The sequence below is a fragment of the Pelobates fuscus genome, chromosome 1 (assembly GCF_036172605.1).
Source record: "Pelobates fuscus isolate aPelFus1 chromosome 1, aPelFus1.pri, whole genome shotgun sequence".
Lineage (NCBI taxonomy): Eukaryota > Metazoa > Chordata > Amphibia > Anura > Pelobatidae > Pelobates > Pelobates fuscus.
In genome coordinates this window covers 472,244,406-472,388,584 of record NC_086317.1, presented here as the reverse complement: position 1 = coordinate 472,388,584, position 144,179 = coordinate 472,244,406, and the positions used below count along the sequence as shown (strand labels likewise).

Below are 144,179 nucleotides of genomic sequence, written 5' to 3'. Positions count from 1 at the left end.
AGCACTTGCCGCAATCAGAGCACGCAAACGTCCCGGTGTGAATTCTCTGATGTTTAACAAGGGTTGATTTGTGCGTAAAACATTTGCCACAATCCGAGCAGGAAAATGGTTTTTCTCTGGTGTGAAATCTAAGGTGTACGAGAAGATTGGCGCTCTGAGTATAAGATTTGCCACATTCGAAACAGACAAACAGTTTCTTTCCCGTGTGGACTGTCTGATGGTTGAGCAGATCTGAATGGCCATTGAAAGTTCCTTGACACTCGGTACATGCGTAGATCAACTCCGTACAGTGTGTCCCTTGGTGATAGATGAGATCTAGTTCGTTTTGGAAACTTTTTTCACACTCTCTGCATTTATACATTGTTACCGACAAACTCTGGGGATTTTTCTGCATATCTGAGTTTTCTTTGCTACATAACTCAGTAGCTAGGAGTGAATTTGCGGTCCATACAGGTTCTTTGGCAAAGTCGGTGAGATTTAAATCTTTTTCGAGGATATTCACAGGGTTACTCATCGTGTCGCTGGACAATTGGTCACTTATAATGTCTGATTCTGAAGGATTCTGGGTAATGTCATGATCACTCACTCCACATTCTGGAGCAGAAAGACAAAGATCGTTTTGTTCTGGATGGGATTCCCAGGTAATTGACAAGCCTGTTCGGTAAAAAATAATTTTATAATTAAATGTCTATAAAAAGATAAATAATATCCAGGAAATTAGTCATGAACACCTCCCACTATCTTGTACATATGAACCAGGAAATCAATGATATGATGCACACACACACATATATATATTGATTAGACATCACATTAAAACCCCCTGGTGCTGCCAAAACAGCTCTGATGCGTCGAGACATGGACTCCACAAGACCTTTGTTTTTGGTGAGATAGCAATCCCTGAATATTCATTTCTGTTTCAGAATGTCATATTTCCTTTGGAATCTTTCCCTCAGCATTTGCGTGTATGAATTTATTTTCTAATTTACTTTAAAACCCTTTGCAAACATTCTATTTAAACCGAGAATGGGTTACTGTTAAGGACTTTATTTAAAATTTACGTTGAATTGTGGCCGGGCTGCCATCCAACGAAAATGAATAGAAATGGTAAAACAGAGTGTTTCCATCTTACCTGGGCTGATTTCTGTAGAGTCTTCTTCTTGCTTACACCGTAGCGGAAATATATCACCTTCTCGCTCCATCTGTAAAAGAAGGTCACATTCTGTTACACTATATGTGTCTCCAGTAATACTTACTGTTAGAAGCTGCTGTCTTTCAAAAAAATGGTATTAATGCTGCTATTAAAAAATAAAGGAAAATTAACATGAAATTTCTCCCCTGGACCAGCAGTCCTGTTCACATTAACTAATTTAGCGGGCTCTTCTTAACCATTAACTCATAAAGAGGCAAAATTGTGTATGATGGGATAAATCTGCTAAAATAATGCTTTTTAAGAATGAGATTTGGTACCTGGTAATCTGATGTAATCTGGTTATCTTCCAGTATGTCATCTGATGAATAATGAGAGCTGTGATTGTTCTCTACCTTAGATCTGCTGCTAGATACCTCTGTGAGGAACCAACACAAAATGAGCAACAGTATTACATAACCGCTTTAAACGTGCTATGGAAAAACATAACCTGTCATTGGTGTTTAAGCAGTTCGATGCACTTACTTTCATGTTATGACTTTTTTGATAATCTATATTGTCTACATAGTGAATATACTTTTCTCTGTCGCCTGCCCCCTTTCCCTGCCTGTGCTGGCATTTTCATTGATCTTGTGTTCGAAGCAGCGGTTATCCGATCCAAGATCACTCTTTGCTGCCACGCTTCCTTGTGTTCACACAGTAATGACGTTACTTGTTTCCCACGGAGAATCCGGCCCCAGCATTTTTCACAGAAGTCTTCACTTAAAGGGATTCTACAGTGTTAGGAACACAAATTTGTATTCCTAACACTATAGTGCCCTCTGACTCCCCCTACTTGCACGTCCCTTGTCCCTTGTGGCAGATAAATAGTGCTTCACCTCCTCTGACGTCACCTAAGAGGAAACCAATGCACATGAGAGGTGAGCGCATTAAGCCTTCCCCATAGGAATGCATTGAATCACTGATTTCCTATAGGGATTTCGCTGATGCTGGACATCCTCATGCAGATTGTAAGGACGTGCAGTGTCGTAAAGATCCAGAGTCTAGTACACTCGAGGAAGTGCCTCTAGTGGCTGTCTTAGTACTGCAATGTAAGCATGGATGTTTTTTAAAAACTAATGTTTTACAACGCAGGACTAAGTGGGACATGGCCAGTGCACCCAGACACTTCAATGAGATGTAGTGGTCTGGGTGCCTATAGTGTCCCTTTAATCTCAGGAAAGCTAAACAGCCACAAGTACTGTGGTGTCAGCTGAGATGATAAGTAAAGGCACACTGTTTTGCATATATCACTCAAAATGGCAGCACAGGCAGAGGAAGGGTGAAAGTGTCAGAGAAAATTTGTAAAATTAATATAAAAAAAATGCAATATGATAATTAATTTAAAAATGCAAAAAATTAAAGTGAGTACCTCAGAAGTGCTAAAAATAGTAAACGAAAAAAAATTGTGCTTGTTTGCCTGCAAATTAATTTATTGTAAGACTAATAAAAAAATAAACCAAACAAAATAAAAACCAATTAATAAAATTTCAGGTGACGTCACTTTAAGCTTACATTATATGTACAAGCCTCATTTCTCAATGACAGAGCTTAATTAATTGCTTAATCACAAAACTGGAAATGCTGTAGGGCTGATAAGAATTGAAATGTTTTCACCATAGTAGCTGAGCTAAAACAAAGTGAACTTTTCCCATTCAGTTTCTTTGGCTTAACATAAACAATTATGTTTTCAATTCTCCACAGTCCCCAGTTTAGCGAATAACTCTGGTAGTGCTGGGTTGGCCCTTTTGCTCGAGACATTGAGGAGACCAGCTGCTACTTTGGAGACGAAGGAGACTCCGCAGTGTGTTTAATATAAAGGATATCACTGAGCTTTAATGTAAAGTGCGTTTAATATAAATCATATCACTGAGCTTTAATGTAAAGTGTGTTTAATATAAATCATATCACTGAGCTTTAATGTAAAGTGTGTTTAATATAAATCATATCACTGAGCTTTAATGTACAGTGTGTTTAATATAAATCATATCACTGAGCTTTAATGTACAGTGCGTTTAATATAAATCATATCACTGAGCTTTAATGTAAAGTGTGTTTAGTATAAATCATTTCACTGAGCTTTAATGTAAAGTGTGTTTAATATAAATCATATCACTGAGCTTTAATGTACAGTGTGTTTAATATAAATCACATCACTGAGCTTTAATGTACAGTGCGTTTAATATAAATCATATCACTGAGCTTTAATGTAAAGTGTGTTTAGTATAAATCATTTCACTGAGCTTTAATGTAAAGTGTGTTTAATATAAATCATATCACTGAGCTTTAATGTAAAGTGCGTTTAATATAAATCATATCACTGAGCTTTAACGTAACGTGTTTAATACAAAGCATGTCACTGAGCTTTAATGTACAGTGTGTTTAATATAAATCATATCACTGACCTGCACATATATCTTCATGTATATTATTTTCTGGAAGGGCCTGATGGTCATTCCCACCGGCTTTTGGACTTCTCTCCTTCTCTGCTGTCATTTCCTGATTCACAATATCACAGTCTGTTTAGATGCAGAACACAAACATCATATTACATGTGGCTTTTTTTTTTTTTTTTATCAACGCTCAATATTTTCACTTGCCCATTAGCCACTGCTGAGTGAAAATTCACACGCAGATTTTCCTATGGTTTGGATCAGGAAAAAAAATGGAACTGAGTTTGTATCTGTCTTTCGCGACTCATGATGTCATTATGTGTGGCAGAATATGTAAATAAAGTTGCATCATGAAGAAGATTTGCATATAGAGCCATTAATGTAGAAATGAGACCAAAAAAAATTAAACTTCCTTTTCTCTTGATCTATACTGCGATTCAGCAAAAACTGTCATGAAGTTACACATCTTTTGTATTGCCGTTCTAATTTGATGACAGAGAATGATGGAAATTGTATTCAACCACAATTGTAGGTGTTAAGTTACAGCCGATAGCTATAGATCTCCTTGTAATTGTACTAATGTAGCACAAAGGTAATCGTCCCCCTCTTCAATATTGCTCCATACACAGGTTAGGTGTTGGAGATCCGTTCTCCCTGAAACCATTTAAGATCTGATTAACCACAAATGCCTGGTTACCCAATGAACAGAGGGCCTGTTGTTTGTCCATCATGAGGTTTTGGTATGGATCCTTGTGCTCCTCAAAGTAGTCTATGTCTCCCATGGAGAAGCCAAATGTCACTTTTTTACACCTTGAAAGAACCTGGAAAATAGAATCCCACATTCGATCAATGTAATTTATTTCACTAATGAACTATGTTATTTATTTCACTAATGAACTTATTAAACCTAGCTACATCAGTGTGCTTGTGCTGCACGTGTCTATTATTTTGTGCTTGAACTCCTAGGTCACATGGTCTGGTAGCCATTTTGATTTTGTTACCAATTTTGCACAACATTCAAAAATTGAAAACATTTGTCAGAACAATGTAATATCTGGGACATATCTTCACAGCTAGATCCTTTGCCACAAAAGCAAGTCAATGTCAAAATAAAGATGGCCTCTGGGAGGCAGTTATTCGCAAAGCTTAGATGCATGCTAGCCATTTGAATGTACATTTCTGAGTTTCATTCTTTGTTCTAAATTAGGGGTTCACAACCTCCAGCCTGGTCAAACCGGACCCACAAATGCATGCCCACTGACCCCCAGCCCTCAGAGTACAAAATGACACATAGCACCAACTGAGCATGCATGCCTGCTGTAACAAGAAATGGCATCACCACCGTCAACCAATGTCGGGCCCTTGTTAAGCGAGACCTAGCAACAGATATCTTCCTCAACTTTACAACTTGGCACTGAGTGTGAAGAATGAGAGGCGGGCACTGCAGATGACCATACTTCCCATTCTCTCTCCTCACACGCAGAGCCATGTGTGTGTGAGAAGGGAGGGGAGGTGAGCATCACCCTTGAGAGGGGATTACTACCAGGTGCAAATGGGGGAACCGTGGAGAGTCACATGGGGGAGTGTGAAAAGGGGCATAGGCAGGGAAAGGGAGTAATGGGGATAGAAAGAGGCAGAAGGCAAGGGAAGTGCAGAGATGGGGACAGATACAAGGGAGGGGGTATAGGACATGTGGGAGGTAAAGCAGAGGCAAAATTGGGGAGGATGGGAAGAGATGAAAATCTCCGGTAACCAGACACCAGAAAGATAGCTTCCAAGATTCAGGCACAACCACCTCATTGGCATCATATGGCAGTGGCCCCCCAGTAAGAATTCTATATGTTCTAGTTTTACCTCCAATACATTTGAATTGCACTTTTAGTGTTACAAATTATATGCAGTAGTCATAGCAACTTAAACAAGGAGACTCCTGGAGTGTTGCAGTGAAGAAGTAGAACAACGTGGTCCAAAAATATATAAATTCACTTTATTTAGAAAATATTAAAATATATGAAGTCAGAAAACAGCAGTTCAGTGTGACAAGATCTCCACCACCTCACACGTTTTATGTGGTCAATCCCCACTTAATCAAAGAGTCCTAATTACTGTTGACCGCAGCCTGGCTCCTGAACAGTGTTTGTAAGTCCAGCGGGAAGGACTAAATGGTGAAATGCCTTCTCCAAACATCCAGTGCAATTCAAGTGCTCACTAATATATTTTCAGTAGTCATCGCAACAGTAAGATACATTCACTGTCTGCTGTGCACAACGACAGATTCTATTACATGTGTGCAGCACAGTGTACCCGAGAAAGGATTACAGCGTCCTATCCCCAACAAGCTCACCTCTCCAGTCAGCAGATGGATAACCGTGTTGGCCAGTTCCAAGACCTTCTGATCACTGTTCCTCTCCTGTGGGTAATTTGGGTGATCCATGAAAGGGTTCTGGGGCCTGCAGAATCTGTCTGATACACGGGAGCTTCTATCATTTCTCATACGGTCTCCCTGGTTCTTTACAACCACGTAATCCTGTGTAATGAGACCCCAGTAAAAATCCCGGTGTCATAGTCAGACTGAAAATGGATAATGAAGGCTTTTGAAGATGACAATCCATCCTGTAAACTAACCCGTAAAGTATTACTCTGTCCTCGATGACCCCTTCTGCTGACGTGGTCATGGAGCAAGCAATCTGTGGGTGCAGCGTTTCTGCCTTGAAACATAGCCTATACATAGATATATTAGTAAATTTGTACCTGGGTTTAGCTGCACGCCTCATAGACGTGACTAGGAAACCCGGAACTGTTCCAGATTGCCAAATGTTAGTTCTGTGCAAGAATGACATATGTTGTCAGAACGCACTGCGTGCTGCCGATAGACGTAATCAGCTTCTTTCTTGCAGGAAACACAGTAGACACAGTATGTCTACAGGAAAAGGTATCCCCTTCCTTATGCAAGTTCTCCCAGCCCACCCAATAAGCACTTTTTATTTTTCGTACTCTCCCCTTGTCCATAACAATGTGCTCCCTCACTCTATTCCTCCCTGGATGTCTATCAATCATCTGTTTATTTATTTATTTTTTGTGATTCCTGCCTTTGAGAGTAGTCACCACGGAAACCAATGGATTTTACCTGCTGGTGTATTCACCGCTTGTTCAAAACATCAATATTAATATTATGGCAAGTAATTCTGACACTCTCTGTACCACTAGGGCTGGAGGTCCCCCTACCACTAGGTGGCGCAGATCTGATCTTTTTTTCACAGGCTTTTGCTTATTTGTGAATGGAAATTAAGGTTGTGGGTTGAATGTCACATGACCCACTGTCACTCACCTCTCCAGTTAGCAGGTAGATGACCTCCAAAGTGAGGTTTAAGATCCTCTCAGTCATCTGATCCACTCCTTTGCTCATCATTAGGGAGCTATGGAGGCCCCTTTAAGATGTTTAATTTTGAGATTTCTGCCAAGAGAAGATGTGTTTATATTAAATATTATAAAATAGAGGGATTGAAAGGAGTTGATATATACAGGAAAAAAAAGAAAAAGATGCAGAGAAATTTCACTCTTTGGTCAATAAATACAGTTGCAAGAAAAAGTATGTGAACCCTTTGGAATGATATGGATTTCTGCACAAATTGGTCATAAAATTAGATCTGATCATCATCTAAGTCACAACAATAGACAATCACAGTCTGCTTAAACTAATAACACACGGGGGCGTGGCCGAGACACTGAAGGGAGCGGACGCATGTCGGACTAGCTCCCGCTGCAAATTCGGCGAACGCAGACTAAACGGCATTATCTCACCCTTACATCGCCGCAAACCGGGCCCAACAACACCCAAGATGGGCAAAAAGACGAAGAAACTAAGAACCCTCGCGGGAGAGGGCTCCAGGAGTATCTGCGACCTGTTGCAGCAACCGCGGCCTAGACCCAAAATGGCGTCGCCTGCGGACTCGACCAACCCCTCCTCGGATGAGGAAATTCTTGATGCCCCCGATGCCATCCCAAGATCGGAAGGCCCACAGGTATCCTTAATACAGGGTGACCCTCAAGCCCCAGCTACCAAGGGCGATATCCAAGCCCTGCTGAATAACATCAGAGCTTTTTTTAATGCAGACCTGGACATCATCAGGGAAGACATCTCAATGATCACGGAGAGAGTGCGAGGTGCAGAGGAGTCTGTTACCGCCATAACCCAACGCCAAACAAGCGAAGCAGAGCAGCTCCTGCAGCTTCAGACCGCACAAAATTCCACCCAACTTCAACTAGAGGCGATGGAAGACGCGAGAAGGCGCACAAACCTCAAAATTAGAGGCATCGCAGAATCCATAGATGACCAAGAACTACCGCATTTCATACGCCGACTACTCGCAGCCTTATTGCAACAACGAACTGCTAAGAATATACAAATAGACGGCTGCTATAGACTGGCCACCTCAGCCAGAGCCCCGACAGGGGTACCTCGAGATGTGATGGTGCGTTTCCTCATGCTCCGTGACAAAATGGCGGTCCAACGAGAGACCAGAAACAAAGCGCCTTACCTCTTTGAAGAGATGCAGCTTCACTTCCTACAGGACCTATGCCGCTCCACTCTCACCTGGAGAAGAACCCTCCAACGGGCCACACAGGCACTGAGATCGGCAGGAATAACCTACAAACGGGGACCCTCAAGAACCCTGATAGCCACGAAGGACAGCCGCAACTACACCATCTCCGCGGCGGATGAGACTGCAGCCTTCCTGCAAAAGCTGGGAATAACGCAGCCCGAGACGAGCAGCAAGACAACTATGGACACTTGGGACATTTCTAAGATAGCCCCGTTTACCCCCAGAGCTGGGACTGATACAGGTTGACTCAGCAGGGGACGCTCGGTGGCGAGAGAGTCACAGATCAAAAACCGCAGCGTAAAGTTACACAAATGTTTTGTTATAATAGGCGTTGAACCCTTCAGTTTATTTGTTTGCCCCTAATTACACCAAGCTGGTATTTGTAACACCCTAACCGCCCCCCCCCCCCCCCCCGCGCTCAGGGGTCATTGAGCGACACCTTGCTTCACGATACATGTAGTAAAATGTTTGATAATACTTATTGGCCGCCCCTAAGGTTCCCGACTTACATCATAGCATATGCACACATTCAAGGCTTTAAACATCACACACTGGCAGCACATGCACCCCTTCTATGTTGTAGTAGCCTTGTAACATCAACAGAAGTTCTCCGCATATGATTTTAAGGCCGCACACTACCGGCAAACTTCACGCCCGTGTGTTCTTAAACCAGAAGCAACGGCCACCCATGATCATATGCTCTTATATTCTCAACAAGCGTTACAAGCACCATTTCCACTTGTTGCTATAGGCGGCCACACCAGCATAGATATTCCTTAACCGCTTTCAAAGCGGCACAGCACCAAAGGTATAAACCTTAAACACTCCTAAAATACGTATTATATGATACTGCTACTGTTCTCCCTACTGTCTATTCTAGTAGGCTGCTTATTTTCATGTTTTTGCCTTCTTTTTAAACCATATACCATCAGCACTGTGCTACTTAAATGCCTGTAGAGTTAACCATTCTCAACTTATATATGCCTTATATACTCCTAGCGACCCATATGTTAACAGCGTATATTTTCCTCAAATGTTATAATTGTAATGTCAGCATGCATAATCCTTTCCAATTTTCCTTAAAAAAATAAATAAATAAATAAATAAATAAGAAGCCAGATCCATCTTGAATTGGTAGGAAATGGTTAAAAAAAAAAAAAACTAATAACACACAAAGAATGAAATGTTGCCATGTTTTTATTGAACACATCATGTAAACATTCACAGTGCAGGTGGAAAAGGTATGTGAACCCCTAGACTAATGACATCTCAAAGAGCTAATTGGAGTGAGATGTCAGCCAACTGGAGTCCAATCAATGAGATGAGATTGGAGGTGTTGGTTACAGCTGTCCTGCCCTATAAAAAACACACACTAGTTCTGGGTTTGCTTTTCACAAGAAGCATTGCCTGATGTGAATGATGCCTCGCACAAAAGAGCTCTCAGAAGACCTACGATTAAGAATTGTTGACTTGCATGAAGCTGGAAAGGGTTATAAAAGTATTTCCCAAAGCCTTGCTGTTCATCAGTCCACGGTAAGACAAATTGTCTATAAATGGAGAAAGTTCAGCACTGCTGCTACTCTCCCTAGGAGTGGCCGTCCTGTAAAGATGACTGCAAGAGCACAGCACAGACTGCTCAATGAGGTGAAGAAGAGTCCTAGAGTGTCAGCTAAAGACTTACAAAAGTCACTGGCAAATGCTAACATCCCTGTTAGCGAATCTACAATACGTGAAACACTAAACAAGAATGGATTTCATGGGAGGATACCACAGAGGAAGCCACTGCTGTCCAAACAAAACATTGCTGCATGTTTACAGTTTGCACAAGAGCACCTGGATGTTCCACAGCAGTCCTGGCAAAATATTCTGTGGACAGATGAAACCAAAGTTGAGTTGTTTGGAAGAAACACACAACACTATGTGTGGCGAAAAAGAGGCACAGCACACCAACATCAAAACCTCATCCGAACTGTGAAGCATGGTGGTGGGGGCATCATGGTTTGGGGCTGCTTTGCTGCGTCAGGGCCTGGACGGATTGCTAGCATTGAAGGAAAAATTAATTCCCAAGTTTATCAAGACATTTTGCAGGAGAACTTATGGCCATCTGTCTACCAGCTGAAGCTCAACAAAAGATGGGTGTTGCAACACACAGGTCTCTAATTACATTTGTTCAGACCATGCAGGGTCTAAATATAAAGTGAATTGTACAAAATGCAATAATCATTTACATCTTTCAAAATAAACTCAACACTCAACAGTCTCTACTCCCAAGGAGAGACTCTCTGGTACCCCAGACGCCAAGAGTCCCACCCCACCCATAGTTCATATCTATCTATGGTATTATGGAAAGGAAGAAAATAAAAAAATAAAACACTGAGTGAAGCCCCAAGTGCCTGGGTAACCAGCGACCACGCATCCCCCTCTCTCCCTAAACACAAGACCACTAAATGTAAATGTAATCTATACCTTTGCACTATGGAGTATAATTAAAGCTAACACTTCCTTCTTAAATGAGTGGAGTCTGTTTATCATGGACTCCTATCATATAATCTTCATCTGCCTTAGTATTGCTTTCGATAATATCGTAAAACATCATCCTCCTTAACATACAGTCTCTCATCAAACTAGGACATATATCTACACTTGGTTGTAGATCATGAACTATAGTTCCCAACCCCGCTCTCGCATATCAATTCTACTGTCACAACCACTCATTACCCATGGGTCCCACATAGTAAAGAGGAACAGTTATGCTGCAATGGGGATCGTGGTTTTTCTAAACATGCAGTAAGGACAGGTATGCCAGAATGAGATTAATTGTGCCTATAACCATACCGGCATACCGCATGGGATTGACGGTGTATATAACAGCGAGGTATTATGGACAGAATCCATCTGGTAGGGGTGTCATTACACATGGTGCAGTATAAATGCATGCATAGTATCAACTCACCTTCTTTACCTGAATCCTTAATCCCCAGAGTGACTGTCAGTAGCTACATTATTATACTATTCAGATACTCTGTGATTTCTTACTACCAGTAGCTGACATTTGTCAGCGTGCAGAATAAAAACTGTTTCTATGCATTGATACCTCTACCTCGTGCCCACAGTGTGTGTTTGGGATATCTGATGGAGCACAGCAAGGGTGCTTGTGAAACGATGAGCGAATCTCTTGGCCACAAGAAGGACGGAGGGTCTGGGATAGACAGAATTCCTTGGTCTATTGGACATGGCAAGAATGGGGGATCTAACCATTAAATAATTGACATGTCTATTTGACACAGCACAAATGGAAAGGCTATTACAGACTGACCAGTAAATGATGAGCTGAGTTCCTGGATAGAATGGCCATTAAGTGATGAGCTGGTGTCTGGAATAGACTGTCCATTAAATGATGAGCGGCAAGGATGGTGGGTCGAGGCATACACTTACATAATAAGCTGTTAATGGCATGGATGAAGCTTCTAGAACAGATTTATCAATAATTATGAGCAGTTCTGTTGGATGTAGCAAAGAAGGATGAAGGATCTAGAACAAAGTTACCATTATATAGTAAACTATTCTATCAGATATGGCAAGACTGGAGCACAGGATAGGCTGTCAATTAAATAATGAGTTAATCTGTGCGGCATATCCGAGACAGAGAGAATAAAATGAACATTAAATGATGAGTCCATCTATCATATGTAGCAAAAATTGAAGATCTGGAACCGTACATCAAATAATGAATTCTTCTATAGAGCCCGGCAGGAATGGAGAGTCTAGAAAAGCCATTTCAATCATTATAACAGGCACTATCACACATAGAAAATATGAGAATTTAGAATAGACTTCCATTAAACGATGTGATTTAATGGGCATGGCAAGTGTGGAGGGTCTGGGATTGACAAGATGTTCTATTGGACAGAGCAAGGATGAAGGATCTGGGATAGATTGACCATTAGATGACTATATGAAAAGGGTGGCCCTGTGTGAAATTGTGGTGGAATCTCGGTAAAAATAAATTTAGTAGGCCGAGATTACCACGTGGCATGTGTACGTGCATATGCTGACGTATCGGTCGGTTGGTTGCACGTGGCAAGATACGATCAGTAGTGTACGGAGCATGTGCGAGAATACAGGATGTAGTATTCCCCTCCTCCATTGTGCTGGACAAGCCATGCGGTCAAACAGGAAGTTAATTCTTATTTGTATTGATTGGTCAAGAGAATGTGCGGGTGGAGCTTAATATGGGAGGAGTTATGGGGCGGGGCCGGGCCGCCGAGCAGAGCGGTCGCAGGGACCATCAGCTCCTGCAAATGATGCCTGGAAATACAGAGTCTGACCACTAATACTACCCAAACCTGCAACCATCGATGGGTAAGGGCTGCCCGAACCGGGGAGAGGCTTGCTCCCAGAGTTTTAGTCCCCCGGAGGGGAGATCTCAGCTGCACCAGGCGGGACCTTTCCTGGCAGTGAGTGGAGTGGACGGCCGCCGCTCCACTATCCCGCCCGACGGAGCCCGAAAACCTCCTCTGTGCGGACCCGGCCCCGGTCCCCCCCCCTTCTGGGCCGGGGGGGTGATCCCGGCCCTCACGCCACGGTCAAAGCTGGAATTTGCCTGACCGCCGCGAAGGCCCAAAGCCTGAAGCCAAGATGGCGACGGTCACGAGTAACAGCATCAACGCACAGTGCCAGCAACAGCCCGCCGCACCTCATATCCTCACAAATGAGCACCAACAGAGGCAGGGGGATGACAGGGCAACACCTCATAGATGCCAGTGCCGCCCCATGGGGGATCCACCTTTCCTACTGCCCACCTGTGGGTTGCTGGATAACTCCTAAACGGCAATGAAGCCTTACCTAAAATGGCGGCTGCCACACGCATGGTCGACAGCAGGGAGTGGGAGGTTTATGCCACTGAGCCACTGGGCTCAACAAGGTCCCAGCAGACTTTTAAAGAAACCTGACATGCCTGAGTCTGACTGCTACAACTTCCTGGGAACAAGCCCAGCACTTACCAACCGGGATCCCTCAAGCAACATCAGCTGCGGTCCTGCGAAAACCGAGACGCCTACTGCAGGGCATGACCCATCTTACTCTCCTCATCCTGAATTCGGCAATGAAACCGCAAATGGCATCGCAGCCTCTACCAAGCCTCCTGCCCCGCATCATCTGGAAACCACTCTGGTTAATGATGGGACTATCCTGTTTGTTGAGGGAAACACCCAAACAGGACTGTGCTATAATTATGGAGGGCATCGGTTGCCTCCTGCAAACCTACTGTCGCACACATCCAAGCCTATAGGAGCAATGCTTTAGTTTAGTTTCTGTTATTTTATTTTGTTGATAAGCCATATGCACCTATTAGTCTCCTGTTGTTGTGGGCACTTTGGGTCCCCCGGATGGGTGATACTTCCTCTAGCATGTCTGAAAGCACGGTCAAAACCACAAGTACAATTGATAGGCATTCAGAGCGTTAGACTACCATTATTTGCTTGTCTTCTCTGTTAGTAATTAATTGCACTGTACTCTCCTAGCATGTTACATTATACCTTAAGCGTCAACAGAGCATGTTAACTACATCATCTCCCACTATGTCTATGAGTATGTATGGCTGAGTACCTCTCTTTTAATCGCTAATTTAGGACCTTAACGACAGCGCTGCTTTTATGGTTTGCTCTATGTCTCTAAGCTACCCGAATCTTAAAGATAGCGTAACAAGCAACCATTTCATCGCTGCGTAAGCAGACAAGAGAGATGTAACACTATCAAGTCAATTATTAGAATTCTCTTATAAGTACATTCTCTGCACAAGCCATGTTTTTCTCCTTTGTCTCTCTTCTAACTATTTCTCCATGACATGTGCATTATGCCAACATTTTGCAACTAAACGTAAACCTAAACTACTGTAATATTATAAAAAATGTGCCAGTGTACCGAATGCCATGACATGTAATACCAATGTTTGTTTACTCTACTGGATGTCTCTGTTGTGGCGCATACCGGCTATTTGTTTAACCTGTGCACGCCCAAAATTAAGAATTAAAAAAAAAAAAAAAAAAATATGGGAGGAGTTATGTGCCTATATAAGGAGCCTGCACTATTGTCCGGGGCTCAGAACTTGTTGTATTTTGGTGACATTAGTCCCTCTGAGTCCCGATCGGTGAACCGAATAAAGAATCTCTTCCTTCCTGAAGAAACCTGTGTCCATCTCTCTGTGCTTGGCTTCCGTCAGTTTCTCCGGTATCATTTGGTGCATTGGCCGGGAAGCTCATCGTTCAACGGTAGCTGAGAAGCAGAGACGTGAGACGGTCTATCTTTGCCCACGTTCTCTACGGCTGCACCCCTGAACTTCTGCGTGGACCTCCCTTCGTCTCGGCGCCACTGGTCTGTTGTCCAGGAGATCATCGGCCTCTACGTAGTAAGTGCTGGGGTGTCCCCGTCGATGAGTGTGAACTCAGGTTCAGGAACGAGGAGGTAAGACGACCGCTGTTTTAGACGGCGGACCCACTAGGGGTATACCGATTGTGCGGTAGGCCCATAAGGGGTTAAATCTGTGTATGGAATCTGCCCCCTCTGTCGGAGGGAAGGAGCGAAGGCGCACCGCTCAATCGAACGCTCTTTAGTAAGACCGTTTGATTTGGTTTGGAGTCAGGCGGGGTTCTGTGTAAATAGCCCTAGCCGGACACCGGTGTCTTGTCTAGACTAGCGTTCTAGGGTGTACAATTTGTTCGCTAGGTCGGAGGGACCGGGAGACTAAGCGGCGTCTGTGTAAATTCGGTCCGCTAGCTCTCAACCTATCTTGGCTAAGTGGGAAGGCGTGTAAATTTGGAACCCACTAGACTATTGATAGAGTAGAAAGACTAAAAGGGTTCTGTTGTAAATTCCGCCCTCTAGTTCGCTATATGTGGTGCTTGGGCAGTGTGGCTTACCAAAACGGATGTAGATAGTTTTAGGTAGTCCATCAAGGTACTGGCCAATAGTTTAGTTGGGATTGTATATGTGTTAAAGATTGTTAGTAACGTGTATATCTTGTTAGATAGCGCAAGCTCAGCCGTCTAGCGAGAGTGTTAATAGTGTGTTGCTGTATTATAGTGCACGGTACCATAACCTTGTATATTTACTGACACTGTATATAAGTACTAATCATTGTCGTCTATTGCATGTCTAACACCATAACCACTAATAATTGTATTGTGACCTTAAATTGTACTTTGACCTATGCTAACCGTACTGTAACTGCTGTTTGTAAAAGACGATGTTACTGGGGTGTGTTATAGACGGGTAATTCATATATAGAGAATTATAGCATGGGTGACTGTATAGTTTCGCCAAAGGGCATAATATCGATTACTTAGTGACTGGTGTAACAGCTGTGTGTGTACGGGAATTCCCTGAGTGTTTTTTATCGTGTTATTGTGTACGTTTCACTTGGTAACTGTACCACGTGGTGCTGTTGCCGGAAGAAACGGGTGTGACTGTTGAATAGAGTGTGTGTATAGCATTCGTTGTCAACGACGCTCCATTGATAAGTATGGGCGCGTCGGAGTCGACGATTTTGGATCCCTTAGGTTGTATGGTGAAGAATTTTAAAAAGGGATTTACAAAATGTGATTTTGGGGTTAAAATGTCTTCTGTACGTTTGGTCACTTTGTGCACTAGGGAGTGGCCTACTTTGGTTGCGGCATAGCCGCCACATGGCAGTTTAGATCCAAATCTGGTACAGCGTGTACACGTGGCTGTATCAGGTAGGCCTGAACTTTACGGACAGTTTCCATACATTGATTGTTGGAGGCAGGCCGTAAACGACTCGCCAAGATGGATCCGGATATGCCACGAGGAGCAATGTCGCCTCATGGTGGCCAGGACTTGTTTGTCCACTAGGACCACGGTTAAGCCCATTTTGGACACGCCCCCTGAGTCCGAGATCCCTATGCCGCCCCCTTATTTCCCTGTAGGGGGAGGTGATACAAGTACAGGAAGTTCTACACCCACTCGCCCGTTGTCCCCATCCTCCTCCAGTTCAGAATCCACCCCCGACATACTAAACCTCCCCTTCCGACACCAGCCCCCGTTAAGTCCATCTATTCCGATTTGGCGCCATTTCAAGATTCCGGTCAGGCTTCCTCTAGCCCGGCTCGGAATATTTTATTCACCGGCCTTCCCCATGATAAAGCTTCCCTATCCGCACGTCTTACTACCCCCCGACCGGAACCTCTAACCGACGCCCCTCCACGAAGCCCTATACTAACCCGACAACTGACCGGTACCCAAAAACCCAAACATTACCAGATGCCTCTTCGTTTGAGTCAGCCTATCTTGATGCTTTAGGTCAGATGGTGTATGCTGACCCAGTCTTCGTATATGTCCCATTCACGACTACCGATCTCTTGAATTGGAAGACCCACAATTCCTCGTATACTGAGAAACCACAAGCCATGACCTGTTCACCTCGATAGTCCAGACGCATAATCCAACCTGGGCTGATTGCCAGCAATTATTAATGACATTGTTTAATAATGAGGAGAGGACTAGGATTAACCAAGCGGCCATTAAAGCGCTAGAGGAAGAAGCCCGTACTTTAAACCAAGCCAATCCAGCAGCATGGGCCGCAACCCATTATCCTAATACCGATCCCGACTGGAATGTTAATGGCGCAGATATGGTTCAACTAAAAGCCTATAGAGACGCTATAATTGCTGGCATGAGAGCCGGAGGGAAGAAAGCCATAAATATGTCGAAGACGGTTGAGGTGATTCAGAAAAGTGATGAAGCGCCCAGTGTCTTTTACGACCGATTATTGGAGGCATACCGCCTGTATACCCCCTTTAATCCGGAAGACACCGAGAATTCCCGAATGGTAAACTCTGCCTTTGTCAGCCAAGCCTACGGGGATATTAAGCGCAAGCTACAGAAGTTAGAAGGGTTTGCAGGAATGTCTATTACCCAACTAATGGAGGTAGCGAATAAGGTGTATATGAATAGGGAATCAGAAAGTAAGAAAAGAGGAAGAGCGCAAGATGCGTAAAAAGGCGGATATGCTAGCGGTAGTGATCGCAGGCGTAGATAGACGGGGCCCAGATAGAGGCGATAGTAGGTGGAATAGGGAGCCCCTGAGTAGGAATCAGTGCGCGCATTGCAGAGAAGAAGGGCATTGGAGAAGCGAGTGTCCGAAAAGAGAGCAGTACGAGAGAGACCCACCCAGGGCAGGTTATGGAAACTTTAGAGGCAGAGCGAGAGGTAGAGGAGGCCCCGGAGGGAGTAATAGTGGTAACAGAGGAAGTGTAAGAGAAGACAGGTACTATCCCGCAGCGCAAAGGTCCCGTGATAGAGAAGGTAGGGACTTTGTAGGATTGGCTGACACGGTCATGGAGGACTATTGATACCGACCGGGCTCCATCCCCCTTGGTCGAGCGGAGCCTATGGTCGATGTATCAATAGGGGGAAAAAGGAGTGCATTCATGATCGACACTGGTGCTGAACATTCGGTGGTGACTGACCTAGTTGCTCCTCCATCTGGAAGAACTATTACTGTAATAGGAGCAACTGGAAGGAGTGCCGCAAAACCGGTTCTTAAAAGTCGACTCTGTACATTGGGAGGCCACGTAGTAAAACATCAATTCCTTTACATGCCTGAATGTCCAGTCCAATTGCTGGGACGTGATATGCTATCCAAATTACAAGCGCAGATTATGTTCCTACCAAACGGAACAACATCCTTAAAGTTTAATGGACCTTCAGGTATTATGACATTATCCGTACCAAAGGAAGAAGAGTGGCGACTTTATACAGCGTTGACTAGCCAAACCCTAGGAGTGATGAATCCTTATTCAACATACCAGGAGTTTGGGCAGAGAACAACCCACCAGGACTGGCCCGCAATATTCCACCTATTAAAATCGAACTAAAACTTGGGGTTTATCCAGTGAGCCTACGACAATATCACATTCCGCAGAAGGCTAAGAAGAACATTCAATCTTATCTGGATAAGTTCATACGGTATGGTATCCTAAAATTCTGTACTTCCCCCTGGAACACCCCATTGCTGCCTGTTCAAAAGCCCGGTACAGATGAGTATCGCCCTGTGCAGGACTTGAGAGCAGTCAATGATGCGGTTGTCAGTATACACCCAGTTGTACCCAATCCGTATAACCTGCTTGCTTTAATTCCGGGCGGGGCTACATATTTTACAGTCTTAGATCTCAAAGATGCCTTCTTTTGCCTTCGAATTGCCGCAGAAAGCCAATGTATCTTCGCTTTCCAATGGGAAAACGCTGTAACGGGCTCGAAACGCCAAATGACTTGGACAAGACTGCCTCAAGGGTTTAAAAATTCACTGACCCTATTTGGTTCAGCTCTAAGTCAAGATCTACTGGATTTCGAGTCCATCCCAGGAGAGTGTGTATTGTTACAATATGTAGATGACTTGTTGATAGCCGCAGTCACAAGAGAAATATGTCAGCAAGCAACGCACGATCTACTACACATTCTCTGGAAGGCAGGATACAAGGTGTCTAGGAAGAAGGCTCAGTTGTGTCTGCCAACTGTCAAATATCTGGGATTCCATATCTCTGAAGGTCAAAGGATAATGGGGCCAGAGAGAAAAGAAGCTGTGTGCCAAATACCAACACCCAAGAATAGAAGACAAGTGCGAGAGTTCTTGGGGGCAGCAGGCTTCTGTAGGATATGGATTCCCAGTTACGCGATATTGGCAAAACCTCTGTATGCAGCTATCAAGGGTACAGAACACGACCCCTTCTTATGGACTCAAGAACAGCAAACGGCATTTGAAGATGTGAAGAAGGCTTTGATGAGTGCCCCAGCATTAGGTCTGCCTGATCACACACGACCATTCTACCTGTATGTACACGAGCAAAGAAGAATGGCTGTGGGAGTATTGACACAGTACTTGGGATCATGGCAAAGACCTGTTGCCTACATGTCTAAGCAACTGGATGCAGTGGCCAGCGGACTTCCACCTTGTCTAAGAGCCGTAGCTGCAGCCGCCCTGCTGGTAGCTGAAGCCGATAAACTCACTCTGGGTCAAGAACTTTATGTACGAGTCCCACATGCAGGACAGACGTTGTTGGATTACAAAGGAAATCATTGGTTTAGTAACAGCCGTATGACCCAGTATCAAGCAATGTTGTGTGAAAACCCAAGAGTGCATTTAGAGACTGTAAATACCTTAAATCCAGCTACCCTTTTGCCACAACCTACTGAAAGTCAACATGATTGTTTGGAAGTGATGGATGAAGTATTCTCAAGTAGACCAGATCTTCGTGATTTTCCCATCCAGAACCCCGATGTTCAATATTACACAGACGGCAGTAGTTATGTGAAAGAAGGGATCCGCTATGCAGGATATGCAGTAACAACGATAGACAAGGTGATAGAAGCTCGGCCACTGTCAAAAGGAACATCAGCACAGAAAGCAGAATTGATAGCACTGACACGAGCGTTACAATTGGCTGAAGGTTTAAGAGTGAACATCTACACGGACTCCAAATATGCGTTTTTAACCACTCATGCCCACGGAGCTTTGTATAAAGAAAGAGGACTATTGAATTCAGAGGGCAAAGAAATCAAGTACGCAGCTGAAATACTACAACTATTAGAAGCAGTATGGGAACCGAAAGAAGTCGGTATTATACATTGTCGAGCGCATCTGAGAGGAGATGGCGATGTTACTAAAGGAAACCGGATGGCAGATAATGCAGCTAAGCGTGCCGCTGAATCAGGAAGACAGGAATATGTGGAACATATAGCTGCTCTTATTCCAACTCCACTGTCTCAATGGACTCCGGTTTATACAGCTCAAGAAGAGGAGTGGTTAAAGACTGAACCTGGAAAGTATTTGGAGAACAAATGGTATCAGTTAGAAGATGGGAGAATAGTTATTCCAGCATCACTAGCGGTAGAAATTGTCCAAAACTATCACAACGGGACACATTCTGGGAGAGACAGTACAGAAGAATCTCTCAGAAAACATTTCTACATACCAAGATTGTCCAACTTAACTCAAGCCATTGTACGAAGATGTGTAACGTGTGCTAAAAATAATGCAAGGCAAGGACCAGTAAAGCCACCAGGAGTCCAGTTTATGGGGGGACTCCCTATGTCCGATTTACAAATTGACTATACAGTAATGCTTAAATCTGGTGGACATCGCTACCTACTAGTAGTTGTGTGCACCTATTCAGGCTGGGTAGAAGCATGTCCTACTCGTACAGAGAAAGCAGGAGAAGTTGTGAGATTCCTGCTACGAGAAATAATACCTCGATATGGACTACCCTGCTCTATAGGATCGGACAATGGTCCAGCTTTTGTTCATCAGTGCCTACAACAACTGGCTCATATGCTTGGTATAAAGTGGAGACTTCATACGGCATATAGACCTCAGAGTTCTGGTAAGGTAGAGAGAATGAATAGAACTATTAAGAACCAGTTGGCAAAAATGTGTCAGGAAACCCAACTTAAGTGGAACGTTCTTTTGCCCATAGCTCTGTTACGAATCCGCAGTACACCTACCAGAAGGATGGGCCTCTCTCCTTTTGAAATCATGTATGGGCGTCCACCTCCCGTACTTGGTAACTTAAGGGGGGATTTGAGTCAGTTGGGAGAAGGAATTACCCGGCAGCAGGTTGTAGAGTTGGGTAAGACTATGGAGGAGGTACAGAAATGGGTACAAGATAGATTACCTGTGAATATTTATCCCCCAGTTCATAGTTACCACCCAGGAGACCAAGTGTGGATTAAAGAGTGGAATAATGTACCGTTAGGGCCCAAGTGGAGAGGTCCTTATGTTGTTCTTTTGTCTACCCCTACAGCGATAAAAGTGGCCGAAGTAACTCCGTGGATACATCACTCCAGGGTTAAACCAGCAGCGGTCGATTCTTGGCAAGCTACAGCAGATCCAGAGAATCCCTGCAAGATCCGGTTAAAGCGTACGACTCAGTCGGAGTGACGAGGAACCTTGTGGATTACAAATTTTATTGTTTCAGAGATTGGTAAGTGAGTGAGACGGCCATAATAAAGCCTGTCCGCTCACCGACGTGTAGTTTAAAAGTCAGGAAAAGTCTCGAAGGGACCCCTGTGAAGACGAGCAGAACTCCATTCCCTGCAGCCCTTACATCCTGGAAGCTGAGGTGCCATCGCACAGACGAAGACTGAGGATGCCGACGAAAGATGTGTTTATGATAATGTTTATTTATATGTATTTTTATATTCAGGAAGGTAGAGGTACCGACACTCCTAGCTGTGAGGTATGCATTAAGACTAGAAGAACAGGTAATCATGTTTCCCAGACCCTAATTTGGCATTCGCAATATGAATGTAAAGGAGATGTATCTAGGTGTAGATATCTAAATGTAGAGTATAGTGTATGCCATCTAGGGGTAGGAGAACCTAAGTGCTTCAATCCAGAGTATCAACCCCGTACAATTTGGTTGACTCTCAGGAATGGAGATCCTCAGGGGACCCTAATAAATAAAACGGTATTAGAATCCGTACATTCTTCGGGTGTTCTGCTATTTGATGCATGTAAGGCGATATCAAGTGGTAGAAAGCTGTGGAATGTATGTGGGGATCTTAGATGGGAGAGAACGTATGGGTCTAATGATAAATATATTTGTCCCAGCAGTAAAAATAAGTATGTCCAAATAGAGAATATCATTTTTGCCCATATTGGTCTTGTGTGGGGTGGGCAACTTGGGGACAGACAGCAGACAAGGATATGATTGTGACTAAGTTGCCTACCAATCCATACTGTAAGTCTATGGAATGCAATCCAGTCCATATTCTTATAAATAATCCTGACCAATTCTTAGATAGATATGGTAATTTATTTGGGTTTCAAATATACGGGACGGGTTTAGACCCTGGGACAGTATTGTTTATAGGGATAGAGACCGATACGGTAACCTCCCAAACTCATCAGGTATACCATTCGTTTTATGAAGAGATGAGTATAGATAATAAGATCCCCCATAACGCTAAAAACCTGTTCATTGATTTAGCCGAAAGTATTGCCGGTAGTCTTAATGTTACCAACTGCTATGTGTGTGGAGGTACTAACATGGGAGACCAATGGCCTTGGGAAGCAAAGGAGGTAATATCCGGTTCTGAGGCAGTTGAACAATTAATATCCTCACAAGCCGATTATCAGATGAGTGTTAGAGGTAAATCTGAGTGGAGATTAACCCCTTAAGGACACATGACATGTGTGACATGTCATGATTCCCTTATATTCCAGAAGTTTGGTCCTTAAGGGGTTAAAGACCTCCATTATAGGTTATGTTTGCATAGCAAGGAAAGGAATGATGTTTAATACTTCTGTAGGAGAGCTAACTTGTCTAGGGCAAAAAGCTTATGATGATGATACAAAGAATACAACTTGGTGGTCGGCTTCAAATGTCTCAGAACCATCTAACCCGTTTGCAAGATATGCCAATTTAAAGGACGTATGGTTTGATGTATCCATCACATCTAGTTGGAGAGCCCCAGCAAATTTGTACTGGATCTGTGGTAAGAAAGCCTATTCGGAGTTGCCACAGGACTGGGAAGGGGCATGTGTGTTGGGTATGCTCAAACCATCCTTCTTCTTGTTACCTATTGAAACAGGTGAGACTTTGGGTGTTAAAGTGTATGATGTGAATCATAGGAAGAAAAGGGGACCCATAGAGATAGGCGCCTGGGAAGATAATGAATGGCCTCCTCAGCGTATTATAGATTATTATGGGCCAGCCACGTGGGCAGAGGATGGTACTTTTGGATATAGAACCCCAATTTATATGCTCAACCGCATTATAAGGTTACAGGCGTTGGTTGAGATAATTACTAATGAGACCTCACAAGCGCTCAATCTTCTAGCAAAACATAATACCAAGATGAGGACAGCAGTGTACCAAAATAGATTAGCCTTGGATTACCTATTGGCAGTAGAGGGAGGTGTATGTGGGAAGTTTAACCTGAGCAATTGCTGTCTTCAGATAGATGACGAAGGGCAAGCAATATCTGAGCTTACTAGCCATGTGGTTAAACTAGCGCATGTGCCTACTCAGGTATGGAAAGGGTACAATCCAAGCAGTTGGTTTGGTAGCTGGTATGAGCAGTTTGGAGGGCTTAAGGCATTGGTAGGCGGAGTCCTACTGATTTTAATGTTGTGTCTACTCCTGCCATGTCTTATTCCCTTAGTAGTTAGGTCTGTGCAAAGCCTGATAGAAAATATAGCAGAAAGGAAGGCTGCTGCACAGATAATGGCCATATATAAATACGAGGCTCTAGATCAGGGAGAACCAATGCAGGAAGAGGAGTGTTAAGGGATTCACATCATAGGAAAAGTCTGGTCTGGTTCATGGTAACCTGAGGTGTATGCAAACCAAGGTTAAGTGATGCCTCAGGTAATTGTGAAATATCAAGAGGCATCAAAGGGGGGACTGTGGTGGAATCTCGGTAAAAAAAAATTTAGTAGGCCGAGATTACCACGTGGCATGTGTACGTGCATATGCTGACGTATCGGTCGGTTGGTTGCACGTGGCAAGATACGATCAGTAGTGTACGGAGCATGTGCGAGAATACAGGATGTAGTATTCCCCTCCTCCATTGTGCTGGACAAGCCATGCAGTCAAACAGGAAGTTAATTCTTAGTTGTATTGATTGGTCAAGAGAATGTGCGGGTGGAGCTTAATATGGGAGGAGTTATGTGCCTATATAGGGAGCCTGCACTATTGTCCGGGGCTCAGAACTTGTTGTATTTTGGTGACATTAGTCCCTCTGAGTCCCGATCGGTGAACCGAATAAAGAATCTCTTCCTTCCTGAAGAAACCTGTGTCCATCTCTCTGTGCTTGGCTTCCGTCAGTTTCTCCGGTATCAAAATAGCTATAATGAAGATTGCGGATTTGAGTTACCATTAAATGATATATTGGACATGGAAAAGATGGAGGGTCTGGAATATATTAACTAGTCTACAGGACATAGCAAGAACCAATGGGAGTTTATAGAGGGTCCATGGATTTGGGGAGTGATATTTCAGGAATGTAATGGATAATCTTCACAAATTAAAGCAGAATAAATAATATAACCCACCAGAGCCTTACCTCCTAACATGCTAGAGCTGGTAGGGTCCTCTCTGGGCATGTCTCCCACCCACTTACCTTGGAATCAGGTAGGTATAATAAAGACCCCCCCAGGGCTGAAGCAGGCAGTCCTGTATTGGGAACCTGGTCTTTGACAGACAAACTATGGGAATGTGTCAAGAGGTCTCCGACAAAATGGCCGCCCTGTGAAACCCAGCGCTTGGGACTCTAATGTTTAGGAGGTAAAGTTCGCGCCCGCGTAGTGAATGGTAAGACAGCCCAGGCTATTATTACCCATTATTATAGCTCAGCTATAACCGTCCGTAACGGGATTAGCAAAGTAAAGCAGAAATTGGTCATTTGGTCGCCGACCGCCGTGACGTCACTCAGAGGCGCCTCATGCTCAGCATGTGCCATGCATTGCCCCCCATGTTGGTGAATAATGGGGTCTTCCCATAATAAACCGGAAATAAATGGCAAACAGTGACATCCCATCTGGGTTATTTACCCAGGCTCAGCCTGCTCACAGACTGGGACACATGGGACCTGGCTCATAGACTGGGACACATGGGATCTGGCTCATAGACTGGGACACATGGGATCTGGCTCATAGACTGGGACACATGGGACCTGGCTCATAGACTGGGACACATGGGATCTGGCTCACAGACCGGGACACATGGGACCTGGCTCATTGACTGGGACACATGGGATCTGGCTCACAGACTGGGACACGTGGGACCTGGCTCACAGAGTGGGACACATGAGACCTGGCTCACAGACTGGGACACATGGGATCAGGCTCACAGAGTGGGACACATGGGATCTGGCAGACACCACCCATTTATCTCTGTCATGATTTATACATCTAACCTTTCAATTAAAATAATGCCCATTTGTGATGTATTGCGTTTGGAATTAAATTCTATGGAAAAACTAAACAAAAACAAACTGATTGTTCACTGTACCACCTGTTACCAACCAAAGAGCCAGCGTTGGGCTAGACATGGGTCTGTGGGCATTGTAGTATCTGTATTATTTGACAGATGTTTTATTTTCAGTGCAGTGAAAGGATAGGGACAAGAAGCCCCTTGGCAGGTTATTTTGCCCTCTAACACTCACTCAGCATGTTATCTGGTTAGAGTAACTGGCAGTAGATATAATGTACATGATAATACTATGTGACTGGGTCTGGTGCTTTCTTATCACAGAGCTCTGAATGTGCAACCCCAGATGCCAGGCATCTCATTGCTTTATAATAACTGTGCTGGGCTGGCCTTGGTTTAGGACCCTGAGCTGGGTAATTGATGATCTTTTGATTTTGGCCCATTGGATCAATAACCATCACATAATAATAATGATGATGATGATGATGATAATAATAATGTCAATTTACTGAAAGAGAGAAAACACAGCAAGTAAAGCACAATGGCTGTGATGGAGCCCTGCATGCAGGTCTAATTGTGAAAGTCTAAACTAAAAAAAACATGTTATTCATAGTGAAAGAAATGTTCTGCAAGTTGGTGGGGTTCGCGGCCATTTTCTCGGAGACCAAACGTTATGAAGCAGCAAGGGTGTGTGTAGAACTCGATGACCTCCGCATCACGTGACGAGTCCCGCTTGTCTTTCTGGCGTGACGTCACCAGAGCGCGACGTTCCGTGAAGTCTTCCTTGTATTCTGCATCGCGAGCCGATCGCCAGAACCCACCGACCTCCCGAGGTAAGTGAATATCCATAATGCCGAGAGCAGGCTGCTCCAAACTCTGGCCCTCCAGGTGTTGCTGACCTACAACTCCCATCATGCTCTGGCTATCTGTTTCACTCAAAGGATCATGGGAGTTGTAGTTCGGCAATATCTGGAGGGCCAGGGTTTGTGGGTCCCTGATAGAGCCAGGGTTTGTAACCCAGCCCTCAAGGATTGGAGGTTGAGTTCCTGTGGGGACTGATAGCAGTCTGGGCTGTCGGGGGGGTTTGACATTTCATGTCCCTTGGCCTAAAGCAGTTACATCACCCTGCCAGACCAACACAAAATCCCAAGCACCCCTGCCTCGAGACAGTACTTTCTATTGACTTAAATTCCAAAATATGACACAACAGGGATATTGTGTATGAAATTAACCTGAAGTTAAAAACAAAGTAACAAAATGAAAATCTAAAACACACACATCTGCACATTGGAAACTGCCACACACTCACTGACCGACACACACTCACTGACCGACACACACTCACTGACCGACACACACTCACTGACCGACACACACTCACTGACCGACACACACTCACGGACCGACACACACTCACTGACCGACACACACTCACTGACCGACACACACACACACACTCACTGACTGACACACACACACACACTCACTGACCTGACACACACACACACACACTCACTGACCTGACACACACACACACACTCACTGACCTGACACACACACACACACTCACTGACCTGACACACACACACACACACTCACTGACCTGACACACACACACACACACTCACTGACCTGACACACACACACTCACTGACCTGACACACACACACTCACTGACCTGACACACACACACTCACTGACCTGACACACACACACTCACTGACCTGACACACACACACTCACTGACCTGACACACACACACTCACTGACCTGACACACACACACTCACTGACCTGACACACACACACTCACTGACCTGACACACACACACTCACTGACCTGACACACACACACTCACTGACCTGACACACACACACTCACTGACCTGACACACACACACTCACTGACCTGACACACACACACTCACTGACCTGACACACACACACTCACTGACCTGACACACACACACTCACTGACCTGACACACACACACTCACTGACCTGACACACACACACTCACTGACCTGACACACACACACTCACTGACCTGACACACACACACTCACTGACCTGACACACACACACTCACTGACCTGACACACACACACTCACTGACCTGACACACACACACTCACTGACCTGACACACACACACTCACTGACCTGACACACACACACTCACTGACCTGACACACACACACTCACTGACCTGACACACACACACTCACTGACCTGACACACACACACTCACTGACCTGACACACACACACACTCACTGACCTGACACACACACACACTCACTGACCTGACACACACACACACTCACTGGCCTGACACACACACACACTCACTGGCCTGACACACACACACACTCACTGGCCTGACACACACACACACTCACTGACCTGACACACACACACACTCACTGACCTGACACACACACACACTCACTGACCTGACACACACACACACTCACTGACCTGACACACACACACACTCACTGACCTGACACACACACACACTCACTGACCTGACACACACACACACTCACTGACCTGACACACACACACACACTGACCTGACACACACACACACACTCACTGACCTGACACACACACACACTCACTGACCTGACACACACACACACTCACTGACCTGACACACACACACACTCACTGACCTGACACACACACACACTCACTGACCTGACACACACACACACTCACTGACCTGACACACACACACACTCACTGACCTGACACACACACACACTCACTGACCTGACACACACACACACTCACTGACCTGACACACACACACACACTCACTGACCTGACACACACACACACACTCACTGACCTGACACACACACACACACTCACTGACCTGACACACACACACACACTCACTGACCTGACACACACACACACTCACTGACCTGACACACACACACACACTCACTGACCTGACACACACACACACACTCACTGACCTGACACACACACACACACTCACTGACCTGACACACACACACACACTCACTGACCTGACACACACACACTCACTGACCTGACACACACACACACACTCACTGACCTGACACACACACACACACACTCACTGACCTGACACACACACACACACACTCACTGACCTGACACACACACACACACACTCACTGACCTGACACACACACACACACTCACTGACCTGACACACACACACACACTCACTGACCTGACACACACACACACACTCACTGACCTGACACACACACACTCACTGACCTGACACACACACACACACTCACTGACCTGACACACACACACACACTCACTGACCTGACACACACACACACACACTCACTGACCTGACACACACACACACACTCACTGACCTGACACACACGCAGTGACCAGACACACACTCACTGACCTGACACACACGCAGTGACCAGACACACACTCACTGACCTGACACGTACTGTCACTAGTTTGACACTCACTGACCTGACACGTACTGTCACTAATTTGACACTCACTGATCCGAAACACTCACTGGTTTGACACGTGCTGTCACTAATTTGACACTCGCTGACCTGACACGTACTGTCACTAGTTTGACACTCACTGATCCGAAACACTCACTGGTTTGACACGTGCTGTCACTAATTTGACACTCACTGAACCGACCCGTACTGTCACTTATTTGACACTCACTGACAGACACATATACGTTCTCTCACACACACTCACAAATCATCTTTTGTTGTTGTTATTTTTATTTAAGTCCACCCATTTGGGAGAACTGGAGTGGATCACTTCCCTGGGGTCCAGTGTGGGAATTGTGTAATTTTCATGCTGTTCCTCTAGTACTGTCTAGTGATGCTGGTTCCTGAGTGACACCATAACCCGGCTCCCGGCATCACCACAGGCCACGCAAGGGAGCAGTGCCGGAAGATCATGCTTTTGGTGGACCCTTTGCGTATCACTGGTTGAGAAACAAGAGTCTAGAGCACACTGACGGCTAATGTTTATTTACAGGTTTTGAGGATTAAGATTCATATGCAACCTGTAATATTGTTATAAATATTATTGTTATTAATGTAGCTTTGACATACTCTGCAATAGTTTACAATATTAATATGGAGATACAACAACTAATAGGACAAACGGTTACAGATGTTAAAGGAACCCGGCAAGGACCATAACCACTAAAGTCAGCCATAGTGTTTATGTTACCAAGAGTGCGCACCATCCCAGAGTAGTTTGTCCAACCATTTATAAAGCAATAATGTCACAGTCTGTGAACTTTGCCGAAATAGAAAAAGTCCCTTCATTGTGATATCGCCGTTGGTGGTCCGGTCGCTGCATGTGCAGGTAAAGGTGAGATTACATACCACACACCTGTCCATCGCGGGCGTCGTCATCTTTCTCGTGCTACGTCTCTTCAACAGTGCCAGCAGCTGATGTCACTGCTGTGATTTCACGCATGTGCCAGAGTACAGCATTGAGGTCTATGCGGAACCAGAGAGACCGTGGGATCATCCATAGACACAGCCAATACCCTGCAGCTGTCGGGATTGACTCTTAGACTCTGCCTTAAGTCTAAAATTCAGGCGGAGGAGAAATACAGGAACAAAGTAGTCTCTCTGCTCTGTATATCTCTTGACGAGGTTTGAATTCCAGTGAAATTCCTACACAGTCAAAGTTAGTATTCCATAAAAATTCTATATTTATGAAATACTACTTTTTTTGGAGGGGTAACGGTGCTGCTTTAATATGATGTGACAACTTACCTGTATATGTGCTGTATCTAGTCTTCTCTTGCAGTAAAAGACCTATGTCACTGTAGAATCAAATGGAAACTATAGTGCCAAGAAAACAAAGTTGTTTTCCTGGCACTATAGCTACCTATAATTCCCCACTGGCAGCCGCTAGAGGTGGAGTTAACCCTCAAAGCTAATTATTGCAGTTTATTAAAAACTGAAATAATTACTTTTGCAGGGTCAAGGTGACTGGGACACTGCACCCAGACCACCGTAGTTTCCCTTTAAGCATGGCCAATGCAAGACTGCTTTTATTGACTGAGAGCGCTCAGCCGACACTTTGAGCCAATGAGCACTGTTCTGTATAGGCCATGCTTATCATCGATCTTGATGATCTCAATAAATCTATAGGAAAGCATTCGGTGACTAGTGAGCATGTGTGCAAATCGCTTGCTGCACCAATCAGCAGCTCCTCATTGAATCCGTGCTTCACTGTGTACCTCTGCTGGTATAGAAGCAGTCTGTACAGTCTGTGTTCGCCTCGCTGGTTTGAGGCAGCCCTACCATAACATTGCTAGGTTTCACATATTTTCTGGACAGCAAGTATTGTTCTTGCAGTGTCTCTTTTAAAAGGATTTTGTGCAGGCGGTGGGTTTTCATTCCAGATTTAAAGGAAGGGTGACATGAAATTGCAACATGTTTAATTTAAGACTACTTTCAGCATACCGGTAGTTTTTTTTAGGTAAATAATGTTCGATCTTGTCCAACTATAACTTTTGGATTATTTGTCAAATTCTCTTTGATTCTCCAAGTGATGTTAAAGGAGCACTTTAACCTCTTAAGGACACATGACATGTGTGACATGTCATGATTCCCTTTTATTTCAGAAGTTTGGTCCTTAAGGGGTTAAGCTCCAAAGCTGCATCTTAATGTAGTGGTTTTGGTGCATGCATGCAGCCTCTTGGTAGTGTAAAACATTACTGTTATGATTATTTCAGAATAGGTGGTGTGGCTGATTTGAGGACACTTTCCTGGTGCTGAACTACAGATAAGGTCACAAATTAATATGCTTAACCCCTTCGCAACGCTAGGCGGAAATTTTCCGTCATTTACTAAAGTTAAAGGATCACTATAGTGTCAGGAAAACAAAGCGTTTTTTCTGACACTATAGGGCCCTAAGGGGGCCCCCATCCTCAGGGCCCCCCTCCTGTGGCGCTGAAGGGGTTAAAACCCCTTCAGCAGTTTACCTTAACCCCTTAAGGACACATGACATGTGCGACCTGGCATAATTCCCTTTTGTTCCAGAAGTTTGGTCCTTAAGGGGTTAATCCAGCGCCGGGCTCCCTCGTCAGCTCCCAAGTGGAGCGGAACGGCAAGTGCCGCTCGCATTCAAACAGCCCATAGGAAAGCATTTCTCAATGCTTTCCTTTGGACGCTCTGCACGATGGATGCAAAATTCATATCCAGCGTCGCAGATGCGCCTCTAGCAGCTTTCAGGAAGACAGCCACTAGAGGCTGGATTAACCCCTAATGTAAACATAGCAGTTTCAGAGAAACTGTTTACATGTGAAGGGTTAAAACCTGAGGGACCTGGCACCCAGACCGCTTCATTGAGCTGAAGTGGTCTGGGTGACTATAGTGTCCCTTTAACTTCAGATCGCTGCAATTGCGGGGTTAACGCACACGATCGTGCTGTCCCTGCAGCTGTGATCGCTCTGACAGGCTGTCAGAGCGAGCACATGTGCTGCATGGACTACTAATCCACCTCCCTGTGCTTCCGCGGTCAGTATGACCTTTTCCCTGTGTAAAAAAATAAAATAAAAATAGTTTAAAATCTCACCCCCTCTTAACCCTGTAGTCAGTGATCAATTGGCAGGGACTATATTTTACTGTGAGCTGGGGTTAAATTTATTTTATGAATTAATTGAAATATTTTTAAATTGTATATTTAGCTAGCTAGGGTGGGTGGAAGTAGTGGGGAAGTTGGTGTTAGGTTAGCTAGTGGTTAACATTTAAAAAAAAAAAAGCTTTAAAAAGTAGAAAACAATAGTTTGAAGAAAAATGTTTTAATAACGTTTAAAAAAAAAAGTTTTTAAAAAATCCCACCCCCTTTCCCCAGACCTAATAAAAAATGAACACCTTCCCTGCCAGTATATCACTGCCTAAAGTAATCAAAATACAGATCACAGTATTAAACTGTGATCTGATTTTTTTTGTTTGTTTGTTTTTTTAACCCCTGAGGGTAAACTTTTTTTTTTTATTTTTTTTTTACCCTCAGTGTTTCAATTTATTTAACTGGGGTGGGAGTTATGGGAACTTGGGGAATTTACTGTTAGTGCTGCTTACTGCTAGTTAGGGGTTAGCAGTAAAAAAAAGTTTGCAACAATTTTAAATGTGTAAAAAAGGTTTTAAGAAAGTTTAAAAAAAGGTAAAACAATTTAATAAGTAAATAAAAAGTTTAAAAACAAATTTTAAAAAGCGTAAAAATATACATTAAAAATGCTCATTACCACTACACCTGGAACAAACTAGCGAAAAAATGATCCCACGCTAAGGTTCAAAATATGCCTTTTGAAATAACCCTGGATGTATTCTTTAAAAAAATTAAAAAAAGGTATGTGTTTGAGGGGTATTTTGTATAACAAACCAGCTAAACTACTTCAAAATGGAACATGGACACAGCATAAAACGTCAAAGTTAAAAAATAAAAAACTGTCTGAGTCTCAAATGTGCCCCTTCAACATCCATATATACCTGGCAAAGGTACATACGGGGGTATTCCTAAACTCCGACGGCATAGCCGAGCAACCTATGAAGTGTTATACTGCCATAGCACACATAAAGTTTGCAAAATGTACAGTAGTAGCTCACTTTGTGGGTCAAAAATGCAGAAAAAATGCTTATTACCACTACACTCGGTACAAAATAGTAAAAAAAAGAAGTCCCACGCTAAGGTTCAAATTATGCCTTTTGAATTACCCCGGTGTGTATTCTTTAATAAATCGTAGAGATCGACCGATTATCGGTCTGGCAGATATTATCGGCCGATATTCTTTATTTTCAGCAATATCGGTATCTGCCAATAAAGATACTGATATTGCCGATAATGCAGAACAGGGCCGCCATCAGGGACCTGGGGGGCCCAGCACACTCTACCTTACTTTTGCAAGTCCCGCGGCAGTCAGAGCATTTCCATGGGTTACCATGGCAACACTCCGCACGGCACGCAGGCCTCGAGAGTTAGACAGGGGAGCTGCTGGGAAGGTAAGTAAGAGTGTGCTGGGCCCCCCAGGACCCTGATGGCGGCCCTGTTGCAAAAGCATACAATTACAAAAAGCTCAATTTTACTCCAATATTTAGCAGAGATTGGCGATGAAATGGCTACGTGAAACGAGATCTGGGCTGGCTAATGTCGGTTCTGTCCATATTCCTGTAGTTCGCTGACATTCTGTGAGCTGTGGTGGCTATAATGCTGTAAGTAACCCTTTAAAGAGGACTTGTCATGCCTCAAACAATCTATGCTCATTAGATTGAGCCTAAGATTTTATCTGTACATTGTGCTGGCAGTTTTTCTAGCAAATGTATAGATTAGCAGAAAACTTAGTAAGAGCTTAGTAAATCAATATATTTCACACTGAATACACCGTGTATCTTTGTGATATATGGTGTATTCCATGTATGTGCAAGTCCTGGTATGTGAATTGTTTCATTAAAGGTGCACTTTAAGGTAAGATTGTGCTCGGGATCTCCAGGCACCATAACCATTTCATTGAGACAATATTGTTATGGTCCCTAGAATGTATAGAAAAATATCATATCTGGGTTTTATGCTATGGTTTTAGAGCATTTCACAGTTGCAATTATTTAATCTCTATTTTACATCATAAAATAGAGATTTTATATCTATATTTTTACTATGTATTTGTTGCTTCCAGTTTGTGAAAAATGGCACAAACGGGTGATATTTTTTTCTAACAAATGTGCCCACCACTCTAAATGGCAAGGTTTCTGTGGCAGATATTCAGCTCACATCCTTCCTTTATGATTAATATATTTTTAAAAATCCTTTATATTGTGTTTGTTTGTTTTTTGTTTCTTTTTACTATTACCTGTAATCCTGCTTATTTGTCTCACATTGTAAAAACGAATAGTGAAATCATCAGTGTAAAATAAAATAAAAATCATGTATCTAATCACGGACTTCCCTTTCAGCATGTTAAACCACAGATCATAGTGTAACACTACCCTTTGTCTCTCTTTTTAGTCAGGGCTGATCACCAAGATTTGGATCTGCAAGGCTCTACGATGGGCAAGGACAGGAATCAGATGACAGAGAAGATTTTGAATCTCACTCTGGAGATAATTCACCTGTTGACGGGAGAGGTGAGGGATACCAATAGTGGAATATCACAGGGACATTCCTGTTATCTTAAAGCATGCATTGTCACATTTCAGATACATTTTACTTTAATCCACGCAGCACCCACAGAGTACCTTCCTTTTATCTCTGCCTCTCACCCCCCATAACTGAACTCTTGTAGACAGGTCATGCAGTCAAGGCTTTCCCTCCTTCAGGGCCGGATTAAGAGCACAGTGGGCCTGGAGCTGACAATTATGATGGGCCTAATTACTGACTCTTATCGACCCAAATCCCTAAAACAATCATACCTCCCAAGCGTGATGTATCTGATGGAGATGGTGCCCGAGGGAATCTCATAGGATGCAGCTATAAGAAAACACATACTCTATGCTAATCTCTCTCTAATTTATGCTTTCATCTTTCAAGTAAATCCATGACCCCTAACAGCAGTGTCCAGTGAAGCAGGAAGTCAATGGGCGGGGTAAAAGGGTGTGCCACTGGCGCAAATCACGTGACAAGACCTGCCAAAAGGGGTGAACATGCCCAAAAAGGGGGCATGTTTGTCCAAAGAATTGGAAGGTCAGCCTGGCATGAATACATGTCAGGCTGCCTGCCAATCCTGCAGGCTGCCCAACTAAGGACATACTATGCAGGCAGCACCTTGAGCTTGACATAAATGCGTCTAGTAATGCGCTCACTCCATGCTTTCTAAGGACTGTCCCCTAGCACTCGCTGGTCCACTTGTCTCCTTACCTTCTTACTAGCAGGCAGAAGTTCCTGGTATATAGTCTGAGACAGAGAAAAGGTGTATGTAGTGAGTGTAGAAGAAAGGGGACATGCCACAGTGTTAGAGAGACCAATGTCTGCATTACCTAAACTAATTTTAATGTCAGCCAGTCCACACAAGTTTTGTTCCCATACATCTCTCTTAAGCTTCCAAACTTAAAGGGACACTATAGTCACCAGAACAACTACAGCTTATTGTATTTGTTCTGGTAAGTAGAATCATTCCATTCAGGCTTTTTGCAATAAACACTGTCTTCAGTGAAAATAACTCCACTGGCTGCTCCTTAGATGGCTGCTAGAGGTGCTTCCTGGGGCAGTACTTCCTAGTGTGCAGCACTGCCATTCAGTGTCTCCACCATCTGCATGCAGACACTGAACTTTCCTCATAGAGATGCATTGATCCAATTTATCTTTATGAGGAGATGCTGATTGGCCAGGGCTATGTTGGACTTGTGCTGGCTCTGCCCCTGATCTGCCTAGTTGACAGTCTCAGCCAATCCTATGGGGTAGTATTGTAATTTGCTCAGACCACCACTTCTGAGCCAGCAGCTGCAGAATTGAATACAAGTAATATTTTACTATATTTAGGGAGGCAAGAAGGGGCCAGGGTGGTGGTTTTAACATAATAGGGTCAGAAATACATGATTGTGTTCCTGACCCTATAGTGCTCCTTTAAGCAAGAGTATGTGAAGAGTAGTTAAGGTTGCCACCTTTCTTGGAAAAAAAATACCGGCCTTAATCATTTGTATAATTAATTAGTTATGCGTGACATCACATGATGTAAATCACAAGGAGTGACATCAGAGAAAATTCTGTAAAATCACGAACAAACTACTCACAGTTTGATTCTGCTGTATAGATGGATTGCTCCCAGTGTCTCCCTGTCTCCCAGTGTCTCAGTGTCCCTATGTATCACAGTGTCAGGGTCCCCATGTCGCCCAGTCCCCTAGTCTGCCAGTGTCTGTGTCCCCATTTCTCCCAGTGTCCCAATGTCTGTGTGTCCCGGGGACACGGAGAGACCCGGGGACACGGAGAGACCCGGGGACACGGAGAGACCCGGGGACACGGAGAGACCCGGGGACACGGAGAGACCCGGGGACACGGAGAGACCCGGGGACACGGAGAGACCCGGGGACACGGAGAGACCCGGGGACACGGAGAGACCCGGAGAGACACGGAGAGACACGGAGAGACACGGAGAGACACGGAGAGACCCGGAGAGACCCGGAGAGACCCGGAGAGACCCGGGGCCACGGAGAGACCCGGGGCCACGGAGAGACCCGGGGCCACGGAGAGACCCGGGGCCACGGAGAGACCCGGGGCCACGGAGAGACCCGGGGCCACGGAGAGACCCGGGGCCACGGAGAGACCCGGGGCCACGGAGAGACCCGGGGCCACGGAGAGACCCGGGGCCACGGAGAGACCCGGGGCCACGGAGAGACCCGGGGCCACGGAGAGACCCGGGGCCACGGAGAGACCCGGGGCCACGGAGAGACCCGGGGCCACGGACTGGGATACAGACACTTGGGGACAGTTGTGGACATAGACATGGGGACACTGGGACATATAGGGATACTGGGAGACATGAGACATGGGACACAGACACTGGGAGACATGGGACACAGACACTGGGAGACATGGGACACAGACACTGGGAGACATGGGACACAGACACTGGGAGACATGGGACACAGACACTGGGAGACATGGGACACAGACACTGGGAGACATGGGACACAGACACTGGGAGACATGGGACACAGACACTGGGAGACATGGGACACAGACACTGGGAGACATGGGACACAGACACTGGGAGACATGGGACACAGACACTGGGAGACATGGGACACAGACACTGGGAGACATGGGACACAGACACTGGGAGACATGGGACACAGACACTGGGAGACATGGGACACAGACACTGGGAGACATGGGACACAGACACTGGGAGACATGGGACACAGACACTGGGAGACATGGGACACAGACACTGGGAGACATGGGACACAGACACTGGGAGACATGGGACACAGACACTGGGAGACATGGGACACAGACACTGGGAGACATGGGACACAGACACTGGGAGACATGGGACACAGACACTGGGAGACATGGGACACAGACACTGGGAGACATGGGACACAGACACTGGGAGACATGGGACACAGACACTGGGAGACATGGGACACAGACACTGGGAGACATGGGACACAGACACTGGGAGACATGGGACACAGACACTGGGAGACATGGGACACAGACACTGGGAGACATGGGACACAGACACTGGGAGACATGGGACACAGACACTGGGAGACATGGGACACAGACACTGGGAGACATGGGACACAGACACTGGGAGACATGGGACACAGACACTGGGAGACATGGGACACAGACACTGGGAGACATGGGACACAGACACTGGGAGACATGGGACACAGACACTGGGAGACATGGGACACAGACACTGGGAGACATGGGGACACAGACACTGGGAGACATGGGGACACAGACACTGGGAGACTTGGGGACACAGACACTGGGAGACTTGGGGACACAGACACTGGGAGACTTGGGGACACAGACACTGGGAGACTTGGGGACACAGACACTGGGAGACTTGGGGACACAGACACTGGGAGACTTGGGGACACAGACACTGGGAGACTTGGGGACACAGACACTGGGAGACTTGGGGACACAGACACTGGGAGACTTGGGGACACAGACACTGGGAGACTTGGGGACACAGACACTGGGGGACTTGGGGACACAGACACTGGGGGACTTGGGGACACAGACACTGGGGGACTTGGGGACACAGACACTGGGGGACTTGGGGACACAGACACTGGGGGACTTGGGGACACAGACACTGGGGGACTTGGGGACACAGACACTGGGGGACTTGGGGACACAGACACTGGGGGACTTGGGGACACAGACACTGGGGGACTTGGGGACACAGACACTGGGGGACTTGGGGACACAGACACTGGGGGACTTGGGGACACAGACACTGGGGGACTTGGGGACACAGACACTGGGGGACTTGGGGACACAGACACTGGGGGACTTGGGGACACAGACACTGGGGGACTTGGGGACACAGACACTGGGGGACTTGGGGACACAGACACTGGGGGACTTGGGGACACAGACACTGGGGGACTTGGGGACACAGACACTGGGGGACTTGGGGACACAGACACTGGGGGACTTGGGGACACAGACACTGGGGGACTTGGGGACACAGACACTGGGGGACTTGGGGACACAGACACTGGGGGACTTGGGGACACAGACACTGGGGGACTTGGGGACACAGACACTGGGGGACTTGGGGACACAGACACTGGGGGACACTGAGCTGGGGGACATGGGAACATAGTGTCTCCGTGTCCCAATGTCTCAGTGTCTCCCAATGTCCCTATATCTCACAGCGTCCCCAAGTGTCCCAGTGGCCCCAGGTGTCCCCTGGTGTCCCTGCGTCCCCTGGCGTCCCCTGGCGTCCCCTGGCGTCCCCTGGCGTCCCCTGGCGTCCCCTGGCGTCCCCTGGCGTCCCCTGGCGTCCCCAGGCGTCCCCAGGCGTCCCCAGGCTTCCCCAGGCTTCCCCAGGCGTCCCCAGGCGTCCCCAGGCGTCCCTGCGTCCCCAGGCGTCCCTGCGTCCCCAGGCGTCCCTGCGTCCCCAGGCGTCCCCAGGCGTCCCCAGGCGTCCCTGCGTCCCCAGGCGTCCCCAGGCGTCCCTGCGTCCCCAGGCGTCCCTGCGTCCCCAGGCGTCCCTGCGTCCCCAGGCGTCCCCTAGTGTTTCAGTGTCCCCATGTGTCCCTGCTGCCTTTCCCCCCCATCCCTCACTTACCTGAGCTGTAGAGCTGCTGTCTGGACTCTGGGCTGTGTTGCTGCTCCCCCACGGATCAGTGAGTAGTAGAGAGAGGCAGGGATATGCTGTGTAACTTCCTATCCCTGCCTCTCTCCACATGCAGTGACCCCTACTGGCCGGTGCTGGTATTGCAGAGTAATTTCCATTTATTCTGAGAAAATTACTTGCATTTGAATTGCCGGTATTACTGCAATACAGGCAGCTTAAAATACCAGCTGTGCCAGTAAAATACCAGTCAAGTGGCAAACGTAAGAGTAGTGTGCAAAAAAAAAACTTTTTTTTTTTAAATGGGCCTATTCCATGGGCCTGGGCCTGGAGCTGCAGCTCCATCAGCCCCTATGTTAATCCGGCCCTGCCCTCCTTCACCCAAAATGTATGCAAATAGGAGGGTGGCTGAAACCAATAACTGAAAACTTCATGGAGTGGACGAGTTGGCAAAGGCAATGGTTTTGTTAAGGATTCAAACTGTTCTTATTGCAGCCTTGTTAGTCTGAGATAGAAGGGAGTCAGCCCATTTTGGCTGCTGTGGGAACTCAAGGAATATTCCTGGTTTACAAAATGTAACGGCTGAATTATGTCAGCTGCCTCCATAATCTAAATAAGAGCACAGTGCTGAGATTAGTAGCGATATGTGTTTATTTCTTAATTATATAGGATTATATCATTATGAAAAAAACAGAAGAGAATGGTACAGCAAGAAATACAACCACAACTATGCCTTCTCCTGAGTACGAGGACAAAGACCAGAAGATCCGGGTTCTCGCAAATTTGATCATTCAGCTGTTGAATGAAGAGGTGGAAGAAGAGGTGAGAGTGACTGGAACAAAGTTCATATAGACTGTCTGATAATCTTGGCAAATGTCCGGAGCATGGCTGAGAAAAGCCAGGGCCTAGAACGGTGCCCAGTGTTTCCTAAACCAAGTGATTGTGTATTCTTCCCTAGATTAGGTCATGTTGCTATGGCAGGCGCAATCATGTAGAAAGTAGAAAGAATATTCTCTTTCAAATGATGATATTTTGTATATTGTCCTCTAAAGCTCGCCTATCATACAACAAGCAGAGAAAATATGAATTTTACACCGGTAGCAGGTTTTAAAAATTAGACCGCATGTGAAGACATTGCCAACAATATTGCTACTGTCACCTGATTTTTTTTTTTGGAGGGATTTTTTTTAGAAATCTAGTATTCTTCAGCACCTCTGAGTTCAGGCAATGGCAGTGATCCTTGGTATTTGTACAGACAAACTGATGTTTGTGGTGGGTCCCAGATCTGGAAACCATTGTGAATGGGTTTTAGTGAGTGACTTCTGTTTTTATATTTCATGTGTCTCTCTTAGTGTGAAAGCGTCCATCTCCAGTTCTCTGTAGTGGAGGAGCACAAGTATGTAGAGGACCATGACGAGGTCCATGAGTTGGTGACTAAACCACTGGGTAAGTGCAGAATGTTCTCTTTAGGAATGCAGTTTTCAGTCTACTGTTAAAGTGATTCAAGGCACTATAACCATTTTATCTTATTGAAGTTGTTGTTATAGTGCTGGTAGTCCCCAAACACTGCCTCTCCATTTAATGTTAAACTGTTTAAACCTAACATTGAATGTCCACCCACATCCTGCTCACCCACTAGAGATTGGACTTAGGCAGACATTACACTAATTACATTTTGTCAGTTCTCCACAATTTCCAGTTTAGTATTCAATCCATTTGTTTTTAAAATAAATTCTAGTATATGATGTGTAGCCCCAGTTTTTACATGGAAAAGCTGCTTTTGTTTGTTTTAGGGCAGGGGTAGGCAACCTTTTGGCTCCAGATCTTTTGGGCTACATCTTCTGTGGTGCTGTGCCAGAATTATGGGAGATGTATCCCAGAACATGTGAGTGCCAAAGGTTGCCTACCCGTAAACATAGGGAATGGTAAAATCTAAACGCAGAAATAGGATACAGAATGGGGAAGCTAATCTTTGAAAGCTGAATTTTTTTTTTAACAGTCAAGATAAAAATAATACATCATCTTTGTCTGTAAAGCAAAGCACAATATACAAGGTACACATTAATGATGGATGACAAAATAAAACATTTCCTCAACAGTTGGAGATGAAGTGAGTCCTGAGGTTATAACCATAACAGAGATTGTTACAGAGCCAAGTGTGAGTGATGAACCGGAAATCCAGGAGGATATAGTAACTGAGGAAACGTGTGAAGGTCAGTATGATCTACATACACTGTGACACAGAACTTCTGACACACTTACTGTACATTAAAGGAACACTAATTTTTATGGTGCCACGGGGCCTCCAGGTACAGTCTTACCATAAGGGGTTAGACTGTTAAACCCCAAAGTAAGACTCCAGCGCTGATCCTCAGGTCCCCCAGGTAGTATCCAGCTTCAAGATCTCCGTTTCAGGAAGTGCGGAGTGCTGCCGGGCATGGGCGCCGCTGATTGACTAGAGCGGTCAGCTGATTCTTTCAGCCAATCAGTGGCTCTCCATTCATAAAAACTGTCTTGTAAAGGGTATGCTTTTTTTTTTTTCAAACCAGTTTTATGAATAAGGAGTCACTGGCTGAGCGTTTCATCTGACTGCTCTCGGTCAATCAGCAGCTCACTTACCCGACGGCACTACGCACTTTCTGAACCTGATATTCTGAAGCCGGATGCCGTCTTGGAAACCTGAGGGTCAGCGGAGAATGGCTTAACCGCCTAAAGGGACTATCCAGTGCCAGGAAAACAAACCTGTTTTCCTGGCACTGGAGAATCCTGGAAGGCCCCCCTCCCTCCCATGGGGCGCCTGGAACCTGGGGGCGCCCATCCCATGTTGCTGAAGGGGATAAAACCGATGTCCCTCGGCGATGGGTCAGGCTCTGCCCACGCTCCTCGGCTGACGTCGGTGGGGGAGACCTAATGTGCATGCGCAGCAATAGCTGTGTGCGTGCATTAGACCTCCCTATAGGAAAGCATTATTTAAATGCTTTCGCAATGCGCAAGAACACAGGGCCCTTTAATATCTTAAATATGTACAGGTAGTTATATACACACCTTCTGTTATTGATAGATTTTTATAATGTATTTTCTGTGCCTTTGTTTAGCAGAAGTGCCCAGTGAATGCCATGTACCTGAAGCAGAGCATGACATTATATATTCAGAGGATTATGTAGAGGAAGATGGGATTGCTCAGGATTACCAGGTATTAACTATAAGATTTATATCTCTGATTCATGATCACATTTAGCTCCTGAAGTAGTGCGAATACCCTTGTCTGCAGTCACTAGTTGTTAAAGGAAAGCCTTATATCCGTAAACTTTACACGTGTCATAATGTTTAACTTCACACTGTCAGTTTTCAAAAATGTTATTACATTTGGGGACTATTAGCACAGCTTGTAAGGGCAAGATTCCCCATCATAACAGCTTTTACATTGTGTAACTGCGACTGTAGAGGGAGTAATCTCTGTTACAATGTAGTGTAAGTGGTTATAGTTAGTCCTTGGATGGCAGACACTGTATAACAGCTTGGGCATTGGTTCTTCTTCAGCCTGATCTTGTAGTCAAGCAGTTGGAGGACCACTATGGGTGTGATATGAGTCTCTGTGATGGTTGGGATTGTGGACAGTGCCTCATTAACCGCTGCTAACTTACTGTCTGGCAGTGGTTTTCCAGTGATCTTTTGGTAATCCTGTCAGGTGGTCAAGGACTGCTAGCTGATCATCTTTCTTATATCTGTGGTTTTACCATCTTGGGGCAGAAATTCAGGTTGGCAACTCTCTGTATGATGTTTTGTGTAGTCCATCTAATTCCAGTTGTGAGTGTTCAAACGTTGTGTATCTAACTGTTTTGGTATTCGTGTAGATGAAAGGTCTCTAATTCATCTATTGTTCCCAAATACGTTTCATGTGTCTCCTCTCATTGGGTCTGTTGTTGTAGTCAAGCAGGTTTAGATTCACGTTTCGTGTCCAGGAATGGTCTGTTCCAGTAGCCCACTTGTCATCAGATTGCCCTGGTTCTCTTGTTACCTCTGATGCTCACCATAAAGACTTCTCTAGGGATGCACCGTTCCTATGGAACGCCCTTCTCCTCTCTTAGACTTTCACCCAGTCTTCACTTCTTTAGAAAGCGTATCAATTAAACTGTGAGCAGCTTTCCCTCCCCGCACCCTGATTCCTCTTCCGCAACTGTCATCAAAACAAAACACCAAGCCCTCAATAAAAACTATCCCAGCAACCTACTTTTCTACCCTACCCTTACCTTATGTCACTATACCCCACTCCCTCTAGCATGTAAGCTCACTGAGCAGGGCCTCAATCCCTCTGTTACTGTGTCACTATACCCCACTCCCTCTAACATGTAAACTCACTGAGCAGGGCCTCAATCCCTCTGTTCCTGTGTCACTATACCCCACTCCCTCTAACATCTAAACTCACTGAGCAGGGCCCTCAATCCCTCTGTTACTGTGTCACTATACCCCACTCCCTCTAGCATGTAAACTCACTGAGCAGTGCCCTCAATCCCTCTGTTACTGTCACTATACCCCACTCCCTCTAGCATGTAAGCTCACTGAGTGGGGCCCTCAATCCCTCTGTTACTGTGTCACTATACCCCACTCCCTCTAACATGTAAACTCACTGAGCAGGGCCCTCAACCCCTCTGTTTCTGTCACTATACCCCACTCCCTCTAGCATGTAAGCTCACTGAGCAGGACCTCAATGCCTCTGTTCCCGTGTATCCAACTCGTCTGGTTACAAATGGGTGCATATTCCCAGTTCCCTTGCAATTGTAGTTATTGAAAAACTGCAATAATTACTATCCAGGGTTAACTCAACCTCTAGTGGCTGTTTTTTTTTTTTTTTTTTTTTTTTTTTTAAACCCCATTTGGAACACTGGGATGGAGGGGGGCACTCTAAGGAGCTGTTTATCTAGCACTATAGTTTCCCTTTATTGACTCTCTCGGCATGACTTTCATGTTACTCTCATATTATTGAGGTGGGTTGGTAAATATAATTTGTTGTCTTGACCAGGGACACTTACGGGTGATTGATGTTTGCCATTTCTAAGGCAGTGTAACCAGGGTATATATATTTATTTTAACCAAGGGTATTTATTGTGCTAAATATATTAGCCAGACTACACTCCAATGTCTGGATAAGTGATCTATGGACATATCTTGCTCACTATTTATTTCTATGTTCATGACCATTGTTACATGTAATGCGCCTGAAGAAATGTACATGTATAAATCCAAGTGAGCATTGTTTCTATGTCACAGATTGAGCAAGGAGATGAGATCTTTCACGTGGAGTGCAAGGATGAAATTGTTACAGAAATCCATACAGGTGCGATAAGCCATTTACATTTTTTAACTTATGTAATCACTGTACTGTCCCTGAAGACCTGCATTACTAACTGGTAACGGTTTGCTGCCCCGTAGAGGTGTAGGTAATTTATTTCAGCCCTATAAGATTATTACATGGTTAATAAATTTTACATCCACTTGTCCTGCCCCATGTTATGTTTGTTCACCTCTAACTGGGCAATGTACTGCCTACCAATCACATAGCTAACATCGATCCCAGAACTTTCCTCATTCTCCTACCTGCCCTTACCAGGATGCTACCCATTAACATTCCATTAGAAGCATTTTAGACTTTCCACATTCTTTATTATACTTATTGAAAAAGTTCCCATTTTTGTTGTTTTTCACATCTGATTCATTGTTATAAAGTTTGATTAGTAACATCCCTTTGTTAATGCCTTTCTCTATGCCGCCTCTCCCAAGCTATTCGCTGACATCAGAACTCTGTTTAGCTCTGGGATTAGTGTAGTTATAGAGTTCAATGTAAAAAATGATACAAATACTGCATCTTTAATTAAATATCACCCCTTATATTTAAATGTAGCTTAAAATTACCTTAACGTTTTTGTGTATAGAAGAATTGTATTTAATTTTTTGTGTGATAGATCTGTTTAAAGAAGATCTGTCATCCACTATTTTTAATATAGTAATCATTTCATCAATGATAGAAAGGAAATACATTTTATTTAAACAAGTATAGGAAATAGAAAAAACAGAAAAACTCATCCCTACCTTTAGTAGGATCCCTAAGCCATATACACACACACACACCTTAGGTCAGACAGTGTTTGAACTTGACAGTCGGGCTGATGACGTCACTGCTCTGTGCAGGGAGTGAAGCTGGGAAGACCATAGAGACTGTCTGACCCAAGGTACATGTATAAGGGTCTGATCTTATGCCATAAAACTTTCTCAATGGAGTTTATGGAACATGTATTTCAGTCCCCTGCTGCAATTTGAGTGTAACTGCTGTTTTCACTTGACCTCTAAATATACACAACTAGTCCGAGTGTATGCACACCATTCAAGTTGTATAGCATATACTCTTGACATCAGGAACCAAGAGGGCAGGCTTACCGCGGCAGCAAGTTATTCTTTATTTGACCAGTAGATGCAGTTATAAACTATGCCAAGAACACAGGGCCCAGATTTTCTCCTGAATTGTGCAATGGTTTCCATTCTTTATTTTGAGTGTTGTCTAACATTTACCTATCTATGCTTTTCACATATCACCAGATATGCCGATCTGCTTTGAAACACAGCCTGAGGAACATGAGATCACCGTAACCGTCCCAGACTTTTCAGCAAACGAGGAAGTAGTTACTGAAAATCTTGATGGAGCAACTATTATTGGCCACAATCTAGCAGATGAAAGTGCTAAAAAATATGTTATAATTCAGGCTCAGGACATAACTTCACAAGGAGAATTGATTCTTGCAGACTCTGTCAACGAACACACAATTATATTACCTGCTCATTTTAAAAAGCCTAAAAGCAGAACCCTCAAAGTGCAGAGAATTCTGGAAAAGGCACAAAAACGCAAAAAGTTTAGGACGAGCTTAGCAGACAATTTAAAATTTTCAACTGACATAGCGGAGAAGGCAGAAGAGTGTATAGTATTTTATACCGATAATTTGGACCTAGTCACACACAATGTTCAAGAATCAAATCCTGTGGAAGCTGAGAACCAACATGCATGTTTAGACTGTGGGAAATCGTTCCATAAGAGCTCGTATCTTACTTCCCATCGGAGGATCCACACAGGAGAGAAGCCATTTGTGTGCTCGGATTGTGGGAAATGTTTCCGCAACAACAGGAGCCTTGTTGTACATCAGAGAATTCACACGGGAGAGCGTCCATTTGCGTGCAAAGATTGCGGCAAATCTTTTATTCAGGTTTCCAGTCTGCTTTCACATCGCAGAATTCACACAGGAGAGAAACCATTTTTATGCTCCGACTGTGGTAAATGTTTTAAAGAGCGAGCATCCCTCATAAGGCATCACCGGATTCACACAGGCGAGAAACCGTTTATATGTAGCGAATGCGGACGTGGTTTCAACCAGATCACACATCTTGTTACACATCGGAATGTGTACGAAGGAGAATGTGCCGATCCATTGAGTGCCAAGAATGTGGATAAAAAAAATAAAGAAAAGAACCAGTATGTGTGCCCAGAATGTGGCAAATGTTTCAGCCAGAACGCATACCTCTCTGCCCATCTGAAAATTCACAAAGGGGAGAAACCATTTATGTGTGCTGATTGCGGTAAGTGCTTCAGCAAAAACCGGAATCTTCTTATACATCAGCGTATCCACACAGGAGAGAGACCCTTCTCCTGTCAGGAATGCGGGAAAACATTTAATCAAGTATCTAGTCTTCTATCACATAAGCGGATCCACACTGGAGAGAGACCTTATTCATGCACTCACTGTGGGAAAGGTTTTAAAGTGAAATCATCGCTTGTCCGACATTACAGAGTCCACACGGGTGAGAAACCATTTACATGCCCAGAGTGTGGCAAGTGTTTTACCCAGATGCCACACCTGATCACACATCAAAAGATTCACACCAGAGAAAAATCCTAAGTCTCCTTTCAATTAGGTTATTGTTATATAAACAGTGTTTTGTGCCACAGTATAAGTCTCAGACTTTCTGGATCCATGTCCTTCTACAGTGGATGTAAATTGAGAGAAACAATGTATCTCCATGTGGCACTAACATTAAACACAAACACTTACACTTCCTTCCTGTATTTTATTTTTTTATTTAAAAAAAAAAAAAAAAAAAGTAAAAGTTTGGATGCATGTTGAGAATAGAAATTCTTGTTTGAAGTAAATTGAAAACCAGATAAAAATGTGAAGTTCTGCAATAAGCCATGCTTGTGTATTTTGTTTTTTTAAAGCCATATTTCATACCATTGACAAAATAAGGGCTTTATTACTATAGCAGTTATTTCTACAAACGTGTAGATTTTATTGCTTCCAAGACATGCTAGAATTACTGAGTATTTGGGTGAGTGGTAAGGGGGAAAGAGTTGCTTTATATTTAAAAAAATAAATAAATAAATTTTTTCAAAAAATCAGGATGTCGCTGTCTCCATTTAAAGGGTTACTCAGATTAACATGAAATCACTTGTTTTTATTAGTGATCGCTTTTATCCTTGTGTGTGTCTCCACGGCGTTTCATGGGAAGGAAGTAGGTGAAGAATGTTCAATAAGCACAAATTGATAAACACAGCGAAGAAATGGTGGATTGGCGCTTAGTACAAAAGGAAAGGCAACTACCCCCAGTGCCCAAAACCACAAAATGACAAAGTGAGAGAAATGAATATAAGGGGGGTGCAAATAAATATACAATACTTGGCTGTATATTTAGTATAGTGAGTTGGACACCTCCTGATCTTCCTATAATAGAAACATAAACATATGCATAGTATAATACTGTAACACAAGAAAAATTGATCAATTATGAAGGTATTGGGTCAGTCACAATATGCAGAGCCACATAAAGCTGGCTCTGACTTCGAAGGCAGATGAATAATAAGCTTATTCTAGCTTTCAGATTCCTAAGCAGGATAGCTCTTTTCCAGCCCCTCAATGAATTTCAGGATATCCAATATGGTGAAAAAGAAATAGACTTTACTGGATACAAAATAACACTGGAAACAAAAGTAAGCTTAAAATAAATAGTCCACAACACTAACGCGTTTCGACCTCTATGTCTTTGTCAAAGTGTATAGTGGATGCTGGTCTTCTCTTTAAATAGTTGTATTAGGTGTCCAGTTTGGCGCTGTTTGCCGACGTCCGTCTTCACTTCCGGGTTCATTGAACTTTCACATCCACGTGACTTGACGTCCGGTCACATCATTCAGACTTCGGCGTCTGGCGTATTGATGTCATTTCCGGGTTCTCTATGTTTTCTTTTGGATTCCCCAGACACAAATAGCACTAGCGATTTCGCCATTTTTAAAGTGGGAAAGAACCTAGCTATATGCAAATAAACCTTAAATAAAAACAATACATACATATATATATATATATAATTAATAACCCAACTTGATGTTGTTCTTTCCTTCTATTGAAAGGAACAAAAAGCATAATTAGTATATACAAAATATTTAATATAAAAACATCATACGAGAGAACGTTCTCCCACATGTAAAATATTTGGTTAATAATAAACATCTATAATTATATATATTTTTGGTTAATAATAAAATAGTAGGGGGCGGAGCTTGAACTCGGAGCTGAGCAGCCGCATGCCGAGCGAGCTCTTGCAAAACCTGACGTTTATCGGGGTAATACCCCAATTTCCAGCCTGAATGTGGGTATCTAGATCCATAAACTCACCTGGGGACAAGCTGCTGATCACACAGACCCCACTCTCGAACCTCTGAGACGCAGTAAGCCCGGCGAGTGACCGGGTGGAGAAAAAGGCGGCCGCTTTGTCTCCGAAATCTCTACACAAAGACCTCCACACAGGGGCAGGCGACGGCGGACGTGATGGGGCGAAAAACTAAAAAGCCCAAGCCGGACAGGCCACGGGAAAACCCGAGCATAGGAGACCTATGGAGACAGGCACGGATTGCGGTGAGTCCAAACATGGCCGCACTTCATGATGAAGATAGCTCTGACATGTCCGATGATTTTTCAACCGGACTAGAGGTAGAGCCCCCACCCGCACCAAAGGTCCCCCCCTCCACTCCCCCGCAACCTGACTCACCCCCGGTCACCATAGCGGTCATGAAAGACCTGCTGGCCGGTGTCCAACATGCCATCCAAGCTGATATGGCGAAAATACACACAGACCTGCAAGGCCTGACAGGCCGCATCAGCGCCCTGGAACAGGGATCCTTGCACACCTACACACACACCAAGCAGCTGCAGCAACTGGTCACTAATCTGCAGCTCCAGAATCTTAAATTTGAGCACCAATCCGCAGCCCTGGAGGACCGGCGACGCTGCCAAAATATTACGATCCGAGGAATTACCTCACTTCACAAGACTATTACTCACAACTCTACTAACGGCTAAGCAGGCCAAGCAGATAACCCCAGAAGGGATGTTCCGACTTCCAAGGCCTACTTCAGCCCCTACCACGCAACCCAGGGACTTACTGGTACGCCTTCCGTACAGCAGAGATAAAACAACAGTGCTGAACGCAACGAGAAACCGCTCGCCCTACCTGTTTGAGAATCAGTCGCTCTCATTGTATTCAGACCTCTCGCGGTCCACAATGGCCTGGCGCCGTTCCCTCCAGCCCTTTACGGCTCTCCTCCGGGTGCAGAACATCACATACAGGTGGAGGGGCTCCCGTGCACTACAGCTCTCACACGGAGACTCCCGGTACACCATCCAAGATATGCAGGGTGCGAGAGACCTACTCCCTACACTGGGCCTCAGACAGGACTCCTTACCAACGACTGGTCAACTCAACATACCAGCTACTCCTGGATTAGGGGATCCGGCGACAACTTTACCATTCGTCCCCCGACGGCCTGAATCACGGAAAAACGCAGCAGCTGCAACCTGACGGGACTTTGATGGCTACTCAGGCTGCTCCTTGTCATACAAGGGGCCCCAGTCCCACAGACTTGCCCAGAGGGCATAAACTGAGAAACACTGAACCGCACGATTATTTACAGTGCACAAGTTATTTGTTTTCCTTATCTTATGTTTCCTAACGTTATACACTGTTTTATAGGCAAAAGTATCGACACAGACTTTACCTTTCCTTTAAGGCCTGAGGGCAGGGTGTCCCGCTACAGCAGTCACACCCATGACCACAGAGCGGCCCGACAGACACAGGGCCATCAAGGGAGCTCGCATATCGTTCTACCTCCCCCCCCCCCCCCGGGTTACCGGGGACATTAAACTTACATCTGACTACTAAACACTGGATTATCCACACATGCTAACCACGGATGACCCGCACACACCAAGCACAGGTGAAGACATGCCCCGCAGGAACACTAGGCATTGACAAGACACAGTAGCGAGTTAAGCCCACACACTAAACCTGCGTCATCCCATTCTATTCTCTAGTTCATGACCACAACTAGTAACTATATACGGCTATGTTCTCACTTAACTATCCTCTACTTCACGACCATAGCCGGAGACTTTCTACATATATGTTATCACTTAAATACTCTCTAATTCACGACCACAGCTAGTGACTGTCTACATCTATGATCTCACTTAAATATTCTCTAATTCGAGACCACAGCTAGTGAATATCTACATATATGTAATCACTTAAATATTCTCTAATTCACGACCACTGCTAGTGAATATCTATATCACTGTTATCACTTAAACTCAAAAATGTGCTGCATTATTATAACCATGTCATTGTTTTATGCTACTTGTTTGTGATGCGCTTGATACAGCTGTCGTGGCGTCTCAAGCCTGTTTGTCACTCTTTGCACATGAAAAAATAAAGAATTAAAAAAAAAAATAATAAAATAGTAAACAGTTGAGAATTGCCCACTATTTCAATTCTCAGATCCCAAAGAACGTTATCGTGTAAGTGAAATGTATTTCATATAAATAAAATCACAATTTGTTATAAAAATAGTATTAATTTATTGTGACATTTTAAATAATAATATAAGTAACATGCGTGACAATAATCAATTAAATTTTAGTATAACACGAGTATGCAATACAAATGGCAATACAAAAACATTTCCCAATGGCTAAGACAAGATTTATGTCTTCACAGAGAAAAAGAAAAAGTTTCACACAGAGAACAGAATTCCTCAGAGTGCAGCGTAAGGTCATAAAAACTTTAGCTGACAGAATAATCCTTTCAATGCTGGCTAGACCTCCTCTAGGCATTTAAGATCTATTCTTATGTAATTTTAAATAAAATAACATTTAAACCAGTTCATTAGTCACTTCCTGGACCCATCCAATAAGAGAAATCTACTATGTTCTATAAGCTGAATTTTTAATTTGCCTAAACAGATATTTAACTTATTTTAGAGCAAATCAATACCCCTGGATAAATATCACGATCTGCTAACACGTGATATGTCACATAAATACAGAATTATTGTTTCTATCTGCAGAATAGAAAGTTTAATAAGGTACTTCTTATTTAACTAAGATTTCTATTTATTGAAATCTGATCATGATTTATCCAGTCATATATCATGCTATTAGAAATTTTTTATTAATTTAGATTAATTAATTGAAGTCGGTATAATTACCAGTTAAAGAGATGTTCTCACCAGATGTTCTCAGGTAGCTAAGTGTCAAGGAATGTTTCTTTCTCGCTCTGGCTCTGCTTGCTTCTTACTCTTTTGCCCCCGAATGCTTTCTCTGCCTCCTCTCTGCATACCTTGCTTCCCCTGCATACCCCTCTCTTCCCTTTGTCTTAACTTTTTAAAGGGAAAAATTCTCTGTTTGTAGACCAATAGAAAAATTGGAGGTGTGGTTATCTTCTAGATAGCAACTTAATATTTGGTCTATAGATGGCAGTCTCGTCCCACTAAACATACCTATCCAGGAAAGAGTTAACTTTTCCTGGTGGCTATTTTGACGTCATTTGGGCTTATCTATATGATTGCTATAACTCACGTTTTCTGTCAGATCAAACAGTTTTCTTGAATTTTCTTCAGACTGTGTCTCCAAATTCTGCTGTCATTTCTAATATGACAGTTCTTAAACTTAATTTCAACTTCCACTACAATGGGACGTTGTACATATAGAAAGTAAAATTTAATTATTTAATATTCTCTGTCACAAATGTCTGGGTTTAGAATTTATTCTATTCCATTAGCAATTAGACAGTCTCTTATCACTTGGTTTGTTTATACTATACATTCCTTTATCTCTGGCAAAGTGGCTAGTTTTACAAAAAGGATAGAAATTTCGTGTCTCTTTGTTAACTTGAAAATAACAAAATGGAGTCTGGTTTGTTCAGAGTGACTCAGAATAAACACTTTTAATTTCTATCATAGCACAAAATGTCTGCCGATATAAATACCCTGACATACCGAACACCGATGGGGGAACCACAATAGGGGAAGACCGGAGCTCCCGAACGGCCTGGAAGTACAGCGGTGTTCGTGCCGTCGAGTAGCCGGTTTCAGTTCCAGGCACTCGACGACAAAACACCGCTGGGGAGACAAAGGATCCAAGATGGCCGACCGCCGCGTGGTCGGTAGTCGAACGACGGCCACCCAGGGAAGCACTCAACTACCGATTGCAACAATGTTGCAATCTGTTAATTGGTGCCACACGACCCTCAGTGTGTGGGCTTGGATTCGGTACTTATTTAGTTTCACGAACAGCCGGTAAAGTTGCTGTTCGTGAAACAACCATGTAAATGCTAGCGGCTTTCGGCTGCTAGCATACGAATACTATAGGATACAGGCAATCATACAGTTCAATACAGAAAGCAAATTACATTTAAACACAATATGGCAGCAGTGCTTAGGACAACCTTGAAAGACACAGTTCTATAGTCTGAAGTGGCTAGGTTTGCCACAATGCTGCCCCAGAACCAAGCCGGCATACACAGTCTGATCCCAACAGATCGGCTTGGGGATGTCCGGGGAAGATCACTTTTCAAGTTCAGTTTGTCTAGATAACCCGTCGGCGTTACCGTTTTGCTTCCCTGGGCGGTAGTGGATTGTAAAGTCAAAAGGCTGCAGCGCCAAACTCCAGCGCAGCAGCCGGGCATTCTCCCCAGTCACACGGTTCAGCCACACCAACGGGTTGTGATCTGTGAGCAACGAAAAAGGTTGTCCATACAAATACGGCTGTAACTTTTTGAGAGCCCACACCACGGCCAGGCATTCCTTCTCAATGGCGGCGTAGCTTACTTCACGTGGCAATAACTTTCGGCTACTGGGTGTTCCCCGCCATCTGCTCCAACTTGGCTCAGCACTGCCCCCAATCCAAACATCAAAGCGTCTGTGTGGACAAGAAATCTTTTAGTTGGATCAGGAGCAGCAAGTACTGGTGCATTAGTTAGAGCCGTTTTGAGTTGGTTAAATGCCTGATCACACTCTGGGGCCCAGATAACTTGTCGGGGAAGGTTCTTACGGGTCAAGTCAGTCAAGGGTTTGGCTAGGGCACTATAATTGGGTACGAATTTTCTATAGTACCCCGCCGTACCCAGAAACGCCAGTACTTGGGTCTTGGTCCTAGGGGTGGGCCACTGGGCAACAGCTTCAATTTTGGCCGGTTCGGGTTTCTGGTGTCCGCTCCCCACTCGGTGACCTAAATACTGCACCTCTGCCATCCCGATATGGCACTTACTAGGTTTCAGGGTCAGCCCCGCCTCCCCTATACGGTCAATAACGGCTCCTATGTGGTGTAGGTGTTCCGCCCAGGTCTGGCTATATATGGCAATATCGTCCAGGTATGCGCATGCATAATCTTGGAACCTGTCCAGTAGCCGATCTACCATCCTCTGAAAGGTCGCCGGGGCGTTTTTCATCCCGAAAGGCATGACTCGAAATTGGTACAGGCCAAACGGGGTGACAAACGCCGACTTGGGGATGGCATCATCGGCTAACGGAATTTGCCAGTATCCCTTACATAAGTCTATGGTAGTGAGATACTGACCCCTAGCCATTTTATCCAGCAACTCGTCTATCCGGGGCATCGGATAGGCATCAGACACCGTTTTGTCATTTAGCCTCCGGTAGTCGACACAAAAGCGTGTCGTTCCGTCCTTCTTAGGTACCAGCACTACCGGCGATGCCCAGGGGCCATCGGAAGGTTCGATAACCCCTAGCTGCAACATCTCCTCAATCTCATTCTTCATATGTGCCCTGACTGCTTCAGGGACACGATATGGAGTCTGCCGCATAGGTAGCTGTCCTGGGGTTTCGACTCGGTGAGTGGCTAGCGGAGTGTACCCAGGCAAATTGGAGAAGATAGCTCCTTTAGCTACGATCAGCTCTTGTACCTGGGCACGCTCCTGAGGGCTTAGCCGCTCTCCCAGCTGGACTCCCTTGGAGGGCTCTGTCTGTTCTTCCTGTTCTAATAGGTCAGGTAGGGGCAGATTCTCCTGATCCTCAGAGGCGGAGGCGCATATCGCCGCCACGTCCTCTATCCTCTCATGGTAGGGTTTGAGCATATTCACATGGAGCATGCGTCTCTTCCCTACCCCTGAGCAGGGGCCAATCACATAGGTGGTGTCACATCGCTGTTCCACCACCTGGTATGTGCCTTGCCAGATGGCCTGCAGCTTGTCTGTGCGGACAAGTTTCAAAATAAAAACCTTCTGTCCCACTTGAAAGCTGCGGTCTCTGGCTCCCCTATCATACCAGCGGCGCTGGCGTTGTTGGGCCGCCTGGAGGTTGGTGCGCACGGCCTGGGTTAATGCCTCCAGTCGGTCCCTGAACTCCAGCACGTAAGATACAATGGGGGTCCCATCTGGGCTACTCTCTCCCTCCCAATGCTCCCTAATGAGGTTTAACGGCCCTCGCACCCTTCTCCCCAATAGCAATTCGAAGGGGGAAAAACCTGTCGACTCCTGGGGTACCTCTCTATAGGCGAAAAGCAGATGGGGTAGGAAGCGCTCCCAGTCCTTATAAGCCTCTCCAAACGTACGGAGCATCTGCTTTAGGGTACCGTTAAACCTCTCACATAAACCATTGGACTGGGGGTGGTAGGCAGAATTTACTATCGGCTTAATGCCACATACCCTCCAAAGTTGTTGGGTGACCTCGGCGGTGAACTGGGTGCCCCTGTCGGATATTATCTCTTGGGGAAACCCCACCCTGGAAAATATTTTCATTAACTCTTCGGCTACCGTCTCCACATGAATGTTGGAGAGGACGACAGCCTCTGGGTACCGGGTGGCGTAGTCCACTACGGTTAAAATATATCTCTTCCCCGAGGGACTGGGCTTGGGCAGAGGCCCTATTAAATCAACTGCTACCCTGCTAAAGGGTTCTTCAATAATGGGCAGAGGGCATAATTTAGCTTTGTGGCGGTCACCTCGTTTGCCCACTCGCTGGTAAATATCACAGGAGGTACAGTATTGCCGTACATCTTTAGAGATCCCGGGCCAGAAAAAGGCGTGGGTCAATCTGTATCGGGTGCGTGTCATTCCCAGATGCCCAGTCAAGGGAATGTCATGAGCTATCCTAAGCAGTTCTTGCCTATACTTTTGGGGTACTACCAACTGTTTGGTCGTTACTGTGACTGACCCCCCCACTCCCCTTTCTGCCATACGATATAATAGCCCATTCTCCCAGGTATATCGCTCCCCCTCTAACCCGGCCTGATCTGTGTTCACTCTATCCCTGTATAACTGCAGTGTGGGGTCTGACTTCACCTCCGCCTCAAATTGGGTGGGGGTATCCCAGGTCATACGTGTCAAGGGGGTGTCATGGTCTCTTACCTGAGCCTCAGTGTGTGCTTGTGGAGCCGTGGTGCGCGCCTGCTGCTGGGTGGTCACTGGATGGGCTTCCTGATGTGGAGCCTGGGGTACAAAAGCAGAGGTCATCTGACCCAAGTTATTCCCTAGCACAACATCCGCTGGCAAGTTCTGCATTAGGCCCACCTCTACCATGCCCTCCCCCGCACCCCAATCCAAATGTATTTTGGCAGTGGGTAGTCGGTACACTGCTCCCCCTGCCACTCGTACTGCCACTGATCCGCCGGTGTGTGCTGAATCAGGAACCAAATGGGGTGCTATCAGGGTCAAAGTAGCTCCTGAATCCCTGAGCCCCTGGACTTCTTTCCCCTCCAGGGTCACTAGCTTGCGATGATGCTGTCTGTTATCCGTGGCTCGAACCGACATCACCTCATGCAGGATTCCCAGGGGTTCTTCGGCTTGAGCGCTCAGTACCTCTTGAGAGGCTGGCTCCATTTGGTAATGGTGGGCAGCAGCCCTTGGTGCCAGGTTCTGTCGGACTTGGTTCCATGCCTGTCTGCTCCGGTTCTGGGTGCACTCACGTGATATATGTCCCCACTGCTTGCAGGTGTGGCATTGTATATTAGCCCGTCCATTATATCGGGAGGGTGGTGGTGGATTCCCCTGCGATGGACGGAAAGGGGTTGCTGTGGGAGCGGTAGGCGGTAGAGTACTGGGTTGCCCTGTGGGTCGAGGGTAAGTCTTAGGTAGGGGCCCATGATGCCTCCTCGCATCAAAATGTTGGTCAGCTAATTGGGCTGCTTCAGTTAGGGTGAGGGGTTTTCGGTCTCTCACCCATTCTTGTGCCTCTGGGGACAAGCTGTTAAAGAATTGCTCCAATAGCATCAGTTGTCGCAATTCCTCCATAGTGGTGGCTTGGCTAGCTTGTATCCACCCCTGTGATGCTTGATCCAGCTTGTGTGCCCATTCGGCATGTGAATCTTTTTCCGGCTTGCGCAGGCCTCTAAACTTGCGCCGGTATGCCTCTGGGGTAATGGCAAATCTCTCTAGTATCGCTCTTTTCACTTTAGCGTATTCCTTGCTGTCCTCTCTGGGTACAGTGCGATATGCTTCTGCTGCCCGACCGGCCAGCTTGCCTGCCAGTAACGGGACCCATACTGTCTGTTCCAAATCATGTAAATCACACAGTCTCTCAAAGTCCTGTAAATACCCATCAATCTCATCCTTCTCCTCGCAAAACATCTTAAAGGCATGATAGGGAATTTTGGGTTTTACCTGGTTGCTGAGCGAATCAGTAATGGATTCTGCTCGGGTGGGTGCATTCCGTGGACTGTGTGCCATCAGGTACTCCTGCACATCCGCCATCACCACGGACAGCATGTCCCGTGGTATAGGCTGTGGTAAAAATTCCAGCCTGGTCCTCATTTCCCTTAGGTAGAGGGTCTCTTCCATGGCTGCTGGGGGTATAGCGCTGCGAGCTCTGTCTCCTTCCATCAGTTCAACAATCAGCACAGCTTTGGATTTGTTGCTGGCTATCTTACCCCTGGCTTCTAGCAGTTCCTTTAATGTCTGCCGCTTTAATGTAGAATAATCCGTATCCATTCACTTCGGTATTCGGTTCTTTTGTTGCCATTCCCTTTTTCTGTTCGGCAGTTTAACCCCTTAAGGACACATGACATGTGTGACATGTCATGATTCCCTTTTAATCCAGAAGTTTGGTCCTTAAGGGGTTAAATTTCACAAATTCGCTTTTCGGCTGTAAGGTTGGATCCCGTCGCTTGCCACCAATTGTAGCGGAGCGGCAATATTAAATCCCACGATCTCCGCTGGTATTAAGGGTAAATCCACAGTCAGCGCTGAAAAGTAAGGCAATATCCCAAATCCCCCAGTAACCGGACGAAACACAGTTCTGGGAGTCAACTGAGGTCTTTATTCACAGTTTCCAGTATTTATGCAAGTCCCCATGCAAGGGGTTTCCTTCCTGACATAGCAGGGGTAATACAGTAGGGGACTACATGGGGGACTTAACATTTGGAGCATTTCTCCCATCAGGCACTGCTGCACGAGAGGGACACTCCCACCGAAATACACCGTTAAGTGGATTATCCCTCCGTGCAGCAGAACCGGCAATTCACATGAAAATCTATAACTTCAATAATATTCACTTTATTTGCACGAACGGACGTTCAGTAGATAGCTGGGGATGAGTACACATTTCGTGAGAGTATCGCTCAGATCCCAGCTAAAACGACCGAACGCCGCACGAAATACACTTTATTACTAAAATCGTCTGAAAATACCGAACACCGATGGGGAACCACAATAGGGGGAAGACCGGAGCTCCCGAACGGCCTGGAAGTACAGCGGTGTTCGTGCCGTCGAGTAGCCGTTTTCAGTTCCAGGCACTCGACGACAAAACACCGCTTGGGAGACTAAGGATCCAAGATGGCCGACCGTCGCGTGGTCGGTAGTCGAACGACGGCCACCCAGGAAAGCACTTAACTACCGATTGCAACAATGTTGCAATCTGTTAATTGGTGCCACACGACCCTCAGTGTGTGGGCTTGGGTTCGGTACTTATTTAGTTTCACGAACAGCCGGTAAAGTTGCTGTTCGTGAAACAACCATGTAAATGCTAGTGGCTTTCGGCTGCTAGCATACGAATACTATAGGATACAGGCAATCATACAGTTCAATACAGAAAGCAAATTACATTTAAACACAATATGGCAGCAGTGCTTAGGACAACCTTTAAAGACACAGTTCTATAGTCTGAAGTGGCTAGGTTTGCCACAGCAACCCGCGGCAACGCTCACACAGTTCGAGAGAAGAGAGGACCTGATGCTACAAGAGGTGCAATATTACACTCCTGGGTCCCTTCTTCACAGCCAGTGTGTCTCTCTCCCACCCATGCACAGCCGGCGTGTCTCTCTCTCTCTCTCCCACCCACGCACAGCCAGTGTGTCTCTCTGCCACCCACGCACAGCCAGTTTGTCTCTCTCTCACTCACGCACAGCCAGCATGTCTCTCTCTCTCTCCCACCCACGCACAACCGGCGTGTGTCTCTCTCCCACCCATGCACAGCCGGTGTGTGTCTCTCTCTCCCACCCACGCACAGCCGGCGTGTGTGTATCTCTCTCCCAGCCACGCACAGCCGGCGTGTCTCTCTCTCTCTCCCACCCACGCACAGCCAGCGTGTCTCTCTCCCAGCCACGCACAGTCAGTGTGTCTCTGTCCCACGCATTCCCCTCCTGCCAATCATTTCATGTAGCGTGGCCAAGGCACCGCAGTAGAGAATCTTCTGTATCCTCTACCCAGTCTAACAGGAAGTGCTCCCAGACAGAGTAGTGGATACAGAGATTCTCCACCACAGTTCACTCGACCAGGCTACAAGTAGGTAAGCTGGCACTGCAGAAGGAGGAAGACAGCAAAAAGAGGGGATGGACAAAGACACACAGGGGAGTGAGGGTGGACAAAAAGACACAGAGTGGGGCAGTGGTGGCAAAGAGATACACAGGGGGCAAAGTGACACACAAAGAGGCTTTGGGGGGCAAAGACACAAACGGGTTGGTGGGGACAAAAAGACAAGGAGGAGCATAATCAGAGGGATACTCATACTCAGAGTAGCTGAACAAAGAGGCACACAGAAGAGTTGGGGGGGATATAAAGGCACACAGGGCTGGAGGAACAAAGAGATACACGGATGGGCAAAGAGATACATGGAAGGTCAAAGACATACAAAGGGAGCTGCTGGGGGGCAAAGAGACACAGTGGGGCTTTGGGGGGACGGAGAGACAAAGGGGCTGGAGGGGACAAAGACACGCAGGGGCAAAGAGACAAACTTTGGGGAATAGACAAACAGAGGGGCTAAGGGGGGCAAAGAGGCACACAGAAGGGCTTAGAGAGAAAAAGACACATACAGGAGCTTGGAGGATAAAAAGACACACAGAGGGGCAAAGAGACACAGGGCTGAGAGGGTCAGAGAGACACACAAAGCTGGCGATTTTTGTTTTTTGGGGGTGGTGCAAGTATCTGGTCTTGTCTAGGGTGCACAATAGTCTTGCACCAGCCCTGCCTCAGTGTGAGTGTCTCCCACAGACCACATCACTGTTTTATTCAGGGGCACTTATGCCCCGAGTAAGGGACCTAGCAACTTGGTCTTCTAAGCTTGCTCTCAAACTCTGTTAACAAATAAATTGTATCATTTTAACTCTATATTTATGAAAAATATCCCTTATTAAAAAAATAAATGTTTACCCTCATCTAATGTCCACTCATCATTGAGTGTTGTATCTCATGTATTTGTGTATATGTCTTTACCACCCACCTATCGTATGTGTGAGCGTCCATTCTTTGCGGACTGCCTGGGAGTGTGCGTTGCTACTCCCACCTGCAGGTCAATCCACTTTGTGCAATGTGCATATGCTCAATGTATCACCAAAACTGTCCAATAAAATTATCTCAGGGGGACTCAAAATAGGAGTATACCTCCCTTGAGAAGCTCAATAATCATACATTTTTTTAAAGTAAGTATTTTAAAAATGAAATAATTTTTTTTTTACTTCTGCATGTTGAAACTTGATGAAAACATTTTTAACATAATTAGTTAGATTTTCTGTAATATAAATATATATTTTTTAATTGTTTTAACTTTTTTATCATTTACATCAGTGTTCATTCATTCTGGACTTATCCTTTTAATATGTTTATGGGAATAGAATAGAATAAAGCAACAACTTTATTCATGTTTACTTTTAAAGGGACACTATAGTCACCTGAACATCTTTAGCTTAATGAAGCAGTTTTGGTGTATAGAACATGCCCCTGCAGCCTCACTGCTCAATCCTCTGCCATTTAGGAGTTAAATCACTTTGTTTATGAACCCTAGTCACACCTCCCTGCATGTGACTTGCACAGCCTTCCATAAACACTTCCTGTAAATAGAGCCCTATTTAGGCTTTCTTTATTGCAAGTTCTGTTTAATTAAGATTTTCTTATCCCCGGCTATGTTAATAGCTTGTTAGACCCTGCAAGAGCCTCCTGTATGTGATTAAAGTTCAGTTTAGAGATTGAGATACAATTATTTAAGGTAAATTACATCTGTTTGAAAGTGAAACCAGTTTTTTTTTTCATGCAGGCTCTGTCAATCATAGCCAGGGGAGGTGTGGCTAGGGCTACATAAACAGAAACAAAGTGATTTAACTCCTAAATGACAGTGAATTGAGCAGTGAAATTGCAGGGGAATGATCTATACACTAAAACTGCTTTATTTAGCTAAAGTAATTTAGGTGACTATAGTATTCCTTTAATAAAAAAGAAATTAAAATCTGTGTTTTCTTTTAACTATATGCCTATACTGTTTTTCTTCTCATGTGGGAAACCATGTTAGTCTCTGTAGCGGGCCGAGGGTAACCCGACTGGTTACATCAGCTAATGCAGAATGAAGAGACCCATTTCCCCCCAGTAACACTGTTCCAGGGGTACAACAACCACTTTATTTGGCCACACAAACGCTCCCCCTGGATGCCGTTCGTCTATACGAACGGCGGCCACCAAGGGAAGCACTCTTTAATTACTTCCCTTGCGGTTTCACACTTATGTTGCGAGTTGCCAACGTTCTAACTGATTGGTCTGAGCACGCCAAGGTGCATTGGAATCTGCAAATGCTGCCCCTGGATGGCGTTCGTCTAATGAACGGGCTGCCACCGGGGTCGGCACGCGCCGAGGCTTCCCTTGCCGTGTGTGGTTTTGACACCTCGTTACGTTTGAACGTTCTACGACAACATTCTAAATGGGGTTTTGTGGTGGTCCCCGTTAAGGAGGTGAACGGAATCCGTTCGTATGGCGCTCCCGAAAGGGGAGCAGGCAAAGCACATGAATACATGACAATACAGGGCAAAACACAGGGAATAGAACATAGCAATTCACGGACAGGAACAGTCTCCCACAACCAAACAATAACTTTTCAGTCACATGGGTATATTAATCTAATAGATTAAATCAAGACTCAACAAATCCCAGGCGCCAGATCGCCATGGCGACTAGGAATTTTCTCCTGGCGCTTGGGTATTTGTCAGTGCGTTCAGGGGGCTGGGGGAGAATGGAGGCGGCAGCGAAGGAGCTGTGATCTTGTTGCTCTGCTGTGATGCCGGAAGCCGGCCCGCGAAGAGGCAGAGCTACCCCACACTGGATCTGAGGGAAAGGAACGTAGGGAGGCTGGGTGCCATTAAATTAAAAAACTAATAATTTGTGAGTGTGCGAGAGAAAGTGTGTGTGTGCCAGTATTAATATTAGTATTTATAAATCCTCAACAAATTCCACAGCACTGTACGATAAGTGTGTGTCAAATTAGTGAGTGTGTGTCTGTCAGTCACTGAGTGTGTGTGTCTGTCAGGGAGTATGTCTGAGTGTGACTGGCGCCCTCACCTTTTTTCCCACGCTGTGTTGGCTCGCAGTGGCTGGCCCTGCCTCAATGGCTAATAATCATTCTTGATGATATTAACCAGTCCATTGCCTCAATGGCTAATAATCATTCTTGATGATCTCAACCAGTCCATTGTTTCCCATAGGATAGCATTAGGAGACTACTGTGCATTCGTGGCAAAAATGCCTCACTATGCCAATCACCATCTACTCCTAGAGATGCATTTTCTCTCAAAAGGCAGTGTTTACATTGAAAACCCTGCAGGGACAAGCTATAGACACCAGAATCACGATATTGAGTGTGGGAACATGTCCTGTCCTTGATGATCAGCAGAATTACCTGCCATGGTCTTATAGTTCTAACCAAACTGTACCACGACCTCAAGTATTTGGAGACACTCTTGAGAGACCATACAAAGGAGGCTGATTCAGAAAATTTCCAAAATGTATTAAACAGAACACCGCTTATAAATCTTATGCAATAAGGGGGGGTCTAGTGGGAGTATCATTAATTATCAATCAAATATTGACAACTATTAACTAACAGCATGGAAAGGTTGTGCAGACAGCATAAAATATGCAACAAATTGATTCTAAGTTTATCTAGGGGGCATTACTAGGCAGGGTGTTCTTAGAATAGGAGGGTGTAGCGATAGGGTCTTACTAGAAGAGGGTGAACAAAGATGGTCATGTGCCATACTACGTATGTGACGTCCTTTCAATGTACAAGGTTGTTACTCTTATGATTCAGCTGAACAGAAATTAACCACTTCATTAAGTGGTTCTGTGGCCTAAAGTGTCCCTTTAAGAATTATATTTTTGTTGTTGAAATTATAGCTTTGTTAGTTTTAGAAAAAACAACAACCTGACTCCTAACTAACCGCGGATTAAGTCCACATAGTAGCAGGTGTGGTTTGTGAAATAGGAGCCTGGGCATAAGATGCTGCCTACAAAGTATTGTGTATTGGACATGTCCAAAGGTGATGTGAACTAGCACAGCTGTATATTGTCCTAAAAGCAAGGTAGAATATCCAAAAATGGTCAATAGCTGCATTTTTCTCCTGCTACATGTTTAAAGACCACACAGTTTAAGGTGGGAGGGCACTATGAGTCCAGGGTAGATGGAAGAATATTAAATAAATAAAATGAAAAAACACAACAATTTTTCTATGATAATTCTAGCCGTTCAAAGCATGGCAAGCAGATGTGAGTAGTAAACACAGTACCATATACCCATTCCGCTTTACAAAGTGTCAGATAAAATAAACCAGTTTTAAGTGTATGAAAAATGCCCATAAAAACAACACAATTCCCTACAGCCAACTGACAACAAGCTACCACAGCCCTTGCAAAATAAGCTACGAAATGTCCTACCCCAAACTATAAATAGCAAACCATTGCAAAAGAAGATTTCGTTTTTTTTTTTTTTTTAAATATGTAAAAATGTATTTAATCTGTAAAACAAACATACGGTTGACTAGGAAAAAGTTAATACTAGAGTAGGAGACAGTGCCATTTTCTGCAACAACTGGGGTACACCAAGTTTTACAAACGTTCTACAAAATTTTTAAAGACAGCCGGGAGTTTCTGCAGCTCAGATGAAGATTGATTGTGAGTAAATAGTTAAAAAGACCACCCAGGTGTAAAGTTAAAGGGCAATGTGTCAGGATTTTATAGGTGGCGCTGAAAGAAATGGCGCCCAATAGTGGCACAATCTTAGTGTGCTCCAATTTCCAACATGAAGTCATGACAAAAGTATGGAGTTTACGCTACTTGTGCTGTTTCTAAACTTCCATGTTCCAGTGCAATGGATTTTATAAATATAACAGCCAATGCACCTCTTTTCACTTTCCTTGTGGCTGCCGCTCCCTGGACAAAATCACCCTCTATGAGTCCACGACAAATGAAAAAATGTTGGAGTCAGAAATGAACCAGACCAGTACCCATAAACTTAAACAATAAATATAGGTATATAATGACACTGTGGAAGTCAAAAGAAGAAAAGAAAATCTCAGCATTAACAGTTCAGTGTGTTTATGTGAATTTTATTTCAAAGCAATGACATGAATATGGGTGTTCTATATAATCACAGTGCCATATATCCTCCCTCACCTTGCGTGGGTCTATATACTGCCCACTTAAATTTCTCCATTGCCAGCAATTGCATCCCTTTACTTTCAATTTGACCTGCACCCACATACGCACTGTCCCCCACTTTCCACACTGCTACAGCTTTACGAACTTGGGACCAACTCAGTCTCCCTACCAGCCCGCAGCATTCAGTCACCATGAGCCGCAAGGGCTGTAGCAGGTCTTTGCATGTAACAAACTCAGATCTCAGTACGTGCTGTCTTGTGCTCCACATAAGTTAAAATAATTCCCTCTAGCTGAGAAGTTTGCAATCAATAAATGTTCATTAGCAGTATAAAAACTAGGAATTCTTATCCTTGTAAAAGATGACTATTAGCTTAAGGTTTACAGTCCCTTAGCAGTATAAAAAACTATGTAAGGGACCTGTGTGAGCTGGAGCTATAAAGGTCCTTTATCAGGATAGGAGCTAGCTCTCTCACTGTGAGCAGGATAGTTCCTATCCCTGTAAGAGGACCTGATCACTATGGAGCAATAGGTCCTTTATCAGGACAGGAGCTAGCTCTCTCAGTGTGAGCAGGATAGGAGCTAGCTCTCACACACACAGCAAGCAATTTCCTATCCTCAGAAAGGACAGGGTCCTTCTATTGCCAGTCCCATGTTGGTGGATCACGTGACATACACTGTATGGCCATCAGCAACCCCTGACACTAGACACCCCCCCCCCACCCCCTAGGTGGGCGTGGTTCTCCGCTATCCAATCAGCGGCGCGGAGCTGCAGCAGTGCCTGTAATAGAGCTAGGCTCCGTCTCCGCTGATGTCACTGGTCTGCGACGCCGAGTGGCCTATCTCCATGGCAACCAATATCCATCCCCTTCCTTTTGCTAAACCGAGGGAACGCCGCCTGTTACGTCATATGACTGAGACGTCCTGTGATCCCCATAGCAAATAGCCCTCTCTGACGGCAGGTAAGATAGATTTATACCTGGAGCAAGGAGGTTACATCCGAAACCCACCCGAAATAGTCACTGCCGAGAGAGCTGGAGCCCACCTTATCCTCTCACTGCCCCCCCCCCCCCTCCCCGAGAGAGCTGGAGCCCACCTTATCCTCTCACTGCCCCCCCCCCCCTCCCCGAGAGAGCTGGAGCCCACCTTATCCTCTCACTGCCCCCCCCTCCCCGAGAGAGCTGGAGCCCACCTTATCCTCTCACTGCCCCCCCAGAGAGCTAGAGCCCACCTTATCCTCTCACTGCCCCCCCCCCGAGAGAGCTAGAGCCCACCTTATCCTCTCACTGCCCCCCCCAGAGAGTTAGAGCCCACCTTATCCTCTCACTGTCCCCCCAGAGAGCTAGAGCCCACCTTATCCTCTCACTGCCCCCCCCGAGAGCTAGAGCCCACCTTATCCTGTCATTGCCCCCCCCCGAGAGCTAAAACCCACCTTATCCTCTCACTGCCCCCCCCCCCGAGAGCTAGAGCCCACCTTATCCTCTCACTGCCCCCCCCCGAGAGCTAGAGCCCACCTTATCCTCTCACTGTCCCCCCCAGAGAGCTAGAGCCCACCTTATCCTCTCACTGTCCCCCCCAGAGAGCTAGAGCCCACCTTATCCTCTCACTGCCCCCCCCGAGAGCTAGAGCCCACCTTATCCTGTCATTGCCCCCCCCCCCCCCGAGAGCTAGAGCCCACCTTATCCTCTCACTGCCCCCCCCCCCCCCAGAGCTAGAGCCCACCTTATCCTGTCATTGCTCCCCCGAGAGAGCTGGAGCCCACCTTATCCTCTCACTGCCCCCCACCCCCCCACTCCCCCGAGAGAGCTATAGCCCACCTTATCCTCTCACTGCCCCCCCCCCCCCGAGAGAGCTAGAGCCCACCTTATCCTCTAGCTGCCCCCCCCGAGAGAGCTAGAGACCACCTTATCCTCTAGCTGCCCCCCCGAGAGAGCTAGAGACCACCTTATCCTCTCACTGTCCCCCCAGAGAGCTAGAGCCCACCTTATCCTCTCACTGTCCCCCCAGAGAGCTAGAGCCCACCTTATCCTCTCACTGTCCCCCCAGAGAGCTAGAGCCCACCTTATCCTCTCACTGCCCCCCCCGAGAGCTTGAGCCCACCTTATCCTCTCACTGCCCCCCCGAGAGCTAGAGCCCACCTTATCCTGTCATTGCCCCCCCGAGAGAGCTGGAGCCCACCTTATCCTCTCACTGCCCCCCCCCACCCCCCCGAGAGAGCTAGAGCGCTAGAGCCCACCTTATCCTCTCACTGCCCCCCCGAGAGAGCTAGAGCCCACCTTATCCTCTCACTGCCCCCCCGAGAGAGCTAGAGCCCACCTTATCCTCTCACTGCCCCCCCGAGAGAGCTAGAGCCCACCTTATCCTCTAGCTGCCCCCCCCGAGAGAGCTAGAGACCACCTTATCCTCTCATTGCCCCACCTGAGAGAGCTAGAGCCCAGATAATCCTGTCACTGCCCCCCGAGTGCTAGAGCCCACCTTATCCTGTCACTGCCCACCCCCCCGAGAGATAGAGCCCACCTTATCCTGTCACTGCCCCCCCTTCCCCCTGAGAGCTGGAGCCCACCTTATCCTGTCACTGCCACCCCCCCCCCGAGAGCTAGTGCCCACCTTATCCTGTCACTGCCCCCTCCCGAGAGCTAGAGCCCACCTTATCCTGTCACTGCCCCCCCCCCCGAGAGCTAGAGCCCACCTTATCCTGTCATTGCCCCCCCCCGAGAGCTAGAGACCACATTATCCTGTCACTGCCCCCCCCCGAGAGCTAGAGACCACCTTATCCTGTCATTGCGCCCTCCCCCCCGTGAGCTAGAGCCCACCTTATCCTGTCACTGCCCCCCCGCCCGAGAGGTAGAGCCCACCTTATCCTGTCACTGTCCCCCTGTGTGTGAGAGCTAGAGCCCACCTTATCCTGTCACTGCCCCCCCTCCCGAGAGCTAGAGCCCACCTTATCCTGTCACTGCCCCCCCTCTCGAGAGCTAGAGCCCACCTTATCCTGTCACTGCCTGAGGTCTTTTTTCAGTAAACATTGAGTTTTGTTTGGATGGCAAAAGCTGCATATAAATTCACTTGCTTTTTTCAAGTGAAGCTATTGAAATCTGGACTGTTTGCCCACTGGCAGTGTTAGCTAGCTAATATATGGCAAGCGTACACCCACCCATGACTTCCCATCCATCAGCAGGAAATTGTGTGAAGTGTTCTTGCCTCCACCAGTAGTCTACAACTGGAGTGGGCGGAGTAACTAGGTGGAGTAGCTTGAGTAACTGTGGAAAGGTTGGAGTGTGGTTCACTCACTCTACAGCAAGGGCAGAGAAGAGCTTTCAAATCCCTCGGACATTCCACCAACTGCCAACAGGAACTAATAGATTTCAAATAGGGCAGAGAAGAGCTTTCAAATCTTTCAAATCCCTCGGACATTCCACCAACTGCCAACAGGAACTAATAGATTTCAAATAGGGCAGAGAAGAGCTTTCAAATCTTTCAAATCCCTTGAACATTCCACCAACTGCCAACAGGAACTAATAGATTTCAAATAGGGCAGAGAAGAACTTTCAAATCTTTCAAATCCCTCGAACATTCCACCAACTGCCAACAGGAACTAATAGATTTCAAATAGGGCAGAGAAGAGCTTTCAAATCTTTCAAATCCCTCGGACATTCCACCAACTGCCAACAGGAACTAATAGATTTCAAATAGGGCAGAGAAGAGCTTTCAAATCTTTCAAATCCCTCGAACATTCCACCAACTGCCAACAGGAACTAATAGATTTCAAATAGGGCAGAGAAGAGCGGTTAAAAACAAACTGCTCACTTCACTGGCGGTTGCCATCTTCAAACGGTCGTATTATAAATCCTACAGCGAAGAGCTTTATATTGTGAGAATCCCAGTATAGTATGTCTCTGAAATATTAACAATGAAGGCACATTTGCAGTCTAGAAATGGCCCTTCAAATTTGAGCGGGCTAGAGTGGAGTTTCAATGAATGTCAATGGACGGCGTGAGTTTCAAACAAATGGTCTTATTGTGAAAACTATCAGGACTATTGCTTAGCCGTGGACATTTTTAGTGACAGCAGGGATAGCTGAACATTTTTATATACAATTTGTGTAGGTGGGCTTAGAAATCATGTCCTGATTTTTCAGCTTTTGTCAGCTCCCACTCTAGTTTTGCCATTCATTCCTATGGGACCAATTTTGCCACAAAAATGACGATATTCTGACGATATTCTGTGAACCATTCGGCGAAACGTTCCACAAAGTAATAGCAATCCAGTCGGGAACAATCCGCACGTTTCGGTATATTTCTGTCTATGTAGTGTAAAAACTGTGGGAGGAGTTAGGGTGGTAATTTTGGCTATAATAAGAATAATATATATGTGAGATAATATTAAGTGGTCTTGCTATGCAAGAACACTTAAATATCGAGGCATGAACCTCCCTTGAATTAATGTCCACTTCCCCAGTTGGCTCCTGGGGACTCCTCAAGCCACTAGCTACCACCCCACTTATTTCATCCCTAACAAATGACAAACAAACATTCATAATAAAAGAAATAATTAAACATAAAAATGCATACGAAGCACAAACAAATTCAAACTGGTTACAGAGCAAGTCTAATGAGAGGCGAGCCTCTTAGAGCCCTCTGCCTGGTTTGCTTCCATGGCTCAAATATGATGAGCTGCTATTCATTAATCATTGTTATACAATCTTTTCTTAGGTTAAACATTCCATCAGGGTCCATACCTAATCATATGATTGTCTGTACCTACCATGAGCAAAGACCGGGGTCACATGACCGAAAAAATCTTGCTTCTCACCCTGGAGATTATACGCCTGCTGACTGGAGAGGTAAGGGATTCTGCAAAATGTAATTTAATCCTGAATGACAAGGACTAGAAGTAGGAATCCCCATAAGGGATGCAGGACTATTTCCTCACATTTCCTTATTTTCCCGAAAGGCTTGTGCTCCAGATCCAGATGTATTTTTTTTTTTTATCTAATAGCAAGATATAATGTGTGCCGGGATTCTTGGTCCACCATAACACTTAGGGATTTTAGCCCTTCTGAGAAACTCAAACTGGGGAGAATAATACTAAACTTCTAGTTTTTAATTTAAAAGTTCTACATTATTATGTTATTGTTTTTTTTTTTTTTTTTTATAATTCTTTATTTTTCCGTGCTCGGTTGTACAGATAAATAACAACTGACATCTTTCAAGCATGTAACTGTAGCTGTGACATTTGTTTTAACGTCGTTGTGATTAGTAGGGTGTTTTTGAGATGTGTTTGGTAGGCACATTGTTTTTTTATGGTCATGTTGGGTGCCATGCCCAGGGCTAGCAAAATGTTAGCAAGTAGAATGTTGGTGCGTGTTGCGCTCCCGGGATACTACAGGATTAAGGTTACAGGTGTGCTCTTTTAGTTTCAGGAGGGTATAATGCTGCATTGAAGCTTGCCCATTTGTGTTATCAGGTTGGTCTTTGCGTAGGCAATGCCAGGGTGTGTGCGATTAGTGGGTTTTATGAGCGACGGGAGCTTCAGGTGTGTGTGAGCTGTGGTTGGTGCGGTGTTGCAGTGGTGGTCCGGCATGCCTAAGGGTGACCCTGTCCTATGGGGACAGCGGTAGGGGGGGGGGGGTGTTTCGGACGCCATTCGTCTCTGGACAGCCTGATGGATATAGGCCCGTTACTTGCTGGGCTGGAGGGGTGTGTGTGTAGAGATCATAAAATAAAAATAAAAAAACAAATATAAAATTTAAACACAAACACAAAACGGAACATTATGCAACTGAATAAGAGTCTGTAGCCTCTTCTTTGGTAGGGATAAAAGTCTTGATATACAGTTCAGACATGGTGACTAGTTAGCCGTAGGGCTGAACTAAGGTTATCTCAGTGCCTGTCGTGGGTCAGGTATTCGAGGGCTGCAGGCTCGTCCTCGCTTGTCCGGTTGAAGTGCTAGCCGTTTGGTCCCAGGTTGCGTCTTGGCCGTCTTCTGTAGTGCCGTGTGGCCCCGGTTGGAGTCCTAGGGCGGTCAGGAAGGCCAGAGCTCCCGTCAGGGAGGTGAGGTTGTGAGCGTTCCCTTCGTGGTGGACGAGTAGGGAGCCGGTGTTGCCCCGTCTGTATGGTATGTTTGCTTTACGTAGGGTGGTCGTCACCGCACCAAAGGTTTTACGTCTGAGTAGTGTGGCTCTGGTGAGATCTTGAAAAAACAAAAGTTTTGCATCCTCAAATTCTAGTGGCGTTTTGCCCTTCAGGGCAGTCATTATTTGAATCTTGTCATGTATGGTGACACAGCGTAAGATGACGTCCCTGGGGGTATCTTGTGTAATGCTGACAGAGCTTGTTACACGATATATACCGTGCAGAGTGATTTTCTTTGCTACTGAGTGTGGCAGGATCGTTGTCAAGAGGCGTCGCGTATAGTGCGGCAGTTCTTCAGTGGTGATGGTGTTGGGTATGCCGCGGATTTTTATGTGTGTTCGCCGCTGTCTGTCTTCGAGGGACATTATTTGGGCTGCTACTACTTGCTGTTCTGTGTGTAGCTGTTGAAGTGAGTTTTTCAGGATGGACATATTTTTTGAAGGAGTGGTGACTGGGTGAGGATCTAACGGAGGAGGGAAGCGAGTTCCACAGGAACGGTACAGCCCTCAAGAAATCTTGAAGGCGAGCATCAGAGGTGGGAGTACAGACAGACGATAGACGTAAGTCTTCAGCAGATCGTAAGGGCCTAGACGGGACATAGTTGTGTATAAGGGAGGATAGATAGGTGGGAGCAGCATTATGTAGAGATTTTAAAGCAAGAACCAGAATTTTAAATTGAGCCGTATATCCTACAGGAAGCCGATATAGGGACTGACAGAAGGGTGAGGCGTGGGAGGTGCGGGCGGATAGGAAGATGAGCCTCGCCCCCGCATTCATTATGGACTGTAATGGCGCAAGTTGGGAGCATGTAAGACCACTGAGAAGCGGATTACAGTAGTCAAGTCGAGAAAGGACAGTGGAATGGACCAGCACCTTAGTTGCATCTGGCGTTAAGTAGGGGCGGATGCGCACAGTGTTTTTGAGATGGAAATGACAGGATTTAGCGATAGACTGAACATGAGGCTTAAAGGAGAGGTCGGAGTCAAAGAGAACACCTAGGCAGCGAGCCTGCGTGGTGGAGCTGATGGTAGCACCGTTGACTTGGAGGGAGGGAGACACAGGAGTAACAACACTTGAGGGAGGAAAGACCAGAAGTTCAGTTTTGGGCAAGTTTAGTTTAAGAAAGTGGGCAGCCATCCAGTTAGAAATAGCAGAGAGGCAGTCAGAGACATTAGTCAAGAGGGACGGGGAGAGATCAGGAGAGGACTGGTAGATTTGCGTGTCATCTGCATAGAAATGATATTGGAAGTCAAAGGAGCTAATGAGTTTACCAAGGGAGGCAGTATAGATGGAGAGCAGTAGGGGACCAAGGACTGAACCTTGTGGGACCCCAACAGAGAGGTGTTGGGGAGAAGAAGCAGAGCCAGAGAAAAAACACTGAAAGAGTGCTGGGAGAGGTAGGAGGTGCACCAGGAGAGAGCAATATCTTGTAGACCGATATTGCGGAGGATGAGAAGAAGCTGTTGATGATCAACAGTGTCAAAAGCCGCAGACAGGTCAAGGAGAAGTAGGATAGAGTAGTGACCACGAGATTTTGCAGCGAGTAGATCATTGGATACTTTGGTCAGTGCCGTTTCCCCAGAGTGCTTAGCGCGGAAACCAAACTGAAGCGGGTCTAGCAGAGAGTTGGACTCAAGGAAGTCTGTCAATCTCGCATACACAACTCTTTCAATGATCTTGGATACAAAAGGCAGTAGCGAGATAGGACGGTAGTTGGATGGGGAGTTAGGGTCAAGGTTGGTCTTCTTTAGAATTGGGGTTACAGTTGCATGTTTGAAGGGCGATGGAAATATACCAGAGGAGAGAGAGAGATTGAGAATTTTAGTGAGAGGTGGAGAAAGAGAAGAAGACAGAGTACGGATGAGATGCAAGAGAATTGGATCTAGGGAGCAGGTGGTGGGGCGGGAGGACTGGAGCAGAGCAGAAACCTCTTACATGGTTTTCAAACTCAATTAAAATAGATGGTTTTTATTTTTTGGATGGCATTGTGTCTCAGGGCTCTTTTGATCACTAAAAACAATCTCGGACACCTGTGATAATTAGATTGCCAGGTGAGCCCAATTTAAGGAAAAACTACTAAAGGAGGGGGTTCCACATTATTAAGCAGAGCGCCATTTTCATGCAATATGGGGAAGAAAAAGGACCTCTCTTCTGCAGAAAAGAGTGAAATAGTTCAATGCCTTGGACAAGGTATGAAAACATTAGATATTTCACGAAAACTTAAGCGTGATCATTGCACTATTAAGATATTTGTGGCTGATTCAGAGCACAAACGGGTTTGTGCAGATAAAGGCACATTGAGGACGATTTCTGCCAAATCCATGCATCGGATCAAGAGAGCAGCTGCTAAAATACCATTACATAGCAGCAAACAGACATTTGAAGCTGCTGGTGCCTCTGGAGTCCCACGGACATCAAGGTGTAGTCCTCCAGAGTCTTGCAACTGTGCATAAACCTTCTATTCGGCCACCACTAACCAATGCTCACAAGCAGAAACGGCTGCATTGGGCAGAAAAATACATGAAGACTAATTTTCAAGCAGTCCTGTTCACTGAGTGCCGTGCAACCCTGGATGGTCCAGATGGATGAAGTAGTGGATGGTTGGTGGACGGCCACCCTGTTCCAACAAGGCTGCGACATCAGCAAGGCGGTGGTGGAGTCTTGTTTTGGGCTGGAATCATGGAAAGAGAGCTGGTCGGCCCCTTTAGGGTCCCCAAAGGTGTAAAGATGAGCTCTGCAAAGTATGTGGAGTTTCTGACTGACCACTTTCTTCCCTGGTACAGAAGGAAGAACTATGCTTTCTGTAATAAAATAATCTTCATGCATGACAATCAATGGCTGCTATGGGGATAAAAGGAGAGAAAGTCATGGTGTGGCCTCCATCCTCCCCTGACCTCAATCCTATTGAGAACCTTTGGAACATCCTCAAGCAAAAGATCTAGGAGGGTGGGAGGCAGTTTACATCCAAACAGCAGCTCTGGGAGGCTATTCTGACATCTTGCAAACAAATTCAAGCAGAAACTGTCCAAAACCTCACAAGTTCAATGGATGCAAGACTTGTGAAGCTGCTATCAAATAAGGGGTCCTATGTTAAAATGTAACGTGACCTGTTAAAATGTTTAAAACGTTAACATGTTGTTATACGCTTGATTGAAATAGCTTTTGATTTCAGTCAATATGCTGCAAACACAACAAATGACAATTTCCAGTTCTTTAACCTATAAAGTGTTTTGAAACTTACTGTGCGTAATAATTTGGAACAGTGCATTGTAAGTTTATGTTTAAACAAAATACTGTTATCATTAGGAGGTTTGTTCAATACAATTTGAATTGTACTCCTAATAGTTGATAACATGAGAATTATGCTGACTGTTATTTACATCAATTATTTAGGTAAATGAGAAAAATATCATTTGCATAATAATTTGGAACAGGGTGTAATATTATCTTGAATCAGAGTATTTGTCAGCCGGTTTAGAGAATTTAAAAGCAGTAGAGGAATATAGCACCTTACCATATACCGGGCTCATCAGGGTACGCTCCTGACGAGACACCTGCGTGTTGTCCTCTAGAAAACCGTTGTTTTCTGTAAAACAAAATGCATTCATGAATTTGTAGCCTGTAAAAGTTTCATGCAATTTAGTTTACTTATCCTTACATTTCGCATACAGATTCTGTTTCAGTTGAAAGAGCTACAAGATAACCCAGATATGGGATTGAATGTGATTAGGATTTGTATTGCACAAGAACTTTTACGGGTCAATCGGACACATTCATTCCCTCTTTAAAATCACTGTGGTTATAGTGTTTAGAAGGGACCCTGGTGGAAGTAGTTATGATGCTTGGATTGTCCCTTCTAATAAAACTTGGACTGTATCCTTTTATGTCCTTATTCAGGATTACATAATTGTGAGGAAAACATCAGAGCATGGCACAGATGACAATGTCCCCTCCTTGGTGGTGCCTCCATCTTATTCCTACGGCACAGATAACGACCTAAAGATCATGGATCTTGCAAACATGATCATTCAACTTCTGAGTGAAGAGGTGAGCATGTTTACACAGTACTAGAGTCTAATAAACCAAGACAACTGTCTGGAATTGGACATTATGTTGTGTTTTATAGGTTTCTTCAAAGTTTCATATTCTTCGTGTCCAGTTATCGCTGGAGGAAGAGAAGCACACACAAAGTACAGGTTAGTTCTCTGCACATACCCTCTGTTAACACTGACACAGACTGTGACACTTACTGTATATTAACATCTCACATAGGGCAGTGATATACACACCCACTGACATACACTGTGACACTTACTGTATATTAACATCTCACATAGGGCAGTGATATACACACCCACACACTGTGACACAGAACTACTGAGACACTTACTGTATATTAATATCTTACACACAGTGTGCGGGCAGTGATATACACACCCACTGACATACAATGTGACACTTACTGTATATTAACATCTCCCATAGGGCAGTGATATATACACACACACACACACACACACACACACACACACACACACACACACACTGTGACACAGAATTACTGAGACACTTACTGTATATTAATATCTTACTCCCAGTGTGCGGGCAGTGATATACACACCCAATTCTAACACACACTGTGACACAGAACCACTGAGACACTTATATATTACACATAGCAGTGGGTGTGTATACCACTGCCTGCACACTGTGTGTAAGATATTAATATACAGTAAGTGTCTCAGTGGTTCTGTGTCACAGTGTGTGTTAGCAGTGGGTGTGTATATCACTGCCCGCACACTAACACACACTGTGACACATAACTACTGAGACACTTACTGTATATTAATATCTTACACACAGTGTGCAGGCAGTGATATACACACCCTCTGCTAACACACTGACACACACTGTGACACAGAACTACTGAGACACTTACTGTATATTTATATCTTACACACAGTGTGCAGGCAGTGATATACACACCCTCTGCTAACACACTGACACACACTGTGACACAGAACTACTGAGACACTTACTGTATATTAATATCTTACACATAGTGTGCAGGCAGTGATATACACACCCTCTGCTAACACACTGACACACACTGTGACACAGAACTACTGAGACACTTACTGTATATTAATATCTTACACATAGTGTGCAGGCAGTGATATACACACCCACTGCTAACACACTGACACACACTGTGACACAGAACCACTGAGACACTTACTGTATATTAATATCTTACACACAGTGTGCAGGCAGTGATATACACACCCTCTGCTAACACACTGACACACACTGTGACAGAGAACTACTGAGACACTTACTGTATATTAATATCTTACACACAGTGTGCAGGCAGTGATATACACACCCTCTGCTAACACACTGACACACACTGTGACACAGAACTACTGAGACACTTACTGTGTATAAATATCTTGCAGACAGTGATATACACACCCTCTGCTAACACACTGACACACACTGTGACACAGAACTACCGAGACACTTACTGTATATTAATATCTTACACACAGGGTGCAGGCAGTGATATACACACCCTCTGCTAACACACTGACACACACTGTGACACAGAACTACCGAGACACTTACTGTATATTAATATCTTACACACAGTGTGCAGGCAGTGATATACACACCCTCTGCTAACACACTGACACACACTGTAACACAGAACTACTGAGACACTTACTGTATATTAATATCTTACACACAGTGTGCAGGCAGTGATATACACACCCTCTGCTAACACACTGACACACACTGTGACAGAGAACTACTGAGACACTTACTGTATATTAATATCTTACACACAGTGTGCAGGCAGTGATATACACACCCTCTGCTAACACACTGACACACACTGTGACACAGAACCACTGAGACACTTACTGTATATTAATATCTTACACACAGTGTGCAGGCAGTGATATACACACCCACTGCTAACACACTGACACACACACTGTGACACAGAACTACTGAGACTTACTGTATATTAATATCTTACACACAGTGTGCAGGCAGTGATATACACACCCTCTGCTAACACACTGACACACACTGTGACACAGAACCACTGAGACACTTACTGTATATTAATATCTTACACACAGTGTGCAGGCAGTGATATACACACCCACTGCTAACACACTGACACACACACTGTGACACAGAACTACTGAGACTTACTGTATATTAATATCTTACACACAGTGTGCAGACAGTGATATACACACCCTCTGCTGACACACACTGTGACACAGAACTACGGAGACACTTACTGTATGTTAATATCTTACACACAGTGTGCAGGCAGTGATATACACACCCTTTGTATATATGCGCAGTGTCTGTTCTCTGTTGGTCTCTTGCAGCTGGATCCAGCAGTAGATCAGATACAGAGGGAGATTACACTGTCCATTGTTCTCATGATTCTGTTAAGGAAGAGGATGAATTCACGCTGGATTTTAAGGTTTGCATTTGTCACATTTTTCCAGCACATGTCTCTGCTTTATTTTTAACATTGTTCTCTGAGAAGTGAGAAGACTTATTTAAAGGAACACTATAGGGTCAGGAACACAAACATTTATTCCTCACCCTATAGTGTTAAAACCACAATTTAAATATAGTAAAATCTTATTTTTATTCAAGTCTACACCTGCTGGCTCTGCCCCTGATCTGCCTGCTTGGCTAACATCATCAGAAGTGATTCTCTGAGCCATAGGAAAGTAATGGATTGGCTGAGCTTGTCAAGGAGACAGATCAGGGGCCGAGCCAGCACAAGTCAAACACAGCCATGGCCAATCGGCATCTCCTCATAGAAATGCATTGAATCAATGGATCTCTATTAGGAACGTTCACTGTGCAGCACTGCCACAGGAAGCACCTCTAGTAGCCATCTAAAGAGTGGGCTGTGAAGGTATCCCTAGGCTGTAATGTAAACACTGCATTTTCTCTGAAAAGACAGTGTTTACTGCAAAAAGCCTGAAGGGAATAATTCTACTTACAAATACAATAAGCTGTAGTTGTTCTCATGACTATAGTGTCCCTTTTAATATCTTTTATATAAATGGATAGTTAAAGGGACAATTTAGGCACCAAAACAAGTTTTGCTGAATGAAGCAGTTTTATTGTGTAAAGGATTTTTATGTATTTACCTGTGTGCCTTCGGTTATGCCTTCTCCCTGCAGTGTAAATTCGTGTAATAAGTTTGTTTCTTTTATGTAAGTTGAGCAATGTATTCGTTACTGAACAGAGACCACCCTGGGTAGCAATCAGAACTTAGAACGTTGAGAAAAACGCAACTTAATTGCTCCTAGGTGGCCGCCATTCGGCATACGAACACGTGACGAGAACAAAGGATGGCGGCCATCTTAAATCTCACGAATGAGGTCAGCGGGACTTACGCATGAATTGCCTGGAACTGTTTTCGGCCTGGCAATTCCACGAACACCCGGTCACCATGGAAGTCCCGGCTGACTACCTTCCACTTCACGAATCAAACCGGCATTCGGGAGATGGAATCTACCGAACAAGGGGAGCATTTCTATATAACCAACTGCAACGTTCGTATGGAAGTTTTCGTGTAATTAGGCGCGAACGGAGACAGGCTCTTGCTACTGATTTCATGGAACTGTAAAGCGGATACCACCACATAGCGAGCCGATCAAGCTTCCACACGATGCGACACGGAAACTACTGAACGGAAATTTGTGAGATTTGGATATGTGACTCCCAGTATCTTCAGCTACCCAGGGAAGTATATTATAATTGTATGTGTTATGGAAAGTACTTTTCTGAAAATGTTGAAATTTGTAAAGGTTCTGGCCAGCATATAATTGAGTTTAGTATGTTGCTGAAACTCCATTATCTAGCCTGGCCCAGAGGAGGAGTCTGTTACTGTTTAAATTGAATGCCTGTTGCTTCCAGTAAATCAGTCTTGTTCCACCATTAAGCTTTGGCTTATGTGTGGATTATTTGGCGATACCAGCGATATTTATTCCTGTGGATTATTGGGAATATTCTTTTATGGGGAAAAAAAGGAATATTGGACGGTGATACAAACTACTACCGTCACAACTGGTTGGCAGCAGCGGGATTTTCTTTTTTCCCTGCACCAAGATTCCAAGCAGACACTGGGGACAGTGAGTGGAAGGCTGGTACACCCTGCTGAAACGGAACACATTAAAAGAACTTTTGGAAGTTCGTGGAAGGATTGCTAGCAACAAAACCAAGCGCGTCATTATTGCTGAGTTAATGGAGCTAGACCGAGAGAACTTGGTTGCAGCAACACCAACCATTCAAGAGATGGAGACACCGGCGATTCGGGAGAATGAATCGCCAGCCAACAAGGAGATTCGGGAGAGGTTAGCATGGTTCGGTCCGAACGCATCGGCTGACATTGTATCGGAAGAGGCGAAACAGAAGAGGGAAATAGATTTGCAAGTGAAGCTGGCGGAGGTCCAGCGGGCAGCAGCAAGCTCCCCAACCAGCGAGCACAGCACAGCAGACACAAGGAAAATTCCTTTCAGTGCCTTTAAATCTTTTAATGAGAAGGAATGCGAGCGACAGTTATCTGGCGGATTTTGAGTGACAGTGCAACCTGCACAAAGTAGCTGTGGAAGAATGGGTTTTGATATTGGCGGGGAAGTTGTCAGGCAAAGCTGGCTCCTTATGCAGTAACTCCGGAGTCATACCATCAAAAGTTCAGAGACTCACGCAAAACAGACAAGGATTCCTATGCAGAATGGGCCTGCCAGTTATACCTGTCTGCATCCAATTGGGTCAACAGTAGCCAAGCTATCACCGCGGATGACATCCTACAACTAATACTCCTGGAACAGTTCTACGACCACATCCAGGCAGATATTAAAGACTGGGTGAGCGACCGCAAACCACTTTCTTTACCAGAGGCTGCCAAGTTGGCAGGTGAGTATGCGGATACTCTAAAGACCACACGGGTCCAACCTCCTCGACCAGCGGTACCGTCAAACCCACCAGTGACCAGGTACCAACCCTCGCTACCCACGAAAGGCTGACAACGAACAACGTTGCTTTCATCGTAAACAACTGGGTCACATCAAGAACAATTGCCCAATGGACGCCGCCGCCAGGTCCAATTGGACTCTGCCTGGTTTTCATCAACCCTCGGCAACCGCCCATTGTGTGGATTATCCAGTATCATCTAACTGGGACGCCAAGGAGCTGAGTCAGGAAGAACCCTTGGGCACTCTATATGAAGCACTCCTGGTCCAATCCACCATAACTGACAATAGGCAACGCCATTGTCAGCTAGTAATGGTTAACGGAAAGACAGCACGGGGCCTGAGAGACAGTGGCGCTACCATCACCCTGGTTCAACGGCATCTTATTGATAATTCCGATTGCTGTGAGAGTGGCAGGGGGGGCAGTGTATCGGATTCTTACAGCGCAAGCTGGGGCTGGCAATGTTCAAGTGGGCGTGATGAAAGAGTTACCCTCCGAAGTCGTCTGGGGAAATGATCTTGGCCCTTTGACTTCAGCTTTTGCATCGACACCACAACACGAGGCTCACGCAGTAACCACCAGAGCACAAAGTCGCGCTGCCGAGAGCCATCCACCTCCTACAGAGACCCAGGTAAGCCAATTTGACCTACCCCTGACTGTAGCGCCCCTTCCCTGGGATACCCCGGAGGATTTTGGGAGGGAAGTAGCCGGAGACCCCTCCCTCAGAAAGTACAGGGAAAAGGCTAGGAGAGAACGGGGAGGGTTAGAAAAGGAGCAGTTTGTCTGGGAAAAGGGCCGGTTATACAGGCTCACCAAGACACGGGTCAATGCACCCGGGCCCCAGCAAAAACGCCAGCTGGTAGTTCCACGGAAATACCGCCGGGAGTTATTGAGGATTGGGCACGATGTCCCTTTAGCCGGACACATGGGAATACAAAGGACCTTACATAGGGTAACCCAGAACTTCTTTTGGCCTGCGGTATCTGATGACGTCAGAGCGTATTGCCAGACATGCGAGGCATGCCAAAGAATAGGTAAGAAAGGAGATCACCCGAAGGCTAAACTAGTTTCTATGCCAATCATAGAAGAACCTTTCACGAGGGTAGCCGTAGACCTCATAGGACCCCTGGCCCAGCCTAGCCGCTCCGGTAAGCGCTATATCCTTACCGTGGTGGATTACGCTACTCGTTACCCCGAAGCTGTGGCCCTTTCTAATATCCAGGCTGAGACAGTGAATATCTTGATATTCACTCGAGTAGGATTCCCCAAAGAGGTTTTATCCGACCAGAGTACGCAGTTCACCGCCGAGGTACCTCCACAGATCTGGAAAGTCTGCGGAGTTAAATCCCTGACTAGTTCCCCATACCACCCCCAGACCAATGGCCTGTGTGAACGCTTTAACAGGACACTGAAGCAAATGCTGAAGTCGTTCACAGGGGCCTATAAAGATTGGGAGCGATTCTTGCCATACCTCCTCTTCGCATACCGGGAGGTGCCACAGCAATCAACCGGGTTCTCACCCTTTGAACTACTGTATGGAAGGCGGGTAAGGGGGCCACTAGATCTTATCAAGGACCTCTGGGAAGGGCAGACCGAGATAAAGGGGACCCCGATTGTGCCATACGTGCTGGAGCTGCGGGACCGCATGGGAAAATTGGCACAGACTGTACAGGAAAATCTCCAGGCGGCCCAGCAGCACCAGAAAGTGTGGTACGACCGACTGGCTCGGTACCGAAGCTTTCAGATCGGACAAAAAGTCATGGTGCTAAGACCGGTCCGAACTGACCAGCTCCAGGCTGCCTGGCAGGGCCCCTATAAGGTTATAGGGCAGGTGTGCGATACCACTTACACCATAGCCAGCTGCGAGGATGAAGATGTGAAACGAACGTTTCACATCAACATGCTTAAAGCGTACCACGAGAGGGCAGAGGAGGTGACCGCCATGTGTGCTCCAGCTGGAGAGGACACAGAGGCTTTGCCCCTACCCGACTTACTGGGCAATAACGGAGAGACAAGGCAGATAGAGAAAGTGCAGTTAGGAGAACAGCTGGAACCCCAAGAGAGGGCACAGGCTGTACGCTTACTAGAAGCCAAGCAGGCCACGTTCTCCCAGGAGCCCGGGTATACCCCACTAGCCGTCCATAAAGTAGAGACCCCAGGGCAGGCACCCCTAAGGCAACCCCCCTACCGTATTCCCGAAGCTGTCCGAGAAGGGATGCGGAAGGAAATTGACGAAATGCTTTGATTAGGGGTAATAGAGCATTCAGACAGTCCTTGGGCCTCACCGGTAGTCTTAGTACCAAAAAAGGACGGGACAACATGCTTTTGTGTAGATTACCGGAGGCTCAATGACAAGACGGTCACAGACGCCTATCCGATGCCACGGATGGATGAACTACTTGACCGGATTTCTGCAGGGAAGTATCTGATCACAATAGACCTATGTAAGGGATATTGGCAGATACCCCTAGCAGAAGATGCAGTACCCAAGTCAGCCTTCATCACCCCTTTCGGCCTATACCAATTTCGGGTTATGCCGTTCGGGATGAAGAACGCTCTGGACACCTTACAACGGATGGAAGACCACTTGTTGGAAGGTCTCCAGGACTACGCGTGTGCCTACCTGGATGATATCGCAATATATAGCGAAACCTGGGAGGCACACCTAGAACACATAGGGACAGTATTAGATAGGATCAGGGGGGCCGGTTTAACCTTGAAACCAGGCAAGTGTCACATTGGCATGACAGAGGTACAATATTTGGGCCACTGAGTTGGGTGTGGTAAGCAACGGCCAGAGCTGGCTAAGATCGAGGCTGTTGCTGATTGGCCCACTCTCCGTACCAAGACACAAGTCATGGCCTTTGTGACGGTACAATCCGTTACTCCGTCAAGCATTCCCTTCTTCCCATAAAGTAACATCAGCAAGTAATCCACAGAGTAATAAACTGCTGGTATCGCCAAATAATCCACACATGAGCCAAGGCTTAATGCTGGAACAAGACTGATTTACTGGCACACAGAACTCACAATTTATGCAGCATAAAACTCCTCCTCTGTGCCAGGCTAGATAATTGAGTTTTACCAATATACATAGCTCAACTATCTGCTGGCCAGAACATTTACAGTTTAACATACTTTTTACCTAACATTCATAATTCTAAAACCATACATCACATTCACATAAAAATTACATATTCACAATCAATCCATTCAGGGGAACAGCATATTAAAAAATGGCATGAATCAGACCAGGGGTTCAAAAGTTAGTAAAAGTATATTTTGGTCCCTGGCTGGCAGCATGGCAAACTGGTTTAAACAGGTTTTACAGAGGCCTCTATCCTGGAGACAAAGGGGAAAGTAATCCAATTATCCAGGGCTAGAGGCAGACTCCATTAACCACATGGTTACAAAAAGACATAAAACACTTTAAAATACATAAAGTCCCCTTTTACACATAACACACAGACATTTCACATATCCCCAGATAGCTGGGATCTGAACGCACAAAACTACCGAATAGCGCTCAGATCCTATTCACACAGTTCAATTGTCATGGAGCTAAAGTCTTTCCCATAGTCTTTCATTATATGAATAGGCTCCATGGCATAGCTATCTGGGGGTATCACCGCTCACACAGGGCAAGTACCGAATGGCCCCACTGTGTTTAAAGGGCCAGAATGAGTGACATGCACTCTGTTAGGGCTGAATACTGTTTTTAAAGGGCCCAATTTCCCAGGGCCATAGTCCAAAGGCCAGGCTTCTCCAATGCAATGTGGCGAGATTGCTCTCGTCACAGCCTTCTTGGGAACAGCCGGCTATTACAGACGCTTTGTCCCGGACTATAGCGCCCTGGTTAAACCCCTGACAGACTTGACCAAAAAGAAGTTACACTGACAAGTCCTGTGGTCCCCGGAGTGTGAGGTGGCTTTCCAAGCGTTAAAGAATGCTCTTGTTAATGCTCCAGTGTTAGCTACCCCAGATCCTAACAAAAGATTTATTGTCCACACAGACTCTTCAATGTTTGGACTGGGGGCAGTATTAAGCCAGATCGGAGAGGACGGAGGAGAGCACCCGGTAGCCTACTTGAGTCGAAAGCTGTTGCCAAGGGAGGTCAGTTATGCGACTATTGAAAAAGAGTGCCTGCCGTTGCTATGGGCTCTCAAAAAACTCGCCCCCTATCTCTATGGCCGTGCTTTTCACCCTTATCACCGACCACAATCCATTGGTCTGGCTCAACCGGGTCTCAGGGGACAATGCTCGTTTGCTGCGCTGGAGCCTTGCTTTACAACCTTATGATTTTACCATCCATTATTGACCAGGCAAGCAAAACGGAAATGCAGATGGACTGTCACGCCAAACTGACCTGATATCGGACTAAAACTTTGAATTTCCCGACAACCCTCCTGAACCAGGAAAGGTCCAACCGGGTCTGTCGGAGCAGGGAGAAAAAGGGGGACCATTGTAAAGGATTTTTATGTATTTATCTGTGTGCCTTCGGTTATGCTTTCTCCCTGCAGTGTAAATTCGTGTAATAAGTTTGTTTCCTTTATGTATGTTGAGCAATGTATTCGTTACTGAACAGAGACCACCCTGGGTAGCAATCAGAACTTAGAACGTTGAGAAAAACGCAACTTAATTGCTCCTAGGTGGCCGCCATTCGGCATACGAACACGTGACGAGAACAAAGGATGGCGGTCATCTTAAATCTCACAAATGCGGTCAGCGGGACTTACGCATGAATTGCCTGGAACTGTTTTCGGCTTGGCAATTCCACGAACACCCGGTCACCATGGAATCCCGGCTGACTACCTTCCACTTCACGAATCAAACCGGCATTCGGGAGATGGAATCTACCGAACAAGGGGAGCATTTCTATATAACCAACTGCAACACGATGCGACACGGAAACTACCAAACGGAAATTCATGAGATTTGGATATGTGACTCCCAGTATCCTCCGCTACCCAGGGATGTAAATATTATAATTGTATGTGTTATGGAAAGTACTTTTCTGAAAATGTTGAAAATTTTAATGTTTCTGGCCAGCAGATAATTGTGTTTAGTATGTTGCTGAAACTCAATTATCTAGCCTGGCCCAGAGGAGGAGTCTGTTACTGTTTAAATTGAATGCCTGTTGCTTCCAGTAAATCAGTCTTGTTCCAGCATTAAGCTTTGGCTCACGTGTGGATTATTTGGCGATACCAGCGATATTTATTCCTGTGGATTATTGGGAATATTCTTTTATGGGGAAAAAGGGAATATTGGACGGTGATACAAACTACTACCGTCACATATTGTATAGATCCATACCCCTGCAGTCTCACTGACATATTCTCTGCCATTTTTGTGGAGCTGCAAGGCAGGTAAGATCACATGATGGATGTCAATACAATGTAACTGTGGTCACAGAAACAGCACAGAGTTTTCTAGACAGAATTGATTAGACAGATTACGTCAAGGCGACAGTCTTATAATAAATACAATATAAATTGCAGACATTACTGTGATGTAATAATGTGGGTAAGCAGGTTGAAATCGTTTTTTAGAAAGATTATATCACATTCAGAAAATGGCTGAACTCTCCTAAATATGTCGGGTACATTTTTAATAGATCTCTTTGGGATTGATGATGACGACTTATGGCTAAGATGACACACAACAAAAGATATTTTATTTAAATTGTTTCTTATTTGATCCATGTCAATTATAAATAGATGGGGTATGGTAGGGGAGATGAGACTGTGTGTCGTTTTTAATTTTCATTTCAGTTTGTGATCTTTCCCAGTCTCCTATTGCATTGCCAGTGATAATTATGAATCCCTAATTGCTCTGGTATTATATACAGCTCTTCCAGAGTCCAGTGCATGTACTCAGTTTGTAGTCTGTTGCATTAGATACTGATAAATACTGCATTCTTGTAAATCATGTGGTCCTTATTACTGTTTGATCCTGTATCATAGATGTTACGAGGAGATGCACTTTTTAACTTGCAGTGTAAGGAGGAACCAAATCCTACAGAGATCAGCCCAGGTGAGGCACACTGAGACACTTACTGTATATTAATGTCTTACACATAGTGTGCAGGCAGTGATATACACACCCTCTGCCAAGACACTGAGACACTTACTGTATATAGAAACATAGAATGTGATGGCAGATAAGAACCATTCGGCCCATCTAGTCTGCCCAATTTTCTAAATACTTTAATTAGTCCCTGGCCTTATCTTATCTTATGCCTATCCCACGCATGCTTAAACTCATTTACTGTGTTAACCTCTACCACTTCAGCTGGAAGGCTATTCCATGCATCCACTACCCTCTCAGTAAAGTAATACTTCCTGATATTAATTTTAAAGATTATTAATATCTTACACACAGTGTGCAGGCAGTGATATACACACCCTTTGTATACATGCGCAGTGTCTGTTCTCTGTTTGTCTCTTGCAGCTGGATCCAATAGTAGATCAGATACAGAGGGAGATTACACTGTTCATTGTTCTCATGATTCTGTTAAGGAAGAGGATGAATTCACGCTGGATTTTAAGGTTTGCATTTGTCAGATTTGTCCAGCACATGTCTCTGCTTCATTTTTTTTTTATAAATTCTTTATTTTGAAAGATTTTGTTGTTTGGGGTTGGGGTACAGAAAAGAAAACTTGGGGATGCATAATTAGTACCTGTTTCACAGAGCAGGTATGTTTTAACATGACAATTTATCAAGCTTAACAGTTTTACATGTCTGTAACAGTTTGTTTCATACATTATTTGCAGTGGTCGTTCTTGTTGTTCAAAATACAATACAATTGTTTATAGAGATAGTTTTTGGGCGTTTGTTCATTGGCCCAGTGTTACAGATGTGTTTCGTATCGTCGTTTCCTTGTCTAATGGTTGGGGTGGGGTACAAAAAGAAAAGAAGAAGGGGGGGGGATTGGATATCCTAATATTTTGTCCTTTTGTCTTTGCTCTGATGTCGTATCCTCTTACTGATTTGTGGGTCGGGTTTGTCTGGCATCTGGTGTGTGTGTGAGTTTGTGGGGGATTAGCTTAGGCAATTTGGTTGTAGCACTTCTCTGTAGTGTCTGTGGGTTTTGGAGGGATTGGGTTGGGGGGTGTGAGTCTGATGTTTGCTTGTCGCTGCGTCTGTGGTGGGTTTTTGTAGCCTTTTGGAAGGTTGTGCGTGTAGTCGTATGTGGTGACGGTTGATCGTGTGTGTGGGTGTTGGTTCTTGTTGGAGTTTCGTTTCGAGGTGTTTTGAGGTGTCATTGTGTGTCCTGTGGGATGGGTCTTTTTGTGTTGATCTCCCCTGGTTAGTGGGAGGGTGTTTGTTGTGTAGTGGTCCTCCTCGTAAGTCCACTTTCTCTTCCTTTCTTATGTGTGGGCTCGGTGTGAGTGCGCCCTTGGTTAATGTCTTTGCGGTTTCGGGTGTAGGTCTTTATCAATTAAGCGCTCTCCGTAGAGGGGTTTTGTGGGTTTTGTGAGTGGTGGGTTGGGTTGTGTTTTGAAGGTGGTGGTGGGTGTGTGTGTTTCGCCAGCGGGTGGGGATTGTTCCCTTCTTATTTCTTATGGCAGGGTTGGGAATTCATAGAACCAGGGGTCCCAGATCTTGTTGTGGTGTTTTGTAGTGTCATGGATTAAAGCGGACATTTCGTCCATTTTTATAGTGTCTTTGATTTTCCGCTTAATTGTGTCCATTGTTGGGGTATCTGGGCTACCCCATTTTTCTGCGATTGCTCTTCTGGTGGCCAGAGCTATTTTGGCGATGAGTTTGTTCTGGGCCCGTGGTGTGTCTGCCAGGGGTTTGGACAGGAGCCATATCCATGGGTCCAGCGGGATGTTAGTGTGCAAGATCTGTGAAACCATAGTAGCAATTTGGTGCCATAGTTGCGCTGTGTGGGGGCATTCCCACCACATGTGAAGGTATGTTCCCTTCTGTCCGCAGCCCTTCCAGCATGAGTCGTTGTCTGACCTGCCCATCTGCTTGAGTCTTAAGGGGGTGAGGTACCACCTCATGAGGGTCTTGTAAGCCTGCTCTTTATGGTTGACGCAAATTGAGATGGTAGCTATAGCTTCCCAAATGTCGGCCCAGTCTGATGGGTCTTCTGCCGGGCCTAAGTCCCTCTCCCAAGCCGACACGTACGTGAGTGCTCCGTCTTTGGTGTGTTGTATTATGTGTGAGTATATCTCTGAGATTTGGCCTTTACGTGCTGGGGTTTGTAGGCATTGTTTTTCAAAGAGTGTCTGCTTTCTGGTCCCTCCCTGAGTTATTGTCGGGGTTTCTAGAAAGCTTTTTATTTGTATGTGGCGAAACATGTCGAAGGTGCGAAAAGGAGTGTTTTGTGGAAGTTCTGCGAATGGAATCGGGCGGCCGTCTTTGTAAAAGTGTTGTAGTCTCGTGAGGTCATTATCTTCGAAGCGGGTAAAGTCTTTGGGCGTCATGCCCGGTGGGAATTGAGTGTTCCGGAGTATGGGGGTTAGCGGGGAAATTTGGGTTGTCAGGCCATGTTTGTGTACGATTTTATCCCATACCTTAATAGTGTTTAGGATTGCCGGTGATGTTTGAGGGAGGGGGGGTCTCGCTGGTTTGGGCAGCCATATATACATTGAGGGGAAATCCCTGCCAAAAATATTGTGTTCCAGGTCGACCCATCTCTTTGCCCCTGGTGGAACGTGCCAGTTCTGTGCTTGTGCCAGCTGTGCAGCCTGATAATAATGAGTGAGGTGCGGGAGGCCCAGACCTCCTTGTTTGTTGGGTACATATAGGGTCTGTCTTTTTATTCTAGCGCGTCTGTTGGCCCATATAAATTTATCGATCTTTGACTGCAGCTGTTTGAAGTCTGTGGGGCGTATTGGGATCGGAAGAGTTTGGAATAGGTATAAAAGTCGCGGTAGGGCGTTCATCTTGACAGACGCCAACCGTCCTAGCCAGGATATCGGCATGTCTTGCCATCTATCTATGTCGCGGGTGATGTTTTGAATTGTAGGTGTGTAGTTCAGGTCATAGCAAAGGGAAAGGTCTGCCGGGATGGTTATACCCAGGTATTTAATGTGATTGAGAGTAAGGTCGAATGGATATATGTTGTGTATAGCTGTTTTAGTGGTGGGTTCTATGTGTATTGGTAGTACCTCCGTTTTGTTAATGTTGAGTTTATATCCCGAGACCTTGGCGTAGGCATGCAGGGCGTCTAAGAGTGGTGGTAGGGATGTGACTGGTTCTGTAATTGTTAGGAGCAGGTCGTCTGCGTATGCCGCCGTTTTGTATTCTTCCCCTCGTATCGTCATTCCTTTTATGTCCCTATGAAGTCTGAGGATTTGTAGGAGTGGTTCTAGGGACAGAGCGAAAAGTACTGGGGAAAGTGGGCATCCCTGGCGAGTACCGTTATGGATTGTGAAGGTTGGAGGGCGTGTGAGTGGGAGGAGGAGGTGTGCTTGTGGTGAGGCATAAAGCACGTGCAGGGCATTCATGAATTTTTGTGGGAGTCCAAATTTTTCTAGTGTGGCGAATAGGAAGGGCCATAGGAGCCTATCAAATGCCTTTTCGGCGTCTAGTGATAGGAAGAGGGCTGGGGTGTGTGTCTTGTGGGCTGACCAGATGAGGTTGTATGTTCGTCTCGTGTTGTCACTTGCCTGTCGTGTCGGTATGAAGCCCACTTGATCTGGGTTTATTAGTGTGGTTAGGTTGGGGCTTAGGCGGTCTGCTAGGATTTTGGTGAATATCTTAATATCCACATTTAGGAGTGAGATTGGTCGGTAATGTCCAGGGTCGAGATTAGTTTTGTTGGGTTTAGGTAGGAGGCATATATTCGCCTGTAGCATTTCATTCGGTAGATGGTCTCCCTGTAGTATGGTGTTATATAATGTGCACAGGTGTGGTATCAGATTGGGTGTGAATGTCTTGTAATATAGCCCAGTGAACCCATCTGGACCTGGGCTTTTGTTGGGCTTTAGCTCTTTTATCGTTCTTGCGAGTTCTTCTGGTGTTATGGGGTTGGCTAGGGTCTGTGCCGCTTCTGTTGTTAGGGAGGGTAGTGGTATTTGGGCTAGGTATTGGTCTATTAGTGTTTTGGTCAGCGTTGGGTGATGTCGTATTTCAGGGGTGTGGTCATATAGGGTTCTGAAGTATTCTTGAAAGACTCTGGCGATTCTGTCTGGGTCCTCTGTGATGTCCCCATTTGAAGTTATTTTATGTATTTGTTTGTGTTCGTTTCTTTTTTTGAGTCTGCGGGCGAGTAGTGTGTCGGCTTTGTTAGCTTTGTCGTAGTATAATTGTTTTGTCCAGAGTATCGCTTTGGCCGAGTCTTTCGCCATGTGCTCTTTTATCTCTGTCTGGCATTTTTTAATTTGTTCGTTGAGTTCTTGTGTTGGGTCTATTTTGTGTTTGGCCTCCAGGGTTCGTAGGGTCTGTAATGTTTGTTCGAGATGGGCTACCTGCTTTTTTTTGTGTATTGTTGCTTGGTTAATTAAGGCTCCTCTGATTACGGCTTTGTGTGCCGCCCATAGATTACCTTCGGAGCTTGCTGTGCCTTTGTTGATTTGGAAGTATTCCGTTATGGCTTTGTCAATAGTTTGTCTGATTTGTGGATTGTGTAGGAGGAGTGGGTTTAGGCGCCACGTCCAGGGTCTCGCCGTTCCGGGTAGGTTGAGCGTTAGTGTTATGTCTGCATGATCAGACCATGTGATGGGGCCTATTGCTGTGTTTTTGATCATGGGTGCTAGTGATGGAGATGCGAGAAAGAGGTCTATGCGGGAGTGTGATTGGTGTGGGTGCGAAAAAAAGGTGTAGTCTAGAGCTGTGGGGTGTTGAGCTCTCCATGTGTCTATGAGGCGTGTGCGTGAAATGAATGCTGAGAGTAGTTTATCTGCGTTCGCTGTTGGTGGTCTATTTTGTCTGCTGGTTTGTGAGCGGCGTCGGTCTACTTTTGGTGATGGGGTGGCGTTGAAGTCGCCACCGATTATGGAGTGGTGAGAGGGAAAGAGGGCTAGGTGAGCCTGTATTGTGTGCCAGAATGCGTTGGTTGGGGCGTTTGGCGCGTATAGGGTGGTGAACGCATAGGATTGTGTGCCTATCTTCCCTGCAACTGTGAGGTATCGGCCTTGAGGGTCCGCTACAGTCTTCTGTATAGAGAGGGGGCAGGATTTTCTTAGCACTATGGCTACCCCGTTATGTTTCTCTTGCGGAGAGCTGGCAAAGTGGTTAACTTTGTAGTGTCGGCTCAGGAGGGGGAACTGTTTGGCTCGAGTGTAGTGCATTTCCTGCAGTAGGAGTACGTCGGCTTTGGTTCTATTTGCCCATCTCATAAGTTGGTGTCTCTTAGAGGGGTTGTTTAGACCTTTGCAGTTGATTGATAGGCAGGTCAGAGTGGCTGGCATGCTGGTTGGTGCTGCAGTAGACCTTAGCGTGTGGGTTATCTGTCCGCGGGGGGTTGTTTTGGGTTGTGGTGTGTGGGTTGTGGATGGGGGGGTTAGGGTGGGGTGTGGGTGAGAAGCGCTGTTTTGGGGGAGTGTTTGTGTGGGGTTAGGAAGGATGAACCAATGGGGTGGGTGGGGGAAGGTGTTGGGTGGGGCCTGGTCTTACCAGTCAGTTGCCAGGCGTCGAGTGGGCGGTGTGGGTCGGTGTTGTTGGTGTTTGAGTTTTGTGTATGTGGATTTGTTGTTGCCTGTATGTTTTGGTGTGTGTCAAGTGTAGATAGTTGTGTTTGGTTGTTAGAGTTTGTGGGGAGGAAGGTAGTGTGACCGTGTGTCTCCTTCCCCTCTTCCCCGGGCACGAGGTGTCATCTTCACGGGTACGGTGTGTTTGTGGCGGGTTGTATGATTATGTGCTGTGTTGGTGCCGGGTAGTCTTCCGGGTTGTTTGTATGGTAGGGTTCTGGAGTTATGCTTTTTGTGTGTGTGTTTTTGTCCTGTCTGGGGTGGGGTCTTTGTTGAGTCGGCGTATAAGTTCTGGGATTTACGTTTGTGGTGGTTATAAACGTTTGTTGCTATCCTCATGGTGGTGGAACTCTCGTGTGGGTGGTCGTGCTATGGCTGTCGGGTGTGTGTGCAGTCGGGTGCGATTTGGTGTGTTCGTAGTTATGGCCTGTAGGCTTTGCTGACTAACCTGTCTGTGACTATTTTTCATTGTAAGTCCCAGTTTGCATGCTGGTGTGCTGTCTTCAGGGTGTCAGGTTTTCATGAAGTAATGGTGAAGCATTGGTAACATAACTTTAACGAGAGTAAACATAAACATAAACAACATGTCATCGAAACTTTTAAACATCACATATATAGTAGGTTCTTAGCATCCTAGCATCATGTGTTCAGGGTGGGTGTTTAGGTCCTGTGTAGGCTGTGGCGGGGTGGACGGTCCCTACTGCCCGGTTCCCGGGTTCCCCTTTTTTTGTGGGGGTCATCAACCTGTTACAGTTTGGGTGTTTGTCGTGCAGCTGCACTTTAGAAATGCATGTTACCCCTTAGAAATCTAGCAAGTGGGTGCTTCGTGTCAGGTGTCGGGGGTTAACCCCCTGTTGGTTCGTGGGGTTTGTATGCTGCCCTGCTTTTCTCCGGGGTGGTGCCCTTCTCCCCCCGGCACCCCCTTGCTATAGAGCTCCCTGTAGTGTCTTACATATTGGTTTGAGTGTGATCATTATGAGCAGTAATATAGACCTTTGTGTATAGTGGTCTCACATTGGGGTATGACAGTATTTCTCTGGTGTGTTGTCCTGCGTTTTGCCGGGGTGGTGTCCACCCTTTTTCGGCACCCCTTGCCTTAAGTGTACCTGGTAGTGGCAACTGTATGGGTTTGATTGCGTCAGTCGCAATTATTAACCTGAGCATTGATAAATATTAGCCCGGTATTGGGGTATAGCTGTATATTAACTGGTAAGCCATCTAGTGTGTTGTCTGGGTGTTGCCCGCCTCCCTCCGGCATCCATTGCCTTGAGTATACCCTGTGGTGGCAACCGTATTGATTCATTGGTGTCAGTTGGAGTTCTTAGTATAAACCTTGTTGAACAGTATCCCAGGGTTGGTGTATAGCAATATTGTACCAGCATGTTACCCCTCATTTAGTCGGGGTGGTACCATCTTCTCCCCGTTACCCCCCCGCCTTAAGTATACCCTGTGGTGGCAATCTTACTGGCTCGGTTGTGTCAGAAGTGGGCCTGAGCATAAACATAACTATATGTGAACATTAAACCTTAACCCCATATTGGGGTATAACAGCATGTTATAACAGTGATACTACCGATCTTGGAGTTATTAATGGAGTCCTTGTGCCCGGTCCTTGGCGTGGGTGCCTGGGCTCAGGTAGAATAAAATGAAGGAGTCCTATGCGCACCAAGCGCTGTTGTTCAGGTGTCCTTTTGTGGATGATCTTGCGAGGCCGATGAGGCGTTCTTCTTTGACTGTGTGCGCGCCATGTTTACGCGGGAATCAGTTCGTCGGTTTCGGCTTTCGTTTGCGGTAATTCGGGTGTCTGTCGTCGGGTATCGTAGTTGTAATCCCAGATGTGTCGCGAAGTCCCGCATGTCGGAGACTTGGTGGAGGGAGTAAGTTTGATCCCCTTTTTTTACCGTGATTCGGAAGGGGTGCCCCCACGTGTATCGCCAGCCGGCTTCCAGTAGGGCCGTAGTGAGGGGCTTAAGATCCCGGCGTTTTCTTAGTGTTGAAGGGGCCAAGTCCTGGTAAAATTGGAGCTGTTGTCCCTGGTAAGTTGGTGGGTGATCTCTCGCTGCTTTCATAAGCTGTTCCTTCATCGGGAAATGTAGCAATTTGACGATGATGTCCCTAGGTGTGTTTGAGTTAGGGAATGGGGGCCTCAATGCCCTGTGGGCTCTTTCGATGTAGATGTCTGGCCCTGGGGTGTCCGGTAGTAAGGACTGGAATATTGCTGTGATGGTGGGGAGTATTGCCTCCGGCAGGACAGATTCCGCCAGGCCTCTGATGCGTATATTTTGCCTGCGAGATCTGTTATTTAGATCCTCCATTCCGTCTTCTAGAAATAGGATTCTGTCTTTCAGCATCCCTATGTCTTTGCTGTGATCTAGCACCTGGGTTTGTGTTTCTTTAAGCGCTCTTTCTGTGGCGCCGGTGCGTGAGGCCAGTGCCTCTATGTCGCCTTTGAGGCCTGCAATTTGTTTTTCAAGAGCTGCTGTGGTGTAGGCTTTTATGTCTGCCGACGTTTCTTTCAGCATTAGCCGCAGGTCCTCTTTGGTGAGGGGTGTCGAGTGGGTGCTCTCGTGTTCGCTCTCTTCAGAGTCTGAACCGGAGTTTCCCTGGCTCTGGGCCCAAGATGGCTGCCTGTCTTCCTTTGCCCGGAACATCGTGGCCACGGATGGTGTCGAATCCTTTTTCTTTTTTGCTCCCCCCATGAGGGTAAGTGTTATCTTTGGTTGTGGGTAGTTTGGCACCTGTTTAGCACTTGTGTGGAGGCTGATGGATGCGGATTTCGTGCCCGGGGTGAGAGAGCTGAGGGAACACACGTCCTACTCCATTGACAGTTAGGCTCCGCCCCGTCTCTGCTTCATTTTTAACATGGTTCTCTGAGAAGTGAGAAGACTTATTTAAAGGAACACTATAGGGTCAGGAACACAAACATGTATTCCTCACCCTATAGTGTTAAAACCACAATCCAGACCCGTTCGTCCCCCTAAATATGGTAAAATCTTATTTTTATTCAAGTCTACAGCTGCTGGCTCTGCCCCTGATCTGCCTGCTTGGCTGACTTCATCAGAAGTGATTCTCTGAGCCAATCACAATGCTTTCCCATAGGAAAGTAATGGATTGACTGAGCTTGTCAAGGAGACAGATCAAGGGCAGAGCCAGCACAAGTCAAACACAGCCCTGGCCAATCGGCATCTCCTCATAGAAATGCATTGATTCAATGCATCTCTATTAGGAAAGTTCAGTGGAGACACTGAATGGCAGTCACGCTGTGCAGCACTGCCACAGGAAGCACCTCTAGTTGCCATCTAAAGAGTGGGCTGTGGAGGTATCCCTAGGCTGTAATGTAAACACTGCATTTTCTCTGAAAAGACAGTGTTTACTGCAAAAAGCCTGAAGGGAATAATTCTACTTACAAATACAATAAGCTGTAGTTGTTCTCATGACTATAGTGTCCCTTTTAATATCTTTTATATAAATGGATAGTTAAAGGGACAATTTAGGCACCAAAACAAGTTGTGCTGAATGAAGCAGTTTTATTGTATAGATCCATACCCCTGCAGTCTCACTGACATATTCTCTGCCATTTTTGTGGAGCTGCAAGGCAGGTAAGATCACATGATGGATTTCAATACAACGTAACTGTGGTCACAGAAACAGCACAGAGTTTTATAGACAGAATTGATTAGACAGATTACGTCAAGGCGACAGTCTAATAATAAATAAAATATAAATTGCAGACATTACTGTGATGTAATAATGTGGGTAAGCAGGTTGAAATCGTTTTTTAGAAAGATTATATCACATTCAGAAAATGGCTGAACTCTCCTAAATATGTCGGGTACATTTTTAATAGATCTCTTTGGGATTGATGATGACGACTTATGGCTAAGATGACACACAACAAAGGATATTTTATTTAAATAGTTTCTTATTTGATCCATGTCAATTATAAATAGATGGGTATGGTAGGGGAGATGAGACTGTGTGTCGTTTTTAATTTTCATTTCAGTTTGTGATCTTTCCCAGTCTACTATTGCATTGCCAGTGATAATTATGAATCCCTAATTGCTCTGGTATTATGAACAGCTGTTCCAGAGTCCAGTGCATGTACAAGGGCTTTGAAAGTGCTGTAAGACCTGTGCTGGGCGGCAAATTTAGGGCTGGGTATGACTGACAGACTTCCCCCTCATGCAGACCATGCAGGATGCACTGTTGAGGCACTCTGTGCATGGTCCTAGTGCCCAATACCCTCCAACATTTTGAAATGTTGTTAATAGATCACACAGTTTGTAGTCTGTTGCATTAGATACTGATAAATACTGCATTCTTGTAAATCATGTGGTCCTTATTACTGTTTGATCCTGTATCATAGATGTTACGAGGAGATGCACTTTTTAACTTGCAGTGTAAGGAGGAACCAAATCCTACAGAGATCAGCCCAGGTGAGGCACACTGAGACACTTACTGTATATTAATGTCTTACACATAGTGTGCAGGCAGTGATATACACACCCTCTGCCAAGACACTGAGACACTTACTGTATATAGAAACATAGAATGTGATGGCAGATAAGAACCATTCGGCCCATCTAGTCTGCCCAATTTTCTAAATACTTTAATTAGTCCCTGGCCTTATCTTATCTTATGCCTATCCCACGCATGCTTAAACTCATTTACTGTGTTAACCTCTACCACTTCAGCTGGAAGGCTATTCCATGCATCCACTACCCTCTCAGTAAAGTAATACTTCCTGATATTAATTTTAAAGATTATTAATATCTTACACACAGTGTGCAGGCAGTGATATACACACCCTCTGCTGACACACACGGTGACACAACTACTGAGACCCTTACTGTATATTAATATCTTACACAGTGTGCAGGCAGTGATATACACACCCTCTGCTAACACACTGACACACACTGTGACACAGAACCACTGAGACCCTTGCTGTATATTAATATCTTACACACAGTGTGCAGGCAGTGATATACACACCCTCTACTAACACACTGACACACACTGTGACACACAACTACTGAGACACTTACTGTATATTAATATCTTACACACAGTGTGCAGGCAGTGATATACACGCCCTCTGCATACACATTGACACAGACTGTGACACAGAACTACTGAGACACTTACTGTATATTAATATCTTACACACAGTGAGAAGGCAATGATATACACACCCTCTGCATACACATTGACACACACACTGTGACACAGAACTACTGAGACACTTACTGTATATTAATATCTTACACACAGTGTGCAGGCAGTGATATACACACCCTCTGCTAACACACTGACACACACTGTGACACAGAACTACTGAGACCCTTACTGTATATTAATATCTTACACACAGTGTGCAGACAGTGATATACACACCCACTGCTAACACACTGACACACCCTGTGATACAGAATTACTGAGACACTTACTGTATATTAATATCTTACACACAGTGTGCAGGCAGTGATATACACGCCCTCTGCATACACATTGACACAGACTGTGACACAGAACTACTGAGACACTTACTGTATATTAATATCTTACACACAGTGAGAAGGCAGTGATATACACACCCTCTGCTAACACACTGACACACACTGTGACACAGAACCACTGAGACACTTACTGTATATTAATATCTTACGCACAGTGTGCAGGCGGTGATATACACACCCTCTGCTAACACACTGACACACACTGTGACACAGAACTACTGAGACACTTACTGTATATTAATATCTTGCACACAGTGTGCAGGCAGTGATATACACACCCTCTGCTAACACACTGACACACACACTGTGACACAGAACTACTGAGACACTTACTGTATATTAATATCTTACACACAGTGTGCAGGCAGTGATATACACACCCTCTGCTAACACACTGACACACACACTGTGACACAAAACTACTGAGACACTTACTGTATATTAATATCTTACACACAGTGTGCAGGCGGTGATATACACACCCTCTGCTAACACACTGACACACACTGTGACACAGAACTACTGAGACACTTACTGTATATTAATATCTTACACACAGTGTGCAGGCAGTGATATACACACCCTCTGCTAACACACTGACACACACTGTGACACAGAACTACTGAGACACTTACTGTATATTAATATCTTACACAGTGTGCAGGCAGTGATCTACACACCCTCTGCTAACACACTGACACACACTGTGACACAGAACTACTGAGACACTTACTGTATATTAATATCTTGCACACAGTGAGAAGGCAGTTATATACACACCCTCTGCTAACACACTGACACACACTGTGACTCAGAACCACTGAGACACTTACTGTATATTAATATCTTGCACACAGTGAGAAGGCAGTGATATACACACCCTCTGCATACACATTGACACAGACTGTGACACAGTGTGCAGGCAGTGGTGTCTGTTCTTACGAAGTGTTGGTCTGTTGCAGATGGAGCCAGTAGTAGTTCTGATACAGAGGGAGATCCCAGCCTTCATTACCCACAGGATTCGACAAAGGAAGAAAATGGAATCACACAGGATTTTAAGGTATAAAATTTTTATATTTTCATTGTTTTTATAATTACAGATAGTAATCTGGGGTGGATCCAGGATACTCCTGTCACCACAACAACTATAGGCATGCTGCAGGGGTTATGGTGCCTGGAGTGTTTCTTTAATAAAATTTCTACATCTAATAATATTATAGGTGCTGGCCTTTACAGATGTGTCGACATCAGACTGCACACGTCAGGATCTCAGTGTTGGGCACCAATCAGTGGCCGTGGAGGTATTACAGTGTATTTTTTGTTTGGAGTAGATGTTACTTGGAAATGTTTAGCAGCATTGAATTCACATAGCTGGTCTTGGTATTCAGACCTCGCAATGCTTTGCCAGCCACGTCTCTGTTAAGCACCGTGGGAACCATAATACAAAATAGTGGTGGCTGTCATTTGCCTCTTCAACATTTGGATGACAACCTAATATACAGTGAAACTGCTGTGATATTATCTATAGCGCACTTTAACACTAATGATAAAAAAAAGTGGAACGAACGATTTTCCAAGCGTACAGGGGAAATGTAGTTTAAATCAGTACTAGATTCAGTGTCTGTATGTGCTCAAACTCAGATTGGGAACGCAGGCTGATATAATCAAGAACCTGTCTTCTCTGGTTAGGAAAACCTATGCTTCACGATTTACTATACAGCTACGAGTAAAATGCTAATATTCTTTGTTATCGTCTAGCATAGAGAGAGAGATATTGACATTTATACATTCTAGAACATCATTTGACCTGTATGACTGCTTGATCTTGTATCCCAGACAGAGCGAGGAGATGTTCTATTTACAGCGCCATGTAAAGAGGAAACAAATCCTACAGATATGTGCCCAGGTAAGGACCACCAAGAAGGGAATCTGATCTCTTTATCTTTGCACCTCACTCATTCTCCAGTTTGATCTTTTTATGTGTAAACAAAAGTATGACCTCCCCCACCCCCTCTCAAAAAAAAAAGTTTTCAATCTAAACAAATGTTTGTTGGACACATATATTCTGTGCTGTAGTTTAATATTGCATATTATGCCGCTGAGAAAAATAAATGTTAGTTTCCTACCCAGCGCTGTAGGTTAAAAAAAGAAAATATAGTAAACTTGGCTGGCAAATAAAATCTGTATATATTTTTTAAGGATGTAGAGAGATGAGGCTGTGTTTTAGATCTGTTTGTATAATATAATTATAAGTTCTAAATGTACACGTCAAAGGGCATTTAATAAGGAAGGATAATTCTATGTATTGTTAAATTATAAATTCTAACTGTAATACAATTCTACATAACAAATCATGGAAAGAGAAAGTTCATTTTATACTATTCCTTTTTCATATAGGTTTAGCTATAGGTTGGGAAGCCAAGCTGAAATGCAATGACAAGTTTTCTTCTACTGTAAAAAATGATACTGGTGTCACCCGGAGTCATCCTGGAACAAGCTTTAGGACTCTAAATTTACCAAGAATAATGCAGAAAAATTCTGACAACAATCTTCCTACTGACATGGACTTTCATGATGAATTTAATCTCACAGACACTGCTGAACAACACAGGGGCATAGACTTTTCCTTTCCACATATTAAATATGGTAAAATAGACCCTAATGTAGAAAAACACAGATGCAGGATAAACTTCACTAACACATCGGCCTTCAGAGCTCACCAACAGGCTCACCGAAGTGCGCACCAGACAGCGCGGAAGCACATTCTAAATTATATATGTTCCGATTGCGGAAAAGGTTTTCACCAAGTGACACATCTCGTGAGACACAAGCGAATGCATACAGGAGAGAAACCTTTTGTATGTTCTGAATGTGGAAGTGCTTTTTCCCAGAGTGCACACCTTGTTACACATAAAAAGAAACACACAGGAGAGAGACCATTTGCGTGTTCTGAGTGTGGGAGACGTTTTACAATGAAACAAACCCTTGATAGACATAAAATAATTCACACTGGAGAGAAACCATTCTGCTGTTCTGAATGCAATAAAAGCTTCTCTACTCGATCTGTTCTTGTTAGACACCAGCAAATTCACAAAGGAGAGAAAACATTCAAATGTCCATATTGTGAGCGACGATTTAGCAGAAACTCCAATCTTATTAGACATGAAACAATTCACACAAGAGAGAGAAACCAAAGGCGTAAATGAGCACCGAAAAATATTTACGCAGATTGCTGATCATTCAAGTGTTTTATGATGATTTGTTTCTATTATTGTATAAAATTGAACTTTTGTTATGATAGTCAAAAGGTTTATATTTATTTAAAGAACAAAACTCCAGTGTTTCTGTCTTTTATTTCTGTGTTATTGCAATAAAAGAAAATACAATGTGTGTGTGTGTGTGTGGCCTCCTCACAAGGTGAATAATTTCATAAATGGATTGAGATCACAAAATATAAAATAGAAAGATGGAAAATAATAAATACTAAAATATAAACAAACCAAGTCCATTAATAGTAAATAAGAGCAATGTAAAGACTACTAACTTACTAGCAATGTGTTTGCAGTAATAAAGGATGAAGGGGAGTAGAGCTAATGAACCGTAGTTTACAAGAAAATGTGATCATGAAGAATAACTGTGGGTTTGGAGCTCGGCAGCCAATGTTGATGAACAGAATTTCTGTTCCCATTCACTGCTAAAATCCAGTTATTAATGCATCCTATTCAAGCTATTCATACACTATATTGTTGGCGGAGGGGAGTGCACAATGACATGTACGTACCACTAATTCTGGGCTATGATGACTTTCAGAGGCTCAGAAATAGAAGCACAGTCTAAAGTTCTACCTCTAACAGATATGTAGCAGCCCTTGCAAATGCAATGACACCGCCGTAACTGTCTCAAGAGTCCCCTGTTCTTTCTGCAACTGAGAAGGGAAAATTGATTTTGGAGCAAAATTCCAACTTGTATTGTGTTTGTGAAGTTGCTCCTAGGTGGGTGATTCAGCTGGAAATTGTATCTGCCCTTCACTGGAGTACACAATGTACTCAATGTTTGACAGCATTGCCACCCTTCCCAAATCACCAAGAGATCTGGGACAGGCACTTTGAGATATCTTTATTCTTGTCCAAAGCATGTTGACAAAGCAGCTCTCCTCACTGTTTCCTGGATAAAACTCCCTCCTAGTTGAAGACTCTCACAGTATATCCTCTTACAAAGATATATGACGGTTTATGTCAGTCATTGTCTGCAATCACCAAAATTGTAGAAATAACCAGACCCAGCTATGGGACTTTCAGAAAACCAGAGTGCTGACAGTCATCGAAGATATTATTACTTTCTTACAAAAGCTAAGCCTCATGGCCTTGTATGCAGCTTCATAAAAAAAAAAACCATACATACATTGATAAAATGCTCAACATAGCATGCACCACATTTCTACCTGAAGATACTGTTATACAGTCCACAGAGTACCTTGATTGCATGTAATAAAGAGTAAAGAACACAAGGAGTAGGCATTTTGACAAATGAGAAATGGGTGTTATGTTGCAGCCCCTATTTGAGAATAAAGTGTCTAGAGAAACAAAGTTTGGTATTTAGATGAAGAAGAAGAACCTTAAAGAGATGGAAGGAAGGTCTTCATATGTCCTGGTTTGCAATCAAAGGTTATGTGCCTTTTGTGACAAGCACAGCTTTGGAAATTAAGGTGGTGGTTTTTCATGCACAGACTGGAGACACAAGTTAGCTAATGTATTTACTTAAGTACAAATAGACCCATTCTGAATGGGGCAAACAATCTGGTTCCATAAAAGGCCATTTAGACCGGAAATCAGGGCATTATTCATAAGAGATATATCAATAATTTAAATAATTAAAGCCGGTGAGAGAGCTCAGTTGGTAAATTCCCTGACTACAAATCCTGTTCACAAATGCAAGGTCAGAGGTTCAAATCCTGAGAAGAAGAAAAAGACAAGTACCATCAATCCCAGTAGGGTCAACTCCTTCCAAAGTCAATAAAATGAGTGCCATCAATTGGGTAATAATACCATCTATTACTTTTCAGCTGCTGATTTGAAAAGCGCTTTGAGTCTCACTGGGAGAAAGGCGCTATATAAATACTAGTTATTATTATTTGAATTGTCAAATGGAGCACTTTGATTGGTCTCACCTCTCATAAGACTTGCTTGGTAATGCAAACAAGGTAAAGACAGCACATTTACCATCTTTAAAATTTGCACACAGCTTTAGAGAGCAAGGTTAGGTCTCTACACGCACTGCCATATGCAAAAATGTGTTTGAGCCGGTCTGTCTAAATCCAATTCATGGTAATTGTCAAACAGATCGATTCTGAATTGTTTTATCTGTGCAAATAAAATTGATTTTGTCTGGTGTTATTAACCGGAATTGTATTATTGCTTAAGTCTCACAGTGGAGATGAGAATCCATATAAAGAATGCAGCTATTAAAGTAGCAGGAATGTTTTGTAGAATGCATGAATATTGTGTTGCCAATGGGTAATTCCACATCTTGAATTCTATATTACTGTGTTAATGTTAATGTTATTTACTAAGGTGAGATTTCAATGTGGATTTCAAACTTCAGGCCAGAGTAGCTGTAACGGACCGTTAAGCACACAAGGGGTTAAAATCCGTTGAGGCGATATTCCCCTTCCAGATAAACGAGCAGCTACTGCAATCACCAATCTCCCGAACAGGAAACACAAATTCTCCAACTCCCGAACTGGAAACACACAAACTCTCCAACTCCCGAACTGGAAACACACAAATTCTCCAACTCCCGAACTGGAACCATACGAATGCTGTAAACAGCCGAACAGGAAAAAACATACGAACAGTTTAAATTTCTGGCAGTCGAACTGTAACAGCATACAATCCAATTCCCCCGAGAAAGAGACACTTCGTTTGGAGGGTCAAGCAGTTATCTTATTTACTGGGGCTACCTGCCCGGCTTTTTTGCAGGTCTTCCACTTGGTGGACACTCCCCTCGGGGACCAGATGGAAAACTGGGATACATAGTGGACATTGACTAATCACAAGCTTACACATGTAAATACTCCCACAATGCATTATAATCCCTCCTCTCTGTCCTGGAGAAGTAATTCTATTATCTCCAAGGACAGAGGCAAAACTCCATTAGCCACATGTTAGTAAAAATACATAAAATTACACAGTGTTACAATTACTACATAAAACATATACATTCAACATATCCCCAGATAGCTTAGATCTGAGCGCACATTGTGACGAAGTGCCCTTCGCCACTTGGGCCTGGAGAGGACTGCTTGCCAGCCTCTTGCCATGTGATTATGGTCCCTGGGAGATTGGGCCCTTTTAAAAAACGTATTCGGCCCTAACAGAGTGCATGTCACTCATTCTGGCCCTTTAAACACAGTGGGGCCATTCGGTACTTGCCCTGTGTGAGCGGTGATACCCCCAGATAGCTATGCCATGGAGCCTATTCATATAATGAAAGACTAGGGGAAAGACTTTAGCTCCATGGCAATTGAACTGTGTGAATAGGATCTGAGCGCTATTCGGTAGTTTTGTGCGTTCAGATCCCAGCTATCTGGGGATATGTTACATGTCTGTGTGTTATGTATAAAAAGTAACTTTATGTATTTTAAAGTGTTTTACTGTCTTTGTGTAACTATGTGCTCAATGGAGTCTGCCTCTATCCCTGGATAATTGGATTACTTCCCCCCATTGTCTCCAGGATAGAGGCCTCTGTAAAACCTGTGTGAGCCAGATTTTGCCATGCTGCCAGCCAGGGCCCAAAAGATACTTTTACTAACTTTTGAACCCCTGGTCTGATTCATGCCAATTTTTAATATGTTGTTCCCCTGAATGGATTGATTGTGGATATGTATTTTTATGTGAATATGATGTATGGTTTTAAAGATACAGAGTATGTGTGGAAACTGTATTTTTACTGTATGTAATAATTATGTTAACTGTTTATCTGAGGGGAGGGGATGTGTGGGTTGTACTGTTACTTGATTGGTTATTTTATGCCTCCCCCTGGGTATGTCCTGTATGTGCACAACCGTAATAAAAACCAGGCTGGGTGTGCCAGCACCTCAGACCACTGCTTGACCCTCAACACGGAGCCTTGTCTCGTTCTTGGGGGGGATTCACTGTATGCTGTTGGAGATTGATTGCTAGGAGTGTAAGCTGATGTCTGCTTTTCCTGTTCGTCTGCTAGCAGCTATTCGTGAGGTTCCAGTTTGGAGTGCTATTTTGTATCCAGTTCGGGAGTTTGGTGTTCTGCAGTAGCTGTGCCTGTCTCTCAGAAAGGGGCATATCGCCTAAACGGATTTTAACCACTTGTCTGCTGAAACGGTCCGTTACACACATTATTACCGAATGGCGCTTAGATCACATACATACAGTTCAATCGCCATGGAGCCAAAGTCTTTCACATAGTCTTTTGTTACACGAATGGGCTCCATGGCATAGCTATCTGGGGTAACACTGCTCACATAGGGAAAGTACTGAACGGACGGCGTTCGTATGAATTGCAGGAGAAGGGAGGTCGGCGACTCAGCGGTGCTCGTGCAAATAAGTGTCCGTTTTGAGTTCCATAGATTTGGAGCTGAACACCGCTGGCCGTTTGGCGCTGGATCTATCTCCTATCTATCTATGCAGGAACTGATGCGCATGCACGTGAGTGCCATGCACACATTAAGCCTTCCCCATAGGAAAGCATAGAATCAATGTTATCCTATGGGGGGGTTTTCAGACTCTAAATGTTCTCATGCAAAGTGAGAGGACACCCAGCGTCGTTTAATGGTTTTAACCTCTGTGAATTGAGGAGGCGCCTCTAGAGGCAGTCTTAACCCTGTAATGTAAAGAGACATTAACCCTGTAATGTAAAGAGACATTAACCCTGTAATGTAAAGAGACATTAACCCTGTAATGTAAAGAGACATTAACCCTGTGATGTAAAGAAACATTAACCCTGTAATGTAAAGAGACATTAACCCTGTGATGTAAAGAAACATTAACCCTGTAATGTAAAGAGACATTAACCCTGTAATGAAAAGAAACATTAACCCTGTAATGTAAAGAGACATTAACCCTGTAACGTAAAGAGACATTAACCCTGTAATGTAAAGAAACATTAACCCTGTAATGTAAAGAAACATTAACCCTGTAATGTAAAGAGACATTAACCCTGTAATGTAAAGAGACATTAACCCTGTGATGTAAAGAAACATTAACCCTGTAATGTAAAGAGACATTAACCCTGTAATGTAAAGAGACATTAACCCTGTGATGTAAAGAAACATTAACCCTGTAATGTAAAGAAACATTAACCCTGTAATGTAAAGAGACATTAACCCTGTAACGTAAAGAGACATTAACCCTGTAATGTAAAGAGACATTAACCCTGTAATGTAAAGAAACATTAACCCTGTAATGTAAAGAAACATTAACCCTGTAATGTAAAGAGACATTAACCCTATAATGTAAAGAGACATTAACCCTGTAATGTAAAGAAACATTAACCCTGTAATGTAAAGAGACATTAACCCTGTAATGTAAAGAAACATTAATCCTGTAATGTAAAGAGACATTAACCCTGTAATGTAAAGAAACATTAACCCTGTAATGTAAAGAAACATTAACCCTGTAATGTAAAGAGACATTAACCCTGTAATGTAAAGAAACATTAACCCTGTAATGTAAAGAGACATTAACCCTGTAATGTAAAGAGACATTAACCCCGTAATGTAAAGAGACATTAACCCTGTAATGTAAAGAAACATTAACCCTGTAATGTAAAGAAACATTAACCCTATAATGTAAAGAGACATTAACCCTGTAATGTAAAGAAACATTAACCCTGTAATATAAAGAGACATTAACCCTGTAATGTAAAGAAACATTAATCCTGTAATGTAAAGAGACATTAACCCTGTAATGTAAAGAAACATTAACCCTGTAATGTAAAGAAACATTAACCCTGTAATGTAAAGAGACATTAACCCTGTAATGTAAAGAGACATTAACCCTGTAATGTAAAGAGACATTAACCCTGTAATGTAAAGAGACATTAACCCTGTAACGTAAAGAGACATTAACCCTGTAACGTAAAGAGACATTAACCCTGTAATGTAAAGAAACATTAACCCTGTAACATAAAGAAACATTAACCCTGTAACGTAAAGAGACATTAACCCTGTAATGTAAAGAGACATTAACCCTGTAATGTAAAGAAACATTAACCCTGTAATGTAAAGAAACATTAACCCTGTAACGTAAAGAGACATTAACCTTGTAACGTAAAGAGACATTAACCCTGTAATGTAAATAGACATTAACCCTGTAATGTAAAGAGACATTAACCCTGTAATGTAAAGAGACATTAACCCTGTAATGTAAAGAGACATTAACCCTGTAACGTAAAGAGACATTAACCCTGTAATGTAAAGAAACATTAACCCTGTAACGTAAAGAGACATTAACCCTGTAACGTAAAGAGACATTAACCCTGTAACGTAAATAGACATTAACCCTGTAATGTAAAGAGACATTAACCCTGTAATGTAAAGAAACATTAACCCTGTAATGTAAAGAGACATTAACCCTGTAATGTAAAGAGACATTAACCCTGTAATGTAAAGAGACATTAACCCTGTAATGTAAAGAGACATTAACCCTGTAATGTAAAGAGACATTAACCCTGTAATGTAAAGAAACATTAACCCTGTAATGTAAAGAGACATTAACCCTGTAATGTAAAGAGACACTAACCCTGTAATGTAAATAGACATTAACCCTGTAATGTAAAGAGACATTAACCCTGTAATGTAAAGAAACATTAACCCTGTAATGTAAAGAGACATTAACCCTGTAACGTAAAGAAACATTAACCCTGTAATGTAAAGAAACATTAACCCTGTAATGTAAAGAGACATTAACCCTGTAATGTAAATAGACATTAACCCTGTAATGTAAAGAGACATTAACCCTGTAATGTAAAGAAACATTAACCCTTTAATGTAAAGAGACATTAACCCTGTAACGTAAAGAGACATTAACCCTGTAATGTAAAGAGACATTAACCCTGTAATGTAAAGAAACATTAACCCTGTAATGTAAAGAGACATTAACCCTGTAATGTAAAGAAACATTGACCCTGTAATGTAAAGAGACATTAACCCTGTAATGTAAAGAGACATTAACCCTGTAATGTAAAGAAACATTAACCCTGTAATGTAAAGAGACATTAACCCTGTGATGTAAAGAGACATTAACCCTGTAATGTAAATAGACATTAACCCTGTAATGTAAAGAGACATTAACCCTGTAATGTAAATAGACATTAACCCTGTAATGTAAAGAGACATTAACCCTGTAATGTAAAGAAACATTAACCCTGTAATGTAAAGAGACATTAACCCTGTAATGTAAAGAAACATTAACCCTGTAATGTAAAGAGACATTAACCCTGTAATGTAAAGAGACATTAACCCTGTAATGTAAATAGACATTAACCCTGTAATGTAAAGAAACATTAACCCTGTAATGTAAATAGACATTAACCCTGTAATGTAAAGAAACATTAACCCTGTAATGTAAAGAGACATTAACCCTGTAATGTAAATAGACATTAACCCTGTAATGTAAAGAGACATTAACCCTGTAATGTAAAGAAACATTAACCCTGTAATGTAAAGAGACATTAACCCTGTAATGTAAAGAAACATTAACCCTGTAATGTAAAGAGACATTAACCCTGTAATGTAAAGAGACATTAACCCTGTAATGTAAAGAGACATTAACCCTGTAATGTAAAGAGACATTAACCCTGTAATGTAAAGAGACATTAACCCTGTAATGTAAAGAAACATTAACCCTGTAATGTAAAGAGACATTAACCCTGTAATGTAAAGAGACATTAACCCTGTAATGTAAAGAAACATTAACCCTGTAATGTAAAGAGACATTAACCCTGTAATGTAAAGAAACATTAACCCTGTAATGTAAAGAGACATTAACCCTGTAATGTAAAGAAACATTAACCCTGTAATGTAAAGAGACATTAACCCTGTAATGTAAATAGACATTAACCCTGTAACGTAAAGAGACATTAACCCTGTAACGTAAAGAAACATTAACCCTGTAACGTAAAGAAACATTAACCCTGTAACGTAAAGAGACATTAACCCTGTAATGTAAAGAAACATTAACCCGGTAATGTAAAGAGACATTAACCCTGTGATGTAAAGAGACATTAACCCTGTAACGTAAAGAGACATTAACCCTGTAATGTAAAGAGACATTAACCCTGTAATGTAAAGAAACATTAACCCTGTAATGTAAAGAGACATTAACCCTGTAATGTAAAGAAACATTAACCCTGTAATGTAAAGAGACATTAACCCTGTAATGTAAAGAAACATTAACCCTGTAATGTAAAGAGACATTAACCCTGTAATGTAAATAGACATTAATCCTGTAACGTAAAGAGACATTAACCCTGTAACGTAAAGAAACATTAACCCTGTAATGTAAAGAAACATTAACCCGGTAATGTAAAGAGACATTAACCCTGTAATGTAAAGAGACATTAACCCTGTAATGTAAAGAAACATTAACCCGGTAATGTAAAGAGACATTAACCCTGTGATGTAAAGAGACATTAACCCTGTAATGTAAAGAGACATTAACCCTGTGATGTAAAGAAACATTAACCCTGTAACGTTTCCAGCTGCAGGGTTAAGGGGACAGGGACCCTGCACCCAGACCACTTCATTAAGATGAAATGTTGTGGGTGCTTATAGTGCCCATTTAAGCATTCCGCCACCTTATTTTATTCGTTCTGTTAATGCGCACAATGAAACCAGAGAGGATTTTTCAAAGCTGACATTTTAATTTGTATTTTGCAATTGTTTTCTTAGTAACCACAATCACTGTTTAGTAGATAAACCCCTTTAGTATTTTGAGTGTCCGAATTGAGGCATGTTTCAGTGGTGTTTTTTTTTTTTTTTATTCAAACATACAAACAAGCATGAACTATGAGGCTGGGTGCCTCCACACTGCATCACTGGTACAGGGAAACAAGGCTATAAACACTAGAGACGTCACGCCACTTTTCCGGTATGTCTCCCTCACAGGCGCCATTTTTATAAAGCCGTGTCCATAGGATCCAACGAATCTTAGTCTCCAAGAAAATGGCCGCCATCGTTCTCTTCTACGAAGTGTATTGGAGACCTGTTTACGTTTAGCACTCCCTAAGGGCGGTGCTAGGCATTCCCTGACACTTTCCAAATAGCTGTGTGGGGCCCCAGTCCAGTTACCCTTCGTCACCCCATGACCCCAGACGTTCCTGGTTGCTGATTGGCTGAGGGTCTCCCATAGGCTGGCTAAGGTGAGCACCCCCAGGTAATGCTGGGTAATAATATGGCCTATGGGCTCCACTGGGGGGGGGGGGCAGAGGGAGGGGGGTATTTACATTGAATTACAGGCTCAGTTCACAGGGCAGGGTGGGCTGTCAGACCCACCTTGTATATAGAACACATAATACTGCATATGGGGAGCACTTTTCATGCACTGCCATTTAGTCTGTAGTATCAATAGAGACACAGGGGGACAAAGAACTAAAAGTGTAATTGGGGTTTTCTCCTGTTAAATTTAACTAATGGTCCTCCTGTTGCCTATTAATAATACTATAAATACTACATAGTTCAGGGCAGCACCTTTCATGCTCTGCCCAGGAAAACATGGTAGATAGAAACATAGAATGTCCAATGTAGTCTGCCCAATGTTCTAAATACTTTATCTTATAGTTAGGATAGCTTTATGCCTATCCCACGCATGCTTAAAGGGAAACTCCAGTGCCAGGAAAACAATCCGTTTTCCTGGCACTGGAGGGTCCCTCTCCCTCCCACCCACCAATTCCCAGTTACTGAAGGGGTGAAAACCCCTTCAGTCACTTACCTGAGGCAGCGGCGATGTCCCTCGTCGCTGCCTCCTCCTCTGCGCCGCTCCTCCCTGTGCTTCCGTCGGCCGGTGGGCAAGACTGATCCCGCCCACCGGCCAAGGAGACCTAATGCGCATGCGCATTATGTCTCCCCATAGGAAAGCATTGAAAACGAATTTCAATGCTTTCCTATGGGAATTTGAGTGACGCTGGAGGTCCTCACACAGCGTGAGGACGTCCAGCGACGCTCTAGCACAGGTTTCCTGTGCTATAGAGCAAGAAGTTCCCTCTAGTGGCTGTCTAATAAACAGCCACTAGAGGTGGAGTTAGCCCTACAAGGTAATTATTGCAGTTTATAAAAAACTGCAATAATTACACTTGCAGGGTTAGGAGTAGTGGGAGTTGGCACCCAGACCACTCCAATGAGCAGAAGTGGTCTGGGTGCCTGGAGTGTCCCTTTAAACTCCTTTACTGTGTTAACCTCTACCACCTCAGCTGGAAGGCTATTCCATGCATCCACTACCCTCTCCGTAAAGTAATACTTCCTGATAATAATACTTCCTATCAGGTTCCTAGGATGACTCTATTCGTTTAAATCACTTTAGTGCCTCCATAGGGGGTTATATTTATTCAGCGGATCGAAGGACGCCCACTGGACTGCGTAACTGCTTTAAAAGTGCCCACAATACGCCCAAGGATACAGTTTTTGTCTTGTGTATCTTCAGCTTGTGATTTATGTTACATTTCTATGTGCTTTCCTACAGACTGATTGAGGCTTCTACTATTATTATAATTATTATTATTATTATTATTATTTGCATGTATATAACTCCAAATTATTCCTCAGCGCTTTACAATATTATAAACTGGAGATTTTAACAACAGACGAGACAGAACTATTACAAATTGTGACAAGAAGACTAGATTGAGGACCAGGCGCCAAAGAGCTTACAATCTACTTCTTTTACTGCTTCTGAAAAGGATCCAGCTGTGATATTTCTCATTATATAGCTTTATGGGATGTATGTGATCATATTCGTCCCTGCCCAATCTACAATAGACTACAGTTAGTATTTCTCTCTGTAAAATAACGAGGGTTTAGATTTCCCTGAATTAAAGGTGGTGTACAAAATCCAGAAAACAATGTGTTCCCTCTCCTAACACAGACAAGCGGTGGAATTAACATCACTTGATGTGATCTTAGTAATGCGATGGGTTTATTCTGCATCTCTGCCCATCATGATTTTCTGAGATCATCTTTCACAGAGCAAGTAAGAGCTATACGGTAAATGGTAAATTTTATTTATAAAATTACCATAACATGCTAATTTTAAAGGGACGCTATGTACCATAACCACTGTGGTTTATTGTAGTGGTTATTGTGAGGAGCCTGAGTGGTGTCTCTCTGATTTAAAAAAAATAATAATATTTTTTTTTTTAAAGAAATCTGAGCAAATATCTGAGAAACTTTTATAACTCAGAGTAGTGCCTATCCATAAAAGTGGTGACAATACTTTGGTTTCTAACTATCGCCCAATGTCGTTGCTCCCAGTATTGTCAAAAATCTTAGAAAAATGCATTCACACGTAACTTATACGTATATTATCAACAATCAAACAATCTGACTCCTGATCAATCAGGCTTTCGCCAGAATCACTCCACTACAACTGCCCTCTTAAACGTTTGCAATGACATCCAAACTGGCATGGAACAAGGAGACCTAACTGGAGTTATTTTCCTTGATTTTTCAAAGGCCTTTGACACAGTAAACCACGACATTCTACTGCACAAACTGAAAAACTCAGGTATTGGTGATTGTTCGCTAACCTGGTTTCGATCGTATGTATCGGATCACTTGCAATATGTGTCCATTTGTGACAGCGACTCACTCCCTCTCCCAGTTACGTGTGGTGTTCCCCAAGGTTCCATCCTCGGCCCCCTACTATTTACATTATTTATAAATGATCTGCCTAATGTCTGCAAATCCTCAAATGTACGCAGACAACACAATAATCTACGCGAGCAAATGCCATCTACCGCAGCTTGAGGCTGTGCTCCAAGACCAGTTTATAGAGGTAGAAAAGTGGATCGCAAAAAACAAACTCTTCCTAATCACTGACATAACTGTCACAATGATCTTTGGAACAGTACCTAAATTATACAATTCCCACCTATCCATCAAAACAAATTCAAATAGCACGCTGACCGCAGTCCACTCTTTCAACTACTTGGGTATGTTGTTGGACCCCAATCTATCTTTTGGCCTCCACATAGAAAAACTTGCATCTAAACTTTATCCAAAACTAGGTGCCCTGTACAGAAACAAATCCTGCCTAAGCCCTACAGTAAAGGAAAAGATTGTACAGCAAATGGTGATGCCAACCATTAATTATGGGGATGTAGTATATGCACCAGCCCCGCAATCCCACATTAATAAACTCAATACATTGTATAACTCGTTCTGCAGATTTGTGCTACAATGTAATTACAGGACCCACCATTGTGACATGCTAAAAGAACTAAACTGGCTGTCGCTGAAATCCAGACGCACCCTCCATCTTTCCAGCCTTGTGTCTAAGAGCTTTTCTGGGAAGTTTCCACCCTACCTGAGCAGAATGCTCTCCTCGGCTGTTCCCACTTCCTATAACCTCTGATCCAGTACCAGCACTTTACTTAGTCTACCTCAATACAAAAAGAAAGCAGCCCGATCCTCCTTCTCCTACAGAGCACCGCAATTGTGGAACGACGTCCCGCATACTTTAAAATCTTCCCCAAGCCTAAAGTCCTTTAACCCCTTAAGGACACATGACGTGTGTGACACGTCATGATTCCCTTTTATTCCAGAAGTTTGGTCCTTAAGGGGTTAAGGGGTTAAGAGATCCCTCTCTACATACCTCAGAACAGAATGCACCTGTCATGGTTGATTATATATTTCCTACCTGCTCTATGTTAAATTTTGTATTTATTGTGTATTAATATTGTTTTTGTATTTTATTGTACCATAATGTAACAATGCAATGATTTGTGGACCCAGGACATACTTGAAAACAAGAGAAATCTCAATGTATCTTTCCTGGTAAAATATTTTATAAATAAATAATAAATAAATAAATTAGAGTTGATCAAGGCTATTTACCAATCCAGCAATTGCTGGATTCAATTGCTTTTGCTACTCCACAATTTTTCCAGCTCGATCATTTCAATGTGAAATTTCTTCCTGACAGTTCCGGTTTAGTGAATATCAATAAATTTATTGCATCCAGCATAATGTGAGATTAGGTATGTTTCACCGTATTCTAGTATGTGTCATCTCTGATGCGGCCAACTCTATGAACATCTTTGGGATGTGGATCTTCTTGTAAGCCGAGAGTCGTATTTTGTGATTCCTTATACAGAAAGATGGCTTCAAAGCCTATCTTAAGAACAATCCCCAATCCCCCCCCCCCCCCCCCCAAAAAAAAAAACCAACATCAACTCAGTATATTTGTCAGAGTAAAATACTGCTAATCAATTAATACTGTAAAGAAAGTAAGGAAAGAAAACAAAGTTTGAGGCTCCACCGGTTAGGGTCTCATGCTGGTCTAGGAGGGTTTTATGGGATTTGTATTTTAGCCCAAGCTTTATATCCGCTCATCACATGTGAGTGGAACTGTTTTATGAGATACAACCACTGCTACCAGCCTATTCACAGTCCGGATCACGCTGTCCACTAAACTTTCGAGCTGCAGACAGAGCGTGCACACAGCCACCGTGTGTGTTTCTCCAGAACTGAAGGAGAAGGCGAGGGTAAAGATGTCAGGTCTCCTGACTTCACTAATCCAGCTGGCAGGATTCAAGCTTCAGACATATCTTCTGATTGCTGCAGTAATAAGGCACCCCGGAACGGTCCTCTCTGCGCTCCTATCTCTACCTCAGGAGAGAACCTAAATCTGCAGCTGAGAAAGATCACTACACACAGCAGCTGTGAGCCAGGCTGAGAAATATCTGCTGTCTCTTGTTGAGTAGTTCCACTCTTGCTGTGAGATCAGTGGACCTTCGGTTCATTGTTAGGGGCCATTTGCGGCTGGTGAAGTTTTAAGATAGTGGGGAGCCAGACTCCACTCACATAATTTGTTCCTGTCCACTCTCTTGGGGCTTGAAGATACAGGACAAAACAACAATGGATCTGTACCATACCTACCAGCTCTGTCTAAATCAGGACAAAGGGGGCTGGCCAGGAAGGCCATTGCGTCACCGAACAGAGAGGAAAGGTCAGCCCAAAGGATTGACAGGTCGGCCTGGAGTAAACACATACCAGGCTGCCTGTCCATTATCCAGGCCGGCCTATTGAAAGTACCTGTAGGAACTTTCATACTTTTTGGTAATTTGGCTATTTTTGACCTACATTTTAAAATTTACATATGAATTTTCAACAATTCACATTTAAGAGAGTAGTCCTGTATATCCGTTTCTCACTTAGATCTTGCATACATTTGTCTTAGCAGAGATCCACCAAGATCCAGAACTCTCTGTCCGCGAGTCTGAATAAATCTGTAGTGATGGATAAGAAACAGATGACGGAGAGAATCCTGAATCTCACCCTGGAGATCATCTATGTACTGACTGGAGAGGTGAGCGATAATGAATCGAATGCCAGTGAATCTGTTCTTTAAGTCAAATCAATGGTGTGATCTGTCCCTTTAATGATATCTGACTCTGTTTATTGGGGTCACATTATGAAGTTTGTATCCTCATATTGTCTCTAATTGACTCAAGTCCTAAGTTACGATCTGTGTACAAAGGAAAGAACCAGGCGCACCGAGTGATCTAAACTGGCGCTGTATTGTATTCTCCAGAGTGGCTTGTAAGAGCCGAATCATTGCGATTGTGTCCCCAGTACAGTCCCGGTTTGCCGGTTTCTATTACTCGATGCACTTTGTTCATTTTTACTTTAGATTGACTATCGATTTGGTGAGTGCGGTCTCCATTTTGGTGTATAAGTTACAAGCCAGGTAAAAATAAAAATTGCAACCCAGATAAGAGTGTTTTGTTTCTAATTCAAGGAGTTGAATCTTGGAGTGTCAGTATGGGAATACAGGGCTGTATTTGTTTGGAAGGTCAGTGTATGTTTGTGTGGACAGTTAGGGTTTGTGAATACAGGGTTCTTTTTGTGCGGATGATCAATGTGTGTGTGTGTGTATACAGAATATATTTATTTTTCCTGGCTAATCATGGTAGCATTTAACATATGGGTTTTAGCTCCTCCCCCTAACCCTCAGGACAGGAAACACAATCAATTAAACAATTAAGCATACCTTCCCCTGGTATAATAGGGACTCCACTCCTCAGTCTTTTTCCTGTCCTCATAGCCCTAGGACAGTTTATTTTATTTTTTTGGTTTAAAGTTTTTTTTTGGTTTTTTTTATGCTCACCTGATCATGTTATATGGTCTTCTCCCTGTTGAGGTCAGCCTCCCTCCACAGGAAGCCCAGGCACATGTAGGGAACCCTTGGGAGCCGCGGTGGTTAGTTCCCCCGGCATCTGGAGCCTGTGTTAAACCAGGACGGAACTTCCAGACCTCGATCAGATGATCAACATTCCGGTAAGACGCCGGCGCATGTGCACTATGTGCACTACATGCGCCAGGATTTCTGTACTTATGTCCTTTCCCAAGATGGCGCTTCCTTAAATGCACAGAGCGGGAAATTTGAAACGGCGGTAAAACTAATTAATAATACCCTTGTTTCTTGTTTCTTTTTCCTTAAAGTTACAGTGCTCTCTGGTGATTCTTACAAACTCTGCAGGTATGGATTATACCATATGAACGTCTAATATATCTAACTGCCCAGTTATTGTCAAAGATACACTTACCTTTGTAATTATTTTAGCCCTACTTCTATTATGGAACCAGCATCTCCAAAGTCAGCAAGATCTACAATAGGTCATAGGTGAGCATATAGTTTTTTTTTTTTAAATTAATTTACTCTTCTACAAACAATAGTGCATGGAGGGTACAGTCATATGACTTCTGTGTTTTATAGCCCTCAAGACCGGTCCGGCCCTAGATCTCCATCCAGAACAGGGATAAACCGGCAGCCTGCCCAGGATGTGGTGCAAGGCCTTTGGATAACTGCAGGCTATGCCGTATATGCTTATCCATGATTGCAGGAGAGTTGGAGCATCGGAAGTCACCTCAAGCTTCTACCTCTTCAGCCCAAGACATGGCTTATTGGATTAAGCAAGCAGTGGTTGAGGGGATCTCAGAATCCAACATAGGTAAAAGACCCAGATGTGAGCGCTTTGCACGGGATTCAGACCAGCCTGAGGAGGATTTCCGACACACCGCTTGCTCTCTGGAATTTGAACCCATCTCATCTAGTGAGGAAGTCATGGAACAACCTTGCTCTTTAGACTCCAAAGCCATAGATCATTTGATTATGGTGGTCAGAAGAACTTTGTACTTACCCGAACAAATCAAAGAATTTTCAGCTTCTGACAGACACTTTGGAGACCTACACAAAAGAAGACCTTCTTTCCAGGTCCACAGATCTATTGAGGAGCTTATACGCTGAGAATGGAATAATCCAGGAAAAAGGATTACCAGTCAGCGTAGACTTTCCAAGTTGTACCCAATAAAGGAGGAAGATTCAAGAATGTAGACAGCAGTCTTAAAAATTGATGCTCCAATTATTAAGGTAGCAAAAAGATCTACACTTCCTATTGACAGCAATGCTTCACTGAAGGAACCCATGGATAAAAGAATAGACTTTTTGCTGACCTTTCTAAAGTCTTCATGACAGCGGGCCGGGATACCATCCGGCTGTTTCTATTTCAGCTTTATCCAGAGCATTGCGTTTCTGGATCCTTAATTTGGAAGAAGACATGGAGAGAAGCGTGAGTAGACGTCAGAATCCTCAAGGGATATTAAGTTTGCCAGTGACTGGCTATTGGAATCTTCCATGAATCTCATTGGAAAGGATTCTAAAGTCCAGAAGGGCACTGTGGTTATGATCCTGGGGAGCGGACCTCTCTTCCAAAAATAATATATGTACCCTTCCATTTTTGGGTGATGTACTTTTTGGTAAACCCCTGGAAGAGGCTATTTAAAAAGCATGCTTCCACAAGACAGGCGACCAAAGAGACTGCAACAGGATCATCGACCATTCAGGGTTCAAGGTGGTTATAGAGAAAGCAAAACCTATAGACCCGGCAGAGAATGCACTCGGCAATCCAATTGCAAGAGCGGTCAGACCTCTAAGTCTTCCAGGATAAAGACTCAAAACTTCCTTTCGCCCCAATAAGCAATTCTGAAGGTGGCTTACATCAGGTATCTCATGTAGGAGCATGTCTTTCGTTCTTCCAGAGGAGCTGGGGAGTTATTCCAGATGCTGGGGTAAAATCCATAATCACCAGAGGTTATTGTCTGGAGTTCGAGGATTCTTCTCCTCCACCAAGGTTCATCAGAAGAAGGCTTCCTACCAACAGGCAAAAAAGAGAGGTCTTGACTACATAGACAAACTGCTACAAGAACAAGTCATTATTCCTGTACCTGTAACAGAAAGGTTCCAAGGGTTTTATTCTCCCCTGTTTTTGGTCAAGAAACCAGGAGGGAAATGGAGACCTATCCATCTCCATCAGCTCAACCTTTCCTTAAGGGTAAGAAGGTTTCACATGGAATCCATCTGTTCATTATTCCAGTGGTTCACCACAGGGATTGGTTAATATCGGTAGATATAAAGGACCCATATTTCAATGTTCCTATCACTGCCAAACATCAGAATTTTCTCCGATTTTGTGTCAAGAGAGACCAGTTTCAGGCTGTTCCCTTTGGGATAAGTACAGCCCGAAGACATTCTCAAAGATTCTGGTCACCGTTATTGCTCTTCTCAGGAGGAAAGATGTTGCAGTTTTTCACTACCTCGATGACACCAGAATTCGAGATCATGCTTCAGCACCGTCATCTGGTCCTTGAGACTCTCTCTCAGTTCGGGTCACTCATCAACCACTAGAAGAGTCAATTAAATCCAACAAAAGAACTGGCATTCTTGGGAGCGACCTTCGATACCAACACAGCGATTGTATCTCTTGCACACGAAAGGAAGATTGTCCTGCAAGATCGTATATGGAGCTTCAATCAAAAAACTTCAGCACCCGCAAGGAAATTTATGAAGCTCCTAGGTACTTTTTCCTCAATCATAGACCTGGTCAGATGGGCGCAGTGGAATCTTCGTCCACTTCAACATTATTTCCTGAAGAATTTTAGAACCAGCTCAAGGGACTGGGAAAGGTTGATCCACATTCCTCTCCCCTAGAAGAAGAAGCTTGGGAAAACATTTCCAGAGGTTTTCTTTTGAGGGAAATAGATTGGGTGGTCATCACAAAAGATGCCAGTCAGTACGCCTGGGGAGCACATCTGGGAAAATTATTCTTCCAAGCAAGATGACCTCTAAGAACTCAGAACCTGCCTTTAAACATAAGGGAGCTGAGAGCAACATTTCTGGCACTCCTCCAAAAACAAACAAACATTCTCCTTTCATGGAAGATAGATTGCACACAAGCCCAGTACATGATTGCAGTCATCTCTCTCATCAGTAAGACACTCCTGGAACCTCCTTGATGATTGATATAAGCGGCAGCTGCTTTGTTGTCCACTCTCAATTTGATTCAGGAATTTCGGATAAGGTGTTGGAAGAACATGTACTGGGCTTGTGTGCAATCTATCTTCCATGAAAGGATAATGTTTGTTTGTTTGTTTGTTTGAAGACCGTATTCCAGCAATTGGTGCAGAGGTTGGGACTTCCCCAAGTGGATCTCATGGCGACGGCTCAGAATGCCAAGGTTTGTGTCAAGGAGGTACAATCTGAAGGCGATCGCTCAGGATGCCCTGTCAATCAAATGGTCTTTTCATCTGGCTTACGTTCCCCACCCATTCCTCTTATTCACGCTGTTCTATGGAAGATTTCCAAGGAACGTTGCAAGATGATAGCAGTAATCCCATGTCGTCCTTGGTTTCCCCTTCTGAAAAGGCTAGCGATGGGACAACCTTGGGAGATTCCATTTTCCGGGGATCTACTGACTCAAGGCCCTGTGTTTTCATCCGGAACCTCACAAGTTCAGGCTTCAGGCATGACTATTGAAAGGTAATTCCTAATTGAACAAGGCTTATCAGACCAGGTGGCCTCAACCCTCTTATGGTCCAGGAAAATTTCTACTTCCTCTACTTATCATAAGATTTGGGAAGCTTTTGCCTTATGGAGAAATTCCACTGTACAGGATAGCTACTCCTACCATATCTCAAGTTCTCGGTTTCCTAAAAACAGGCCTCTAAAAGGGTCTTAAACACCCTTAAAGTGCAATGTTCCACTATTTTTGCTCTTTCTGGGATTCGATGGGCTATGCATCCTATGGTGGTTCGTTTTTTCAAAGCCGTAATACGAATTAGACCTCTTTTTAGAAAATTTGCTGCATCTTGGAATTTGCCTCTGGTGCTACAGGCTTTGACGGATCCTCCCTTTGAGCCTATTGGTGATATTCAAATGTAGGTCCTTTCCCAGAAGACCCTTGTTACTGGCATTAGTCTCAGTGAGAAGGATGTCTGACATCTAGGCACTATCTGCTTGTGAAAACCTTACAGTACCTTCTTCGATGATAGGGTTGTTCTACGTCCAAGACCACAGTTCCTCCCAAAGGTAGTTACGTCTTTCCATCTCAATTAAGAGATTGTCCTACCTGCCTATTTTCAGAATCCATCTTTTCCTGAAGAAGCAAGGTGTCACAAGCTAGACCTTCGGAGGTGTTTATCTACGTATATTGAGTGTTCAGCTGATTGGAGAAGATCTTCTCAATTATTTGTGATCCCAAAGGTGAAGCTGCTTCAGTCTCCACTCTCCGTCCCTGGACGATTTCTGCTATTTCTAAGGCATATAAGGTAAAAAATGTACCTGTTCCCAAAGACATCAGGGTGTGTTCTACAAGGTCCATTGCTATGTCATGGGCTTCAGAGTCGGGAGTTCCAGCAGAGAGCATCTGTAAGGCTGCTAATTGGTCATCTCTAAAAACCTTTGTGAAACACTACAAGGTTGATGTATCTTCTCGCTCGGATTCTGAGTTTGGCTTGTCTGTTGTGAACTCTTATAATCCCCAAATCTGATTTATTAAAAAATGTTTTTGTGCAGCATGAACTACCCTCCCTGTGTTATTATACTTGGGGAATCCCATATGTTAAATACTGCCATGATTAGCCAGGAACACGGAAAATGTATTCATACCATAATTTTCTTTTCCTGGCTATTATTCATGGCAGCATTTGGTTTTTCCTCCCTCTGTTGGATTTTTTTCTTGTTACTTCACTGAGTGGAAGCTACTGGGGTCCCTATTATACCAGTGGAAGGTATGCTTATTTGTTTAATTGATTGTGTTTCCTGTCCTGAAGGCTTCCATTAATAATAGCCAGGAAGAGAAAATTACGGTAAGTATGAATATATTTTCTGTAGTATGGGCAGTCGGTATGAAATGCAGCGGTACACTTCTGTGAATAATCAGTTTGTGCGGGAGGTATATTTCTGTGAACAGTTAATGTGTTTTGAGTTCCAGGGTTTATGTATTGTATCTGCATTTGTATGGACAGTCATTGTGTGTGAATGCAGGGTTGTACGTGTGTAGTTATTGTGAATGCAGGATCGTATGTGTGTAGTACGGTGAATGCAGGGTTCTATGTATGTAGATAGTGTGAATGCAGGATTGTGTGTGTGTAGATAGTGTGAATGCAGGATTGTATGTGTGTGTAGATAGTGTGAATGCAGGATTGTATGTGTGTGTAGATAGTGTGAATGCAGGATTGTATGTGTGTGTGTAGATAGTGTGAATGCAGGATTGTATGTGTGTGTGTAGATAGTGTGAATGCAGGATTGTATGTGTGTGTGTAGATAGTGTGAATGCAGGATTGTATGTGTGTGTAGATAGTGTGAATGCAGGATTGTATGTGTGTGTAGATAGTGTGAATGCAGGATTGTATGTGTGTGTAGATAGTGGGCATGTAGGGTTGTCTTTGGTAAGTAATATTTACAGTGTTTTAATTTCTAGGATTATGTGGTTGTTAAAAAGCAGAGTGACAGTGCCACAGACTGCATCAGCCTTTGTGGATCCGAGAAATCACATTCTGTAGATTCACCACCGACCCCAGTACTCAATGAACAGAACAATGATCAGAAGATTCTGGAACCCACCAATAAACTTCTACACTTCCTTACTGGAGAGGTAAGACCTCCATAGAATAAGGGAGACAAACAAAGGAATAACAAAGGAATATCGGGATCATGAATGTACATTGTTTGTTTCAGGCTCCTGAAAGGTGTGAGGATATAACCGTCCGATTCACTATGGAGGAACAAGACTGTTTGGAGGAGGACCAGAAGGATTACAGGGAAGTGGTGATTGAGAATCCCCAACATCTCGATTCACAGGGTAAATGGACATGTTTCTCGAACCTATTGAAAGCTAGTGGCACACAAGTTCTCTCAGTCAGAGCTGAAATAAAACACCCGTGTCAGAGAATATTTAGGCATTAATCTCTGCTCTCAAAGGTAAGATAAGGTAACAGGAGAGTGGCTGGAGATATACAGAAAAAAAAGTGTGTGCATGTATAAGTATGTGTGTGTGTGTGTGTGTGTGTGTGTGTGTGTATACATATGTATGTGTCGGTGTCTATAAGAATTTGTGTGTATGTGTTGGTGTATTTATATGTATCTCTGCGTTAATGTGCATAAATATCTGTGTACGTTTGTATGTATGTGCTGGTGTATGTGCCTACATCCAAGCAGTCAAACAGCAGCACAACATACAAGCACACTCCTGCAATCTAACACAAATATTCCATACAAACACACCCCTGCATTCAATCTCAAAAAAATATATACAAACACCCCCCTTCACTCAAACACAAATACTTCACACAAATGTACATCCGCATTCAAAAGTAAACATTACATTAAGACACACCCCTGCAATAAAACGCAAACATTACACACAAACAGACCCCTGTATTAAAACACTACAACTATATACAAGCACCCCTTCAAACACCAACACTGTACATTACACTATAGCGCCAGTAATTGCCGCAGCGCTGTACAGATATACAACCTAGAAATTTTGACTTGGCGTGCCTTGGGCAAACACTGAAATATTAAGGATGCCTTGAACCTAAAAGGTTTGGGAACCACTGTTCACTGTATATCATATTTTTTAAGTTAGATGTTTTCCTTTGTACTTTTACATTACCGAGCCTCCTCTTTTAAATTAAAAAGTGTTAAATCCACCGCAGCCTCTACAGCTGCCCATCTGCTGACGATATCATCAATGCTGACGATCTCTGGTTCAATCCAGACACATCGTAGATACATAGAGGAACATGGTACATGTGCAGCAATCACTGTGCTTTGCCAATCCAATTGTTCTAATAGAGAAGCAGTTAATCCAATGTGTGAAGACCTTCACACTGATACTCAAAAGTACTAAAGTGATCATGATGTTTGGTGTAACCCTTTAAACACATATATATATTTACGCTGAACCTGCAATTCACTGCCCATGTATGGATAACCCTAGCAAATATATAAATCTTCATATTCACATAAAAATGGTCTAATTCACAGTGAAAAAGATGTACAAGCACCCCATTGCTCTGTTAATTATCTATTCAATTCTTACTGAACCTGAGGCATCATGGGATGATAAAAGCACTCCTTGGGGATTTAGGCAGCGGTAGACTTGGATTTTACATTACGACAGTGCTAACCATATGTTATACTCAATCACGCTACATTTATAGAGGCCATTTTACTGACTCTGTGTTCGTTCCTCACAGACAGATCAGGTACCAGAAATCTTACAGAGAAACGCCACAAGCCACCTCTAATGCTGAGCAGTACTGAGCGAGAACACCCCATCAAGCAGCACTACCCGGTACCAAAATCTGACCTGCACATCAGCTCTGAAAGAGAATTGCAGACGAAGGATGTGTGCGGAGATTTCTCATGCATGCCTGGCTTAGTGTTTGATAAACACATGGAATTTATAAGTTAACCATGCACCTACATTACTATACTAAACCAGCTCTCATTCCATGTTCTGAATGCCATCTCTGCTTTATATGCTGTGTGAAAAAAACTGAAATGCATAAAGCCCGACATTGGTTCTCAATTTAAAAACGGGCCCACGGGATATGAAATAAATGGTGTGATTAAACCTCAAAGCACCATGACCATTTTGCTGTGAAGTGTCCATGGTGCAAGGAATCTTTCTATGCAGCATTTCAGTGTAAATAACTGCATAGAACGTTTAAAATTTGAAGTACTATGCTACTAGCAGTAGCAAGGCCTTAAAAAGTTACGTGTGACATGTCATGATTCCCTTTTATTCCAGAAGTTTGGTCCTTAAGGGGTTAAAGTAGTTGAATTGTAAAAAAAAATCTCGGAATTATGAATGCGCTTTGAATTCCCAACAATTCTCCCTGTAAACCACAATAGGCAGTGCCGAAATCTCTAAACATGACATTTTACACACTGTGTTGTGTACCAATCCCTAAATGTAAACCTCACACAGCCAAAATAATTCTGCCATGCCAAGTTTGTACGTAATATAGGAATTGTATTACCACCTATGTTCCATTTTTCATCCTGGTCACAGATGGATCGAAGAGATGGAATGTTTAGTATGCAGTGTAAGGAGGAGGAGAATCCTGCCGACATTAACACTGGTGAGAGAAACATAACAGACAGTGTCTGCACACAACTATAACGATACTGTTATATAACAGTATGTGATCTCCCCCAGCAGGCGGTGACACTCAGAAAGACAGAAGCTGTAATGTGGAGGACTTTCAGAAGAGAATTTGTGAACAAACCAGTTCAGGTTAGTGATATGCACGCACACTGAGACCCTTACTGTATATTAATATCTTACACACAGTGTGCAGGCAGTGATATACACACCCACTGCTAACACACTGACACACACTGTGACACAGAACTACTGAGACACTTGCTGTATATTAATATCTTACACACAGTGTGCAGGCAGTGATATACACACCCTCTGCTAACACACTGACACACACTGTGACACAGAACTACCGAGACACTTACTGTATATTAATATCTTACACACAGTGTGCAGGCAGTGATATACACACCCTCTGCTAACACACTGACACACAGTGTGACACAGAACTACTGAGACACTTACTGTATATTATCTTACACACAGTGTGCAGGCAGTGAAATACACACCCTCTGCTAACACACTGACACACACTGTGACACAGAACTACTGAGACACTTACTGTATATTAATATCTTACACACAGTGTCGAGGCAGTGATATACACACCCTCTGCTAACACACTGACACACACTGTGACACAGAACTACGGAGACACTTACTGTATATTAATATCTTACACACAGTGTGCAGGCAGTGATACACACACCCTCTGTCACTTTAGAGGGCTTATGCGAGAGTACAGCACTGACTCAGCTCATGACAATCCTGAAAGACCACAAGAGCCTCTGAACCCCACAGTCATCAATTGAGATGGGGTTGGACAAACGTTTACGATGGAACTCCACCTTTTGTTAACCTGAGATTTATCCCTTTGGACTATGGTGGAATTTCATTCAATGTAGCCTTGATCAGTATGTAATAAAAATTCTATCTTTATAAAATACTGAAAATTAACAGATCTCTTTTAATATCTTACACACACTGTGTAGGCCGTTACAAACACCCTATTTATATACTATATATTTTACTGATTAAGGTCATTTGTTGTAGATGGATTAAGTAGCAGCCGTGTATCAGAAAGATGTCACAACCCTCATTTTTCACAAGATTATATTGAGGACGATGATGGAATTTCACAGGATTTTCAGGTACCAGATATAATCATTATATATATAAATTTGGGTCAATGCTTTTTTTTTTTTTTTTCTTCATTGCTAGATTTATCACTTTACCGTCCAGCTTTATCTAATTACCCTCTCCCCATAAAGCCCTTGACTTTCCTGCCCATCTGTCACCCCTGTCTTTAGGTGTATTTTATTGAATTGATGTTATGGTGCCTGGAATCCCCTGGCGCTGTCCCTCCATTCAGTGTTAACCATTTAAGAGGGTCCTTGGCTTCCCACAGCCCTTTTTTACTGAAGGTGTGTCTACAGATAACACACTTGTGGCCATAACCATTCATATCTCCAATGGCACAGTTGACACTCAAAGTCACACGTTTCTGCCTGGGTTAATATTTTCTCGTTTGCCCAAGCCGCACAGAGGGGATGGGTTGCTGGGACTCGTTTAGCATTAAGACAATAAAAAACGTTTAAAACAGCACCGTAGAGGGGGCGTGGTTTCGGCTCCGTCTGAAATGGCCGCGTGAGAGAAGTGCTCCGCTCACCTGAACCCCCAATATAGCATTTCTTAGCGGCAACTCAGCTTTCATGGGGCGCACTAAACGCCCTGAGCATCCCCAGACCCCAGGGAACCCCCAGCAAGGCCCCCTGGACAGTTTCTTGCAGCCGCAGCCCGGGGCGAGCGGCGACCCCACAGCAGCCAAGATGGCGTCGGCCCCAGCACAAGGCCCGACACATGCAGCCCTGGAGAGGATTGAAAATTCCCTCCGGGATCTAACAGCTGTTATGGTCACTAAAACTGACCTCCAAGCAGTGGCCACAAACCTGCAGGACGCCTTGCGGACGGAGGTGGCTGGGCTCCGCGCCGAACTCACGACGCATGCAGGCCACATTACCGCGCCGGATGTGACTATGACGACCCGCATAACATCCACGGACACCGCGGTCGCTAGACAAGGCGAGATGATCCTATCTATGCGTCGCCACCTCGAAGACGTGGATAACCGAGGTAGGCGATGTAACATCCGCGTGCGCGGTGTACCAGAAGCCGATGGGACAGAGGAGGCTGCGGACACTCTCAGGGAGCTCTTCCATTCCATTATGCAGGTTACACCACCACCACAGATCCTCTTTGAAAGAGCACATAGGGCACTGCGCCCCAGGAACGCAGAGGACGGCCCGAGGGACCTCATTTGCTGTGTGAGCTCTTTCCCGGTGAAGAACGCCATCATGCTGAAAGCCCGGGAACGAGCTTTTTGGCCCTTTAGAGGGGCTCAAGTTGCGCTTTTTAACGACTTGTCTCCTATCACCCTGGAGGCCAGACGGGCACTCCGACCTATCACAGCAACATTGCGGGAGCACAATGTGACTTACAAATGGGGCTTCCCCTTTGCCCTGATGGCACGACACCAAAACCGGTGGATCACTCTGAGATGGCCTGAGGAAGTCCCGCGTTTTCTGGGAGAATTGGGCCTTCCGCCTCAGCCGGTCACCAACTGGATTTTGGGCCCGCTGGGACCGCCACCGAGACCACAGAGAGAACCCAGGCAACGGTCGGCTGGAGCTTCCTATGCCCCCCGGACTGGAAGACACCGGGATCCGACATCCCCGGAGGAATAATCGCGCTCCCCTGAACTTTCCATGGTACAACGTCCACGACTCTAAGCGATGAACCCCTGATGCTGGACGACGACGGTTTCCGCTCTGATTATCTCTGGATGAGTGAGTTTCACACGACAGACTCTGAGGTACTGTGGGGCCCCCTCTTTTTCTTGGCATCTTGGGAGGGGGGTTATTGGGACATGTGGACTCTGGACTGGGCCCTCCACCGCTGTGGTTCCCGTAATTAATTGCCTTATACCATGGCATTCCTGGTCCCATGATCTGTGACACTAACTGCATACGTACATGTTGAACCTTTGGGTGGGGGGTTTGGGGGGAGGGGGGCTGATGCGGCCTGTTCCCTCCGAGGTTCCTCTGTGAGCAACACGGACTTGTGGGCCACTGGTTCTTAGCTGGGCACTGGGATTGATGAGGGTCCGGGGGTGGGGGGAGCGGGGTGAGGGTTATTGGATATATTCAATGCCTCCGCACTGTTTGCCGCTTTCCATAGAGGGTCACATGTTGATGTACTTAATTGCATATTACCTCAGGGTCTAGTACGTACAATTGTCAAGATGGATGGCCTGATCCGCACCCATATCCTACTCCTGAGGCCTACATACCCATAACTAACTTGTGGGGGACCGGCTTGCGGCTCCTCCCCCCCCTCCCTCCCCCCCCCCCCTCTTCCCACCCCCCCTCTTCCCACCCCTCTTCCCCCCCCCCTTTTCCTCCCCTTTTCCCCCTCCTTCCCCCCCCCCCTTTTTTTCCCTCCCCTCTCCCCCTCCTCCCCCCCCCCTTTTTCCCCTCCCCCCCCGCCCCCCCGGCCCCTTCCCCAGGTATGTGCAGCAGACTCCCCAAGCTCCCCGCCCAGACACACACATGGGATTGCAAGAATATCAGACCCACCTGTTCATCTCGGGGTATATTCGTTTGTTAGACCCTCATCCGAGAGCGTTCCCTTTAACACGTGTGTGTTCCCCCCCCCCCCCCGCCTGCCCCCCTGGTGCGGGGCGAGCTGGGGGGGGAGAACCGTGGTGGAGGAGCGTACTTAAATGTGTTAACACTGTTTTAAGGCTTGATAAACCTGTTTTGTCGTGTTACGTTTTACATGGATCACTACATATGCATGTGGTTATTTTTAGGTTTTGCTTTCCATAGACTCACATTCCCTCTCACAACTCGGGGATCTGACGTATGCAAAATGTTCATTAATCTACGATATGATCACTTGACGACCTACTAGGGGCGGACTAATGGGATAGGTGGGAGGACTAGAAGGAGGTGCTCTATGCTGGGGCTGTACCTGGGAAAACGGGATAGCCTTGGAATTAACTGAATAGCCTGGACACTTATATTTATTGCCTAACCTACTTAGCGATTACTGTCCGAGGGCTCCTTCATCGCTAATGCCCAAAAGGAAATTCACATTGCCCACTAGCTCTCAATACGGGGGGTGGGTTGAGGCGGGTGCTGACTATCTTCTCGTGGGAAATCCTTTGAGCGGAGCCCGAGCCGTGCTTCCACACATATACACTCGTGCTAAAAGTGGTGCGGCCGCGCAACGGGTACTTTAATCTCCTGGGCTGGTACCGGAGTGAAGGCCCATTGACGTCGGCTGCTGCACGAGACTACCCTCCTCCACCTTGGTGGGGGGTGTAGATTTGGGATAGAACCCAAATTCTGTGAGGGTATCGACAATAGGGATACTTACCTCCTTTTAATCCCCTTACAGACGACTAAACCTGTATCTCGGGCCCCTGGACGAACCTGCCCCTACGCTCACTTTACCTATCTCTGACCTCCTCTCTCCCCCCTACCCGTTCTCTCACACACACCCCCCTTTTTCTCCCTCTTTCTCTCCTCTTCCCCCTCCCCCCTCTCCTCCTGCATTGGACTGCCGGGCGTATAGACTGGTTGCTCTTCACTAACCCGCCTTTCCGGCGATACTGAGCACTATGGCCTACCGCACAGCGCCCCTGAAGGTTGTCACGCAGAACTATAGGGGACTTAACATCCCCGAACGCAGGACGCACCTATTGAGGGAACTGAGGGAAACCCATTTTAAGGAAGGGTCACAACCCAGATTACGCAACCGACACTATGCTACCAACTACTTTTGCAATCATCCCGCATCGCACAAGACCGGTGTGGCCATTCTAATGGCGACCAACCTGGGATTTGAAGAACTGGACCGTGTACAGGACTCAATGGGGAGGTACCTCTTCCTTAAAGGGGTCATCGCGGACAAGATCTACACCATAGCTTCCATTTATGTACCTAATAAGAGGCAAGCTCCTTTCTCCGCATCGCTCTCCAACAATTAGAGGACTTCTCCGATGGAATCCTAATAGTAGGAGGCGATTTTAATGCCCCGCTGGACCCGACGTTGGATTCTTCCACGGGTCACAGCTGCATATCGCAGCGCCATATTAGGTCCATTAGACAATCACTGGAGGCCCTCAGACTGGTGGACTGCTGGAGGACATTACACCCCTCGGTGAAGGATTTCACCTACTTCTCGGCGCTTCATAACCGATATTCACGCATTGATTATCTTTTTCTCACTCAAGAGGGATTATCCTGCCTACTTGGAGCCGACATCACCCCTGCCACATGGTCGGATCATGGATCTGTTGACATGGAATTGGCCTCCCCACTCTACAAGCCAACAGGATGGACCTGGAGACTCAATGAGGCCCTGTTACTAGATATGGATACGAAGGACCAACTACATCAGGCACTAGAGCAGTACTTTAGGGAAAATGACACGACGGATGTCTCCCCGATCTCGCTCTGGGAAGCACACAAGAGCGTGATCCGCGGGACATTCATACACATCGCCTCGCAAAAACGGAAGGCATTCATGTCCGAGCTGACTGAGCTACACCGCACCATCTCGGCACTGGAGCGCAGTCATAAGAGATCCCAACTAAATGCGGTCTATGGAGAATTGATGGAACATAGAAGACAACTTAAAGCCCTCCTCTTGAAGAGACACCTCAGGTCTGTACAACGCTCTAAGGGCTTCTACTATGCCCACGCCAACAAAGGTGGCAAGTACCTTGCACGACTGTTAAAAGGCCCCATGCCCCATAGGCAAATCCGACAGATCCGCTTGACCTCCGGGGAGATATCTCCCTTCCCGGAGAAGATTGCGGAGGAATTCAGGCAGTTCTATGAAAAACTGTACAATCTGTATCCGCCTAAAGGGGAAGCTGAGACTGTGAGGCACCGCACGATGATTCAGGAATATCTGACTGAAATGGGCATTCACAGACTGGAGCAAGATTCTGCGGCACTTCTGGAAGCTCCAATTGGTATTGAAGAAATAGCTGCAGCCCTGAAATCCTCTAAGACCGGTAAGGCACCAGGACCAGACGGCTTCTCTGTGGGGTACTATAAAAGTTTCTCCGACATACTTTTACCGCGACTCACTGACGCCCTTAACGCAGTCGGAGAGGGGGGACATCTGGGGAGGGAATCAGTAGCTGCTACCATCTCCGTACTCCTGAAACCTGGGAAGGATCCATTACACTGCGGCAGTTACCGCCCGATCTCATTACTCAATGTGGATTCCAAACTGTTCACAAAAGTCCTGGCTACCCGCCTCAAATGCCTTCTGCCCGAGCTGATTCACGAGGACCAGACAGGGTTCATACCGGGTAGGGAAGCCAGAGATAGCACCATGAGATTATTCGCCATCCAACACCATGCTAGGAGACATGGGACCCGATTGATGCTTCTCTCCACGGACGCGGAGAAGGCGTTTGATCGGGTCAACTGGTCATACCTTATGGAGATGCTGAGATGGCAGGGATGCGGTGAAAGGCTCCTCTCTTGGATCTCTGCACTGTATATGGACCCCCGAGCAGCTGTGAGAATCAATGGGGCCACGACGACTGACTTCGCGATCCGTAATGGAACCAGGCAGGGGTGCCCGCTCTCACCGCTGTTGTTCGCACTCTACTTGGAACCCCTCTTACAAGCTATCAGACGAAGCCCAGACATCAAGGGCTATGAATGGGAAGGAGTGCACCATAAGGTGGCGGCTTACGCTGATGACCTCCTCTTTTTTGTCCGCAATCCCCGAACAACACTACCTTGCCTCCTCACAGAACTTGACAGATTCGGACAACTGTCTGGATTCAAACTCAACATCCCTAAATGTGAGGCACTAAACGTCACACTCCCCACAGAGGAGGTCCGCTCCCTGGAATCGCAATTCGCGTTTCGCTGGTGCTCCAATAAAATGAAGTACCTAGGCGTCTGGGTGACAACAGAACCGGAGGACATATACGAATGCAACTTTACACCCCTCCTCAAGAACGTCCTGATGGACCTCTCCAACTGGTCCTATCCACATGTTACATGGCACGGCAGAGTTGCCGTACTTAAAATGAACGTCCTACCAAGGATCCTCTATCTCATGCAAACAATGCCCGTTGCCATCCCAGAGTCTTTCTTCTCGGCCCTAAAATCGGGAGTGCTTAAATATGTCTGGCGAGGCGGTCGCCCTCGACTTCGGCATGACATCCTGTGCCGACCTAGGACACAAGGCGGTCTAGTGCTCCCTGATTTTAAAAAGTATTATCAGGCCGCAGTAATGCAACGTGTTTTAGACTGGCATGTAACATCGCCGCCCAAACAATGGGTGACCCTGGATAGGGGACTCATAGGTTCAACGCTGGAGGCCCAGGTATGGGGGAGTGCCGGAAGACGCATCACTCCGACTCGCAATGAGGGACTGGTCTCTCAGACCCTGATTGGTTGGCGAACACTGAGGAAGCAGGAACACATATCTCCAACGCCTAGCCCAATGCTACCGATCACACACAATGAGGGGGTGGGAGGTGGGCTCCCAGCGGGAGCATGGCCCGTCGAGAGTGAACGTGCATATATACCCATACATACAGTCCTCGCTGATGGGAAACTACGGGATCTCCCATCGCTGCTTGGAGACAGGCCCTGGACTCTTCTCTCCCAATTCCGTTACATGCAGCTGAAACACTTCCTTGCCTCCATCCCACACAATGCACGGTTGCGCAGGGATCTCACATGGTTCGAAAGACTCTGTGACCAAGGACTCGATCTGGCCCACGCAATTTCGATGCTTTATCAAAACCTATTGGTGGGGGGCACTCCCGCACCGATGGCGTTTAAGCGGCAATGGGAGGGACAGCTGGGGAAGGAACTTACCACCCAACAATGGGAATCCGCGTTGCTCTGGCAACATAAGAGCTCAATGAGCTCTTATTACCAGGAAATGAATTACAAGCTGATATCCCTGTGGTACCGGACGCCGGCACTACTTCACCGAATTTTCCCATCAATCCCACCAGTGTGCTGGAGATGCCAGGAAGAACGCGGCACGGTACTACATATCTGGTGGGAGTGCAAACTCATCACCCCATATTGGATCATGATCAGGGACGAGGTGACGCTCATCCTGAGAGACATACCCAATTGGAATGCGGAACTGGCCCTGCTACACGCCTCTACACAGCCCATACCAGTGTATAAAAAGTCGATACTGCGGCACATGCTTAACGCCGCTAAGGCCAACATTCCAGCACATTGGAAAACGGATACGGTGCCAACTAAACAAGAATGGATTCACCGGGTCGAAGATATTCAGGGGGCGGAGGAGGCACATGCCACCATCACAGGTCGAAGAACCAGGCACACCGACATGTGGATGCCCTGGTTTTTCTATATTGCTCAGTACCGACAAGATGGAGACAATCAGAGACGCATGGCGCATGCACCAATGCTCCCCTCCTCCTAACCTCCTTTCCTTTCTTTTTCTCCCTCTGATCGCAGGGTCTCGAGGGGTCTGAGATCGAAACTGGACAGACTGGACTTAAGCAGATAGGTGAAGCTCCGTGACAACTGACAGAATAGGAATCACTGACTAGAAACCTACACATGCACACGCAACAGAGAACACCGCCCATGACAGGAGCGATCAGAGGCTCTTAGAACCAATAGGTGACTCAGCGATGTTGAGGTAGGGGTGACCGGTGAACATGTTTTGGGCTCCGCTTTGGATGGGTATCGCATGGGAGGAGTCAGCACTTGCATTGGGACTTAGTTTTCTACCTTAAGTCTGAGCATTTAGCCACTTAGGATGGGGGCGTCGGGACATGGAGGTGTTGTAGGATAGGTCTTTCACATACCTTACCTAGCGGGGGGTACTTCAACATCACTGAACAGATTATATCTCTCCCCGGATGTACCCCGGATTACACCTGGGACCCTACCACCAACAATCCCACATATGTGGAAGACTTGCTGGTGTCATTGCCCATACTCTATCTTCCGACCTTTGCTGACCCGACCCCACATAGCTCTAAACTCGAGACTCACTGGTCTCCCTCCCCTGAAACTATATTACACCCCGAACCAGCCTCAACTATCTAAGGTAGTAACTGCTTATTTGACATATTTACCCCCTGTTCACCATAGGCAAGCGCCAACTGTAATCCATGTCTAGCCAGAATTACATCACGCCGTGAATAAATACTCATATACACACAAATACTACATGAAGGCGCTCAAAACTGATTCCTGCTCTCTGCTCCCACAGATAAAGGGAAGTAACCACGGAATTTGTCAACCTAGGTCAATACTCTGTTTGCCTGATTTTGTGAAGTTTAACTGTACTAAGATTGTTTTACTCAGACTGATCTGATACTAGAATATTCTATGCTGGCCTTATCTTGTTTTGAAAATGTTACATTTTTGCTTGGCCTGCGAGCCACTTATGTTGATTATATCATCTCAATAAACAGATTTACTAAAAAAAATAAAAATAAAACAGCACCGTAATGTCAAACTTACATTTTCCCAATCACTTCCTCTTCTCTTACTCTCTCAGAATCTTTTCTTCCTCTCTCAGAATCTGTTCTTCCTGTCTGAGCTTGTTTTCTTTAAAACATAAGACAAAGTAGAGACTACTTTCTCTTATGTATTTTTCCTACGCTTGACCTTCTTTGACCAAAGGAGGAGCTAAGTCCTCTCCAATTCCTGTGATCAAAGAGATTTTCCCACAATACTCACCCTCCTCCGTTTTCTGTCTATTTCCGAACGTCTTGTCATATAGAGCAGGCGCTAGTGAATTCGCTGAATTTCGTCCTAACAGAATTAGTACAGTTTGTCCATTCATGTTCATGAAATGAAATCCTAATCCGATTTGTGCCGTGGCTGCATCTTGCAGCTGCTTAGAAGATAGCTCAAAATTGGTCTTTATTTATTACTGTTATTTATAAAGCGCCAACATATTCCACATCACTGTACAATTGGGGACAATACAATAAGAACAGACCGATACAACAGGTAGAGGGCCGTGCCCGTGAGCTTACAATCTAAGGGTAGTCTTTTAAACAACTTTACTAATACTAGGTCAAAATTACACCTGTCGCCGCTAGGAGTGGAGGGGGGGGAGGTGGGACAGTAGGTGTCCCACCACCCCATTTTGTCATTTAAAGGCCGCCACTCCAGGGTGGGGGACCGGAGGGTGGAGACAGTTGGTTATACCAAAGGGCACTTTACTAGATTTGTGGGGAGGGGGGGTCTTTTTTTTTTTTGGCTGCTCATTATTTAGTAGACATGCCCCTACAGGCAGCATAGCAAGTAGGGGCTTTAGGGATATTTTAACCTTCCTAATGCTAATAGGGAGGTCATATTGATCACCCCCAATGGAGTAAGGGGAAGAATGGTGCGTGGCGGGGAGCACAACTGAACGAATGTGTCTTCGTTCGTTCGAATACCGTTCATTCTTTGTAATTTCTATTCATTCATTTGTCTTTCTGATGAATGAACGAATAGCCGAAATTCCCGTCCGAATTCCGGACAATATCGAGTGCCCAAGTTAAACTAGGCATGAGCAGGAATTTACCATGCTATCTAGTGTGGGTTGATGGCGTGCCCCACAGGGCCTTCATCTGCCCACAAAAAGATGGCGGCGGCCAGGACTTGAGCACGGCATGAAATCCTAAAGTAAAATAGTAGGGGAACAATTAAATGTAGTTGAGTCGGGAGGGGGTTAAAAAACACACAAATGCAGCCATGACAGAGCCCCTTAAATGCTGAATAGAAGGACAGTGACAGGTGACTCCAGGCACTATAACCACTTTAATGACATGAAGCTGTTGTAGTGCCTATAGTGTCTCCTAAATGATTTGCCTTTCCCCCATTGATTTGCATCTCGCTAGTTTTATTGGTTTAGTTAAACGTTTTACCAATAAATCTAATGGTAAACAGTGAACCCTCCTCCCCTTTATTGTAGCTGCAGTGAGAGGGCTTCCTGTCTCTGTTCTAGCACGTCGGTTTTCATGAAGTCTACTTGTGTTTTATACATTACGTTCGTAACAACAGGTATGTCATAGCTCAATCCGTTTTGCCACCATATGTTGTATTACAGATGGTGCAAGGAGACGGGATGTTCCACCTGCCGTGTAAAGAGGAGGAAATTCCCACCGAGATTAGCCCAGGTGAGAAACTAACATATCTGGGCATGTAGTGCGTGGAACTGTGAAATAAACTACTTATCCCATAAATCATTGCTCTACAGTCTCTTCCAAGTGAGGGAAGGAGGGTGGAGGGGGAGGGTCTGGAGGGATGCATTGAAAGTAATTTGGAAGGTTTATATATATATAAAGGGTAAGAATATCATAATATGTAATCCTGTGACATTACTATTCCCATTTTAATGATATGATAAATAAAGCTGCAAAATATACTTATTTAGTTATTTATTTTTAGCAGAGGATGAGTCTATTCACTGGGAATCTCCGGCTGAAGGACATCCCGTGTTTTCTGTTTCGGAATCAATCTCAAAGAATAGTAACATGATGGGGAACGAGCCAGAAGACATCTTTACAAATCAAAGTCCACCTGGCCAGAGTCTGAGAAAACCTACAGCCATTCTGGAAAACCATCCAGGTTTACATAATGAATTTCACCTAACAAACTCTCACAAAGAGTTACTCGACCATTTAAATGCAGCCGCACATCAGACACTTCACAGAGAGAAACTGGGGAGAAGTTTACTTTTTAAGTCGAAAACTGTACCTTTCCAGAAGAGAGGAAGAAGACAATATGTGTGTCCTGATTGTGGCAAGAGTTACAAAGATAATGCATACCTTCTCAAACATCAGAGGGTGCACACGGGAGAGAAACCATTCTCTTGTTCGGACTGCGGAAAAAGTTTCACTCACAAATCGACTCTTGTGAAACATCAGCGACTTCACACAGGAGTATTTTCCTGCTCAGACTGCGGGAAATGCTTTTCTGATAAGACAGGTCTCATAATTCATCGGAGGATTCATACAGGAGAGAAACCCTTTGTGTGCTCTGAATGCGGGAGACGCTTTACCCAAATGCCGCACCTTGTCGCCCATCAGAGTACCCACAAGAGCAACAGGCCATTTTCATGCGCTGACTGTGGGAAATGCTTTTCAATTCGCTCAGTTCTAGTCGCACACCAGATGGTTCACACACGGGAAAAAACATTCGCTTGCTCTGAATGTGGGAAATGTTTTGCACATAAGTCAGGCCTTGCTACGCACCAGAGAATTCACACAACATAATGCATATCTTAAGGTTTTTTTGTTGCTCTTGTGCTTATATAGTAATATATGAATTAAAATAACAAAGATTTGACAATGAGTATATTTCAGAAGGGCCAAAAAGGTATTAACAACTTGTTTTAATTATGTTTTTAGCAGGATAATAGAAACTCTGTAATAATAATTATATATTTATCACCAATTTTAGCACATGCTCTCTAGCTGAACTGAATAGGCAATTATTTAAAGGAACACACCAAACACCATAACCACTTCACACAATGCCAATATTTTGGCTCAGAAGAAACGATCTCAAGTCTAAGTGCCGGATACTTCTGTATACAGGTGTCTTAGAGTGATGATTTGACACCGGTTCCCGCTTTATTAAAACGCTGTTTTTGAAAGAAGTAGCTCTTGTCCCACCCATAAAATAAAGCATTAACTCAAATCCCAAGGGAGGTTCTGCCTGCAGGTCCTCTTCTGGTGCTGTCACTCCCCCACTTCTCCGTGCCTTAATTTGTCATCTGTCACCAGCATGCTCTGTGTGTTTAATAACGGATGTTTTATGCCGTTTTCATATTCGCAATCTGGAAGACTGTCCTGGCTAATGATGCTGCCAAAGATGGGTTTATGGGTTTCAACAGCAAAGGGTTTCACACTCTGTATGTGAAGAGAGTCTCAGTGAAACGTGCCACATACAGATTCAAAAAATTTATATCCACTTCAAATCACTGACATCATGACGATAATAATAACCATCCCTTTGAAGAGACATGGGCCTCCACATTCTGATTTCAATGACCTATGCCATGAGGCGAGGAAAATAAGTATACTGCTACGAGTAAGAGAAGCCCATGATTTTAACCAAGCCATCTATCTACAAAAAATACCTTTTAAAAAGAGTAATTCATTTTTATTGTGCTCAAATATATGACTGCTTCTTTCATTTTAACTTCTTATTGGAAGTTTTTTTTTTGTTTTTTTTAGGTATCTCCGTTAAAGAATAAAATAAACATTAACATTTTATTCTTTAGAAAAGGCAGATTATTTTATAGGTATGAGTATAACACATATGTTTCCCATTATTAGGTTTTTGCTATAGAACGGTAACAGGTTTATCTGCTAGTGAAAGGAATGTATGGCACTGTAACGGGGAACCACAAGAGTACTAAAGGAGAGAGGGATGTTCAACATTTTCCATCATTCTGTTCAGAACCTTTTCTCATGGTTTATGCCTTTTTTTAAAAAATCAGCATGTGCCAAATTCAGTGGAGATGTTGTGTAGAGCAGTTTTTGACAGGACACGCAGGAGTTTACACGAGTCATTATTTTGGTTACTGCTTTATGAACGAAGTTAGAACTAACAGACATTATGTGTCAAATCCCATTAGCCTCAATATGAAGTGTGAAATCTAACAATTGGACAATCTATAGCAGCTGTAAAATCAACAAAGGGAGATGTGTCTGCCGTAAACCGTGAAGTCCCAGCAGCAGATTTAAGAGGATATAATGGTGGCACCAAAACTGTGACTGTGCTAGTGACTACCGGGAATTAGTTTAAATTTATTTTGCAAGTTTTACTTGTTTATTTTAAATCCATATAATCCCATTTAATAACAGTTTAGTAAATTGTTCCCTAAAGCTGGTATTACATAACCGATACCGTCCTGCTTTTTCAAAATGAAATTCAAATGAACAGAGATCTGTCTAAGAGGAATTTGTGAAAGGCACATGTTTTCTGATTAGTGCAGGGATAATTGTGGGGCAGAATATTAAAAATAATATTTTGTGTATGTATGACACATAGCCAGCCGCATGTGGTGCTGTGCGATGATCAGTCATGTGTGGACATCCTTTCCCCTGGCAGCGGAGATCCACTGCATTGAGACATCGGCTAAAATCCAGAACCACAATCAGATCACTCACTGCAGTTTGGATACAGGGTTATTCACCAAAGTGTGAGTAGTACATATTTTACACCAAAATACCCAGAAATAGAAAACACAACAGACTTGAAGAATCTTTCCAGCTCAACTATTTTGGCCTACTTTTTTAAAATTCAGTCTGAATTCAACATTTCACATTTTAGCTAACCCTGAAAATGTTTATTAATGTGCCTCTTCAATGTCTGTATTGCCGGAGAGTGCTTTATTATTAGCATTGTTTTTTCCCGCATTGCTTTACTGTTATAGAAGTGGGATGTTTTAGGTTGAAGAACGCCCTGTCCAGACAAGCTTACAATCTATGAGTATTTGAGGTTGAACAAACCTGGGTTTCTTGTTTTGTAAGGCAGTGAGTGAGGTTACTACTGCTCTAACCAAAGGATTTAACTTTTAATTCAAGGATTTTACAATTATCATGACGGAAAGTCATGATTTTATTAAAGACACGGAGGCGAGTATTATGCTGCACTCTTTCCTTAATTCCCTCAGCAGCAAAGAAACATTATTTGAAAGAAAAAGTCAACATTTGAACAGGTATAAACATCACAATGATAATGTCCGCCTAGTAAAATGACCCTCCAATCAGTGACATCCTTCTTCTATAGTAGGCGGAGCATCGATGACCATTTCCTCTTTCTTGCGAATCCCGAAGAATAATTCAACTCCGAACAAGAAATGATAAACAAACGAACTGGACCAATGCCTGTGCCTCAGGGATTTCTTTCAACCAAGTCACGCTAAAAGAAACAAGAAAATATGGTAATGTCCAGAAATCGAGGGTTGTCAGCATATATAGAGGGCTGATCGTCTGATTAAACATTGATAATAATTCATAAACTTAGTATGAGGAAACTAGTAGCCTGAAGATAGCAGTGACAAATAAAGTCCATCATTGAATAATGCCCTAGAGCAATGTAGGTATGTGGTGGCATCCGTAGCGTCAAACTGAACTTACCATGGGTTGTCTGTAACTTACCTTAACCCACATCCAAGCCGTCCAAGGGCGGGTGGGTGGGATAATACTCGCCTCCGTGTCTTTAATAAAATCATGACTTTCCGTCATGATAATTGTAAAATCCTTGAATTTTATTAAAGACCCGGAGGCTCCTATTATGCTATTTTAAAGCTGTGATATCACGGCTTCTGTGAAATGCTGGATTGGTTTGAAATAGAAGTTACGGAAAGTAGTTTCCGTGGACCAATCAGCTGCTTTCAATATATCTTCCAAGCGACAACCAACAAAGGAAGCTTTGGAGGCCATGGCACCACGACCACATACCATGAGACTGGGAATAATCGGCTCTTACTCTCCCTTACCATGAGACTGGGAATAATCGGCTCTTACTCTCCCTTACCATGAGACTGGGAATAATCGGCTCTTGCTCTCCCCATACCATGAGACTGGGGATAATCGGCTCTTACTCTCCCATACCATGAGACTGGGGATAATCGGCTCTTACTCTCCCATACCATGAGACTGGGGATAATCCGCTTTTACTCTCCCCATACTATGAGACTGGGAATAATCGGCTCTTACTCTCCCTTACCATGAGACTGGGAATAATCGGCTTTTACTCTCCCATACCATGAGACTGGGAATAATCGGCTTTTACTCTCCCATACCATGAGACTGGGGATAATCCGCTTTTACTCTCCCCATACTATGAGACTGGGAATAATCGGCTCTTACTCTCCCATACCATGAGACTGGGAAAAATCCACTCTTACTCTCCCCATACCATGAGACGGGGAATACTCGGCTCTTACTCTCCCCATACCATGAGACTGGGAATAATCGGCTCTTACTCTCCCCATACCCTGAGACTGGGGATAATCGGCTCTTACTCTCCCCATACCATGAGACTGGGAATAATCGGCTCTTACTCTCCCCATACCATGAGACTGGGAATAATCGGCTCTTACTCTCCCATACCATGAGACTGGGAATAATCAGCTCTTACTCTCCCCATACTATGAGACTGGGGATAATCGGCTCTTAGTCTCCCCATACCATGAGACTGGGAATAATCGGCTCTTACTCTCCCATACCATGAGACTGGGGATAATTGGCTCTTAGTCTCCCCATACCATGAGACTGGGAATAATCCACTCTTACTCTCCCCATACCATGAGACTGGGAATAATCGGCTCTTACTCTCCCCATACCATGAGACTGGGAATAATCGGCTCTTACTCTCCCATACCATGAGACTGGGAATAATCGGCTTTTACTCTCCCATACCATGAGACTGGGAATAATTGGCTCTTACTCTCCCCATACCATGAGACTGGGAATAATCGGCTCTTACTCTCCCATACCATGAGACTGGGAATAATCGGCTCTTACTCTCCCATATCATGAGACTGGGAATAATCGGCTCTTAACTTTCCCATACAATGAGACTGGGAATAATCTGCTCTTACTCTCCCCATACCATGAGACTGGGAATAATCGGCTCTTACTCTCCCATACCATGAGACTGGGGATAATCGGCTCTTACTCTCCCATACCATGAGACTGGGAATAATCGTCTCTTACTCTCCCCATACCATGAGATTGGGGATAATCCGCTTTTACTCTCCCCATACTATGAGACTGGGGATAATCGTCTCTTACTCTCCCATACCATGAGACTGGGAATAATCGGCTCTTACTCTCCCTTACCATGAGACTGGGAATAATCGGCTCTTGCTCTCCCCATACCATGAGACTGGCAATAATCGGCTTTTACTCTCCCATACCATGAGACTGGGGATAATCGGCTCTTACTCTCCCATACCATGAGACTGGGAATAATCGGCTCTTACTCTCCCCATACCATGAGACTGGGGATAATCCGCTTTTACTCTCCCAATACTATGAGACGGGGGATAATCGGCTCTTACTCTCCCATATCATGAGACTGGGAATAATCGGCTCTTACTCTCCCTTACCATGAGACTGGGAATAATCTGCTCTTACTCTCCCATATCATGAGACTGGGAATAATCGGCTCTTACTTTCCCATACCATGAGACTGGGAATAATCGGCTCTTACTCTCCCATACCATGAGACTGGGAATAATCAGCTCTTACTCTCCCCATACTATGAGACTGGGGATAATCGGCTCTTACTCTCCCATACCATGAGACTGGGGATAATTGGCTCTTAGTCTCCCCATACCATGAGACTGGGAATAATCCACTCTTACTCTCCCCATACCATGAGACGGGGAATAATCGGCTCTTACTCTCCCCATACCATGAGACTGGGAATAATCGGCTCTTACTCTCCCCATACCATGAGACTGGGGATAATCAGCTCTTACTCTCCCATATCATGAGACTGGGAATAATCGGCTCTTACTCTCCCATACTATGAGACTGGGAATAATCGGCTCTTACTCTCCCCATACCATGAGACTGGGAATAATCGTCTCTTACTCTCCCCATACCATGAGATTGGGGATAATCAGCTCTTACTCTCCCATATCATGAGACTGGGAATAATCGGCTCTTACTCTCCCATACCATGAGACTGGGAATAATCGGCTCTTACTCTCCCCATACCATGAGACTGGGAATAATCGGCTTTTACTCTCCCATACCATTGATAAGGGAATCTTTTAGGCAAACCAATAAGTTTGAATGACTATCTTTTCCTGACCAAATTAGAGATGTTTAAATTGCATATACGCAGAAGTAAATTCACACTGACACACGGAGTTCAGGTTAAAAGAACTTCGAGGAAATTTATTGGCATCTGTTAAAAAGCGGGCTTGCAGGCCCTTTTAAAGGCAAAATTACATCATTGTAAGAAATCAAGATAGAAGCAAGAAAACTGTCAATTGGCTCAAGTGCAAAGTGGTTAGTCAAATGCCCTCCTTGTTGGGTGTTACATCTTTATGTCATAGCTGACGTCATGACGAGCTCCTACAGGTTTCGGCTCCATTTTGCTAAACACGAGGGAGCTTACTCGATGGGAGGGGGGCTTGGCAGCTATCCATAATGAGTAGCTGGTACGTTAGTCGTTCAAGGTTAGTATCCTCAAGGCCTTTTTAGCAATTATACATTCTATTAAGACTATCTGCTACAGTGTTTCATTTAATCAAGATTCTAGCATTTCCTGCTGACATGCTGTTTCTACGAACAAAGCAATCTTGTAAGGTTTAAACTATGAGGCCTGAGAACTGAATATGAGAATATAGTATTAAAGGGGCCCAGTAATGGTTATAGTTTATAAGGGGCCTAATAATTCTACAACAGTCCCCCCTATAGAGTGTTAATTACTAAAAAGGATAAACTTTATTTGTTAATATCAGAAGATTTGTTAGCCCAAAGACACATAAAACCCCCATGTCCGCTAATTTGGTGTTAGTGCAAAGTGCAAGTCTATCCCTAATCTGACCCTAGTAGGCTGCAGCTCATCCGTCAGTACGGCTCTCGAACACTTCACTCCCATGGGTATCCCACGGTGGCTTGTCCACCACTTCTCCACACGGTAGGCTAACCCATACAGACGGAAGCTGTCCCTTAGCTGTCCCTCCCTAGAATTTCTGCACTTCGTCGTCATAGGGAAGAGTTTGTAGCGGAATGCAGGGCGATGTGAGATCTTGATCACCAATTTCCAGATGAGTAAAGGTTGGTGTCGTTTGGTCTACAGTCTTCTGTAGGAATTTTCTGAGGCATGGGAGGACACAACAAACGAGAAGAGCAAGAATAAAAAGAAAAATTAGTAGAGCCACACCAATATGAACTAAAGCTTTTTGCCAACCAGTCATCCAACCAAACCATTTTTCCCAGGGATCTGTCACCCCAGAGTTCCTTTTCAACTCTTCTGAGAGTTTATTTAATTTTTCTATGGCCAAAGTGACCTTACCATTAGGGCCTGTGTTTTCTGGAATGTAAGTGCAACAAGTCATGGTGTCGGGTAGTACCTAATAATTCTACAACACCATGAGACTGGGAATAATCGGCTTTTATTCTCCCATACCATGAGACTGGGAATAATCGGCTCTTACTCTCCCCATACCATGAGACTGGGGATAATCGGCTCTTACTCTCCCCATACCATGAGACTGGGAATAATCGGCTTTTATTCTCCCATACCATGAGACTGGGAATAATCGGCTCTTACTCTCCCATACCATGAGACTGGGGATAATCGGCTCTTACTTTCCCATACCATGAGACTGGGAATAATCGGCTCTTACTCTCCCCATACCATGAGACTGGGAATAATCGGCTTTTACTCTCCCATACCATGAGACTGGGGATAATCGGCTCTTACTCTCCCATACCATGAGACTGGGAATAATCGGCTCTTACTCTCCCCATACCATGAGACTGGGGATAATCGGCTCTTACTCTCCCATACCATGAGACTGGGAATAATCGGCTTTTATTCTCCCATACCATGAGACTGGGAATAATCGGCTTTACTCTCCCATACCATGAGACTGGGGATAATCGGCTCTTACTTTCCCATACCATGAGACTGGGAATAATCGGCTCTTACTCTCCCCATACCATGAGACTGGGAATAATCGGCTTTTACTCTCCCATACCATGAGACTGGGGATAATCGGCTCTTACTCTCCCATACCATGAGACTGGGAATAATCGGCTCTTACTCTCCCCATACCATGAGACTGGGGATAATCCGCTTTTACTCTCCCCATACTATGAGACTGGGGATAATCGGCTCTTACTCTCCCATATCATGAGACTGGGAATAATCGGCTCTTACTCTCCCATACCATGAGACTGGGAATAATCGGCTCTTACTCTCCCTTACCATGAGACTGGGAATAATCGGCTCTTACTCTCCCATACCATGAGACTGGGAATAATCCACTCTTACTCTCCCCATACCATGAGACGGGGAATACTCGGCTCTTACTCTCCCCATACCATGAGACTGGGAATAATCGGCTCTTACTCTCCCCATACCCTGAGACTAGGGATAATCGGCTCTTACTCTCCCCATACCATGAGACTGGGAATAATCGGCTCTTACTCTCCCCATACCATGAGACTGGGAATAATCGGCTCTTACTCTCCCATACCATGAGACTGGGAATAATCAGCTCTTACTCTCCCCATACTATGAGACTGGGGATAATCGGCTCTTAGTCTCCCCATACCATGAGACTGGGAATAATCGGCTCTTACTCTCCCATACCATGAGACTGGGAATAATCGGCTCTTACTCTCCCTTACCATGAGACTGGGAATAATCGGCTCTTACTCTCCCATACCATGAGACTGGGAATAATCCACTCTTACTCTCCCCATACCATGAGACGGGGAATACTCGGCTCTTACTCTCCCCATACCATGAGACTGGGAATAATCGGCTCTTACTCTCCCCATACCCTGAGACTGGGGATAATCGGCTCTTACTCTCCCCATACCATGAGACTGGGAATAATCGGCTCTTACTCTCCCCATACCATGAGACTGGGAATAATCGGCTCTTACTCTCCCATACCATGAGACTGGGAATAATCAGCTCTTACTCTCCCCATACTATGAGACTGGGGATAATCGGCTCTTAGTCTCCCCATACCATGAGACTGGGAATAATCGGCTCTTACTCTCCCATACCATGAGACTGGGGATAATTGGCTCTTAGTCTCCCCATACCATGAGACTGGGAATAATCCACTCTTACTCTCCCCATACCATGAGACTGGGAATAATCGGCTCTTACTCTCCCCATACCATGAGACTGGGAATAATCGGCTCTTACTCTCCCATACCATGAGACTGGGAATAATCGG

The 144,179-nt window shown here is 44.6% G+C and overlaps 4 protein-coding genes across 8 annotated transcripts in view; 3 read left to right on the top strand and 1 right to left on the bottom strand.

The window, feature by feature from the left end:
• LOC134599691 (oocyte zinc finger protein XlCOF8.4-like) overlaps positions 1-7,004 on the bottom strand; it is a 7,323-nt gene extending 319 nt beyond the window's left edge. The window contains exons 1-7 of the mRNA XM_063444974.1: positions 6,911-7,004; positions 5,927-6,109; positions 4,280-4,403; positions 3,595-3,708; positions 1,471-1,568; positions 1,133-1,202; positions 1-654 (exon numbers count right to left, since the gene is read on the bottom strand). The exon at positions 1-654 is cut by the window's left edge and continues 319 nt beyond it. Coding sequence (XP_063301044.1) covers positions 1-654; positions 1,133-1,202; positions 1,471-1,568; positions 3,595-3,708; positions 4,280-4,403; positions 5,927-6,109; positions 6,911-6,991 — 1,324 coding nt within the window. The 5' untranslated portion in view covers positions 6,992-7,004. The remainder of the gene's footprint in view (positions 655-1,132; positions 1,203-1,470; positions 1,569-3,594; positions 3,709-4,279; positions 4,404-5,926; positions 6,110-6,910) is intronic.
• An 18,834-nt stretch (positions 7,005-25,838) lies between these two features.
• Positions 25,839-47,292, top strand: LOC134585401 (zinc finger protein 892-like). Its single transcript, XM_063440813.1, has 8 exons — positions 25,839-25,968; positions 34,166-34,284; positions 39,594-39,746; positions 40,277-40,370; positions 41,024-41,137; positions 42,020-42,117; positions 44,193-44,259; positions 45,516-47,292. Exons 1-8 carry the CDS (start codon positions 25,839-25,841, stop codon positions 46,862-46,864), a joined length of 2,124 nt encoding a protein of 707 aa, XP_063296883.1. The 3' UTR covers positions 46,865-47,292.
• Positions 47,293-65,019: 17,727 nt separating this feature from the next.
• On the top strand, positions 65,020-99,813 carry LOC134572705 (histone-lysine N-methyltransferase PRDM9-like). Of its 2 annotated transcripts, XM_063431821.1 has the most exons (12): positions 65,020-65,107; positions 68,855-68,985; positions 74,174-74,323; positions 74,403-74,472; positions 76,690-76,787; positions 85,264-85,333; positions 85,751-85,848; positions 95,315-95,384; positions 97,430-97,527; positions 97,688-97,768; positions 98,304-98,373; positions 98,865-99,813. In XM_063431821.1, the coding sequence occupies exons 2-12, from the start codon at positions 68,908-68,910 to the stop codon at positions 99,671-99,673; spliced, it is 1,692 nt and encodes a 563-aa protein (XP_063287891.1). In that variant the 5' UTR covers positions 65,020-65,107; positions 68,855-68,907; the 3' UTR covers positions 99,674-99,813. The 2 variants fall into 2 exon arrangements, with proteins under 2 accessions (XP_063287891.1, XP_063287899.1); XM_063431829.1 differs by lacking the exons at positions 76,690-76,787; positions 85,264-85,333 and having other exon boundaries at positions 65,023-65,107.
• Positions 99,814-108,713: 8,900 nt separating this feature from the next.
• Positions 108,714-135,758, top strand: LOC134572718 (oocyte zinc finger protein XlCOF7.1-like). 4 transcript variants are annotated; one of them, XM_063431859.1, is made up of 10 exons: positions 108,714-108,863; positions 113,900-114,025; positions 120,477-120,650; positions 120,734-120,857; positions 122,260-122,357; positions 123,081-123,150; positions 123,231-123,305; positions 124,227-124,324; positions 134,325-134,394; positions 134,666-135,758. In XM_063431859.1, the coding sequence occupies exons 2-10, from the start codon at positions 113,954-113,956 to the stop codon at positions 135,490-135,492; spliced, it is 1,608 nt and encodes a 535-aa protein (XP_063287929.1). In that variant the 5' UTR covers positions 108,714-108,863; positions 113,900-113,953; the 3' UTR covers positions 135,493-135,758. The 4 variants fall into 4 exon arrangements, with proteins under 4 accessions (XP_063287929.1, XP_063287938.1, XP_063287911.1 ...); XM_063431868.1 differs by having other exon boundaries at positions 123,228-123,305; positions 134,669-135,758; XM_063431841.1 differs by having other exon boundaries at positions 123,228-123,305.
• Positions 135,759-144,179: the final 8,421 nt, after the last annotated feature.

What these genes read in the sequence shown, in the direction of transcription:
- LOC134585401 (XM_063440813.1), top strand. Translation starts at nt 25,839, where the DNA reads ATGACCTCCGCATCACGTGACGAGTCCCGCTTGTCTTTCTGGCGTGAC. An exon ending in TTCACCTGTTGACGGGAGAG is followed by an intron (nt 34,285 to 39,593) that starts GTGAGGGATACC and finishes TTAATTATATAG; the next exon opens with GATTATATCATTATGAAAAA. An exon ending in GGATTGCTCAGGATTACCAG is followed by an intron (nt 42,118 to 44,192) that starts GTATTAACTATA and finishes TCTATGTCACAG; the next exon opens with ATTGAGCAAGGAGATGAGAT.
- LOC134572705 (XM_063431821.1), top strand. Translation starts at nt 68,908, where the DNA reads ATGAGCAAAGACCGGGGTCACATGACCGAAAAAATCTTGCTTCTCACC. An exon ending in TTCAACTTCTGAGTGAAGAG is followed by an intron (nt 74,324 to 74,402) that starts GTGAGCATGTTT and finishes TGTGTTTTATAG; the next exon opens with GTTTCTTCAAAGTTTCATAT. An exon ending in TCCTACAGATATGTGCCCAG is followed by an intron (nt 98,374 to 98,864) that starts GTAAGGACCACC and finishes TTTTTCATATAG; the next exon opens with GTTTAGCTATAGGTTGGGAA.
- LOC134572718 (XM_063431841.1), top strand. Translation starts at nt 113,954, where the DNA reads ATGGATAAGAAACAGATGACGGAGAGAATCCTGAATCTCACCCTGGAG. An exon ending in TCTATGTACTGACTGGAGAG is followed by an intron (nt 114,026 to 120,476) that starts GTGAGCGATAAT and finishes TTTAATTTCTAG; the next exon opens with GATTATGTGGTTGTTAAAAA. An exon ending in TTGTGAACAAACCAGTTCAG is followed by an intron (nt 123,306 to 124,226) that starts GTTAGTGATATG and finishes CATTTGTTGTAG; the next exon opens with ATGGATTAAGTAGCAGCCGT.